Source organism: Vombatus ursinus, unplaced genomic scaffold, assembly GCF_900497805.2.
Source record: "Vombatus ursinus unplaced genomic scaffold, bare-nosed wombat genome assembly UNPS02014784.1, whole genome shotgun sequence".
In the NCBI taxonomy this organism is placed as follows: domain Eukaryota; kingdom Metazoa; phylum Chordata; class Mammalia; order Diprotodontia; family Vombatidae; genus Vombatus; species Vombatus ursinus.
In genome coordinates, this window is record NW_020954562.1 from 30,110,968 (window position 1) to 30,233,402 (window position 122,435).

The 122,435-nt window shown below is 36.9% G+C and overlaps 1 protein-coding gene across 1 annotated transcript; it reads right to left on the minus strand.

Annotated features, from left to right (window-relative positions):
* Positions 1-36,041: 36,041 nt before the first annotated feature.
* ANXA10 (annexin A10) lies at positions 36,042-120,876 on the minus strand. The gene is made up of 12 exons (XM_027867012.1): positions 120,856-120,876; positions 114,195-114,276; positions 102,218-102,312; positions 75,092-75,205; positions 72,136-72,226; positions 70,553-70,632; positions 51,802-51,855; positions 51,590-51,683; positions 48,150-48,245; positions 43,119-43,177; positions 38,060-38,182; positions 36,042-36,110 (listed from the first exon to the last, which is right to left on the minus strand). The coding sequence occupies exons 1-12, from the start codon at positions 120,874-120,876 to the stop codon at positions 36,042-36,044; spliced, it is 978 nt and encodes a 325-aa protein (XP_027722813.1).
* Between the last annotated feature and the right edge of the window lie 1,559 nt (positions 120,877-122,435).

A 122,435-nucleotide genomic window follows, 5' to 3' on the forward strand; every position in this document is an offset into this window, starting at 1 on the left:
TCATCTACCCAGCAAAACTGAGCATAATCCTTCAGGGAAAAAAAATGGTCATTCAGTGAAATAGGGGACTTTCAAGCATTTTTGATGAAAAAACCAGAGCTGAATAGAAAATTTGACTTTCAAATACAAGATTCAATGAAACATGAAGAGATAAACAGGAAAAACAAATCATAAGGGTCTTGTTAAGGTTGAACTGTTTACATTCCTGCATGGAAAGATGATACCTATAACTCATGAGACCTTTGTACTGACAAAGGGAAAAAAATTATATGTATGCATGTATGTATAGATAGATAGATAGATGGGACAGGGTGAGTTGAAGATGAAGGGGTAATGTCTGGAGAATAAAATTAAGGGGTGAGAGAGGATTATACTTGGAGAAGGAGAAAGGGAGAGGTTGAATGGGGTAAATTATCTCACATAAAACAGACAAGAAAAGGATTTTACAGTGGAGGGGAAATGGGGGAAGGTGAGAGGGAATGAGTGAATCTTACTTTCATCGGATTTAGCTTAAGGAGGGAATGATATACACACTCAATTGGGTATGGAAATCTATCTTACCCTACAGGGAAATAGGGGGGAAGGGGATAAGAGAGCAGAGGGACAATACAGGGGAGGACAGATTGGGGGAGGGGGTAATCAGAAGCAAACACTTTTGAGGAGGGACAGAGTCAAAAGAGAGAATAGAATAAATGGGGAGAGGGATTGGATGAAGGAAAATATAGTTAGTTTTTCACAACATGACTACTATGGAAGTATTTTGTATGACTACACATGTGTAACCTGTATTGAATTGCTTTTCTTCTCAATGAGGGTGGGAGGGGAGGGAGGAAGGGAGCATATTTGGAACCCAGAGTTTTAAAAACAAATGTTAAAAATTATTTTCACATGCATCTGGGAAATAAGATATACAGGTAATGGAGTATAGAAATCTATCGTGCCTTACAGGAAAATAGAAGGGGAATAGGATAAGAAAAGGGGGGAGAGGGAGTTAGAAGGGAGGTGGATTAGGGGAAGGGGTATTTAGAATGCACACCATCTTGGGGTGAGGGGAGGGATGAGATGTAGAGAAAATTTGGAACTCAAAATCTTGTGGAAGTGAATGTTGAAAACTAAAAAGAAATTAATTTATAAGCCTTTAAAAATAATAATAAAAAAATGACCTTGGGATTATTACTCTAATTCAATCCACCTCAATTTGGTTTAATTCAATAGGCATCAATTAAGTGTCTATTATGTGTCTAGGCCCTAGGGGATTCAGAGACAGAAACAAATAATCCTACTCTTCAAGAAATTTATAGTCTGCATCTTTCCCATTTAATCAGCCCTTTTGTACTGTAGTGGACCATACTCTGACTAAGGACCCTATCCTTCTCTGAATATTATTTCTTTTATCTTGCCACCTTATAGAGAATAACTTTCCCCAAGCTCACCTTAAATAGAGATGGGGAGTGGCTACCGGGCAGATGGTCACTACAAACACTGCCAGTGGGCATGAATGAGCGATATAGTCAGCATTCTCTGTTAAAAATAAGATTTGTCTTAGGAAACAAGGAACTTCTGGCTAAATAAGTTTGATGAGAAACAAGAACATTTATTAATGTGGGCAAAATCATTACTTTGGGAAGACTTATGAGGTTGCTCTAACATATGCCTTCATGACACTTGGAAGGTCTGAGAAGGGTATGGTGTTTTCTTTATGGGGGAAAAAATCTATCTGAGATATGATGGAATTGTCAGGATTTTTGTGGGAGGTTCATGTCTAAAAGGAAATGTCAGAGTTTGTCTACTTGTTTGATAACACAAAGCACACAAACCCTGGAAAATCAGTTTTGATGAGATTTGTAACTTGGGTTTTACTTACAGGCATAGGGACAGTTGCTTTGATTTGCAAAACCTCCCCACCTCCCAAGCTACCCCCAGGGGAGCTCTCCTGATGAGGCCATATAAAGTAGTCTATTTTTTCCCCCTTTCACTGAAATGATTAAGATAGGAAATTGCTTTCCCAGTGAGAAAACAACAGCTCTCTGTCTCTGTCTCTGTCTCTCTGTCTGTCTGTCTGTCTCTCTCTATCTCTGTCTGTCTGTCTGTCTCTCTCTCTCTATCCACACAAGCACATCCCAGAGGTATTATTCCATTATAGCAATTATCTGGAACAATAACTAGCTGCAGTTAATTAAATTCATCTTCTTTTTATTTCATATTGAATCTTAGCTGTAGGTCAATGGTATCAAGAAACCAAATCATGTCAGGCAACTGATTTGTCTATACAGCCTATAGAGGACACAGACAAGTACCTAGCTTTTTTGGTAGGTTCTTATGTAATGGAATTTTTCTCCTCCTCTTCCTCTGGCTAGTGTATTTTATTCTGATTCACTCTTTGTTACATTCATGAAAGAGGAATAGTGATAATTACTAAAACTCACTGGCAAAATTACCTAAGGAATACTTGGCCCTCAACTTTCAAGGCAACTATTTTCTCCCTAGTTGAGATGGTGTGAAAGAATGTGGCAGAAATAACTTTAAAATAAATACTTTACCAGCAAAAGAAGTGCAGTTGCAAGGACATTTGGAAACAACATATCTGAGAAGAAACAAAGTTAGGGTCAAAGAAGCTGGAGGTGAGAGCTGATAGAAGAACACAGCCCTTCAACTGTATAGAAAATCACACTGTGAAGCCATATGTTTTTATTCCAAAGAAAAATCCAAGATGGAAAAACCATTTGGCTCTGTCATCTGAAGTGTACTCCCTGGGATCTGTAGGGGAAATTCTGAAATATCCCAGTGGGGATTTTCAAAGTAGATCTGGGTCTATGAAGACCATACTTATAAATTTTCTTTCCCATATCCTGGCACCAGATGGTTTATGCATGAAGCAACACATTCACTCAATATTCTTAGTCATGTTAAAAGAAGATAGTTGAAAACAGGAGAAACAAACAGAATATGTTCTTAAAGGGGATTAAGTATGCCACTTGTAATGAAGAAAATTTGAGATTTATAATACATTTTCCCCTCTGTGTGTGTTTTATGCTCTTTCATGTATTAAAAAAAACCACAACCAAAACACCAATAATTTTGGGAAAAAATGGGAAAAAATTTTTTGACTTGACTGAGATCTTTTTGAATTTTGAATTTAGACTATAGCCAGTAAATTACTAAATATGTAGTGATTGCCATGTTGCATTAAAAACAAATAAACAAAAATAAAATCCCAAATCTTTGTTTAGTAGATTGTCATAGTCAAATAATTTATCACTTTGATGTCAGCTTGCCAATAATGAGTCTTACCAACTTTAGTAATCTGTATAGCACTATAATGGCTAGTACCATTTGTCATTGGGAACACAATCAAAGGCTTTCTGGTTTGGGAGAATTTGCCCAAGTTTGTGGTATGAAGTATATAGCCTTTGAGAACCCAGAGTCATCTGGATGCTGCATTGAGGCTAATTGCGAAGCCTTTATTAAGTACATACTATGTGCAAGACATTGTATTAAATGTTGGCACACAGCTAGTAAGTGTTTGAAATGGGATCTGAACACAGATCTTCATGCCTCCAAGTGTGTCACTTTATTTGCTATGCTATTCTTACAGGAATATATTTATACAAAAATTGAAGAAAAAGCAATTTCTGCCCTCAAGTATCTGATACTCTACTGTGACTGGGAGAGAGGCTACACCATACAAATAGGATGAGTATTAAAATAAGAGGTGGTTCAGAACTTTGAAGGAAACTAAAGATTCTAGGAGTTTTTTGGAGGGATTGCATTATAGAAGACAGATAACCTGTGCAAAGATAAAAGAGTGGGAAACGGAATATTGAGTTTGGGCAAAGATTATGAAGATCAGTTTGGGTGGAACATAGAGGATGCAAAGGGAAATAATTGAAATATCCTAGAAAGATAGTCTGGAGTGAGACTAAAATGCCAAGCTGAAGACTTGATATTTTATTCTACTGGCAACAGCGAGACAATGAAGCTTCTTGAGAAAGGAAGTGACATACCCAAGAAGAGGCAATGTGATGAAATGAAAAAAAAATAACACTGGATTTAGGCACAGAGAATCTTAATTTGAATTGCATTCCTGCCATATGTTCTCTGTATGACTTTTGGCGCGTCTCTCTGACCATGTTTAACAAAAGGCTGTCCAGAAAAAAGTATGCACAAAATGCTTCTAAGTTTAATTTGCATGATTAGCAGTTTTTCAATGGCTTTCTTAACTATAGACAATCAATGATATGATAAATCAGGCTCTGATTCATAGCATTTGCCAATTTCTGAGGTGTAAATGCTCACACTGAAAATTTAATAATCAGCTCTCATGAACCAGTTCTTGCTTACTCTGGCATAGGTTTCATTTTTATGATCTTGAAATTGAGGGAGATGTCCTTTAAAGTTCTTTCCAGCTCTAAATTGTAATCCCATTACTTGTAGTTCAGTAGGATGATTCTGGCAATATATGTGAAGAATAGATTAGAAAGGGTAACGACTAGGCAAAGGGACAACCAAAGCCATTATAATGGTGGAGGTGAGAAGAAGACACGAACCAGAGCTGTGAACATGTGAGTGGAGAGAAGAGATGGACATGAGAGTCTCCCATACAATGATCAGCTAATGATTATGTATTGAGAATATATAGTATAATTTGATTTTGGGTGAAAAGGATCAGGATTTAAACCCCAGCTCTGGTGTCCACTAAGTGTATCAATTTGGTCAACTCATTTGACGTTTATCACCCTCAATGTTCCCATCTATGAAATCAGTTTGAGGATAAAATTTACCCTACTTGCTCACTGGTTTGTTGTGGGGAAAATGCTCTGTAGACCTTACTATGTGATGATGCTATGTGATCCTGAGGTCTCCTGACTTTTCTATTAGAAAGGCACATTTTGGGACCTTGTTACAACCTTTACAAAATGCGACAACAAAGCCCTTCTTGGATTGGTAACTTCAAAATGAAAGGTTAAGAGCAAAAATTGCTTCCCAATGCAATGTTCTTCAGAGTGAGGTGTCACACAGAAGAAAGATGGGCCAGGGCATGATATTTGTTCAAAGGACTTAGTTACTGAAGAAACAAACAGGGCTCATTATAAAGAAATGTTATATATAGAATAGATATCTTCTTTGGTAGACATTTTCTTTAAGATTTAAGTAGATTTTAAACATGAAATTGGCTTAAATATCATTACCAAAAGACAAGAGCATAAAGACTTTTGTTGGAAGGCTAGAGAAATGATATTGTTGTTGCTTTAAATTCAACAGACTTTCATTGGGTTATTTTATTTTATTTTATTATGGGCAGCTAGGGAGTGCAGTGGACAGAATCTTGAGTTTGGATTCAGGAAAATCTGAGTTTGAATCCAGTCTTAGACGTTAAGTAGCCATGTCTTCCTGGGCAAATTGATTAATCTTCGTGTCTAAGTTTCCTAGTCTATAATTTGGAGATATAATTGTGCTTACCTCATAGGGTTGTTGTGAGGGTGAATAAATCACTTTTGCAGGTATATATATATATATATATATACACACACACATATATATGTTTTGCAGATATATATATATACATATACACGTATATATGTATATATATATACACACACATGTATGTGTGTGTGTGTGAGAGAGAGAGAGTTATTAGTATTGAGTATTAGTAAGTATATTAGTATTAGTATTCATTGGTATATTAACATATATTAGTATATGAATGTGAATATTAGTATGCATTAGTGATTATAATTAGTATTAGTATACATTGGTAGAATGTAAGTTCCTAGATAGCAGGGCTTTTGCATTTTTGTCTTTCTTTTCCCAGGGCCAAGCACAAAACTTGGCACACAGAGAATAGTAGGTACTTAACAACAACAACAACAAAATGGAAGGTCAGAGGCTGATTATAAGCTCTTACATACCAGGTTGAAAATTTTTATTTTCTCCTAGAGGAAATAGGGAAAAACCAAAGGATTTTTAAGCAAGGAGTGACATGGCCACACCTGTGCCTAACAAAAATGATTTTGCATTATATAATGCAATGAAGTTAGGGAGAGATTGGGAACAGGGAGACCATTTGCTGTTGTAACAGTCCAGGTAAGAGGTAATAAGGGTATGAATGGTAATAAGCCACGTGAATAGAAAGAGAGACTGAAATATAAGATATTAAGGAGGTTAGTTTCAATAAGATTTGGCATTTGACTGAATTTAGGGGGTGAGAGAAAGGGAAGATGCCAAGGATGTCTCAGGGTTTATAAACCTGGGGAACTGAGAGAATGATGGTGTCCTCAATGAAAAGAAAGTTTAGGAGGAAAATTATGAGCTAATTTGGGACACACTGAACTTAATATGCTAAATGGGACAACCAGGTAGAGATTTCCAGGAGCTCAATTTTTGCCTCTTCCAAGAAGTTATTTTGAGACAAAAGGAGTTCATTATAATAAATAAGAGTTTGTTTTCTATCTGTTAAGAAGAACTTAGTTTAAAATTTCCAAGCCCTTTGGAAATATTATAAGGACTGTAAGCTTGCCTTGGTGCTTCTATGGTTTTCATCAAAGAAGTGCCTAAAAGCATAGATTCATAAGTAATACCTAGAAAAATTCTTGTCTTGGGTCATAATAATGGGATCTTTTTCCTTTTTAATCTTAAAGAACAGACTTTTTTTGAGATCAAGTAAACAGCTACTTATGATCAGGGGAGCAAATTCTATTAAATTCTATTCAGATTTCATGCAAGTAGCAAAAGAATACTCCAACCCCAAGAGTGTGGGTCCTGAGGCCCAATTTTTACTGTAGTGGTTTTTCTTCCTTCATTATATTTGGCATTTTAAGTATAAGGATTTGTAACAACTCCTGCCTAAGTCAGTCAGTTTGGAAGATGAGACTTCTATAATACTTGGAAACACAAACATTGCATGGATATAAGAGCTTTGATTTTGTTGCCTTCTTCTGAGTGTGTGTTTTGATCTTCCTTGCCACCATAGTAACTTTCTATAGTCAGAGCTTTTTTCCATTGTTTGCTCATTTCCCTAAGCTATTACTTGACCTTTTGACTCTGTTAAGGTAGGGTTTTGCTTCCAGGGTGGAAGGGGAACTCTCTCAAGCTTCAGGGGTTTTGCGCAGCTGTTTTAAAAGACATTTCTATGGACCTGTAAGTTTTCAGTTCTTCCAAGGTGGTATGGTCTAAGGAGAGGTGTTCACTCCTCTCCTGGCCTGTGCTCAGGTCTGTGGGTAACCACAAGTACTCTTTTCTGTCCTGGAACTGTGAGGATGGTCCCCCCTCCACTGTGGCCACAAGCTTTGCTCTGCTAGTGTTCCTCCTCGTGCTGGGCCTGCCACCCAATGACGTGGTTTGGTATTGCTGGGAACCCTGCAATATCAGTGTACACGGTAAGTCTGCCTGGAAAGAATTCAAGCACTCAAGCCTTCTTTCAGTCAAGGTAGCAAGGTTTATTGTAAGGCCTACAGAACCAGCTAAATTCCCAATGAATCTGTGCCTTGATGGGGGTGAGATTGATACTTATATACAAAAAAAAAAAGACAGTGAGAAGATCTGGATGGCATCAAGGAGTGGTAAATAGCCTGGGTTGGGTAAGTGCAACAGTAAAAGGAATTAAATGGTCTGGGGTGTGTTGGGAGTCGCAGTAAAAGAACTATTAAGTAGTCTGGTGTGGGTCAAGTGAACTGTGAAAGGAGTATTAAGTGGGCTGGGGTGGGCGGAGAGCCACTGTGAAAGGACTGTTGAATATCTAGGTGGGCTGGGCTGGGCCAGAGGCTTCCAGCAAGATGCCAGTGATCTAGGCTTCTGAAATGTGTTGGAAAATTCAGGGACTGGGTTGCCAAAACGTATGGGGAAAATTCAGAGTCCAGGTCCCATCATCTTGTCATTCCCCCTTCAAACAAATGGGACCCAAAATCTTTTGGGATAAGGTACAAAGATCTTGGCTTCTGAAAGTGCTTCTTGCTGCCAAGGGCCATAGAGCTGTTCCTGACTCCCTGGGTCTGGTTCAAGGGGTTAGACTTTGGAACTTGGCCAGGTCCAGTGGGTTAGAGACCTTGGACTCAGTCCAGGGTTGGTTTGTAGCCTGAGCAGTCATCTGGAAGTTGATGGCCTAGAGCCTGGAGGAGACAAATTTGTCAAGGAGTTTAAGTAAACAAGGGCCAAACGGGAATAAAAAGAATATGATCATGAAGGAGAAAAGTATGGGGGCTAGTATAGAAAGGAGCCAAGATCTCCAAGATGATTTTGGGGCATTGAGGTTATTATGGATTTCTTGCATCCAACTGGCCTTTTCCAAATGCTCAGTATGGATCTCTGCCTGCCCAGAATTGTTGATTTACATAGAACAAGAGGTGTTTTCCTACACATACACCCCCACCAGAGGCAAACAGATAGTCTAGAGCTATTCTGTTATGTAAGACCACTCTTGCTAGGGAATCCAAAGATTTCTACATTCCTCAGAGATTATAAACTGTCTTAGAGGAGACGTTAGATCTCCTGGGCAGATATTCCCTTTCTTTCAAGATTTCTCCATGGACATGTAGAACATGGAAAACATATTTTGAGTCAGTAAAAACATTTACTTTTTTATTTTCCCCTAGCTCTAAGGTTCTGGTGAGTGCTATTAATTCTGCCTTCTGGGCAGAAGTCCCGGGGGCAGGGGATTAGTCTCTATAGTTTGGTGGAGGCTGACTATTGCATACCCAGCTCCCCTTATCCCTTGTTCAGTAAAGCTAGACTCATCTGTGTCTCACTCCGCCTCTAGGTTAAGGAGAGGAAAATCTTTAAAATCATATAAACTGGCATAAACTGAGTCCAAAGTCTCCTCACAATCAGAGTATTTGAGTGTGTATTATCTGGGAGGAGGTTGCCGGGTTGAGTGTGTGGTACACCCAGAGAACTAGGTCAGGGGTATCTAAGAGCAAGGCGTGATATTTGATGAGCCTTTAGCTAACCACCCACTGATGGCCTTCTGCTTCCAGGATACTCTGGACTCAGTGGGGATTCAGAACTTCCAGGGGTTGGCCAAGTGTAAGTTTAGAAGCTTCCTCAATTAGAATGACTGTAGCAGCCACTGCCCAGAGTCTTGAAAGTCATCTGGTTAGCCACAGAGTTTAATTGTTTTGAGAAATAGTCATCTGGCAAGAGGTCAGGTCCTAACATCTGGGTTAGAACTCCCAAAGCCTGTCTTCTCCTTTCATCAACTTACAGAGTGAAAGGTTTGTCTATTTTGGATAGAACTGATGCTGGAGTGTTGATCAATTTAGTTTTCAGGGTCTCAAAGGCCTCAGCCTGGTTAAGGCCCCACTCTAGAGGGTCAGGGTCTTCAGTAGAGTAAAGGAGCTTAACAGTTAAACCAAAATTAGGAATCCAGAGTCTACAAAATCCAACCATGCCTAGAAAAGTGTGAGGTTGTTTTTTAGAGGCTGGAACAAGGATAGACTGGATTTCCCTTTTCTACTCTGAAGTTAAGGAGCAAAAGGTGAGTGTTAGTTCATGGACAATCTGATGTGCTATTTGGACTTTGTTCAGAGAGACCTCATAGCCCAAGAAATTAAGAGCTCCTGTGGCAGCAACCAAAGAAGCCTCCCCAGTGGGGCTACAAATGAGAATATCATCCATGTGCTGAAATAAGTTACTATCTCCTAGTTCCAGGTCCCTTAAATCTCTTCCCAATGCCTGACCAAATAAATAGGGCTATCCTGAAAACCTTGGGTCTAGATTTTCCATGTTAGCTGACATGGATTTGATTTCCCAGGGGGTGTCCATTCAAAGGCAAAAATAAATTGTGGGTCTGTATGAAGAGGTATACAGAAAAAGGCATCTTTGAGATCCAGGGTGGAAAACAATTGGGTACTCTCAGGGATCTGAGTGAGTATAGTGTATGGGTTAGTGACTGTGGGGTGTATTGGAATAACTGCTTCATTAACAGCCCTGAGATCTTGAACCATGTAATACTCTCCATTAGGCTTTTCATGGGAAGGATAGGGGTATTGCATGGGGACTGGCAAGGGAGAAAGATTTCATACTTACAAAATTTTTCAATCTGTGGTTGCAGTCCCTCCCATGCCTCAGGCTTAATTGGATATTGGTGACAATTAGGTAATACATTAGGGTCTCAGAGGTGAACCGCGAGGTTAGGGCAGAATGAGTAGCTTACCCAGAAATTCCCTAATCCCAAACAAATGGCTCCACTGTTTCTCACATTTCCAGGTGAACATGAGGAGGTCTGGTAAGCAGAGGCAAAAAGAAAAAAAAAAAAAAAGAAGCAGAGCTTGACTAGAGAAAATTGGCTGCCCAATTTCACCATCAGGTCCCTTCCAAACAAGGGGGCAAGACAAGAGGAGAGGATAAGGAAAGAGTGGTTAAACAACAGATCCCTAAACAGGCAGGGGAGGGGATATATCTCTTGACAACCCTTAAGTTTGGTAGAGTGGGCGGGAAGAGCAGAGTATTGGGTTAAAATAGAGAAAGTTTCTCCCCTATCTATGAGGAAGTGGGAACTCTTACCTTCAATCTTGATCTTTGCCCAGGGCTTGGCCAGAGAGATGGAGAAGGTGGGAACATGGCTGAGTCCCAGGCTTTCCCGTCATTCCAAGTCTTGAGAGGACTGGGGGACAGGGTATTGAGAAGTGGCTCCACCTTTTCTATCTCAGGGACAATCCTTTCTCCAATGTCCCTCTGAGTTAAATCTTGGTCACAGTCCTGCAGGCTTCAGTCCTGGAGGCTTCGGTCCTGGGGGGCTTCCTCTGGGGGTGCAGCACCCTGGATCAGTGGCCCTCCTTATGGCATCAAAAGCTAGTCTTCCCACTGCCCTAGTTGCCAAGAGCATCATTGGGTCTTTTTCTGGCCATAACAGTGGCCAGGAGTTGAGCCTGTTCTCTAGGTTTGTGTTCTTTTTCCTCTGCTGCAGCTAAGTCTGTTGTTAAAGATCCCAAAGACATTTCCTTTAATTGGGCCTGAGGTATTTGGCATCCCATTGTCTATTTCTACAGTATCCTCCAAATATCTGGGGCAGACTGACTAATGGAAGTAGATGCCAAGGATAGCTGTTCCTTCTGTAGAGGCAGGGTCTAAATTGATATACTTCCTGATAGCTTCTACCAGCTGACCCTGAAAAAAGGGCCACTACTCCCTGAGTGATTTTCTTAATTTTTTTTCGTAATTGACTATCTTGTTAAATCCATTTTTTTCAGGCCTTCTAACAGGCAAATCACCCTATCATTTCTCTTTCTCCTATCCTTATTCTTTTGAATCCAACCCGGATCATTAGTGGGAACAGTAGCTGCTCCCAGAGGGTATCTGGTGGGGTTGGAGCTAGCCAAACAGTCCCAAAACTTCTGGGCTTGTTCCCAGATTCTCCTCTTCTCCTCAGTGGTATAACAGGTGGAGAAGAGGATATGGAGGTCTCCCCAGGAAATCTCAAATTGAAGGGAGACATCCCTAAAGCCCTTGGTAAACTTGGTGGGATATTCAGAGTACCAATCCAGTTTCTCTTTAACCTGAGTGAGGTCAGACATTGAGAATGGGAGACGTACCCTAATCATTCCACTGGGCAAGACAGCTACTTTTCTTAGAGGAAAAAGCCCTGAAGGCATAGTGGAGTCAGGGGGTTTGGGAGGAAGGGAGATAGGAGGTCCCTCTCCTTGTGAGGCAGGGGCTAAGGGGTGTGGGCTGTTGGGGTGCTGGATTTGGCTGCAAGGCCAGAGGATCTGGTGGTTAAAGGGAAGGATCCTCATGCCAGGAGCTGTGAGGTTCCTGGTAGGAGTCAGCTGGCACTGGAGCAGGGGGAGGGAGGTCAGGGGCAATAGCAGCAGAAAGGGTCAGAGGAAGAGGGGCAAGAACAGAGGGGTGGGAGCAGCAGGAAGAGACAGTGGAGGGGCAGGAGCAGCAGGAGGGTGTGGGGGAGAAGGGGAAGGGGAACAATGTGGAAAGCAAGAAAGGAGTGCCTAGAGGAGGAGGAAAGGGGAAAGAGGGGCCAGGGGAGGGGAAAAGGGCAGCATAAATGACCTAGGGTTTGAGGCCATGGGAGCCACAAGAAAGGGATCCTCTAAGAGTTTGTTCCCATTCCCCTTTTGACTAGAGAGAATTGACCGCCCAATTTCACCATCAGGTCCCTAGCTATGAGCCTCTTACAATTTTTCTAGAGAGCGGAATCTTGTGAGAGAGCTATGAAAGCCAAGACATATGGTATTTCTGTCCATTTCCCTTCTCAGAGGCAATATAAATCTAGTTTTAAGAGAGTATTGTATTGCAAAGACCCCAAAACATACCATGCTTCTTTATCCTCCAGATGATACTGAGGCCAAGTTGTGTTAAAAAAAGAACACAAAGTGTTTGTTTTTGAGGTCTTGAGAAAAACTGAACTTCTCCCAATTCTTTAAAAGACACCCAGGGGTGAAATTTTGGGAATTAAAAAAGATTGGTCCATTTTTGCCTATAAGCATCAGGAAATCAAAAAGTAACTGCAATTTCCCAATTCCCTAATGTCCTAGAGAATCAAAAGATTTTGGCATATGCTTCCTGAGATGGCATCTCCTATGCAGCAGAAGGTGTTTCTGGGTCCAAGACAGCTTCAAAACCATCTGATCTGAATGAAGCCTGAGAACATCAGGCTCAAAAAGCACCTCCAAACATTCCTAGGTGCTTAGAGAGTGACCCCAACTGCAGACAATAAAGGGATAGAGAGAGGGGAGGCTTACGTAACTTCCAGTCTTGACTGAATAAAGGCTTGAGGGCGTGAAACAGTTCCCTGTAACCAAAATATGGTGTGGTTTGGGGTGTTGGGAACCCTGGAATATCAGGGTACAGGGCAAGTCTGCCTAGAAAAAAATATAGTATGTAGAAGCCTTGTGTTCTTTTCTTAAATGAAAGTTTGAAATTAAATAGAATCAAAATGGCAGCCAATATATCTACAAAAAGCTATGACTATCAATCAATATGAATCAAATAATAGGCTATATTGGGCCAAAATCTACATTCTTTACATTAAGGTCAAAAGAAGATAGTTTTAAATTCATGGTTTGGTGAGTGGTAGATTTCAAATCCATAACTGATGATTTAATTCAATGTGGGGTGATGACAGAAGAAAAGTGAGGAAAATTTCACCCTAATACCTTCCTTTTTCCCCTCCTCCACTATGAAAGCTGTTGATTTAAAATTAGATATTAGATGAGAGGAAGGGAGAGACTAATTAAGGATGACTTTTCAGGTTGCAAGTGTAGAGTGTCTGTTTCAACAAATATCACATTAAATTAAAGTCGAAAGAAACAGCTGCACATAAAGTCCTGTTTAATAATAGTGTCAATTGAAGTATGGAATTGGTTTGTTACTTCCTCTGGGTTTCTGCCTAATATCACTGCCACAGTCCTTGTTGAAACTGAAGAGTGATTGCTATTGCTTATTCTTTTAATTTCCAGGAGGATAAAATGGTTCAAATTTACTCTTGATACTTTGAATTTAAGCAATTGAGTAAAATGCTGGCAGGTGCAGTTGTGCAGTTTGTTGCCAATTGTTGTTTTATTTTTTTTACGGACTTGCTTCAGGAAGTTGATCATATGTATGTTTTCCAGAACTTAAAAAAAGTGTATTCTCTTAGCCTTGTGTGAAGTGAGAACATGGAAAGAAAGTAGAGCCAAATGAAAAAGACATATGATGATAACAAGGATATAAATAATACCTGCATGAAGAGGCAAAGAAACTTCTGTCATTTGTAATGGTTAATGTCAATACCATTCTGTCAAAGTAAAAAGATGCTTTCCTCCTTCTGGGGATAAATAATCAGCTTACTTTTGGGGAAAATAGCCTTTCAAGGGGTTGTTGTTTAGATGTTTTCAAAGTATCTGCTGTGACCAAACAACATATATAGTACATCTCCCCGCCAGTAACTCATCTGTCTCCGTCTTATAGTAAACATTTTATTTGTTATAATTGCTGCCCAGTCTTTTAAAGATGGTACTGTTCTCCTTGCCCACAATCTTTTTACATATGTGTTCCAGTCCATGCTAAACATAGATTTAAAGATGATCTTTCTCAAAATAAAACAACACATTTCATTTTGAAACTTCCCTAGTGGAAATAAATCATTCACTTGAGCACTTACCATCATCAACTAGCCCTTATTACTCTTTACCCCCCAACAATCCATTACAATCACTTTTGAGGTCTCCTTGAACCATGATGACTTTACTCTCCTATTACTTTTCTGTGAATTTATTTTTACAATTATATTTAGGGCCAGACTTAACTGAAATTCATCTTTTCCAAGGAGTCTATCTTTATCAACTCCTTCAAAGTTTAATTACTATCATGCTCCCACAGTACTTTGGGTATATAAGAAACATTTTTAGTTCTTAAATTTGAGAATTTTTTTAATTTCTTCCTGTAACTCATTTAACTTCTCCTTGAAGAATCTGAATGCTAAGTCGTTTGGTGAATATATGTTTAGTACTAATAGTATTTCATTGTTTATGATACCTTTTAGCACAATGTAGCTTGCCTGATTACTTCTTTTAATTAGGTTAATTTTTGCTTTTGCTCAAAAGTTTGAAATCATGCCTTTTTTTTAAACTTCAGCTGAAGCAAAATAGATTCTGTTCAGCTCCTTATTTTAGATGTGTGTGTCTTTCTGTTTCAAGTATGTCTCGACAATAACACATTGTTGGATTCTAGTTTCTAATTCATTCTGCTAAGTTCTCCCATTTTATGGGTGAGTTCATCCCGCTCACATTCATGGCTATCATTACTAACTGTGTATTTCCTTCTAGCATATTCTTTTCTCTTTTTTTCTTCGCCCTGTCTCCTCTTCAAAAGTCTTCTTTGCTTCTGACCACTGCCTCCCTCAAACTATGCTCCATTTTATAACACCTTTCCCCCTTTTTCTTAGCCCTTTTCCTTCTTATATCCTTGCTAGGTAAGATGAATTTTGATGTCCAACTGTGTGTATACATATTATTCCCTGTTTGAATCAGTTCAGATCAGGCTGGGAATCAACTGTTCTCTCCCATTGCCCCCTCCATTGTAAAAACTCTTTCTTGCATGCCTTTTATATGAGATAATTTTCTGTATTCTTCCTCTCCTTTTCCCCTTCTTCCAGTACATCTTCTTTCTCCCCCTTCCATCTTTTTTTTGAGATAATCCCAACATAATAGACTCACACTCATGTACTCTGTCTAAGTAAACTCCTTCTGTCCTAATGATGATAAAGTTTTTAGGAGCTACATGTATCAGCTTCCCATATGAGAACCAAAAACTTTAACAGTTTAACTTTATTAAAACTCTTAAGATTTCTCATTCATGTTTACCTTTTTTGCTTCCTTTGACTCTTATGTTCAAATGTCAATTTTTTTCTTTGCTCTTTTCATAAGGTAAATGGTCAAAGGATGTGAATAGACAGTTTTCAGATGAAGAAATTAAAACTATCTATATAGATATGAAAATTTTTTTTAACTTTTTGTTGTGAATAAGTCTTTCATTATCAGTACAATACAATTTTCATGGGCTTTTCTATTTATATTGTCTCTAGAATATTTTCAATGAATGAGGAGAGTATCCTGTGATTTTTAAATATTTGTTGATATGTCACTCTGTAATTGTTCCTCAGTAACTATAGGTTTCTAAAGGAGAGTGACCATGTTTTCACATATATTGTTTGGTTTTATCCTGGTTGGCATCTAGTCCAGTGTTAGGCCTCCAAAAGCTCCTTAATACATCCTGAAAGAATGAAAAAATGAATATGAAGTATCCCCCTTCAAACTAATAGTAAATATCAAGTAATTTGAAACTTTGGAGACAGTTCTGGCATTCTTCTTTTGGAATCCAGTAATTGGGCCATTTTATTGCCATTATCTACCTTAACTGGTCACTGAGAAATAAGTGACACATTTCTAAACTAGATGCTATTGCTTTTAAGGTAGAGCTAACTTCAACTGAATTTAAACCAGAAAAAAAAGTAGACAAAAGGAAAAAACAGGTTTCTTACCCATGTTATCTGAAACATTTTCCTTATTAGTGAGTGTAATGGTGTAAGTTTCTTTATGAAGGATATAAAGTGCAGGGATAAGTCAATTTTAGTTCAAAAAAGATCTTCCTCATGTTTCCTTTCTTCAAAACCAACCTATATTGACTGAGATCTGAATAAACAAAGTCTAGGGCCTGGGGCTTCCACTGCAGAACAAGAATACTCCTAAGAAAAGATAAACCATTAGGTTATTTTTTTTCTTATTATTTGAGTATTAGGTTTTTGGCAATAACTTCTGGAGTGATTCTTGAACCAGAGACAAGAACAAGCATTCTTAATTTGGGGTCAACAGATTTCAGAGGGTCAATGAACATGGACAGCAAAAATTTTACATCATTATCTTCACTAATCTTTAACTGAAATTTTGCTTTTCTTTTACATATAGGCCACAACCTTTTTTGTGAGGAATCAGGAGACTTCACTAATCTTCCAAAGGGGTCCCAGATATTTTATATATTTGTGTATATATATATGTGTGTGTGTGTGTCTGTGTGTGTGTGTATGTATATATATATGTATGTATGTATGTATGTATGTACATGAACATACACCAATACATAAGATATTTTGTATATATAATATACATACATATTTATGTATATATAGAACCCCTGGACTAGATTGACTTTTATGGAATTTTTTACTTATTTCTGGATATAAAGATGTTTCAGAAATCCTGAGTATTATAATTCTTTTAGGGTTGATGAATTTCAGCAAAGTCAGCTATGTCTTATAGGACAGATACGAGGGCCTGAAGACTTTGACAACACTGACATAGAGGATAAAAATGTGACCTTTGAGTTGAGAGGACATGGATTCCAATCCAATCTTATCCAATAAACATGTATTAAGCACTTATCACATGCCAGGCTTTATGCTGGGGATACAATTAATTAAAAAATAGTCTCTGTCCTCAATGAGCTTACAATTCAAAGGTGAAGACAAGACACACAAATAATCAGGAATATGGGGGAAATAGTGGGGGTGGGAGTTGGGGGAGACACTGGAGCAGGGAGTTGAAATTAGGCAGGGCAGAAGATGCAAAATGGAGTGAGCCAAGAGTCTGCTTTCTGCTCTACAAGGGAAGGCATTTGGAGGAGTTTGGCACTCCACTCTCTAGCCCTCCAAATAGAGGGGAGAGAAGATGATGAAATGGGAGAGAATTCTAGGCATGTGGGCAATTGAATGAAAATGCACAGAGTTGGGAGATGTGTGGGAGATGTGTGAAAAACAATAAGAAAGTCAATGTCACTGGATCACAGAGTATGATAAGAGTAAAGTGCTAGAAGACTGGAAGGGAGGAGGGGAATAGACTATAAAGGTCTTTGACAGTAAAACAGAAGTTATTGTACTTGATCCTGGAAACAATAGGGTATCACTGGAGTTTATTGAATGGGTGGGTGTAGCATGGACTTACATTTTAGGAAGATTAATTTGACAGCCAAATGGAGGATGGAATGGAATAAGGAGAAAATTGAGGCAGGCAGATCAACCAGCAAGCTATTGCAATAGTCTAAGCATGATGTTATAAGAACCTGGAAAAGGATGGTGGTAGTGTCAGAGAGCAAAAGGGAGTCTATACAAGAGATGTTATGGAGGTAGAATCAACCTCTCAACCACTCAAGCCCTGAGAAATGATTGTAATCTACCTTTTCCCCTCCCTTCGCATTGGTAACTGATTAGATGTGGAGGATGGTGGTGAAAACAATCATTTATGAAGCATTTATGTGCCAGGGACTATGCTAAATACTTTGATAATGAGGGGCAGAAAAGAGAGAGAGATGATGATGATGATGAGTCAAGGACTCAAGGAAGAGTCCCAGGTTATGAGCCTGAGTGACTGGAAGGATGGTAGTATCCTCAACAATAATAGAGATATTAGAAAAAGAGGAAGTTTGTGGAGGGCAGGGGGAAGATTAGTTCAGTTTTTGACATGTTGCCAAGGACATATAGACAAGTGCAAAGAATGAGAGGATCCTTACTTGTCTTGAGCTGATATCATGGACAGAATTATGGAGGAAGTGTCACTTGAGATGAATTTTCATGAATTTTAGGATTTTGGTAGATGAAGATTACAGGGAGAAGGCATTATTAGTGGAGGGGGAAAACACAGCATGGTGATTATTTGGGAGATGATGAATTGATAAATAGTCAAGAGATATGAATAAGCAGTTCTCTAGGGAAGAAATCCAAGCTTTCTTTAGTGATATGGAAAATAAGCTCCAAGTCATTAAAAATTAGAGACATATAAAATAAGCAAGTTAAGTTGGTACCTTGGTATTCTATATCCAGGATCGTGTCCATGTCTTCATTTATAAGTATAGCCATTAGAAACTTACTAGTTTTTATAGTGAGTTCATCTCCCAGAAGCAGGAGTCTTAGGGTTTATCAAACACTAGATTACTATAGTCATTGACTACTGGGTCTTCTGGACCTAACCTCTTCCACTGATCCACCACTCTATTTCTTAGCCAGTACTAGTTAGTTTTAATGATTGCTGCTTTATAATACATTTTAAGATCTGTTATGGCTAGGTCACCTTCCCTTGCATTTCTTTTGATTAATTTCCATGATATTCTAGACCTTTTGTTCTTCCAGATGAATTTTGTTATTATTTTTTCTAGCTCTAGAAAATACTTTTTTGGTAATTTGATTGGTATGGCACTGAATAAGTAAATTAATTTAGGTAGAATTGTCATTTTTATTATGTTAGCTCAGCCTACCCATGTGCAACTGATGTTTTTCCAATTATTTAGATCTAACTTTATTTATGTGAAAAGTGTTTTGTAGTTGTGTTCACATAATTACTGGGTTTGTCTTGGCAGGTATTCTCCCAAATATTTTATAATGTCTACAATAACTTCAAATGAAGTTTCTCCTTCTATCTCTTGCTATTGGGCTTTGTAAATAATATATAGAAACACCATTGATTTATATGACTTTATTTTATGTCCTGCAATTTTACCAAAGTTATCTATTATTTCAAGTAGTTTTTTACTTGATTCTCTAAGATTCTCTAAGTATACCATCATATCATCTGCAAAGAGTGATAGCTTTGTTTCTTCTTTTCCTTAATTCTTAATTCCTTTAATTTCTTTTTCTTCTTTTATTGTTAAAGCTAATGTTTCTACTACCATATTTAATAACAGTGGTGATAATGGACACCCTTGTTCCCCCCTCCCCAATCTTATTGGAAATGCTTCTAGCTTATCCTTATTAAATATAATGCTTCCTGACGGTTTTAGGTAGATGCTACTTATCATTTTAAGGAAAACTCCATTTACTCCTATGCTTTCTAGTGTTTTTAATAGGAATGGGTGCTGTATTTTGTCAAAAGCTTTTTCTGCATCTATTTAGATAATCATATGATTTCTGTTAGTTTTGTTGTTGATATGGTCAAATATGCCGACAGTTTTCCAATATTAAATCATCCCTGAGTTCCTGGTATAAATCCTACCTGGTGTATCATTCTCATGATAAGTTGCTGTAATCTTTTTGCTAATATTTTATTTAAGATTTTGGTACCTATATTCATTAGGGAAATTGGTCTATAAATTTCTTTTTCTACTTTGACTCTTCTCAGTTTAGATATCAGTACCATATTTGTATCATAAAAAGAATTTGGTAGGACTACTTATTCACCTATTTCCCCCAAAAGTCTACATAGTATTAGAACTAATTGTTCTTCATATGATTGATAGAATTCACTTGTAAATCCACCTGGCCCTGGAGATTTTTTCCTATGGATATCATTGATGGCTTGTTTAATTTCTTTTTCTGAAATGGGGTTATTTAAATATTTTATTTCCTCTTCTGTTAATCTGGACAATTTATGTTTTTGTAAGTATTCATCCATTTCACTAAGATTGTCAGATTTATTGGCATACAGTGGAGCAAAATATCTCCTAATTATTGTTTTAATTTCCTCTTTATTGGTAGTGAATTCACCCTTTTCATTTTTGATACTGGTAATTTGTTTTTCTTCTTTATTTTTTTAATCTAATTAACCAAAGGCTTCTCTATTTTATTGCATTTTTTCATACAACCAGCTCTTAGTTTTATTTATTAGTTCAATAGTTTTTTTTAATTTTAATTCTATTAATCTCTCCTTTGGTTTTCAGTATTTCTAATTTAGTATTTAATTGGGGTTTTTAGTTTGTTCTTTTTCTAGCTTTTTTTGATTGCATGTCCAATTCATTGATCTCCTCTTTCTCTATTTTGTTCATATAAGCATTTAGAGATATAAGATCCCAAGAACTGCTTTGGCTGCATCCCATAAGTTTTAGTATGTTGTCTCATTAGGGTCATTCTATTGTATGAAGTTATTGATAGTTTCTATGATTTGTTGTTTGATCCATTCATTCTTTAGGATTAGATTATTTAGTTTCCAATTAATTTTTAGTCTATTTTTCCATGACCCTTTATTACATGTAATTTTTTATTGCATTGTGATCTCAAAAAGATGCATTTAATATTTCTGCCTTTCTGCATTGGATTGGGAGGTTTTTATGCCCTAGTACATGGTCAATTTTTATGTAAGTGTCATGTACCATGGAGAGAAAGGTATATTCCTTTTTTATCCCTATTCAATTTTCTCCAGAGGTCTACCATATCTAACTTTTCTAAAATTCTATTCACCTCCTTAACTTTCTTCTTGTTTATTTTGTGGTTAGATTTATCTAGTTCAGAGAGGGTGAGGTTGAAGTCCCCCACTAGTATAGTTTTGCTGTCTATTTCTTCCTGTAACTCCCTGAACTTCTCCTCTAAGAATTTGGGTGCTATGCCACTTGGTGCATATATGTTTAGTAATGATAATACTTCATTGTCTATGGTGCCTTTTAGCAGGATGTAGTTTCCTTCCTTATCTCTTTTACTTAGTTCTGTTTTTGCTTTTGCTTTGAGATCAGGATTGCTACCCCCACTTTTTTTTTCACTTCAGCTGCAGCATAATGTATTCTACTCTAGCCTTTTACCTTTTCTGTGTGTGTATCCCTCTGTTTCAAATAGGTTTCTTGTAAACAACATATTGTAGGATTATGGTTTTTAATCTAGTGTGCTATCTGCTTCTTATTTATGGGAGAGTTCATTCCATTCACATGCACAGTTATGATTACAATCTGTGTCTTTCCATCCTACTTCACTGCACCCCCCCTTATGCTTTTCTTTCTCCTTTCTTTTTTCCCTCCTCACTAGAGTTTTGCTTTTGACCACCACCTCACTCAATCTGACCTCCCTTATATCAGCCCCCTCTCCCTTCTTTCCCCTTTCTCCTCCTACTGCCCATAGGGCAAATTGTATATCATTCCCTCCTTGAGCCAAACCCATTGAGATTAAGGTTCAAACAATGCTCATCTCCCTCCCTTCTTTCCCTCCACTGTTTTTGTGCTTCTTCATGTGATGTGATTTACCCTTTTCTGTCTCCTCCTTTCCTCTTCTTCCATTACAATCCCTTTTCATTACTTGATTAGTTTTTTCTATCATCACACCAAAGTCAACTTATACTCATATCCTCTGTCTATGTATATCCCATCTGAATGTCATAATAAATATATAGTTCTCAAGAATTACAAGTATCATCTTCCCATGTAGGGATGTAAACAGTTTGCTATTATTGAATAACATGTTTTTTTTCTTTTTTTTTCCTGTTTACCTTTTTATGCCTCTCTTGAGTCTTATTTTTGAAGATCAAATTTTCTGTTGAATGCTAGTCTTTTCATCAGGAAAATCAGGAATACCCGTATTTCATTGAATGTCCATCTCTTCCTCTTAAAAATTATGCTCAATTTCATAGGATAGCTCCTTGGTTGTAATCCAAGCTCCTTTGCCTTATGGAATATCATATTCTAAGCCCTCTGATCTTTTAATGTAGAAGCTGCAAAATCCTGCATAATACTGATTGTGGTTCCATGATATTTGAATTGTTTCTTTCTGGCTACTTGCAACATTTTCTCCTTATCCTGATAATTCTGGAATTTAGCTGCAATATTCCTTGGTGTTAGCTCTTTGGCATTCTTTCAGGAGGTGATTGGTGAATTCTTTCAATGACTATTTTACCCTATGGTTCTATGACCTCAGGGCAGTTTTCCTTGACAATTTCTTGAAAGATGCTGTCCAGGCTCTTTTTTTTATCATAGCTTTCACATAAACAAATAATTATTAAATTATCTCTCCTGGATCTATTTTTCAGGTCTGTTGTTTTTCCAATGATTTTGTTTGACTGATTCTTAATATATCATAGAGTCATTAGCTTCCACTTGCCAGGCTTTTTTTTAGTTCCTTTGGATTCCATGCATTGCCATAGCCACAGACTGTGGCTTTTTCTGCATTTTGAGGCTGAGTTAAGACTTTTCCTTCCCTCAATTTGTATAATGCATTGGCTTTGGTCAACCCCTGACTGAAATAGGAAAATATGCACAGTTGGAAAAACGTCTATAGCAATTGAAATAAATGTGATAAAATGCATAGCATTATCATGATAGGGGAAAATAATGACATGCCCTCATCACCTCCATGATATTCAAGTTTTCTGTTTCATTGCAGTGTTGGAAACATTCCCTGAGTGAATCTTGTACAATTCTACCTGTCTTATACTGGATGTCAATCATCAGACCTTCAATGATTGAAGGAAAGATTTCAAGAAGACTCCTATTAGTTCTATGGGAAAATATCAATTTCTGTGGCACCTTGGAATATTCTATGGGCAATGGCCTTTGGCTGCAATCTCCTTGCATTGAATTGCATGTACAAGGCATTCATTCCAAGGAACAGCCTTTTTCAAACAAAATTTGCTTAAATCCATTGAATTCAATGCAGCATTGCCATTAAAGGCAGAAAGAAGCAGAGTTCTTTTGCTCATTTTGTTGGGAAATGGCTGGTCCAAAGCCAAATTAAAGTAGATGAAGAGGCTCTTTTCATATTGTGTGTCTATCAGTGCCTATCTGTAGATATGTCAAAGGTAAGGCAACCTTATTTATGGACAACCTTACCCTGGAAAGAACAGGAATTGCTCAGGCTTTGTTAAGTTTTATTGGATTCCATGTATTGCAGTAGCCACTGAGTGTTATTCTTTCTGCATTTTGAGGCTGAGTTAAGACTTTTCCTTTCCCTAAGTTTGTACAATGCATTGGCTTTGGTAAAACTTTGACTGAAATAGGAAAATATGCACCATTGGAGAAATGTCTATAGCAATTGAAATAAATGTGATAAAATGCAAAGCATTATCTTGATAAGGAAAAATAAAGATATGCCTTCACCACCTCTATGATGTCCAAGATTTTTGTGCTTTTGCATTGTTGGAAACATTTCTTGTGTCAGTCTAACACAATTTGGTAGCCTACCTGTCTTACACTAGATGTCAATGGGCAGACCTTCAGTGTGTCTGTCAGTACCTAACTGTAGATGTCTCAAAGTTAATGCCATTCATTTATGTACAACCATAGTGTAGAAGGAAAAGGAATTACTCAGACTTTGTTCAGTTTCATTGGATTTCATGCATTGTATTAGTAACAGACTGTGGTCCTTTCTGCATTTTGAGGCTGATTTAAGATGCTTCCTTTCCTTTAATTGGTATAGTGTATTGGCTTTGGTCAAGCCTTGACTGAAATAGGAAAATATGCATGGTTGGTGGTCTATAGCAATTAAAATAAATGTGATAAAATGCGGAACATTATCATAATAGTGGAAAATAGACATTCCCTCACCACCTCTATGATGTCTAAGGGTTTTGTGCAGCTGCATTGAAGGAAATATTTCCTGTGTCAATCTTACATAATTTGGTGGCCTACTTCACTTACAAAGGATGTCAATAGACAGAGCAGAGCAGACCTTCAGTTATTAAAGGAAAGCTTTCAAGAAGATGCCTATTAGTTCTATGGGAAGGTATCAATTTCTGTAAGACATTAGAAAATTCTATGGGCAGTGGACTTTGGCTACAATCTCTTTGCTTCAAGTTGAAAAAATAAAGCATTAATTCCAAAGAAGAGCCTAATCCAAACAAAATCTGGATAAAGACATTGAATTCAATGCAGCATTGGCCTTAAAGGCAGAAAGAAACAGAATTCTTTTGCCCCCCTTTTTTTGGTAAATGGCTGGTCCAAAGCCAAACTGATGATGTAGAGCCTCTTTTCATATTGCGAGTCTATCAGTGCTTAATTGTAGATGTCTCAAAGTTAACTCCATTTATTTATGGACAAGCATAGTGTAGAAAGAACAGGAATTGCTCATTGGGTTTCATTGGATTACACACATTGCAGTAACCATAGATGGTGGTTCTTTCTGCATTTTCTGGCTGAGTTAAGACTTTTCCTTTCCCTTAATTTGTACAATGCATTGACTTTGGTCAACCCTTGAATGAAATAGGAAAATATGCACAGTTGGTCTATAGCAATTGAAATTAATGTGATAATATACCAAGCATTATCATAATAGGGGAAAATAAAGACATGCCCTCACCACCTCCATGATGTCCAAGATTTCTCTGACCTTGCATTGAAGGAAACATTTCCTTTTTCCAATTTACATAATTTGGTAGCCTTCCTGTCTTACACTGGGTTTCAATGGGCAGACCTTAAATGATTAAAGGAAAGTTTTTAAGAAACACCTATTAGTGCCATTGGAAGGTATCAATTTCTGTAGCACTTGGGAATATTCTATGGGCAATTGACCTTGACTGCAAGCTCCTTGCTGCAGGTTGCATTAAGAAAGCATTGTTTTCAAAGAATAGCTTATTACAAAAAAAAATCTGGTTAAAACCATTGAATTCAATGTAGTATTCCCATTAAAAGAAGAAAGAATCATAATACTTTTGTCCCTTTTATTGGAAAATGGTTGATATAAAGCAAATTCTGCCAGACTTTGGTCTATTCTTTTGGAAAAGAACTTTTGCTTCAATCCCCTTTCCTTTGGTTTTCATGCAGAAAGCCTTCTTTCCAAGGAAAAACCCATTCCAAGTAGAATCAAGACCAAGTCATTGAATTAAATGGTGTCTTGCCATTGGATTGTCAATATTGTTAATGGTTGGATTTGATCAGGTCTTGAGAGAAAGGGAAAGCCAACTTTGGAGAGGGAAAATGTCTATTGGGACCAGAAGACACAAAATATAATGCAAGAGAAGAGAAAGGAGGAAGATGAAGATGTGTTATGAAAGAGGTCCAATATTTTGATGGAGTTACATTGAAAGAAACTTGCTGTGTGTAAAGCTTCAACAATATTGTACAAGACAGGTCTTCCATGGGAAGTCAATAGGCTGAGATTAAAAGACTAAGGAGAAGATTTCAATAAAAGCCTTATTGTATTTAGTAGAAAGTAACAAATTCTGCTGGACCTTGACCTATTCTATTAGAGAATTCTATGCCATTGCATAGAGAGAAGTAGACGGCCTTTGCATTATTTGTGGGGAAAGTAAAGGTATGAATCCCTATTGATTTTGCTGATGTTCCTCTACTATTTGTGTGGGTCTCTCAATGCTTATCTCTAATAGGCTCAGAGGAAACACTATTCCACTAAGAGGAAACAAAGAGTGGAAAGGATGGGGATTCCTTAGCACTTGCTTAAATTCCCTTGATTCAATGCTTTGCAATATGTAGAGACTGTGTATCTGTCTGCATTTGGTAGTAGACTTAAGGCAGTCCTCATTCCCAAAATCAGAAAAATGGATTGTTTTTTTTTCAAAATTCCTTGGCTTTGGTCAACCCTTGACTGAAATAGGAAAACAAGCATGGTTGGAAAAAAGTCTGTAGAAATTGAAATCAACACCATATAGTGCTCTTTAATATCACAGTGGAGGAAGGTAAAGAGATGCCTTCAGTACATGCACCATGTCCAAGAGTTCTGTGCTGTTGTGTTGAAGGAAACATTCCTGGTGTCAATCTTGGACAATTTGGTAGCCTATGTGTCTTCTACTGAATGTCAATGGGCAGACTTTCAATGATTAAAGGAAAAAAATTCAAGAAGACACCAATTAGTTCTGTGGAAAGGTATCAATTTCGGCAGCATCTTGGAATATTCTATGGGCAATGGACTTTGGCTGCAATCTTCTTGCTTTGGGTTGCATGAAGAAGGCATTCTTTCCAAGGAACAGCTTATTCCCCACCCCCCAAATCTGGTTAAAGCCATTGAATTCAATGCAGCATTGCTATTAAAGGAGAAAGAAGTAGAGTTTTTTTCACTTTTGTTGGGAAATGGCCTGTATTAAGGTAAATTGATGTTGATGAAAAGTCTCTTTTCATGTTGTGTGTCTATCTGTGCCTGTTTGTAGATGTCTGAAAGGTAAGGCCCTTCTTTTATGGACAACCTTAGTCTAGATAGAACAGGAATTGCTCAGGCCTTTTTCGGTTTCATTGGATTCTAGGCATTACTGTAGCCACGGACTGTGGTTCTTTCTCCATTTTGAGGCTAAGACTTTTCCTTTCCCTGCATTTGCAAAAAGCATTGGGTTTGGTCAATCCTTGACTGAAATAGGAAAACATGCAATGTTGGAATAAATCTGTAGGAATTGAAATAAAGTGATATATCACCCAGTAATATCAAAATGGAGGAAAATAAAGTCATGCCCTCAGCACCTGCACTGTGTCCAAGATTGAATGTTGCATAATTTGTTAGCCCATGTGTCTTACACTGGATGTCAAAGGGCAGAATTTCAATGATTAAAGGAAAGATTTCAAGAAGATGCCTATTGGTTCTATGGGAAGTTATCAATTATTGAGCACCTAAGAATAATCTATGGGCAATAGATTTTGGCTGCAAGCTCCTTGCATCTGGTTGCATGAAGAAGGCATTCTTTTCAAAGAACAGCATATTCCAAACACAATTTAGTTAATTCCATTGAATTCAATGCAGCATTGTCATTAAAGCAGAATAAAGCAGATTTTTTTTTTTTTTTTAGCAATTGGGGTTAAGTGACTTGCCCAGGGTCACACAGTAAGTGTTAAGTGTTTGGTCCGAGGTCGGATTTGAACTCAGGTCCTCCTGACTTCAGGGCAGGTACTCTATCCACTGCATCACCTAGCTGCCCCAAACATAATTCTTTTAACCTTTTTGTTGGGAAATGGCTGGTATAAAGCCAAATTGATGTTGATGAAGAGCCTCTTTTCATATTGTGCATCTATCAGTGCTTATTGGTCAATGTCTGAAAGGTAAGGCCATTTATTTATGGCTAGACAGAACAGGAATTGCTTAGGCCTCATTTGGTTTCATTGGATTCCAGGCATTGCCAAAGCCACAGATTATGGTTCTTTCTGTATTTTGAGGCTGAGTTATCACTTTTCCTTTCTCTTCATTTCAAAAATGCATTGGGTTTGGTCAACCACTGACTGAAATAGGAAAACACGCACTGTTAGAAAAAAACTCTGTAGGAATTGAAAGAAACACAATAAAATGCAGATCATTATCATAAAAGGGAAAATAAAGACATTCCTTCACTTCCTCCACAATGTCTCAGATTTCTGTGCTGTTGCATTGAGAGAAACACTGCCAGAGTCAATCTTGCACAATTTGGTAGCCTACATGACTTACACTGGATGTCAACCTTCAATGATTAAAGGAAAGATTTCAAGAAAACACCTATTAGTTAGGTGGGAAGGTATTAATTTCTGCAGCACCTTTGTTCTCTGGGCAATTAACTTGGTCGCAAGCTCTTTGCTTTGGGTTGCATGAAGAAGGCATTGTTTCCAAGAAACAGCTTATTCCAAAAAAATCTGGTTAAAATCATTGAATTCAATGCAGCATTCCCATTAAAGGGAGAAAGAAGGAGAGTTCCTTTGCACCTTTTGTTGGGAAACTGGCTGGTATAAAGTAAAATTGATGTTGATGAAGAGTTGCTTTTCATATTCAGTATCTATCAATACCTATTCGTAGATGTCTCAAAGGTAAGGCCATTCTTTTATGGACAACATTATTTTAGATAGAACAGCAATCACTCAAGCCTTGTTCAGTTTCACTGGATTCAAGGCATTGCTGTAGCTACAGACTGTGGTTCTTTCTCCATTTTGAGGCTGAGTAAGACTTTTCCTTTCCATGCTTTTGCAAAATGCCTTGGCTTTGGTCAACCCTTGACTGAAATGGGAAAACAATCACGTTTGGAAAAAAAGTCTATAGAGATTGAAATAAATGCAATATGGTCCCCAGTAATCTCACAATGGAGGAAGATAAAGACATGCCCTCAAGACCTACACCATGTCCAAGATTTCTGCGCCATTGCTTTGAAGGAAACAATCCCTGTGTCAGTGTTGCACAATTTAGTAGCCTATGTGTCTTACACTGGATGTCAATGGACAGACCTTTAATGATTAAAGGAAAGATGTCAAAAATATGTTTTTTAATGGGAATGTATCATTATCTGCAGCACCTTGGAAGATTCCATGGACAATGGACTTTGGCTGCAATGTCCTTGCCTCAGGTTGCATGAAGAAAGTATTGCTTCACAGGAACAGCTGATTATTTCAAACAAAATCTAGTTAAAGCCATTGAATTTAAAGCTGCATTGCCATTAAAGGGAGAAAGAAGCATAGAAATTTTGCCCCTTTTGGTGGGAAATGGCTGATATAAAGCCATGTTGATGTTGATGAAGTTCCTCTTTTCATATTGTGTGTCTATAAGTGCCTATTTGTAGATCTCTCAAAGGCAAGGCCATTCTTCTATGAACAACCTTAGTATAGAAATACAGGAATTGCTCAGGGTTTGTTTGGTTTGATTGGATTCTATGCATTGCACAAGGCATAGACTATCATTCTTTCTGCATTTTGAGGCTGAGTTAAGACTTCCTTTCCTTCAATTTGCAAAATGAATTGGGTTTTGTCAACCCTTGACTGAAATAATAAAATACACAGGGTTGGCAAAAAGTCTATAAGAATTGAAATATACATGATAAAATGCAGAACCCTATCACAATATAGGGAAAAATAAAGACATACCTTCACCTCCTCCACCATGTCCAAGATTAATGTGTCATCTATTGCAAAAAAACAAAACATTCCCCTTGTCAATGTTGCACAATTTAGTAGCCATTGTGTCTTACACTGGATGTCGATGGACAGACCTTTAATGCTTAAAAGAAAGATTCCAGAAGACATCTTTTAGTTCTATGGGAAGGTTCTAAGGGAAGAAATTCTGCAGCACCTTGCAGTATTCAGTTCCAGTGGACTTTGGCTGCAATGTCCTTGCATTAAGAAGGCATTCTTTCCAAGGAACAGTCTATTCCAAACATAATCTAGTGAAAGTCATTGAATTCAATGTAGTGTTCCCATTAAAGGGAGAAAGAAGAAAAGTTCTTTTGCCCTTTTTGTTGGGAAATGGCTGGTATAAAGCCGTTTTGATGTTGATAAAGTTCCTCTTCTCATACTGTGTGTCTCTAAGTGCCTATTTGTAGAGGTCTCAAAGGTAAGGTCTTTCTTGTTAATCTAGAAATACAGGACTTGCTCAGTCCTTGTTGGTTATGTTGCAGTCCATGCATTGCAGTATCCACAGGCTGTGGTTCTTTTCCATTTTGAGGCTGAGTATGAGTGCATTTGTGAAATGCATTGGCTTTGGTCACCCCTTGTCTGAAATAAGAATGCATGCACTGTTGGAAAAAACTCTATAGGAATTGAAATAAACATGATATAGTGCCCAGTATATTATGATGGGAGAAGATAAAGACATGACCTCAACACTTGAATCATGTCCAAGATTTATGTGATGTTGTGTTGAAGGAAACATTCCCTGTGTCAATCTTGTACAATTTGGTAGCTACATGTCTTACACTGGATGTCAATGGGCAGACTATCAATGATTAAAGGAAACATTTCAAGAAGATGCCTATTAGTTTTATGGGAAGGTATTAATTTCTGCAGCACCTTGGAAGATTCTATGGGCAATGGACTTTGGCTATAATATCCTTGCTTAGGGTTGAATGAATAAGGCATTCATTCCAAGAAACAGCCTATTCCAAACAAAATCTACTTAAAGCCATTGAATTCAAAGATGCTTTGCCATTAAAGAGAGAAAGAAGCAGAGAACTTTTGCCTGTTTTCTTGGCAAATGGCTGGTATAAAGTCATATTGATGTTGATGAAAAGCCTCTTTTCATGTTGTGTGTCAATCAGTGCCTATTTGTAGATGTCTTAAATGTAAGCCCTTTGTCCTATGGACAACCTTTGTCTACAAATACAGGAATTGCTCAGGCCTTGTTCAGATTCATTGGATTCCATGCATTGCAGTAGCCATAGATGGTGGTTCTTTCTCCATTTTGAGACTGAGTAAGAGTTTTCCTTTGCCTGAATTTGCAAAAAGCATTGACTTTGGTCATCCCTTGACTGAAACAGAAAAACATGCATGGTTGGAAAAAACTCTATTGAACTTGAAATAAACTTGATACAGTGCCCAGTAATATCACAACAGAGTAAGATAAAGATATTCCCTCAGCACCTGCATCATGTCCAAGTTTTATGTGACATTGTGCTGAAGGAAACATTCTCTGTGTCAATCTTGCACAATTTGGTAGCCTACATGTCTTAACACTGGATATCAATGAATAGACCTTCAATGATTAAAGGAAAGATTTCAAGAAGATGACTATTAGTTCTATGAGAAGGTATGAACTTTTGTATCACCTTGGAATATTCTGTGGGCAATGGACTTTGGCTGCATTCTCCTTGCATAAAAAAGACATTCTTTCCAAGGAACAGTCTATTCCAAACAATGAAAACCACTGAATTCAATGCAGCATTCCCATTAAAGGGAGAAAGAAGAAGAGTTCTTTTGCCCCTGTTGTTGAGAAATGGCTGGTATGAAGCTATATTGATGTTGATGAAGTTCCTCTTTTCATATTGTATATCTATAAGTGCCTATTTGCAGAGGTCTCAAAGGTAAGGCCATTCTCATTTGGATAACCTTAGTGTAGAAATACAGGAATTGCTCGGGCCTTGCTGGTTACATTGGATTCCATTCATTGCAATAGTCACAGACTGTTGTTCTTTCTGTATTTCGCAGCTCAGTTAAGACTTTTCCTTTTCCTGAATTTGCAAAATGCTTTGCTTTTGGTCAACTCTTGACTGAAATAGGAAAACACTCATGGTTAGCAAAAAGTTTATAGAAATTGAAACAAATGCAATAAAATGCAAAGCATTATCACAGTAGAGGAAAATAAAGACATGACCTCACCACCTCCACTATGTCTGAGATTTCTGTGCCATGCATTGAAAAAACATTCCCTTTGTCAATCTTGCACAGTTTAGTAGCCTATGTGTATTACTCTAGATATCAATTGACAGACTGATAATTATAGGGAAGATTTCAACAAGATGCTTATTATTTCCATGGGAATGTATCAATTTCTGCAGCATCTTGGAATATTCTATGGACAATGGACTTTGGTTGCAATCCTCTTGCTTCAGGTTGCATGAAGAAGGCATGCTTTCCAAGGAACAGCCTATTACAAACAAAATCTATTTAAAGGTATTGAATTAAATGCAGCATTGCCATTATAGGGAGAAAGAAACCAAGTTCTTTTGCTCCTTTTGTTGGGAAATGGCTTGTATAAAGCCATATTGATGTTGATGAAGTACCTCTTTTCATATTATGTTTCTATCAGTGCCTATTTGTAGATTTCTTAAAGGTAAGGCCATTCTCCTGCAGACAACCTTAGTCTAGAAATTGCTCAGGCCTTGTTGGTTACATTGGATTCCATGCATTGCAGTATCCACAGACTGTGGTTCTTTCTGCATTTTGATCCTAAGTTAAGACTGTTCCTTTCCCTGAATTTACAGAATGCATTGGCTTTGATCAACCCTTGACTGAAATAGGAAAACACGCATGGTTTGAAAAAAAAGTCTATAAGAATTGAAATAAACATGATACCTTGTTCAGTGATATTACAATGGATGAAGATCTTTTCCAAGGAACAGCTTATTCTAAACAAAATCTAGTTAAAGCCTTTGAATTCAATGTTGCATTGCCATTAAAAGGAGAATGAAGCAGAGGAGTTTTGCCCCTTTTGTTGGGAAATGACTGGTATAAAGACATATTGATGTTGATGAAGAGCCTCTTTTCAATTTGTGTAGATGTCTTAAAGGTAAAGCCATTTGCATATGGACAATCTCAGTCTAGCAAGAACAGCACTTGCTCAGGCCTTGTTCAATTTCATTGGATTCCATGCATTGCAGTAGCCACAGAGTGTGGTTCTTTTTGCATTTTGATCCTAAGTTAAGACTGTTCCTTTCCCTGAATTTGCAAAATACATTGGCTTTGATCAACCCTTGAGTGAAATAGGAAAACACACATGGTTTGATAAAAAGTCTATAGGAATTGAAATAAATGTAACACCTTGCTCAGTGATATTACAATGGATGAAGATAAAGACATGCCCTCAACACCTGCACCCTGTCCAAGTTTTCTGTGCCATTGTGTTGAAGGAAACATTCCCTGTGTCAATCTTGCATAATTTAGTAGCCTAAGTATTTTCCACTGGATGTCAATAGGCACCCCTTCAATAATTAAAAAAAGGTTTCATAAAGATGTGTATTAGTTCTTTGGGAAGATATCTATTTATTCAGTACCTTGAAATATTCCTTGGGAAAGGGACTTCAGCTGCAATCTCCTTGCTTCAGGTTGCATGAAGAAGAAATTCTTTCCAAGGGACGGCCTATTCCAAACAAAATCTAGTAAAAGCCATTGAATTCAATGCTACATTGCCATTAAAGGGAGAAAGAAGCAGAAGACTTTTGTCCCTTTTGTTGGGATATGGCTGTTATAAAGCCATATTGTTGTTGGGAACATGCCTCTTATCATACTGTGTGTCTATCAGTGCCTATTTGTAGATGTCTCAAAGGTATAACCATTCTTTTATGGATATCCTTATTCTAGAAAGAACAGTAATTGCTCAGGCCTTATTCAGATTCATTGGATTCCATGCATTGCAGTAGCCACAGACTGTGGTTCTTTCTCCATTTTGAGTCTGAATTAAGACTTTTCTTTCCCTGAATTTGCAAAATGCATTTCATTTGGTCAACCCTTGACTGAAATAAGAAAACACACATGGTTGAAAAAAATCTATAGGAAGAGAAATAAACATGATAAATTGCCCTGTAATATCACAATGGAGGAAAATGAAGACATGCCCTCAGCAACTGTAATATGTCCAGGATTTCTGTTCCATTGGGTTGAAGAAAACTTTCCCTGTGTCAATTTTGCACATTTTAGTAGCCTATGTGTCTTACACTGGATGTCAATGGGCGGACCTTGAATGATTAAAGGAAAGATTTCAAGAAGACACCTATTAGTTCTATGAGAAGGTATCAATTTCTACAGTATCTTGGAATATTCTATGGGCAATGGACTTTGGCTGCAACATCCTTGCTTCAGGTTGCATGAAGAAGGCATTCTTTCTAAGTAACAGTATGTTCTAAACAAAATCTATTTAAAGTCATTGAATTCAATGCAGCATTGCCATTAAAGGGAGAAGGAAGTAGAGGACTTTTGTCCCTTTTGTTGGGAAATGACTGGCATAAAGCCATATTGATGTTGATGAAGAGCCTCTTTTCATTTTGTGTATCTCTTCCAAGAAATTTTTTTGGACTCGTGAGTATTTTACATTTTTTTTTTTGAAGTAGAAGGAGTTGTTTTGATGTCACTTTCTTCTGAGTTTGAACTCACGTCTTCTGTAGCTATCAATGTTTTGGTTCTTTCTCTGTTGCTTGCTCTTTTTTTTGTTTTAGTAGCTAATTTCTTGGCTATCAATTTTATGTTAGAGTTAGGCTCTAGTCCTGAGGTATGGAAGATAATGTCTCAAAGTTCAGATTTTTCATGCTGTTATTTTCTGAGTTCTATCTAGGGGACTGATCTCAGGTACTCCTTTATACCCCTGAGCCACAATTAGGGCTCTCAGCAATGTTGCCACCATAAATGCTCTTACTCCCTGTGGTCCCTTCTATGCCTGCAAGCTTCAGCTTACCCTTCTGCCCTAAAACCAAATCAGGGAGTCTGCTTTCTTGCGAGTGCTCACAGAGAGCAGGGCCACTGTTGCCCCTTCTCCCTCCTCCTCACTTATAGCCATAGCTTGGGACCACATTTTGTCAACCCCATGTCCATTGCCCTTGGAGGACCCTGCAATCTTCCCCTGATCATTTGTCTGACCCCCCACACTGTCCATGGGGTAAAAATGCATGAAGTTGAGACTGGTTCCTTACACAGCTATCCCCAGGGCTTATTTGTTGATTCAGTAGTATCTAGAGGAATCTGAACTTTAATCAGGGCAAACAACCACCCAGTAGGTTAGGTCTTTCCTAATATTCTCCCAAGTTATTTTAGGCTGTACAACTGCTTTACAGTAACTTTTAATTATCTCTGTCACTTAAAGTTCATGTTGAGGCATTATTTTAAATTATTGGTGGGGGAATTTGGGAGAGCCAGGTAATTTTCTGCCTTATTCTGCCATCTTCCCAGAATCCTCTGAGGCAGATATATTTTTAAATGCTTTATTAAGCACTGAAGGAAGTGAAGTCAAAAGAAGACAAACAAACAAACTTACAGAATATAAATCTATCAAGTTACAGAATACAGAAATGTAATCTGAAAAAAAATACCTAATTTAGCCTCACAGACTGGCACAATGTCTTGCTTATATCTGCTATCATTTATGCCCATCTTTGCCACATTCTCTGCTATACTTATGCCCTCAAAGTCCAATGCTGCACATATTTTATTCAATTGCTGATTGACCAGACTTCTATCTCCTCATGATATTCAAAACATGACCTTTTCTTTGAGACCTACTATATTTCTGTGAGATTGTTTCCAACTTCGTTTGGTCTACTACTTTGGCTAGCCTCTACCCACTCTGGAGAGTTATAACTCAAGTCCATCTCCTCCTCTTCAATAAAAAAGTAACATCCACATATAATTTCCATCAACTGTGAGAAATGGAGCATCTTAGCAAGCTCAAGGGTCATGTCTAAGGCAATAATGATAAAATTAAAGGAAAAAAATCAAAACAAATGAGAAAAATCTTTATCTTTCATAATATGTCTGTTTTTGTATGTTTTAAATTATATAACAATTTGTAATCTAAATTATTAGACCAGTAATCCTGGCTTTATGGTGTTACTCATTGATGGTATTTATATACTTAATGGTTAATCTGTGACATTTATTTTTTTGTTTGGTCTTGTTTTTGTTCTCTTATGGGAGGCAATGGGGGTTTATGATTCACCCATAGTCACGCAGCCAGTGAGAGTTATGTGTCTGAGGCCAGATTTGAATGCAGGTCCTCCTGACTCCAAGCCTGGTGCTCTATCCACTGAGCCACCTAGCTGCCCCCATCTGTGACATTTAACTGAAATATTTACATGTAAATTGAACTTGTTGATATAGTTATTATAATTCCTTTTAAAATAAACATGATTTATTGGTTGACATTTTTCTATATTATTATATATTGCATTCCATTTCCTTTGAGTTCTTCTAAAACTGAAGTATATCTGTACTAGATTGTACACGCTCATTTGTCATAGGCTCTGAACCCCACTTTGGGATTGCCCTAAACCAGGGGTGGGGAAACCTGCAGCCTCGAGGCCACATGTGGCCCTCTAGGTCCTCAGGTGAAACTCTTTGACTGAATGCAAATTTCACAAGGATTCAGTCAAAGGGCCACAGTTGAGGACCTAGAGAGCCACATGTGGCCTCAAGGGTGCAGGTTCCCCACCCCTGACTTAAACAGACCTTTTATCCTGCCTGGTCATTAATTTGATGTTGATAAAATATGTTTAAATAAATGCATTTAAATCTAATAATTTTTATTATTCTATGATTCATAAATTAGCAAAGTACTGTATTTAGAAAAGACCTCTTTAAAAAAAATAAGCATTTACCTTGACAAATACATATTTTTGGTTCAGTAAGAATGAAAAAGAAAAAAAAAAGAAATAATGTTAATTTAGAGGAGGACTTTGTGATTTTTCCAGCTTCATTTCAGGGATAATCAACAGCCTGCATTTGTGAAGAAATGTCAATATTTGGAGGCCTCTTTAAAGAAGGGGGATATAGTCTCCCAAGTTCATCTTTTTCTTTTAATAGTCTTCAACATCACCAGCACAGATGGCAAGCAAAGCTTTCTTGTAATGTCCTGAAGCAAAATCCTGAAATGCAAAGCATAATGTTTATGGGAGAAAAATGTGGCAATATTCCAAAAAGCATTATTCCTTTATTTTTCAAAGGTAAGGCCAGGAAAGTTTGAAGTATTCTGCAGTTCTCTACAAAAATCTTAAATAATGTAAAGTAGCCACAGTGGAAATTACCATGAAGATAAAGTGAAGTCACAAATGTATTGCTTTTGTAAGAACTTGGATGAAGTGATAAATCTCGAAGTAAATGACAAATTAGAGCACAAAACCATCTTCTCTCCCTCTCCAAGCCCACAGCTCTCTGTGTTACAATGATTGCAATACTTGGGCCAGAAAAGTAGTTCTGAATGCAACTAAAATCCCTCCATTCCCCAATATTGGTTCATAAATACAATTATGAAAATTCCACAGTAAAAAGCTGTTATAAGAATATTCTCTCTCTTGAATGAATGCCGTCACAGCTGACTATTTCTCTAGATGCACAGAATATAGCATGTTAACTGTATGTAAGTATTAAGGCACACTAATAGGTTGCTGGATTACAGTGAGTGACTCAGAACTGGTTTCATTCACCAAGGAAATATTCCAGGATACTTATTTCTTAACAGGAAAGTCAACATAATAACTGATATTCAGTTCAATTTAATAAACATTTATTAAGTGCCTACCAGGCTAATTTCTGGGCTTACCAAGACAAAGTAAAACTGTACTTCAAGAAGTTTGTATTTTAGTGAGGGAGGGAAGAACAACATATATACAGAGAAGTGTGTATGTGTGTGTGTGTACATATGTATGAGTATGTGTATGTGTGTACGTATATATATATATACATACACACATATATACATCATGAATTAATTAATTATAGGAAGTTGGAGGAGGGAATAACAATTGGGGGAATTAACAAAGGCCTTTTATAGATGCTAGCATTTGACCTGAGGCTTGGTACCTAAGCTTGAGGTGAGGAGAGAGAACATTTCAGGTATGGTGGCCACAATGTGTACAAAGACACAGAGATTAGAGAGAGAAGGCCTTGTACTGAGAACATTTAGTAGGCCCATGTAAAAAAAAAAAAAAAGGTACATGTGTGGGTATAGTGTTGTGGGTTTGTTTTTTTTACCAGAAGATAAGATTTTTTTTTTTTTGGTAAGGTAATGGGATTAAGTGACTTGCTAGTCACACAGCTACTAAGTCACACAGCTAGTAAGTGTCAAGTGTCTGAGGCTGGATTTGAACTCAGGTCCTCCTGACTCCAAGACCCGAGCTCTATCTACTGCACCACCTACCTGCACCCAGAAGATAAGATTTTTAAGAAAATATCTAGTTTTACAACAAACCAGACAAGATGGAATATTTTATTTGTAAATACTCAGATTCAAATATAAAACAGTCTAATAATTCAATTGTTTATTAAATGCCCACTGTGTATAGGGTACTGTGCTAGGGTTAAAGATGTGAAAACAAAACAAACAATATTCTCTGTCCTTGGGGAGCTTACAGTCTACTATGGGGAATATACAGTATCTACAAAGATACGTAAATGTAAGATAATTTTGGGAACAAGGGAGTAGCAAAAACTAAATGTCATATCATAGATTGAGAACTGGAAGGACTTTGGACTACAGCTAATCCCATTACTTCTTCTTACAGATGAAAAAAAAATGAGGCCTAAGAAGACTAAGTGACTTGCCTACTTTCAGAGAGGTAGTTAGTTTGGGGCAAAACTGAGATTTGAATTAAGGTCCTGGGATTCTAAATCCATCACTCTTTCTCTGTACCATGCCTCTTCCTCCTCCTTAGGAAAGACTTTAAAGAAAAGGCGGTAACTGAGTTGGGAAATGTGGACAAGTTTTAGGTGGGGAAGATGAGTTCCATTTTGGACATATTCAATTTGAGATATCTTATTAAAACCTATCAGAAATTTGACTAAACCACAAAGTCTAGTAAAAAGCCATGAGACTTACTTTGATATCATGAAACAAAGATTTTCCATATCTTTCTTTGTATCTTTTCTGTATATTCATCAGGTCTATTTCACTTCTAGCAATTAGAATCCTGATAATGGTTTTGTTGTGGAAACCGAATTCCTAAAAGAAAAGAAAGGAGAAAATGAGAAAGCCTAAGGTTCCCCTCCACCACCATGGATTTGACTGAAAAAAAAAAATCTCATGTTAAAATGTGGGCCTTGGAAACCTCCCCTTGTGATGGAAGAGACAGAAGTTTTTGTTTTATTTTTGTTTTGAAAGATAAATAATACTTGAGGAAAGAAAAGAAGCAAAAATAAAGACACTTCAAGAAAGAAGGAGAGAAATGGAGGTAGAGTTGAAGGAAAAGTTTCTTGCAAATTAGCAAATCTTAGTTAACAGGGATTAACAACGAAAGCTCCTAGTTGATTTTGCGAAGACCATTGAAAGAATCTGGTGGGAAGAGATTTTAGTCAAGGCTAACCTTGGTGAAATTAACCTCAAATATCCAGGACAAAAGAGATAGGGTAGTATTGTGGATATCTGAGAGCCGGCCTTGAAGCCAAGAACACAGCTCCCAGGTAGGTTTATATTCCACCTTTCAAATACTATGTGACACCACCACCTTGACCCCTATCCCTCAGTGTTCTAGGCAACACTTAAAAACATTGAGTTGTAGAGAAGATAACAACCTGCATTGATATAGGAGGCTCTTCACCAAAACCCAGCAACAGCCATGAAGTCCCAGCTCCAGTCCCTATCCCTATCCTTATATGGTATAAAAAGGCCAGAATAGCCCAATTCAAACCGGTTTCCGGTTTTTAACATAGAGGGGCAATACTGACATCTTGTGGCCAAAGTGACTAATCTCAATTTGGGGGGAGGGCTGAAAATTCTAATAAAGTTTTTACTAATCAATTGCGCGTCTTTTAGGAAGATGAAGGAAAGCCCATTTTCTAAACTTTTTCATTTAGAGTCCCACATCAGCTGTTGAAATTTACTGGCAGATTTTCTTTAATCCCATGGCAATATGTATTATTTCAAAAATGTTTCTACTTTTCAACTTAGTGCAAGAAGCATTTTTTACTAAGCACCTATTATATGCCAGGCCCTGTGCTAGATGCAGAAGATACTGAGACAAAAATGAAATAAATTAAATAACCCCTGCCTTTAAAGAGCTTTAATTCAGTTGAGTTTAGTTATTCAAGTTAGGCATTTATTCTGTCTTTTATGCCAAAATACCGGTATAAGGCACTTTCCTCATCTGGACTCAACTGAAAACTCATCTTTTCTTTCCTCTCTTTAACTCTACCCTCTTTTCTTCCCTCTCCCTCTCTCTCTTCTGTCTGTTTCTGTTTTTCTCTCTCACTGTTTCCTCTTTATCCTACTCCTCACTCTATCTTTCTTCTCTTTCTGCCTCTCTTTCTTCTCTGTTTCTGCTGGTTTTTCACTTTCTCTATTCTCTCTTTATTCCTTTGGTGTCTCTCTCTGTCTCTCCTTTTCTTCTTTGTCTCTCTCTTTTTCTTTCTCCTTTCTCTTACTCTCACCATCTCTCTTTTCTCTGTTTCTCTAACTTTCTATCTCTCTTTCTCTGTATTCTTTACCTCTCTCATTCTGTCTCTCCATCTCTGTCTTTCTCTGTTTCTCTGTCTGTCTGTCTCTTCTCTCTCATTCTCTGTCCCTCACTTTTTCTATCTCTCTGTGCCTCTCCATCTCTGTCAATGTATTTCTCTCTATTGCTCTCTCTCTTTCATCAGATCTTGAGATTTCAACAGTGTATAGCATTCTCAGGGATGAAAATCCCTGCACCAATGCAGATCAGTGAATTGCTTGTAGCTTATAATGTGGAACTGGGGGGCTAGGTGACTTACTCATAGTCCCACAGCTAATTAGTGTCATAAGTATGACTTGAACCTATGTCTTCCTGACTCCAACGCCAATGCTCCACCCTCTTTCTATATCATTCGGTCTCAGCACACATTCATCCAGATTCACAAGCACTCACATATTTAGAAGCATACACTGCTTCTTAGGGTGGCCCACCATGCAGGACTGCAGCCTATTTAACTACCAAAATAGGCATGGCTGGGATTGGGGAACACCAACAAGTGAAGTTTTCTCCAGCTGCAGTGACTTGTTCTGTGACAAGATCATGAGAATGGTCATAGTATTCCCTACCCAATCATCATTTACTGGGTTCTAAATCCAAAGTAAGTAGATTTTGTCTTGTGAAGGCACTGAGACTTTAGGTTTAAAACTTGGAGACAGAGGGAACAAATACCTACTATTTACTAGGCACTGGGCTGAGTGCTTTACAAATATTATCTCAATTGATCCTTATCACAACCCTGGGAAGTAGATCCTATTATTTTATAGATGAATAAACTGAGGCAGGCAGAGGTTAAATAGCTTGCCCAGGGTCACACAGTTAGCAAGGGTCTGAGGTTGGACTTGAACTCTGGTTTTCCTGACTCCAGGACTAAAACTTTATCCACTGGGCCACTGTCTAGAGGCAGTGTACTATAGGGAAAAGAGCATCAGATTTAGAGTAAGGAGTCTGGTTCAAATCCTGTACTTACAATTATTAGCTGTGTTACCTTGAGTAAGTTCTCTAATAGTAAGTTCTCTCACATTTTAAAATTAAGGGTTGGAATACTTATATTAGCTATGTGCCTGACAGCTCTTGTGGGGAAAGCATATTTTACACATTTAAATCACTTTGTAAACCTTAAGGAACATAATAAATTTGAGTTATTATTATTGTTGTGACTTATCCAAGATCACACAGGTAGTATCTGTCAAAGATAGAATTTGAATTCAGGTCTTTCTGGCCAGCTGTCTACCTACAAGTACCTGTCTAGCTTGGTACATAAAGCACTGGACTTGAAATGAAGAGGATCTAAGTTCAAATAACACCTCAGATACTCATTAGATCTGTGACCCTGTGCAAGTTACTTAAACTCTTTCTGCCTCAGATTCATCATCTATAAAAAAAGAGATAATAATAACACTTACCTCACAGGGCCACTGTGAGGATAAAATGAGATAACATTTCTAAGGTGGTTTGTAGAACTTAAAATGCTATATAAATGTTACTATTATTATTACTGTTTTGAAATGCTGCCTTTAACCCTCATAATTTCAATTATAGCACAAATATGAGCCTATTTCAATTCTTTATTTGGGTGAAGGGAAGCATCTATTCTAGTGGGTGAATAATAATTTTTATGGCCCTTTAAGATTTATAAAATGCTTTTCCTATATCATCATGCTAGCATTTATATAGAACCTCAAGGTTTGCAGAGCACATTATAGATGTTTTTTCATTTTAACCTCATATCAGCTCTGGGAGGGAGGTATTATTCTTCTCCCAGATGAAGAAAGTGAGGTAGACAGAGGTTAAGTGACCTGCCCAAGGTCAAACAGGTAGTAAAGTGCCTAATGCTGGATTTGAATTCAGGTCTTCTTGAGTCCACTATCCACTAAACTACCTTTATCATCAGGTAGAAGTATTATTCTTCCCATTTGACAGATGAGGAGCCTATAGTTCAGCCATGTTAAGCAACTCAATGTTACAGGCAATTTGAATCCTAACTATTGTACTACAATGCATTCTGTAGAAAAATAATGCTCATTGTGTTAGCATTTAAAAAAAATGATTCTCAAGATAGATGGGCATGCTGGAAGTTTTATAACTACTCAGGAAGAGTTGATGGCTTGTGAAAAAAATGACTTCTATTTCATTGTAAGCTTTAATCTTTTGAGAACACTAATAGATTTGCTCTCCATATTTTTCTTGTTCCCTTGACACCTGTACAATAATAGAAAATAGGAAGGCATGCAGCATTTCCGCTTGCATTTAAAAGCTTTGTTGCCATTAAAAGCCTTGTTTCACTGACCAGATGCTGTATAAATCATGGGTAGTATAACCTCCTTTGATTCAATAATGCATTTTGAAGCTTTGCTTTAGAAGACAACCAGCTGGCTGTGTTAGACCTGAGGTCAAAAAGACCTCAAATTCATCCTCACTTATTGTGACCCTGAAAGAGTTGCTTTAACTTTGTTTGCATCAGTTTCTTCATCTGTAAATGTGGATAATAATAGCACCTACTTCCTATGCTTCTTATAAGGATAAAATAATATTTTAAAGCATTCTGTAAACTTTAAACTGCTATATAAATGCTAGCTATTAATTTTATTAAGACAAGATTAAATAGTATGTGGTTTCATAGAAAGGAGAGGGAAACATTTCAGAAATTGGGTAAGCTTCACATTTATCAAGAGAGTTCTTATCATGTCTAATATTTGGTGGACGTACAGAAAGGTATTATTGCTTTGAAGCAAGTGTGTTAGTGAGCACCCAATTGTATTGGCTGTATTGACTGATGGCTGTGAGTTCATTATCAATTTACAATGTGTTACATTCTTTATGGGACAACTAGGTAGTGCAGTAAATAGAGGACTAGGCTGGAAGTCAGGAAGAACTGAGTTCAAATCAGGCCTCAGACATTTATTAGCTGTGTGACCCTGGGTAAGTAACAACTCCTATTTGCCTGTTCTTCATCTGTAAAATGGGGACACACTGGAGAAGGAAATGGCAAACCAACCCAGTATCTTTGCCAAGAAAATCTCACGGACAAGTTGATGGGGTCACATTAAATGAACAACATTCTTTATATCATGCCTTAGGTTAGGTCAATTTACCTTTGATATGAAGGTGAAATCAAGGAGGTAACTGGAGGCCTACCAAACACTGTAGCTGTAGATTAGCTTTAAAACATCTGAGGGCAATACAATCCTCAGAAAATATTACTTCTGCAATCTGATATTGTAAACAGATGTGAACCATGAGAAAGATTTTAATATTAAATTGGGATTTTTTGGGCCAAGAAGTCTTTCAATGATAGGGTGTTATGATCTTTGAAACTGATATGATTCCATAGATGATATAGAACAGGTGAATATAATTTTAATTAATGAAAATTGCTAACTAGTACTTTTGAGATGGTAGCATGGTTCATGTAGAAAACTACTTAAATACATAGAGAATAGTACTTACATGGATCGCACTGTACAACCTATAAGCAAAGTAGGCAGGCTTGTCCTGGACACAGAGAACTATAGGATACAAAAGAGGAAATGCTTTGATATTTGTGAAAGATACTTGTATACATTTTGTTCCACATTTCTGATGAATGGATAATCAATTTATTAATAAAGGCCTGGGATAATTGAACCTGGTTATCATTACAGAGTACTGATGAGTGATATTCTTTGAAAATATATTTATATTACAAATTTTAAGCAAGCCTAGAGAAGTGGTCAAACTAAGACCCATTGAGAACACACACAAGAGTGAGAGTCAGCGCCCCTTGGCAATGTCCTCATTGAGTTTCTCTTCCAAAATTGCACTCAAAGTTACATATTATAGAATGGTTAAAGTTGGAAGGAAATTGAGATTCCTCCCGCATCCCACAGTTCTCTTCTCATCCCTAAAATAACCCTTATTTTAACTCTGAAGACTCTTTCAGCTCTACAAAGACAAGAATTGTGGCAATCAAAATGAAACTGAACAGACACAAGGGGTCACCACTGTCACAGAAATGAACTTAGAAATACACATGGCATTGCTCTTTGTGCATATTGATACTGCTGTCTTGCATTCCAGCCAGTTCTAGGCTTGTCCCACCTCAATCATTCCACCTAGCATAGTAAATAGAAAGTTAGCTGTGGAATCAGGAAGGCTACATTTAAAGGCTACATTTGACATATACTTGTGAGTTATCCTTACCAAATTATTTAAGCTCTTTGTGCCCCAGGCAACTGTCTAAGACTGTGAGTGGCAGAGAGAGTACAAATTCACATTGTTAGTGGGAATTATCTCAACCTGGAGATCCCCAAACCAATAAAATCACAAACCTAGTCCAAAAAAATTATACTTATAGTGGTATATATCTCTATATAGTAGTATATATAGTAGTATAAATATATCTCACAAGTTTTGTGTAAGGCTGAAATGAGATAATATATGTAAAGTACTATGCAAATGTCAGTAATTATTATTCTCAGGATATTTTAACTTTTTGGGCTACTGATGAACCGGCCATTCATGGAATTTCTCTGAGGACCTGGCCTGAACCTAGCGCTAGAAGTCATAGAACCAAAACTGTGTTGGGGTTTGATGGTGTGCTAGCCTAGAACACAAATACAGAAAATGTTTTATTGGATTTATTTTCAGAATACCTGGGGTTGAATACTGGCTCTGCCATGTTAATAGCTAGGTCAGTCATTCAGTTGCCACACATTTATTAAGTACTTACTTTGTGCTAGGCATGGGCTAAACACTAGGGATACAAGGAAAGGCAAAAACAAGACTTGTCCTCAAGCTGCTTACATTATAATGGAGGGAGGGAAAGGGGAAGGGAACAAGAACTCATTAAACAATTGACCAGGTATTGTTTTAAACATTTTGCAAATATTATCTTGTTTGAAACAACATGTAGTGGCAGCTAGGTGGTGCAGTGGAAAGAGCGCTGGCCCTGGAGTCAGGAGGACCTGAGTTCAAATCCGACCTCAGAAACTTGATACTTATTAACTGAGTAACCCTGGGCAAGTCATTGAACTCTGATTGTCTTGCCAAAAAAAAAAAAAAGAAAAAAAGAAAAGAAAAAAAGAAAAACAACAACAACATGTAAATCACTAGGTGTATAAAATATATAGACAGTAAATGGAAGGTAATTTGAAAGGGGCAGGTACTAGGAACTGGGAGAAATAACAAAGGTCTTCTGCAGAAGGAAACATTTGAAATGAGTTTTGAATGAATCCAGGAATTCTAAGAGGGGAAGGTGAGGAGGGATAGCATTCTGCACATGGAGGACAGTCAGTGCACAAACAGAGATGGGAGATGGAGTGTTGTGTAGGAGGAATGGTAAGTAGACCAATGACCTTGAAATTGACCAAAGTCACCAAACCTCTCTTGAGAACTCTGTTTCTTCATTAATAAAATGAGGACCTTGGATCAGATTATCTCTAAATTCTCTTCAGTCTCTAGAGCTCTGATTCTATGAATAGTCACAAACCAGTTATGTAGCAGATAATATGACCTAGATTTCAAGTTATAGGATAAACTACTCATATAGTTAAACCTCTCAGGCTATAGAAAGTACATTAGGCACAATCCAGAGCACTCAAAGTGCCATGTCTTCTTATTGCTATTGAATAATTGAATACTGGGAAAAAGGGAAAAAAAAGTATTGCGTTTCTGTTATTTTTTCCCTGAAGGGTCGGATTCAATAATGCTGTGGGACAATAAACTCTTTCTATTTCATCTTAATTACCTTTTGGACTACAGCTTCAGAGAGTAGGGAGGGCGAGAGAAAATTAAACTCTGTCAGACCAGGGTACATAAGATTAGAACAGTTTCAGTATTCTTTAAGATACACAGGTTTCTGGGTGTTGCATTGTAGTGTGTGTGTGTGTGTGTGTGTGTGTGTGTGTGTGTGTGCATGTACTTGTGCAAGTGTGCTGATGTAGGATGTATGTCACATAACACTTCAAGTATGGTGGCAAAATGAACATTTCCTTTCTCTTTTTTTTCCTCTTATAAGTGAAAATAACTAATTTTTAAGATAATCTGTTCTGATTTTTTTTTCAATGGCTATAGTAATAACTTGTATTTTGATAAAGCTTCTAATTCTTTCTCCTTCCTCACCTGGAAGTTGTGAATTCATTAGAGTGACAGACTTCCAGTGTGACAATTCCCTCCAATAATGCTGATTGTCCATTCATCTATAACTTATAGTTTTAAAGATTTGAATGGTGTTCTGAAAGTATAAGTGACTTGCCTTGGTAATACTACTTGTGTGTGTCAGAGATAAGACTTGAACCCAAGTTTTTCTGAATGCAAGGCTTACCCTCTGTTCATTCTACCACATTGTTTCTCATATGGAGTTTTATGTTTTACAACGTGCTTTTCTCTGGACAACTGTGTAAGGTAGTCATTGAAGGTATGATTATCCTCATTTTAGGATGAAGAAATGAGGCTCAGAGACTTCTTTAAGGTCATATAACTAGTAATTGTTAGAGCTGAGGCTTGAGCTTGGGTCTCTCTTGACACCAAATTTAGTGCTTGCTCTACTCTATCTCATGCTCAGAGGTATGTTGGTAAATATTTAACAACTGTATCTTCAGGAAAAAAAATGGACAATAGGATACACTTTTAAGTTTAATTTGTATTATTAATATTTTTTCTATCATTTTCTTAAGTCTAGACAATCAACAGAAAAGCAATTCAAGCCCCAATTTGTTGTATTTGTCAATTACTGAGATGAAACTGAAAACTTAGCAATCAGCTCTTGGGAGCCATTCCAAGCTGACATCAGCACACTTCTGTGTCATGCTGATTACATGATAATCACAATTTTATCCTCCAGGGACCTTCTTCCATTCTAAAAATCTAGTTGGGCTTCTGTCATCCAAGGGTTCTTTGAAACTGGGTCTAGAAATGTTTTCTTCTCTTCTAAGAAGCATTGTATAGAAGAAAAAGGATTGTACTTGGATTGTGGCCCTGAGTTCTTACTCCATTATCCATGCTATCTATCCAATTCTGTGATGCTGGGCAATGAACTAATGTTTTTAGCTGTAAAATGAGAGGCTTAGGCTCTACTAACTAACCTATGACTATGTCATTCTACAAAGTACATTTCACTAATTATGAATATTTAGTGAATAAATATTGTATATTTATTTGTACATTTTATTGATTCATTCATCAGATCAATATGTATTATATCTTCAATATACCTACTAATTGCATTTTGACAATCTTTCACAGTCATACTTCAAATTATGTGGGTATCTTGACCTTCCCACTGTAAATATGGGGCAATTCCCAAAGTAATACAAAGATGAATTAGGCCATTTTGTATTTTTAAATGCACGGCAGCTTTGCCACTCCCATATCTACTTTATTTTTGATCTATTTGAATGGGGTAGTTATGCTCACTGGGATATGGTAATGAACATTTCTCTTTCTCCAAGCAGGCTTTTTGGCACATGGCTAGGGACTGTTTGATGATTTTTTTCTGTTAGTTCCAGCAGAACTTCCCAGGAGAAAGACAAAGTTTTGAAGAGAGGAGCTGAAAGGAGATCTTAGCTTAGTTGGAGGAGGTCATATTAGAAGCATCTTTCTGCCCTTGAATTAATTAAATGAATATGAAAATAAGCTGAATAGAGTAGTGAGTATAATTACTCATGAGAGAAGTTTTGGTAGTTAATATTCATCCTCATAAAAGATGAACTAAGTGCAATAACTGTTTGAGGTCATGAAAACTAATTTTGTACATCTTTGTTACACAAAGCCACAAAATTTCAGAGTTGACTGAGACCTCAGTAGACATTTACACTAAGCATCAAAAAGCTAGAGCTGGGAGGGATTCCTGAGGTCATCTAATCCAAACACTTCACTTTGCAAATGGAAACTGTGGTCCACAGTGGTGAATAATATATCTAATATCACCCAAGTAGTGATCAGTAGAGCTGGAATTTGAACTCAGTTCCCATGGCTCCAAGTTCAGTTCTCCATGTTCAGTCTTCTCAAACTTGTACATGGATAGGTATCCCCTCTACAATGTCTTGGATGAATAGTCAAATATCTCTGCTTGAAGTCCTCTACCAAAGGGGAACTTCTTGAAGGAGTTTACTCTAATTTGGGACAGCCCTAATTATTAGCAAATTACTGTTTATATAGGGTAGAAAACTGCCTCTCTGTATCTTTCTCTCATTGTTCCAAGTTCTGCCTTCTGAGGGCAGGCAGAAAAAATTAATACTTCTTCCCCATTATAAATATGAAGGTACAAGCATGTGGGTTAAACAAAATGGACAAAAAAACCCTTCCTATTCTGAAAGTCTATGATAATTGCATCTCTTCAAATGGTTAATGTGGTTGTGCTCCTTAAAATCAAGGTTCCTTTAGAAAACCAGATGTATTCCCTTTTATAATATACATGTGCACAATTTATTTTAATCAGAAAAAATTTGTTTCATGGGGTTTTTGAAAGTTCTATCCTATACCTAATGATTTTCCACTTACCTATTGCCACGAGTAACTCCCGAAAGTATCCATCATAGCATTCATTAATGGCATCTACCATGTCTTGTCCAGAAATATTTTGAAATTCCTGAAAAACTTCAAAAAATTTGTATAACTTACATATAACTTTGAAAAGACTAAGCATATCAAAATTAATATTGGTGGAATAAATTTTGGTGATATATATTTTCCCTAAAAGAATTAATTATTCATATTAGTACTACATAATATATTATTAATATATAATATTAATTAAATATTTAAAATATTTAATATTTACACTGATCCATATTCTCATTATGGATGGGTATTCCCTTCATTGTTTTAGATACCAATCCTCTGTGCCCTGTTAACTCTTAGTTGCATTCTCCCATGGATCCTCAACAGTGAATTTATCTTTTGTGCTAGAGACATTGTTCTAGGTATTTTTACTTTTTGTGTGTACCGCCAGAGAAAGTACTGGAGCTGTCCATCTGCTATCCCTCATTCTTGCCACATACTTGCAATTGTGCTACTGTCTATTTGTGCTCACTGCATATACAGCCTTTACTGAAGAACACCACTGGCATTCCCTCCTGAAGCAGCCCTTTTCATTTTTGGACAGCCACAATGATAAGGAAGATGAGTCAACTAATATTCTAAGATTAAGATATTCTAAGATTAAGAATCATATAGCTTCATTCATTTGAGTCAATTTTTTAAAAAAAGATGAGTTTTTGTGTCAGGGAGTCTCTTGGAATCATTAAAAGTACAGTAAAATTTCAAATATAATCCTGTTAGCTAGAAATAGTTAACTAGAAATAGTATTTCTCCTATTTATTTCTGAGTTCGTATCACTATTCATTTGCAGTGCCTTTTGAGACATATGCACTGATATAAAAACTCAGTGTCCTGCCCATCAATCTATATGTCATAGTCTTGACAATAGGTATTTTTCATAATTTGATTTATTCTTGCATTGTTAGATCTGCTGCTTTTCAGTGATTATCATTAACTAATCTCTAATATTCTAGACCTTGATGCTAACAGCGCAACATAATCTATACATGGAAGCACCTCACACACGTACAGAATTCCTTTCCTATTTGGACCTTGTTTGGACATTCTGCTCAAGAATGGAGAATACATATGAAAAGCATGCTGTATGTCTCACTTGGCAATAATAACCAGAGGAATATTGAAAAATAGCCTTTTAAAAAAAAATCTTAGTTTCCCTTAACATATCCATGAGATACATCTTGGGGAAAGCTTACTAAGGTTGTATTTTGCTTTACTGAATCATTTTCTTATTATTAGGAAATATCTAATGTAGCAGGATTCTCTAGTTTCTAGTCAATTGCATGACTATAAAAATATGATTTACTATAGAAAATAATTTGTCAAAATGTGCGTATTTCATATTTTCATCAAGCGTACCCTTAATATATGTATCAATGATTCTGATAAAGGTCTTTTTTAAATGAGAAAGTAGACTTATAGGTATTTATTGATCTTCTGACATTTTGGGATAGTAATATCTTCCATGATTTTCCTCCATTCTTTTGATATCTTCCCCTTCCTGAGATAGTTTGTAAAGTGATTCCTTGGTCCTTTCAATATTGTGTCCCTTTCAACACAAATTTCCTCTGTCTATATTTGGTCTGGTCCATCCAATCTTCTCAATGTCATCCTCTTCAATACCATTTCTATATTTTCATATATCATATGGTAGGGTCGAGTGGCTCACATGTTATAGTCACAATGTGGTAGTTTTGTCATTACTGATTATAAACTAGAAATGTGGACACTTATTCTATTTTCTAATATTCGGCCTATTGTTTTCATCTATGAATATTCTTTTTTATGAATATTCTTAAGACTCATTTCAAGTATTCTGCAGAATTTTCACTTCCCTTGTTTTTTACCATTCTATGAGGCAAAACTTCTAATTTGCCACCTTAATGTTTTGCAAATGTTTTATTTTAAATTGGCACTTCCTTTACCTGATATGCATCTCTATTCAGTGAGGAGATCAAGTGCTTATCATTGAAACAGCTTCTGGGCTCTTTTGACCTAGCTATGATGGTGAGTGCTTTTTACTGGCTAAACTTTTATAGAAAGTGGTGATTATCAAGGTCAATATATTCACCTTTTCCAATTTCACATTTTAAGGACATGGAAAGCTTGTTTGAACATGGACTCTTAAATTTTTCCTTATTGTATACAATATCTCCTTGCTGTTATCCTTTCTTTTAATTCCACACTGGTTTTGGCCTTAACTAGTAAATGACCTAATTGTATATGTATAGTTAATTATATTATGACTTCCAAATCAGTAATCTATCATTTTCTATCTGTCAAGATAGAGTAAATTTCAATTTTGGGGATGACCTTTTTATATTCAGTATAATTAGAACCTTCCAATTCTCTTTGGGAAGATAGTATTCATAATAGAGTGGTGTGGAGGTGATCCTGACTTCTCAAAGACTATGCCTAGGGGAAGGGGTGAAAAACAAAACAAAACTCTGGCATAATCTAACACCTAAGAAGATATTTGGCATGGGCCAGGTGATTGTCTACATGTCTTGTCTCTGAGGACTATCCTAGCTTTGTATAAAATGAGGTTCTTCAACAGAAGGATGACCACCAGGTCATGAAAATTTTGGGACAACAAAATTCATTAAAATCATCCATGAAGCCTTGGGAAATTTCACTCTGTATTGGTAGAGGGAATGTACAGATTGATCAAGCCATAAGTCTTTTAAAATATAAGAATAGAGAATGGACGTGAGATTTCATTGGTATAGTGAACTCTCATATGAGGAAACTCCCTCTACCAATATAGGCCAGCAACTTCTCTGCAAACTGAAGTCTTAGTTGCTCAAAACACTGAGAAGTTAAATGATTTGCCTAGGGTCACACAGTCAGTATGTGTCAGCAGTGAGCCTTGAACACAGATCTCCTGCTTTTAAGGCTACATCTCTATACACTATTCCAAGCTGCCTTTCATTCGAAGTATATCCTTTTTTAAAAAGGCAAGATGAGTCTTTAATGGATTGTTTAAAAATTCCAACCAGAAATAATTAAGCTTTTAAACAAAAAAATTTTTTAGTGCTTTTATCAATCAATCAGTGCAATCTAATCAATAAATATTTATTAAGTGTGTCTACTATGTGTCAGGAACTGTGCTAGGCACTGTATGCATTTCTAGGAGTTGAACTATAGAGTTTAGCTTTAGTTATGTGAAACATTCACTGACATGAAACAACTCCCCTGCTGCAGCAGAAAAAATTAGACTTGCTACACATACTTAAATTACAATGATTTGTTGCCTTAGGGTTAAGTGATGACTATCCTTTCTCTGCTTTCAGTTCATTTTTTTTTCTGTCTTTTCAATTAGCTACTTGTCTTTTATTACACATTTAGATAAGGAGGAAGAAAGAAAAATGATTAATAATTACCCATCCACAATTGCTGATAGCTCTTGTTACAGAGGATCATTTGTAGCATAGTTTTATGCTCTCCTGTCTTTTGTTGACAAGCTTCCCATAGAACCTGGAACATTATGAGACCAGGAAGGGTCATCAGAACAATCCCATACCACAAGGAGAAATATCCCCAAAGAAAAAGCTGGTTTGGAATTTTGGCTTTTTGATTGCTTGACTAGACTTACCATTGCATCCTGGGCTGCCATAGCAGGATTGGTGTAACCTTCCTCTCTAGTTCCCTGCAAAGAGAAACATAATGGTTGTTTCTTTTGTCATTGTTCTAACTATACTTGCCATAAATTAAATGTTTGGAGTAGCTCTCATGAGTATTTATGGGATTTTTGAAATATTAGAACCACTGGTAATTCCCAAGAATACTCCCCCAGGATTATGACAAACTAATGTCTTTAAACCACAGATCTGATCATGTTCCTTACTTGTTCAAGAAGTTTCAGAGGCTCCCTACTGTCTCTATGATAAAATGCCAATTTCTCAGTTTGGCCTTTAAAGACCTTCACAATCTGAGTCAATCTATCTTTCTAAGCTGATTAAATATTGCTGTCTCCTGTATTCTCTATGTTCTAGCCAAACTAGATTTCTGGAAGTTCCCCATAGACAGCAATACATTTCCCACCTTTGCACATTCCATGCCTGGAATCTTCTTATTCCTCATTCCCATCTCTTGGAACTTTTAGGTCATGCTAATGCTCAGCTCAAGTGCCAACTTTCCTGATTTTCCCAGTTGCTAGTGTTCTCCTTTCCATCCCCCTCCAACTATCTATTATTTATTTTGAATATATTTTATGTTGATTTATCTATATTTGTATTATTCCTTTACTTCTGCCTCAGCTTTTTTAAGAGCAGCTACTATTTTGTTTTCATTTTTAGAACCAGAACCTAGCATAGTGTCTGACATATAGATGCTAGAAAAATGCTTCTTGCTGAATTGAATCATCTCTGCTTGTGGAAGTCAAGGGAAAAGAATATGTATATCCAATGCTTTGTGAGTGTCAAATGCTACCAAAAGCTCTATGAGAATGAGGACTGAGAAAAAATCATTGGATTAAATATTAAGAGGTGGTAGTTATAATAAAAGGGTGGATTTTGAGGCCAGAATGAAATGGCTTGACAAGTAAGTGGGTTATGACAAAGTAGAGACAATGAGTTATTTCTGGAATTAAGAATTTAATAGGGAAGAGGCTGGGGTAAGGTAGAGGATAATAGCTTAAGGTACTGGCAGGACCAAGGGGTGGTTTTTCAAGGAAAGAGGGGAGCTGAACATATTTATTGTTATTCATCCTTCCTTCTCAAAGTGAACCAATGATATCATAAGGTTTGAAGTTTTGACTTGCCTGTGAATTGGATTTAAGTGAGGTAGAACCTGCCTAAAGTCATCAGCCTCACTCTCTCCTCCAGAGTCATCATAGTTTAGTGGCAAGACAAAAGTCAAGATGACTGGTGATGGCCTAGGATGCAGTGGGTGACCTTGTCTTTTCTAAATTAAGGTCTTTCCCAGGCCTCAATTTGTCTGAGGCAACACTCATTCAATGACTAAGGGTTAAATAAGAATTGAGGGGGGCAGCTACATGGTGCACTGGATAGAGCTCCAGCTTTGAAGTCAGGAGGACCTGAGTTCAAATCCGGTCTCAGACATATGTACTAGCTGTGTGACCTTGGGCAAGTCACTTAACCCCAATTGCCTATCAAAAGCAAAAATAATTAAGTAAATAAATAAATAAGAATTGAGACAAAAGATGGCCTAATTTACCATCACAAAAATATCAGTCTGAAAATGGAAAACCCTCACAGTTTCTGGCCAGAACATGAAACAATTGCTATTTATACTCATTAAAATTTAAAAAAATGAGCCACAGAGGCTTGGGCTGGGGGCTATTATTGGCTATTCTATAAAAGCCAGAGTGATTTGGGTTTGAAGGCCTAGTCAAGTAGGTCCATTCAAAACACAATGGGCTTTTTAAAAGCCTGTTTTTTTTTTTCTAGAGCTATATTTAAAGAAATACAGGAAAACTGTGCAGGACAAAAAATAAATGATTCCAGCTTTAAAAAAAAAATAATAAAACTAACTAAATAAAAATAAATAATTAATTGAAATTAAAAAAAAAATCTAGCCCCCAAATTCCTATGGACAGAGCACACACTTATAAGGATATGGCACCCCAAGTGGAGAGAGGGACCACAAGTGATGAAGGAAGCAGCAGCAGCAGAAGAAGAAGAAATAGAAGTATTCTCCAACTTTTGCTTGAATTGATAGGTTAGATTCCCAGAGGGCAGCTATAATTACTCTCAGGGTTCTAGAGATAACTCTCAGAGACTGCGCTTCTCCTACTACAGGTCTTGAGTGCCCAATGTAGTAGTCCCCATTTACAGTCATCTAATAGTCTCAAATTTATATGTGCCAGGAAAAGATATAGGAAAGAGAGATTGAGGGTAGAGAGGAGAATGATTGATGGAGAAAGCTCCTTAAGGAGATAGGAGGGGATGGAATCAAGGGCACAAGTAGAGGAATTTATTTTGGCATTTATTATATGTGCAGAGCACTGTGCTAGCCACTAGGAGGGACATAAAACATAGGTAAGAAACAGTACCTGTATCTTAAAGGTTGAAAGTGTGGAAAATGCATTCATATTTTTTTTAACATGTGTTTTTAAAACTTTGGGTTACAAATTTTCTCCCTTCCTCCCTCCCCTCCCACCCGCATTGAAAAGGCAAGCATCTTGGTACAGGTTATAAATGTGTAGTCATGCAAAACACTTCCTTGGTAGTCATGTTGTGAAAAACTAAGTATATTTCCCTTCATCCTCTCCTATCCCCCCATTTATTCTATTCTCTCTTTTGACCCTTTCCCTCCTTAGAAGTGTTTGCTTTTGATTATCCCCTCCCCCAATCTGCCCTCCCCTCTATCAATCCCCTGTTCTCTTGTCCCCTTCTCCCCTTATTTTCCTGTAGGGTAAAATAGATTTCCATACCCCATTGTGTATGTTATTCCCTCCTTAAGCCAAATCCTATGAGAATAAGATCCACTCATTCCCTCTCACCTTCCTCCATCTCCCTTCCACTGTAAAAGCCTTTTCTTGTCTGTTTCATGAGAGATAATTTACCCCATTCTACTTCTCCCTTTCTCCCTCTCCCAGTATAATCCTCTCTCACCCCTTAATTTTATTTTCCAGATATCACCCCTTCATCTTCAACTCACCCTGTGCCCTCTATCTATCTATCTATCTATCTATCTATCTATCTATCTATCTATCTATCTATCTATCTATCTATACATACATATAATTTTTCCTACCCACTACCCTAATACTGACAAAGGACTCACAAGTTACGAATATCATCTTTCCCTGCAGAAATGTAAACAGTTCAACCTTAATAAGTCTCTTATGATTTCTCTTTCCTGTTTACCTCTTCCATGTTTCACTTGAGTCTTGTATTTGAAAGTCAAATTTTATATTCAGCTCTGGTCTTTTCCTCAGGAATGCTTGAAAGCCTCCTATTTCATTGAATGACCATTTTTTGCTCAGAAGGATGATACTCAGTTTGGCTGGGTAGGTGATTCTTGGTTGTAGTCCTATCTCCTCCAGAATATCACACTCCATGTTCTCTGGACCCTTAATGTAGAAACTGCTAAATCTTGTGTTATCCTGATTGTGTTTCCACAATACTTGAATTATTTCTTTCTGGTTGCTTGCAATATTTTCTCTTTGACCTGGGAATTCTGGAATTTGGCTACAATATTCCTAGGAGTTTTCTTTTGGGAATCTCTTTCTAGAGGTGATCAGTGGATTCTTTCGATTTCTATTTTGCCCTCTGGTTCTAAAATATCAGGGCAGTTTTCCTGATAATTTCTTGAAAGATGATGTCTAGATTCTTTTTCTGATCATGGCTTTCAGATAGTCCAATAATTTTTAAGTTCTCTCTCCTGGATCTATTTTCCAGGTCAGTTGTTTTTCCAGTGAGATATTTCACATTTTCTTCTATTTTTTCATTCTTTTGGATTAGTGTTACAGTGACTTGATTTCTCAAATTGTCACTAGCTTCCAATTTCTCCATTCTAATTTTTAAGGAAGTATTTTCTTCAGTAAGCTTTTGGACTTCCTTTTCCATTTGGCCAACTTTGCTTTTTAGGGCATTCTTCTCCTCATTGGCTTTTTGGACCTCATTTGCCATTTGGGTAAGCCTATTTTTTTAAGGTGTTATTTTCTTCAGTATTTTTTTGGGTCTCCTTTAGCATCACTCTCAGTTTTTCCTCTACTACTCTTACTTGCTTCTCAAAATCCTTTTTGAGTTCTTCCATGACCTGGGACCAATTCATATTTTTCTTGGAGTCTTTAGATGTAGGAACTTTGACTTCATAGTCTTCTTCTGGTTGTATGTTTTGATCTTCTTTGTCATCAAAGTAAGATAATATAGTCTGACTCTTTTTGTGCTGCTTGCTCATGATCCTGGCCAATTACTTGAGTTATAAACTTTTTGTTAAGGTAGGGGTCTGTTTCCAGTGTGGAGAATGTACTGTCCCAAGCTTCAGGGGTTTTGTGCAGCTGTTTTCAGAGATACTTCTAGGGACCTGTAAATTTTCAGTTCTTCCAAGGTGGTATGATCAAGGGCAAGGTGTTTACTCCTTTCCTGGCCTGTGCTCTGGTCTACGAGTGACCACAAGCACTCTTTTCTGTCTTGGAACTGTGAGAATTTCCTCTCCACAGCCACTACAAGCTCCACCATGCCAGTGCTCCTCCTTGCCCCAGTACCACCACCCAGAACTGTGACCCAGATCCAAGCACGGGCAAAGCAAGAGAATCCTGCATCAGCAGAAAGATCCTTGCAATCACCTTCTGATCAGCCACTTGAATCCCCCTCAGTCTGTGGGCCAGAAGCTCAGGAGGAGCCACTGCCCCGGGGCCAAACTCAGGGAATGGGGCTGGAACCTCACCATACTTCTCTCTCACCACTGCAGAAACAGACTTTTCCCACTGACCTTCTAAGTTGTCTTTGGCGTTCATGGGTTGAGAAGTCTGGAAACCACTACAACTGCCCGTGATTCAGTCCTCTGAGGCCTGCTCCCAGTTTGCTGTGGCCTGTGCGCCCATGCCGAACTGTGCTCCTCTCCCCTCTTGGTGTGATATACCTTTCTGATCAACCATCCAGGCTGTCTTTGACTGGAAATTTGTTTCACTCTGTCTTTTTCTGGGTTCTGCTGCTTTAGAATTTGTTTAGAGCTATTTTTTATAGGTATTTGGAGGGGTTTGGGGGAGAGCTCAAGCAAGTCACTGCTTTTACTCTACCATCGTGGCTCCCTCTCCATTTATATTTTCACTGGCATACATGAGTCAGGTTTGCTACCTGAGTGAACCAGTCACACTTACTGGGCCTCAGTTTCCTTTTCTGAAAAATGAAAGGGTTGGACTAGATGACCTCAGAGGTCTCTTCTAGATCTATAATCCTATCAATTTAGTGCTTCAGGAAGTTAAGACTCTAAGTTACAGGTAGGTTGTTGATCTGACTCATAGTAAATATATCTTTGGTTAAAGATTTACTTCCCTTCCAAAAACTAAAAAAATTTAAAAAATTAAAAAAACAAAAAACAAAAAATGAAATAATAGCCACAGTACTTACCTCACAGAGTGGATATGAAGATTATGTGCACTTAGTAAGCCTTAAACTGCTAAATAAATGCTATTATCACCCAATAGGATGTTGTCTAATTGGTCTATTGGCTAGATAAAGATGGAGAATGACTTGAATATTTTATTCCTCATCATATTGGTTTGTCAAAGCACTGTTATATATTATATTAAGGTTTACTGGCCCTTTAACAGGGTTCTCTAGGATTCTTTGTAAATGAAACTTATTTTAAGCCAAGTACCAGTCTTTGAAGAGACATGTTTCTCTCTTCTTTTTTTCTTAACATTATACCTATGTAACTGCCAGAACTAATATGGGCATCCTGCAGATCAGTAGAATCCAGAGGCTGACTTATGAGAAAATATTTAATATGAGCTGTGTGTCATTGGACTGGTTCCACAGAAGCAAAGGACAGACTGAATGATCAATGTGGTCAGCCTAAAACAGCAGTAGGTGATGCTTTAATTGATATTAATGTCACAACAATAGTGTGTAGAAGCAGAGAGGTTGGGTCGGGGGCAGGAGAAGCAGAAAAGGGAAACACTGATGAGGTTATGCCCAGGAAAGATCAAACTTCCTACTGGTGATTATTAAAGGGTGATGGAAATAGTTTCCCTAGAGGTATCAGAATAAAGATTGTGAAAGTGTTTTTGCAAAGAAGAGCTGGAAGCTCCAGCTGATGGGGTAGGTGGTCTGTTAGCTCCTTTCTGCCTTCCTTTCCTCTAATAGAATTTTTCATCTTCAATGTGATTTGCACACGTTGGTTAATTAGTCCCTAAATGGCTAATTTTTCATTAGTTGACAGACAATTAATTCTCCTATAGATATGACTTGATTGAAGAAGTAAGGGAGTATTATAAGACTGCTTGCCAGTAGGCGCTCATTTGCCAGAGATGCTAATCTGTGCTGTTGTGCTATACGGGAAGGTCATTGCCTTGTCTCAGAACATTACTCCATGTTATATTTTGAACTGATCTCCTGGTATGTGTAAATGTTTCCATTCCATGAACCCTTTAGGGCTTCAATGGCCCTTGTGATCCATATTTGCACCATAACCAAGGAAAAGAATATGACAGAATTAGCAAGAGATTGAAATGACAAGATCCAGAGAAGAGTCTTCTCTTTGTCCATGCAGGGAAATGATAACAGGCAGGTGTAGGAGGAGAGGGTAAATGACAGTAGTAACAGAATTGATTTGTGAATTGTTAGAGCTGGAAAGGACCTTAGAATATAGTTTCCTCATCTGCAAAATGAGGGGATAATAATAGCATCTACTCCTAGGGTTATTGTAAGTATCAAATGAGATAATAACCATAAAGTGCTTACACAGTGCCTGGCACATAGTAAGTGCTATATAAATGTTAGCTATTATTACAATGATGACAGTGATGATGATGATGAAGACAACCACGATGTGACTACTTTTACTACTACTGCTACTGCTACTACTACTATTACTATTAATATAAAATGCAAGAGGTATGCAGAAGGGAGAAGGAGAGCTCCTAGAACATATACTACAGAGCATTAGATCTAGAAGGTATCTTAGACACAGGATATCAGAGCTGACAGGATCCTTAGAATATAGATTTTAAGAGTCAAGAGGAGACTTTAGAATGCAGAATGTCAGAACTGGGAGAGACCTTAAAACATAGAATGTCAGAGCTGGAAGTAAACTTCAAGTTAAATCTTAAAGACCTATATAAGGAACAAGGAAATAACTGTTGAAAAAACCTGGGAGACAAGTAACTTCTCACTGAAGTTTTCTCATTGAAGAACTAAGCTCAAACCCAACCTCACACTCTTACTAACTGTGCGATCCTGGATTAGTCACTTACATCCCTGTCTACTTAAGTTTCCTCATCTGGAAAATGGGAAAATAATAACACCTAACTCATGGGGTTGTAGGTAGCATAAAATGAAATAACGTTTGTAGAACTCTTTGCAAATCTTTAAGCATTATGTAAATGTTAGTTATTATCATTATTGTTAATAGTAGTGGTAGTGGTAATGGTGGTGGTGGTGGTGGTGGTGGTAGTAGTAGTATTCATTGATTATTGTTAAAGGACAATGCAAATTGTTTCCCTGTATTGGAATGACTGATTAAGGACCCAAAGGGAATGGTTAGATCTCCCAGTCATGGAAGATTTAATTGTTTAAAATCAAAAAACCTCTCTCAAATCAAAGGTGTGGAGTGCTTTATATGATGACTGACTTGGTTAAAGTCTTTCTGTTGCTTAGTTTCACTTAGCTTTAAAAAAAATCATCGCAAGAGAAGACTTGGTGGGAGTGAGGGGAAGTGAAACAATTCACCAATCTGGAATTGACTCATGAGAAAATGAAAGATATCTCTAACATTTTTTAAAAAGGAAAGCAATCCCATTTAGGAGTTCTATAAACATTTGTATGTGTAAACATTTCACTCTACTGAGAAACTCAAGAAAGTGTTGCCATATATGATATATTTGTGAAAGTATAATCTCCATTTGGGAGATTCCTATTCACCATTCATAGTAAAGGAAATATGAAATATTAAGTGAAATATATTCATAAAGTTTTTACTTACTTGGCAATTTTCCTGAAATATTTCTGAAAGGGCCTTTTTTTTTGTCCCCTGGCCATGCAGGCCTAGGCTATGTTCCATGAGACAGGGGAGCCCATGACCAATCAAAAGAAAAGAAAATCTTAACGTAGAGGTACACAACCAGGACATTGAACTAGCAACCCAGAGGAAGATATAAAGGGGCAGAGGTCAATCGTTAAACTGGACTGTCCATATCCATGGATATTCTAGGTTTTGTTTTTAGCATGGGGCCTCACTGGGCCATCAGATGGTACCCCTGAAGACTCTAAACAAGCACACGTAAGTGGAGTCAAAACCAAAAGAGAGGCACAACTCACCCTTGGTAAGCTATGGCATGACTCTTCTTCTTTATATCACAGAATAAAAGTAGATCCCAGAACACCTAAGTGTCCAGTATTGTGCTATTTCCAGGCTAAAATGAATGTCACATTCCCCTGCAGTATAAACTCCAGAGGTATGATGTCTTGGTTACTCTGTTCTTCTTGGAGAAGTTTAGATTAGTACTCTGCACCCTCCTGCCACTCCCTGCCCCTCACCCCAGTGCCATGAACTCAACCCTCACCACTCCAAAATCAGCCCCAAAGGTTCCCTCTCCATTCCTTTTGCAGATGAGATTGATAAGACTTAGAGGGGTTAAGAGTCTCAGCTCATTAGTGTCAGATCATGTAGTTAATATTAAGCACCCACTTAGTTTCTATGTATACATATTGGGCTCTTCTTAAATTTTGACATACAAAAACAATGGAGAGGCAAGCAATAATACAAGGTGACTAATAAAAGAAAATCTCAAACTACACAATGAGAGAAATTTGTATATACCATTACCTCTACCAGAAAAACACTTAGAAGCTCTTCTGCAGCTCACCAGGGGTTTCATTCTTCAGTTCAAGAAATATTAATGTAGCTATCATACATGAGACCACAGAAGGTAAACCTCAGCATGAATAAGAATAGAGAGAAGAGAGCAGATTTTTTCATTCTCCTAAATCCCACCCTATCTACCTCTTATAATGCATATTACCTCAAATGCTGGCTACATATTGAAAAAAAAAAGTCTGAATTTAAAATCTAAAGGACTCTGCCTCACTTCTCACACACAGAACATTAATGAAATTTGATAAATGGTTCACCTGACCATAAATAAATGAGATTCAATTTGGTGGTTAGAAAAGAGCTTAGTTACAAGCTAAGTATAGTAGAGAAAACATTAGGAGATCTGAGCTTGTTCCAGTTCAGCCCACAAACTAGTACAGGGATCATGTCACATTTAGAGTCACATACCCCTCCCAACAGTGGCCCACAGAGTGCATTGTACAAAGTAGTGGATTCAAAAATGTTTGTCAAATGAATGAATCAACCATGGGTAACATGGGCTTTTTGTAATATGTAAGTCAATTCATGTTTTTACATTTTAGGTAGGAATGTTATAAATTCAGATAGTAAATGAAGTAAAACCACTTTCAATGTCCTTTTAATAAAGGGTTTACTACTCTACCTTCACAATGGGGATTCTTATAATGAAGACATAATGATAATAGTTGAAAGTGACAAAAAATAAAGATACAGTGTTCAAACTAGAGGAAAACTTAATGTAGGGAGAAACATTTTATTCTGCAGGATTTCAGACATCAATTAATGGGGAAAAATGACAGGTTTAAGTGGCAGAAGTGTTGATGACATTACTAAGGCATATGCATTAAATATTCTATATAATGTTTTGGGAAATCATTAATTGGTAAAAAAGAAGCACCAATGAAAGTAAGATTGCTTACCCCGACTGAATGTAGGAAAACAGCTCTTGTACTAAGGAAAGACTTGTCAATTGTGAATTGTAATTTTTAAAAAAATCTCTTCTTTTTTCTTCTACTTCTTTGTCTCTCCCTCTTGCTTTCCTTCCTTCCTTCCTTCTATCCCTCCTCTCCTCCTTCTGAGAAAAATGCTATCCACCCAAATATACAGAGATTTAAAAAACAATCAATTGCTGACCTTAAACTTCTGTTCATCCATTAGAGTTGAATTAGTTTTGCAAGGGCAATAAGGAGCCATTTCTATTTGTTCTCATCCAGTTCACTAAATGACTTTCTCTTGTCTTAGGAGAATTTGATTGAATTAAACTGAATCTAAATACAACAAAACTAGAAAAGCAACATAACAATAAAATATGAAAAACAAACCCAAATATGAAAACCTTGTATAGGGAATATTATAGAAATACAAATTTCACTGGAAAATAAATCTAGTGGCTTAATAATAAGTGATCGTAAAGAAATAATTAGAAATTCACATAGGACATATGATTATAGATTTAAGCTGGAAAGGTCTTCAGATCTTGAGTCCATTTCTTTCATTTTATAGATAGTGAAACCGAAGCCTGGGGATTTGACTCAAGGTTATACGTGTAACCAAGCATCAATGGTAGGTTGTGAACCCAGATCTTCTGGCTTTGGAGTGATGGTGGCTTTTTCACTCTGGCACATTTTCTTCTTGCTATGTGGTTTACCAGGGAAAAAGAAGAGATTAGCTGGTGGTCATATAGCAAAAGTGAAGGATAGCCATTAGACAGCCCAAGTACTTCACTGTAATCCCTGGAATATTTAAAGAATGAGAGAAATGCCTCCAACTTTTTGGGCAGAGCCTTTTTGAAACACTTATGAAAAGATATAAGTAAGGATCCCATGGGATGAGGAGGCACTAATGGGCTGTGATTAGAATGGGTGAAGGTAGTACCACATTGATAGGATCCTGGATGCATTGAGGACTGAAGTATATAAAAAGGTGAAACTCAAATTTTAATTTATTTCTTTTGTCCAGGTCCCAGGTACTTTCAGAGTATGTAGTTGGGAGAGATCACATTTAATTTCTCCCATTGCAGACATTTCATAATCTATCAATCAGTGGACATTACATTTAACTGAATGTTGAGGAAATAAAAGATTGTTAAACATGATGATAATGACAATAACGGGCAATTATTTAGCTATTTAGTTTGCAAAACACTGCACATATGTCATAATCGTCTCAACAATCTTGGGAGGTAAGTACCATTGTTATCCCCATTTTACTGATGAGCAAGTTGAAGCAAATGGAGATTAAATGATTTGCTCTGGCTCACACAGTTAATGAGTCTGGATTTGAACTCAAGTCTTCCTGACTCCAGGTCCAGTGCTCAATCCATTGCACCACTTAGGTGTATGGACTTGTAGAGAGGAATAGCAAGTTGTACATAATAGATATGCAGCTTCATATGCAATCATTTTTTAAAATTATACTGTCATGGAATTGCTTATTTTATTCCATAAATTCAAAATAAAATAAATTTTAAAAAATCTACCTTTGTCTTTTAAAAAATTGGTTTTAATATCCTTAATAATTAAGCTTCCTGGATTCAAAACCAGAGGACTGTTTAGAGGATATAGAATGAAGTGTTTCACTAACTTTCCATACAGTTCCAAAAATCATAAGTTTGCCTATAAATAACAAGATCTGATTTAGGAGCATTGCATTAAAATATTGATAGTTAATTTTTTTTCTTTCCGACATCAATGGTGCTTGAAAGATTTCAATCAGCCCAATCACTAGGCCCTCCTCAATCACATGAGGCATTTAATAATTGGTTACCTCAGTGGTATATTTTTAAAGGTTGTTTATCTTTGGTTAACAATTACTTTGCCATAAAAATGAAAGAAAGAATTAAAAGTCGACATTACTTGGAAAGTGTTAGAATAATTAGTTTGCTTGTCCTGTCTAGCAAATATGCTAATTCCCACCTTAATAGTATTCTCCAGAATTTGTGTCAAGTAAAGCATGAAGTTTTTAAGTCACAGCATCCGTAAATCAGAGGGACCTGCACTGAACTATCTGTGAGTGTCCAAATGGGAGTCTCTGCCAAATGAGAAAAATGGAAAATGGAAGGATAACAATCTGCTTTAAGTTTGTAATAGGCTATTCCAAGAGAAATAATTTATTGTTTTATCCCCTTTCCCATTCCAAGTTACTGCTGACTCACTCTTTTCTCAACACATAAATCAGCCTCAATGAGAGTGAAAATAACCCTGTTTGATCTTTCTCTCCTATGCAAAAATACAATTTTTTCACTTAATTTTTTTGAGATATAAAGGAAATTTAGTTGATGCAGGGAGAGAGTAAAAATAGAATTTGAGGTAAAAAATTAAAAATCTTTTCCAGTTGGCCCTAGAAATATTATTTATAACTAAAGGGATTTAATTTTCCACCTTAAAGCCAAGAGAAAATAACATCCAATTAACTGCCCTACGCCCCTCCCCACCACCATTTACACAGAATGGCTGGGAAATATACCACCTCAACACTGAATATTATGCTTAATGGAGTCACCATTTCTGGATTTCTAGTTTTCAAACAATTATCATGCACAAAGGTATTTGTTTAATGAGAAAATTGGTCATTCACAGGGTACATCAGGATTTTGTTATATCTTGGTCATGAATGTATTAATAATAAGATTCTAGAGGAACCTCAGAAGCTATCTATTCAAGTATGCAGGTGACAAAATTGAGTTGAATGACTTGACTGAGATCATACAAGTAGTAATTTTCAGAAGCAGAAATAAACCTTAATTTTCAACCTTCAGGAAAAGTGCTTATTTCACTATACTGTTACTTCAGTGGGGTAGGAGGATGTCATGCCTTTGACCCTTCCACTCACTACTATTCTAACTCTAATATCTTTACCTTTGAATTTCACTCCCAAGTACAATCATCTGACCTTACCGCTTTTTGCCCATGTCTATTCCTACTGAACTTAACTTTTGTTTTTTGTTCTCATCACTTTTGGTCCTGTGACCTTTGCAATTTCCTTTAATCCATTATTCCTATTCTAGCTTCATTTGCCTTCTACTTAGTCCTGTACCTCTCTTCTACTCCTAAGAAAGTAATTTCAACAGTACTTTGGATTCTGCCTTTCAGTCCTGTGCTTTGACCTTCCACTGTTTCTGCCCCAATCTTGTTGAGTAACTCCAGCATCTTTTTTCTCCATTTCTACTCTTGCTCAGCCGAGTGCTGCTAGAAAAAGTCATGAAATCTTTTTGATTGGTGTCTGCTACAAATTTATTTTATTTAAACTCAATTAGGTTTTCACTGTTGCATGGTAATATATTTAATAATCTCTTAATGACACCCTATTGCCTCCTCTAGGGAAGTTATCCTATGCTCATTAAACCTCTCTCTCCATTCCACCTGTAATGCTACCAGTGGATAATCTCACACCCTATTTTCTTAAGAAACTTGAAGATGCCTAACAGCAGGGTTTCATTTAACTCCACCTACATGCTTTGAAGTTTCCTATTCATTCAATCTCTCCTTCACTTTCATTGTAGGGGAAAGGGCAGATATTGCCAAAGGCAAATCCTTCCCCTAAATCTTCTATGCTATTACTTTCTGTTGCCTCTGTGACTTTGCTTAACCAATCCCACTCTCTCCTGAATGTTTAGTCAAATCTAATTCATTGCCTCTTTCTGCTCTGATATCAAACACTTTCAAGTTTCCTCTATCCTGAATCTAAAACAAAAACAAAGAACAAAAACTTCAAGGACCCTCCCTGTAATCTGCTATCTCTGTCAAATTGCTATCTCATCTCTTTCTTTCATTGCCAAATTTTTAGCAGACTGAGTGACTCTTCTTAATCATCCTCTACTACTCTTCAATTTTTTGTAGCCTAATTTGCACCCTATTAGTCCACTGAAGCTGCATTTTCAAATAGTCAGCAAATCACATAGGACTGTAGTGTTTAGAGTTGGATGGAGATTTAAAGATCATCTAATTCAACTCCCCTCTCCCATTTTATAAATAAAGAAACCAAGGCCTATGAGAGTAAAGTGAGTTGCCTAAGGTCACATAGTTAGTAATTTGACTATGACTATAGCCAATATAATTATAAGTGTAACTAATATAGTCATTATTGATATACTAATTAATATAGAAATAACTAGTTACATATTAATTATATCATATATTAGCATTGAGCTATATATAATATGCTAATTATATTATGTAGTCATATGTAATATAATTAGTATATAATATATAGTTATTTGTATGTATGATAAATACATTAGTATATAATGAGTTTATAATATAATTGTAAATCTATAGCAAATAAAAGTGGGGATTAAAGCCCATATTCACTGAAATAAAATCTAGTACCTTTTCCACTTCTCCATATTGACTCTTCTTTTTTTTTTCTCAATGCTAATACTCCTTGTCCTCTCTAGGACATTTGACACTATTGACTACTCTGTTCCTTGATAACCTCTCTTCTCTTGGTTTATATGACAGTACTGTTTCCCAGTTCTCCTTCCACCACAATTATATAGCTTCTACTATGGCTTTTATGGCTGATTCCTCTTCTATCTCTGACTCCCTGTTTGTAAGAGAAAAAAAAAGACTTTCATCCTCTATTTCATAGATTATTATTTTCACAGATTACTTCACAGATATTTCACAGATTAACTTGAGCTTGCTATGGAAGAAGTGAGGAAGTTAGAAAGAAACTATTTAAGGTCGCAAATAGAGATTAGAGTCCTGAATCATCCATTTCCTAGTGTTATGATTCAGAACATAAGTAAACTTTAAAATAATCACATCAGATCAATAGCAAGACTGCAGGTGATCAAAAGAGCAATGCAGAGATTGATCATAATTGCAAGAAGTAAGATGCAACATGTTACCAAAGATAGGTAAGAAATTGGTGGATAAATATGTATAATCCAAGAATCATAGATAGTGTCTACCATTTTACTTCATTTAAAGTATCCTTCCTTTCCTTGACTTGAGCAAGTCACTTAATCTCTCCAGGCCTTGATTTTCTCATCTGTAAAATTATGGGATTGGATCCAATGGCCTCTTAGTTTCCTTACAGCTCTAGGATTATGATTCTACAATCCTATGCTTAGAAAAAGAGGAGGGAGTTGTCCTGATCCATATCTGGCCCACATCTGGACTCAGATGGCTCTGGAGGAGAAAGTGAGGCTGGTACCTTTGCACATCCCTCCCTCACTTAAATCCAATTCGCTTGTATGTCATGGCATCACCTCCCTGATGTCATGGTCCTCTTCAGGAGAACAAAGGACAAACAACAGCAAGCAATGTGGAAATATATTTAATATGATTGTAAGCGTATTACCTATATCAGATTGCTTGCTGCCTTGGGGGGGAGGAGAGAAAAAAAATTTAGATAACTCAAAATCTTATAAAAGTGAATGTTGAAAATTAAAAAACAAAAAAAAATTAAATTTAATTAAAAAAAAAAGAAGAAGAAGAACCAGGAGTTCATTCTGCCTCAATCAGACCATTGTCCAGTAAGTGTTGTGGTCAGATCTGGGCAGCACACTCAGGTAGGACCTTGATAAACTGGTGAAAGTCCAAAAGAAGGCAGCCAGGATTATGAAGGGTGTTGAATTCACGCCATATGAGCAGAAACCAAAGGAACCAGAACAGGGCTGTTTAGCCAAAGAAAAGAAGATTGGAAGGATGAGGAAAGTGATGGCCAAAAAGTTGAATGATTTCCTCCCACTCAACTATTAAGGGAGCAGGACTCCAATCCTGATTCTGAAATCGATGCGCTTCTTGTAGTTTTATTCATGACTTTATCTTTTAATTCTTCTTGTTTATTCAAATATTTGTCAGAAACCTAATAACCATCAAGCAAAAGCAAAAGCAAAAGAAATGGGGGCAGCTAGGTGGTGCAGTGGATAGAGCACTGGCCCTGAAGTCAGGAGGACCTGAGTTCAAATCCATCCTCAGACATATAACACACACTAGCTGTGTGACCCTGGGCAAGTCACTTAACCCCATTGCTTAGCAAAAAACAAAAAAAAAGCAAAAGAAACCTCTTTTCCACCATACTCTGTTTCCTCCACTGAGATACAGATGTCAACATGCTTGCACACGCTCCACATATCTTTCCCCTACCCCCTCACACAGGATGTTTAGACTAGACCCCAAGATTCCCAGTGCCATGTTTAGGGAGTCAGGTTTCCACAAACCTCAAGCCTAGCTAGACAAGGGCTAAGTTGGTCATCTCTACTCAGTCCAAAAGCTGTTTAAATTTAATGGGGCTGCTACTCAGCAAACCTTAGTCATTTCTGATTGAACTCTCCATAGCAGCCCTTCCAAATATCCTTTCTTCTCAAACTCCTAATTCCCCAACATCCTCTCTGCCCACAAATGACCTTTTCTTTCATTTTGTAGAGAAAGTCAAGGTACTCAGGCACCAAGGTATTTTTTAAGTACCTATTATGTGCTAGGAGCTGAAGATATGAAGACAAAAATGAACATTCCCTGACCTCAAGGAGCTTATATTCTATACAAAACTTATAAAAATTAAATACAGGATAATTCTTGAGACAGGATGGAGGTACTGGTAGTTAGGGAGTGGGAGCCAGGAAAGGTGAGACCTGATGCTTTGGTAGGGGATGCCAAGAGGCAGAGGTCAGGAGGAAGAAGTACCTACCTATCTTCTGGGGGTGGGGGAGTAGGAGAGGAGTGGTCGCCTGGGCAGACTCAGAAAGGAACAGAGAGGACAGTTTGGTCAGGATGGAGAATGCAGGGAAGTCATGTATAATATGTTATGTATAATAATGTATATGTAATGTAGAATTATATCAATAACAACACTAATATTATAACAATTAATTATATAATATAATATAGTCATACATGATATAATATATATGTAATGTAATGATTCATTAAATATTAATCAGAATATTAAAAAAAAAAGAAAAGGAGGGACAAGTGAGTAGAAAGAATTAGGGGTAATGGGCAATATGAGTCCTCCCTGGTACTCATGAGATGTTAAAGACAAAAAGGAAGGCCTCTAACACATTGGATGGCATTTCAGTGTAGGATATAAGGGACGATGTGGACAAGAATTTAGAGAGTCAATGTGGTGCAGTACTTTAAGCATTGGACAAGACCATAAATTGTTGAAAATGTGCAAATTTGCATTGGTGGAGGGAGATTCCTCTTTGGGAGTTTATTATACAAATGGATTCATGGGTTCAGTTAAAAAAAATATCTGACAATTACAGCAAAACCTTGACTTAATTTGTGGAATATATTTCTAGTGCAGCCTATTTCCTCTTTCTAATCCCTTCCCTGTTTTAAAGCAATTATTTTTCCTAGCTCACTCCTGCTCCTCCTAATTCTGGCATCTTGGATTATATGTCTCATTTCTTTCTTCTACTTTGTAATGTGATAAAAGGATGGGGTATAGCAGTATGATTTTGATGGGATTATGGGACCCCGACCCCTAAAAGGCCATGTCTCTAGAAACAACCCAATTCCTGAATTTTCCCATACATTCCAGCAGCCCATATCACTGGCCCACCCTACTAGATCACCTCATTAGCCTACTGGATCTTCCTTTCACTGTTGCACCTGGCCGATCCCAGACTACTTACCACTCCTTAATCTCACTTAGATCCTATCACAGTCTCTTTTGTATATAAAGCAACAGTCTCACCTCCATTAAGTTGCAGGTTTTGGCATTACAATAAACTTTGTCACTGGACTGGAAGATGGTGTGAGTGCCTGAATTCATTCCAGGTATATGTCACCCTGTACCCTGACATTTCAGGGTTCCAAGCAATCCCAAACTGAGTCAACTTGATTATTAAAAGCCCAATTAGAAGTGTGAAACTGCCTCAATATCTAGAGTTAGAAGACAGAAAAGAGACCAACAAGAAGTGACCTTCAGATAAAGTCTTTTGTGCTATTTTTGTTGATATGATGGAAAGATGGGCACTAGATGATAGTTAAATTAGGTAGATTTACAATTCATCGAATCACTGGACCCAATGTGTAATTAATAATTCAATGTCAGCTTCCAGGAAGGTGATGAGTTCTAAATTCACCTAGCCGAACTAATGTCAAGCCTATATCTTTCCACCTTGTCCGCAAAACTAGCATGAAACATTTGATGAGATACTTTTCTGAAAGCTGTCTATAAAGCCCCCAGTAACAGTGTCTATGGCATACCCTTGATTTAATAGTTTAATAACATTGCTTAAAAAAAAAAAAGGAAGGAAAGAAAAGAAAGAAGTAAATAAGAAAAAAGAAAGGCTTCTATTCTAGAATACCATTGGGGACTTAGAGGGAGGAAGTAAAAGTGTGATGATTTTTTTTATATGTCAAAAGTAATGATTCTATGCAAAAATGTAAAAATTTTAAAGCAACTATAATAATAATTGCTAGCATTTATTTAGTACTTCAAGGTTTGTAAAGCATTTTACAAACATTGTGTCATTTTAACCTTGCAATAAATGAGGAAGCTGAGGCACACAGAGCTAAGGAATTTGCCAAGATTATACAGTTACTAAGTGTCCCAGCCCAGATTTAAATTCAGGTCTTCCTGCCATGCCTAGAACTCTATCCATTGTACCACCCACAAACTATAGTTTGTATCAATGTTTAATTTAGAATTTCCAATAAAACTATTAATTTTAAAAATTCTTCACAATTGAAAATAAGAATTGTACAGAGCACTAATTTCAAATCTTTTAATCCTTTTGGGAAATTATTTTACTCTCTATACTAAACAATTCCTCTAAATGTGATTAAGTATTGAATAGTAGGTTAGAAACCAGTGCTTCTGAGTTTAACTGTGAACATGCTTTGACCTGTACTCATGCTTCTGAACAGTGTGCTTCATGTTTGAGTTTGAAAATATAGTACCTGGTCCAGATTCATAAGTGTGTCTCTGAAGTGTCCAGAAGTCTCTGAGTAAATGTCTTGCTGAAGGTCACTATTGTATTCTGGGGAAGAAAAAACCTGTGTTAAAAGGAATGATTTATTATAGGCCTAAACATGTGATGCTCTTGGAATCCTCTAGTGATAATTCTGTAGAAGCAGTAGCTTCAAAGCTCAGGAAAATACATCCTGGCAGTTGACATTTATGTCTTTTAATACCTTCTCCTCAGAAGTCATCATTAACGATCACAGCAAAAAAACAACCAGTTGGCCTTTCCTGCTAACTCATAAGCCTTTCACAAGCACTGATAAACACCACTGGCAGCTATTTTGTAATGGCTTATTTCAAACTTAAAAGGATCTCAGATTTTTTGAGATATAAGGAAACAGAGAAGCCATTGCCTCCCAGATGACTTCCTGCAAATACTTGGAATGCTTAGTATTGTTTTAAATTTTGTAAGTGATGGTGCCTCCTAGAAACTTCATTGGGAAAATTCTATATACATCCATATATGTATATAAATACATAACATAAACACAATAATATAATAATACAAATGTAAATATATATGTGTGTATACATATATGTGTGTACATGTATGTATATGCACATGTGTATACACATACACACATAATGACTATCTAGCCATTGTCCCTTGAATGTCTCTTGACATTCAATTTCAGATCAAGGATGATAGAGCAGTTTCCATGGCATTCAAGCTTATTAGAAAGAAAAATAATTCACATTTCTATTTGAAAATTTGCAGAAAATCTGATTTTTGGGTGAATTGGGGTGACATATAGATTATTACTGTATAAATAAAGTAGAATGATGACTTGAGGCAATTGTGCAGATACTTATTAAAGATATCAAAAGGAAAAGTATTTCATTGATGTAAATTATTTTACCGGTTGTCTATCACTGTAGAATTCACCAGGTAAATTGCTAAATTTCCCTCTATTTTGTCTATGCAGAAACCATCTCTTTTCCCTTTGGGTAGCATGTGAACACATGCTGATGAGATCATGGAATTATAGATTTAAAATAGAAGGGATCTTAGATGTTATCCAGACTATATCTCTACTTTGAAAATGACTAAAATGAGACCTAAAAGGTAAAGTGACTTGCTCATTGCCACCAGTAGTAAGTAGCAGAATTAGAATTCAAACTCAGGTTAATTATTTCCAAATCCACTGCCTCCCAAGAATAAAGTGCCTCAGGATATCAGAAACTGATAAGTTTTCTGACTTGGGAAGAATTTGCCTATTAGGCACTGCTATTCCCAGAGAATTTTTTATTTAACCTACTTCTCCATGGAACCAAGTCAGGTTTGTGTCATCACCATACATTGGTGAAATGCCACTTTCAAAGATATTTAAAGGAGCAGCATATTTCCATGAACACTTCATATACTTAGCACATAGTAGGTACTTAATACTTGTTAACAAGACTTAAATTAGAGTTTCTATTTGCTTTATTTGCAGCAAAGTCTGACATGTACATGTAATTATACACACACATATTTTTACATATATATGTATGTGTATATATATTATCTAAACATTACGCAAATAGTATGCTTCTTTCATCTGGAAAATTTCTCCATTTGTTCTTGATGCTAATATATCAATGAGGCAATTCTCTTCTGTGTCTGCTCCCTAGAAGGAAAAACAAAACAAAACAGAGAGAGACATATACTGTGGATTAATAGTTCAGAAGGTATTTAAATAAGGAGATTTTATATAGAATTGAATGACAAATATTTATCACTCCAGCAAAGATTACAAGGATTCTTCTTGACTGATGCTGGAAGAGGCCCGCTGAGATCACTGAGACACTAAGACTATAGGACATTTGCAGTATGGAAATAAAGGTATATCAATACTAGTAGCTGAATAAATTCAATTTATAGGAGTAGAATTCTGGGAACCAACTCCTAGAGAGAGACTAAAAAGCTTGTGACCCAGTGTCTGGTGACCTCCGAGATTATGTGTATTTCTCTGGCCATGTGTAGTTTCAATTCAATTTAGTTCAATTCTACAAGCATTTATTCAGTTCTGCCAACTGTCATGTGAAAGTCACTGTACTGAGTATTCAAAGCAAAAATAAATAAATAAATAGATAAATAAATCCTATAAAAATGGAATCAAAAATAAGATAAAAAATTTAGAATTGGAAGGGACTTAGAGGTCATTAGGGTCCAAATTCTTTATATTATGGGTGAGGAACTGACTCCCAGAGAGTTTAGGTAGCTTGCCTACTCCATGTCACTCAGCTAGTAAGTGTCTCAGGCAGGATTCAAACTCATCAACACTTTATCACTACAGCTGTCTTTCTCAATAAGTTTACATCCTATTCTGACTTCGATAGAGCCCAGATCATTTTATCTATGATTCAATGATTAGCATGAGAAGTCAGAAAATATATTGTTGCCCCCTTACATGAACCTATCACAATGATGAGGATGGGATCTAGATCCCCAAAATGAAAAACCCTGAACTTTCCCACGTGGTCAAATCTCTGGCGTTTGCCTGAGGCTATAATCCCATCAACTGGCATTTTGTTATTGCCTACACTCCAACAGTCCAATTCTCTATTACCCTTAACCTAGTCTTGCTCTCCATTGTCTTACCTCCCTACGGCCCCAGGCCACTTCCTACCCTTAATCCTAGCTAGGCTCCATTCTCCCTTGGCCTAGTTGTCCATGTCCCGGAGTTCTATTACCTCATAGACTACTTGGCTACTCCTAGATCCCTCCCATAGTCTTTCTATATATAAGGTCCATCTTCTCTCAGTTAAGATGCTTAGATTCTTACAATCTAGCCAATAGCTCACTAATGTTCAGACTCCTTAAGAATCTGCCCAATATGACAGATGTTCTAATAAACCTGGAAAAAGGCTTGGGTCGAATTCTTTCGGGCAGGACTCAGGTGTCATGATTTTGGGATTCCAGGACCCCTAACCTCTAGACTGCATCATTTCCATCTTTGAAATAGAAATTTCCGTGCATGAACTCCTTTTTTTTTAAAAAAATTAATCAGAACTATAAGGTGGGGAGGGGACTGGATGTCAAAAAATCAGTCCTAGCCATACTTTGTCCTACTTCATTGTGATCAATTTATGATAGTAATGGTAATGATAATGATAATAATATCAATTATGTAGTATTTTAAATTTTTCAAATTTGAAGGTTTCTCCCCAATAAAATGAATAGTTTCCTTTTGTTGTACTTACTGTATATGAATGGCTCTGTAGTAGCCCTGCCTTAGGTTTAGGAGTTTTTGATAGTATTTTGTAAGTGTGACTATGGGAGGATCTAAGGTCCTATTGTTGTGGGAAATTCCTTCCTTTCATGCAGATCGTTAAAAAAAATAAGCCCCAGGGAGTCATCTGAGGCTTTCTGCCCAGGGCCACAATTAGTAATAGAATGAGAAATAGAGATTTAAACCTAGAGCTTCTTATCTAGCAATCTAACCACCACTCATTGACTTTCTATTTTGTTTAACTTTTGAGTTTTTAAAGAAAATATCTAGTCATACTTTCTGTTCCTTGGAATCCATTCCTCAGAATCATAATCCATTAAATTGTGAGCTCCTTGAGGGCAGGGATTTTTTTTTTGCCTCTTTTATTTTTTAAATCCCCAGAGATATGTGCCATTGACTGGCACATATGGATATTTAATAAATGTTTATTGATTGATTGTAATGGTGATCAATAAAAAATTATGATTGTAAATCAATGGTAAGATTTGAATTCACTGATTAAGCTTTGATTCCGTATGTATTTTATAGGTCTTAGCCAAATCCCTAAGGTGGACATGTATTTTAATAAAATTGACATGTATTTTAATAAAACATAAAGTAGTTCCAAATGTAGAAAAGATTTTAATGATGTTTATTCTGGCCCTAAATGACAACTACCAACTGGTCTTGCCCCAGATACCCTCTGTTCATAGACTGCGATAATCTCCTCTGCCAACTAATTTTGGAAAGATTTCAGAAGTCTTACTGGAGTTTGAGTATAGGCTTTAAAAGTAAGAAGGAATACACAATCCCCAAGCAACAGCAACAACAAAAAAACATAAACAGAATCTATAATTATTTCATTTTTAAGAAACGACTTTCTTGTAAGGAAAAAAAACCCTCAATTGTTCAAAATGGAAATTCAGATACATGGGAAAGCATATTATTTCATAAAGGAGAAACTTAAGGTCTTATCAAAATAAATAGAAAACATGGCATAAACATTTCATTTCTGATACTGTTTTCTATTTGTACTTGATGTGCTAAAATGATTACCAACTTTTTAAAGAGCAGAATATTACTTCTGCCCTCCTTAATATGACAACATATATAAATCACATCGCACAATGTATTTCTCACTTCTCATTACGGTTCATTTAGAAATGGACTTTACAACAATCGAGAATCCTGTTAAATGTCAGAGAGCAAGAAAAATGCTTGTGATTACAGGCAAACAGTATCTGAGGGTAGTTCCCAGGGTCTGGGGGATTGGAGAAGTACCTTCATTGCATGCCAGAGCTCATGAGCATCATAAGATGGTGGTGGATACATCAGACCAACCATAACATCCTTAAAATGCCCTGAAAGATTCTCCTTTAAGTCTGCAATCAAATCCTGCAAAGGAAAACAAATCAGTAAATTCATATGCTATCCACATTATGGCATATCTACATCAGAGGCATCATGGTTTGAGGGGTCCAAAAAACATAGATTCAAGTACTGTCTCTGACACCATGTAACTCTAGGTATTTAATTATATATTAATTTATATAACTAATCTCTCAGAGAATCAAGCAACTAAGACTGTAAATTGCAGAAAAATTGCTGATAAACATTGATTAAGCGTGGATCTTAGGTTCATTGGCACATAGATTTAGAGCTAGAAGGGGCTTGAGATATCAATTAGCCTAACTGAGGAAATTGAGGCCCAAAGAAGTTAAAGTGACTTATATGTCCAACATAGGATTTAAAATAAGTCTTCTGTCTCTAAATACAAAGTCTTTCTACTATAGCATGATCCTTCTGTATTAAACCAAAAATTTGTGACCTTATTTCTACCTGTACAAATCATGGAATGGTGGAGAATACATATTACAGCCTGAAATAGTACCTCATCTCCAATCCTTCCCCAAGGCAGGTACTTTCCTGTTGAAAAACATGAGTGATTTGGGAACAAACTAATTAGTGGATCTTGTTAGACTGAAAACTTCAAGATTCCTGGATGGCTGAATTTTACCCCATTTCCCCATGAAAAAAATATCTTACCATATGTAGCAATATAACAACAACAACAACAACAATAATAATAAAACAGGATACCTTTATATAAATATATAAAAATATATTTATATTTATTTTATTATTTTATATATAAATATTCATATAAAATACATATTTATTTTTATATAAAATATGTACAATTTTATATAAAATACATAAAATATATAGAATAAACATTTATTTTATTATTTATATATAAATATAATATATTTATAAATAATAAAACATTGTACCTTCCTCTATCCAACCCGGTCAAATATACAACTGCCTTTGTCTCATTGTAAATATGAATAACAATTAAAAACTAAGTACACTTTAGCTGGGCTATGTTTATCCAGTATCCTTGATTGCTTGGTGGGGGCTTTAGAAAACATTATTCTTCAACAAAAATAATTTTTTCCATTGTGGTAATAATAGCCCTTAGAAAGAAGGAACTGATTCCTCTATTGCCCAAATGCTTATGTTATCTTTTGTGACTGTTTAAAAAAAAATCTTTTAGGCATTTCTGAAAATCATTGCTCATTATGATTGTAATGCATAAAAGAGCATTGAAAGTGAAGATAACTATTTTTTTCTAAAGCCAAACATGCTGGGTTTTCTTTGTTAAAACATAAGATTTTTTTTAAAAAAACCAATGTTTGCTAAATTACAAAAGTACAAAAATTGATAAGAAAGGGCATTTCATTCTCAATCTTTTAAGTTATATTAACAACAGAAATATATGTATATATTACATATAACATATATAATATAGATACATACATATAATCTTTTTGCAGCATATTTAGCTTTTATTAAGACTACTAGAAAGGTTTATAAATCAATTTCACATGGTTCAAAGACTATACAAAATGTGTAGATAATATTCTATCACTCCTTAATATATCCAACATATTAGTTCAAATTTGTCCTGATCATGTATATTAAGATATCTCAGTTACACAGAAAGGCATAAAGGTTTTAAGAAAGAAGAAAAAAAAATCATAAGTTGAATTCTCAAAGTCATATATGTGCTTTTATGTTTCATTTTAAGCAAAAAGCCATTTATCTGTTAGCTGAGCACTGTAGATATGAGGACCATATGGCTTACATTTTCCTGAACAATTGCTACTTCAAGATTTTCATCCTGTTGTCCCTATAAACCATCAAAATGTCTTTAGAATTTCATTATGTCAGCAACTAGAGATTGAAAGAATCAAGACAACAAACATTACAGTAAAACATCCATAACTCACAAAACATTAAAAAGATGGAGAAATAGGGGCTGAAGAAGTGTTGAAGTTACTGGCAAAAATTAAGAACTCTACACTTTTAAATCTTTGTGGTAGGGGCTATGTTTCATTTTTTTTCTTTGTTTCTCTAGTGAATAGCAGAGAACCTTGAATAATATTAAGCATAACAGCAGTTCTCAATAAGTGCTTCTTGAGTAAATGAAAGAATCAATGGAAGATCAAAAAAAAGTTATGCTTTCTGCCTAGTTCTGTTGGGCCAGAAATAATAAGATGAATTTAAAAGAGATGAAAAAAATCTTACCCTTACATTAAGGGGGTGGGGGCTGGGAGGTGGGAGAACCAATCAACTTCACCAATTTAGGATTGAAGAGGTGTGACTAGATGACAGTTTTTCTGAAGAAAATATTTGAAGATTTCAGTGGGCTAGAATCTGTATGTAAGTCAAAAGTGACAGCCAAGAAAGTGAATGCAAACTTAACCTACATTAAGAGAGGCATTGTGGGCAGGAGTAGGGAGGTGATAGCCATCTGTAGTCTGTCAGTCCCCACATCTACAGCATTGTGTTCAGTTCTGGGCATCACATTTTAGGAAGCTCATTGATATACTAGAGAAAATAAAGAAGAGTCCAAATATGATAGTGAAAGTCCTGTAAATCTTGCCAAATGAAGATCAATTAAAGTTAAGAGAGGTTATATGACACATAGAAGACTTGGGAATGGGGAGGTATAATGAAAAGTTGTAGAAAAGAATGAAATAAGGGAAAGAAAACCCAACTTCCTCACAATTAATACTCCTCTAAAGAGAAAAGCTCTTCTTAGTGAAGTTGTTGATTCCTCCTCACAGTATCTTAGGGCAAAAACTGGAATTTTGCTTGTCTGACATATTTCCAAGAGGATTTTTGTTCTGGTTTGGTTTGTATTCAATGGCATTTTGAGATCCTTCTCCATTATGAGATACTGTGATTACAATTTCAGAAAAGAACATGAGCTGAATGTATGACAAAAAAATGAATCCCTTATGGAGAAAGTGGGGTTTTAGCTGGTCCCTGGAGGAGGGTATGATTTGCACAATCAGAGAGTGTAGATGGTGAGGGCATTCCATACGGTAGGGATCAGCAGGACCAAATATGAAGGAAAGCATCTTTGTAGAGACAATAAGGTGACCACTCTTGATAGACAGGAGATCTTGTGTGGGAAAGGATTAGGACACAAGTTGGAGAAGTAGAGAATGAGAGCAGTTTGTAGAGTGTTTTGAATGCCAGACTGAGGAGCATAGATAATATCTTGTCGATATTGAGGAGGTCAGAAGAGATAGCACCATGAGAGTTATATGCATTGATGTTATAGTTGAAGTTATGAACATCTATAACCACTCTAAGAAGAGCAGAAAAACAGAAGAGAAGGCCCAAGTGGAGACAGGATAAGAAAACAGTGAAGGAAGGATAAAAGAAGCAGAGGCAGTCAGGTGGCATAGTGGATAGAGCAATGGACCCAGAATCAGGATGATCTGAATTCAAATTTAACCTTAGATACTTACTAGCTGTGTGACCCTGGGCAAGTCTCAGGGTTAGGGTTACCTTTTACCAATGCACCTGTGCATGTGATGAGGATGGGAGCTAAATCCCATAAAGGAAAAACCCGGGACTTTCCCACCTGGCCAAATCTCTGGTGTTTGCCTGAGGCTATAATCCCATCAACTGGCCTTTCTTTTAAGACAGTGATAAGCAAATAAGTTTGAGAACCTCTGATGTAGTGAAAGAGTTCTTGGGGTAATAGTAACAGCATCTACTTCTCAGGATTGTTGTTGTGAGGGTCAAAAGAAATAACAAATACAAAGTACTTTGCAAACCTTAAAGTATTAACATATAGCCACCTGTATTTCTGTACTTCTGAATACCAACAGTCCTCTAGACTAATATTTTTCTAATCATAAAAAGGGTTCCTTGTAAACCAGCTTTACTAATCTTTCCAGTTTATTCCTTTAATCCAATCCAATAAACATTTATTAAGTGCCTACTATGTGACAGGCACTGTGCTAAGCTCTGGGAATACAATTAATAAAAAGAAAGACAATCCCTGTCCTCAAAGAGCTTATAATATATTGAGGGATACAACATACAGAAGGAGATAGGATTGGGACTCTAGATGGTGTCTTCTGTGGTGGGCATCTTGTTCCATGTGGAGCTGAAACTAGGCAGAGAAACAGATGCAAAGTGGAATGAACTGCAAGTCTAGTCTCTGTATAAAGACACTGGGAGGAATTTGGAACTCAGCCATCCAGCCTTTCAAACAGAGCAGAGGTTGAGGGAGATGGTGCCAATCAAGACTTGATTCAAAGCTTCCCCTGGAAGATCTTTTTGGGCAGAGAATTTACATCTTCCCTTGTCTCCCATTTCTTTCCCTTCCCACAGTCAACTCACTATACGTAACAGATGCATAATAAATGTTTCTACATTAAATTGAACAGAATGTAAATACCTTTTCTCTTCTGATCAATTCCTAATGGATCTCTTACTTATTTCTTAATCTCCATTTACAAAGAAACACTTAAAACAAGTTACACCTGAGTTCCCATGGCAGTAATTTCTGGCTTTGACCACAGAAGGTGCTAAATGACCAGCTCTGGGTCATGGGGAGCACTGGGACAAGGCAAGTGAGCAGGTAAATCAGAATATTTACTAATAATCACTTAGTAACCGGTAGACTTCTAACATTTTTTTTTTTAATCTGGATTCTTAAGGTAGCTATTTTTTTCCTTACAGAATTCTTTATAATACATTTATGGAAACAGTTTATAAAAAGTGGTTTCCTCACTTTAGGGAGAAACAATTTTATTAGAGAAGAAATGGAATATAAAGGAAAGATGATAAACTTTTAGTCAGGAAACATGGGTTCAAATCCCACCACTGACACTTGCTAACTAGATACAACCTCTCTTAGTCTCTGCTTATCTGTAAAATGGATGTAACAACTTGTTCTACCTTCTTCGCAGGGTGACTGTGAAGACAGGGGATAGGGAATGGCTTTGTGATTTCATTAATATAAGGAATTTCCAGGTGAGGAAATTCCTTCTCACAATGTTGGTAGGCATCTTTTCTTCAATTTATAGTCTTATAGAGTTGCCTAGAACACTGACAGGTTAAGGTAAGTTTCCGAAGTTGCAAAGTCATTGTGTGTCAGAGGTGGGACCTAGGTCTTTCTCTTCTGAGGTCAACTCTATCCACTCCAATGCTTCTCAAAATGTGGTCTGGAGATCTCTGGGGTCCCTGAGACCCTTTCAGGAGTATATGATGTTGAGACTATTTTTATACTAATGCTAAGACATTTTGAATTTTAATACAATAAATATCTATAGCTATAACCCACATAAGCAAAAAACTCTTGAGTCCTCAATAATTTTTAAGAGTATAAGGGGGTCCTGAGACCAAAAAGTTTAAGAACTGCTGTAATATACCATGCTGCCTTTATTTCTTGTGAAGTATATCACTATGAAAAACCTTATGGTACAACAGAAATATGAATTATTGCTATTATTCTTAGGTTTTTCTGAAGTGTGAAGGAACCATCTCTATCAGCTGATCATTTTACCTTTGATCTCATAATATATTTGGTATCTTTGATCATGCTACTAACATTTGTCTTTTGGATGAGACCTGTGAATTTTATTGGTCTAGTCAGTCAACAAACATTTATTAAACCTCTACTATTTACTAGGTACAGTGTTAATTGCTAAGACTATAAAGAAAGGCAAAAAATAATTTAAAGTAATCTAATCTAATAGGCAAACAACTATGCACAAGTAAGGCATATACAAGATAAAAACAAAATAATCAACAGAAGGAAGGGTCTAAAATTAAGTGGGATTGGGCAAGGCTTCCCATAGGAGGTAGGATTTTAGTTGGGATTTGAAAGCCGTCAAAGAAGCTAGGAGGTAGAGATAAGAGAACTCATGCTAAGAAAACTCCCTTTACCAATTCAGATCAGTCCATGTTCTCCAAGTTTTAGAGAGCTGCTTAGAACATTGAGAGATCCAGTGATTTGCCCAAGGTCATACAGCCACTATATGTCAGAGGAGGGGTTTGAACCTAGGTCTTCTTGATTCCAAGACTGACTGTTTACCATGCCATAATGCCTCTCTTCCTATTAACATAGGTAGCACTTAATTACAAGTCATGTTTTATGAAACAAATTAAATTTTGTTCACAAAATGGCTCTCAGGGAAGCTCTATCTTAAGTATAACTTGTATACAAATAAATAAATACAGAGGATACGTAAGGAAATATGAAGTAACAACCAGGGAGATTAAGAAAAGTTTCATATAAGGGATGTTACCTGAACTATACTTGGAAGAAAATCAGAGATTCTATAATTTTGAAGCAAGGTAGGAAGGTTATTTCAGATGCCAATGAGAAATTTGCCAGGGCAGATAGTTGGATTAGGTTATGTAACTTCTTTTAGGGGCTCAGGTTCCAGGCACAGGATGCTGGGGTTGAGTTGTAGGGAAGAATGTTGAATTGGGTATAGTAGCTGTGTTGGAGATAAATCCCCTTTTAGGGGGGGAGGAAGGGAGAGGAAGGAAGTGACCCATTTTCTCATCCCTCCACTCCTTTAAGGGTTAATCACACAATCTTTGGGTCTAAGTACTCACTTTGGAGACCACTGTATTAGAGGACCCACATCTCTCCTACAATCTCCCAAATCCTTCAGAACTTTTTCTAAGACAGGAAGTAATTCACATCTCCTAGTCTTATTCAATAACATCAGGGATGCTCCCTAACCGAGGCATAGGGCAGGCTTTGTCCCAGGAGAACCATTTGAGTTATTTCTAAAGATTTGCTTACTGGTACTTGACTGGATCCTATTTCCACTCTCTGCCTATTCTTTACTGACCACATTTTGTCTCAGAATGCTTTCTTGCTTGTCTTGGGACTCTGGACCTAAACTTGTCTATTTTCTCCAATTTGGTCTATTGACCTTGATTTTGACCTTAGCTTTGCCTTTAAAATTCACAGTAAATTTAACTCATATAAGCTAGCATATCTCCCTGGCCATGATTCCTACCTTTCATGCTACTCTAGTCATTCTCTCTGATAGCATGGTCCAGCTCTCTGTCCTGACCTCTCATAGTCCCAGAATCAGCCCTTACTCAGGGCTGAAAGTTTAGTAGCTCACATGGTGTGCTTCAGAAGTAGCTCCTTAAGTACAATTCGTATTATGAGCTTGATTGTGAATTAGGGAAAGTTTCATTTCTAAGAGAGATAGTAGCAAATGGAGATAAACTTATAAAGTCATCAACAGCTCAGTTTCAATAAAAGCCTGATTCCCTGAAGAAAAAAAATAATTGAAGATATCCACAGGATACTGCATATAATTAACATGGTAGATAGAATAGCAACAGGAAGAAAGCCTTAGAAATTTTGTAAAAAAAGGAATTTTATGGTCAAGAAACAATTAGTAATGTTCACTGAATGCACATTAGCTACTTCTGACAACCACTAAATCACAAATAGAAAAGAAATTAATTCATTAAGACATTTCACCTGACACCATGCCAGGGGGAAAAAGGATTAATAGTTGGAATGATGACTAATTAAAAATTACCCCCTGCTTTCTGAAACAGGATTAATGGAGAGAAGTATTGAGAAACAAGAAACTAAATTGTCATTATTAATTGTATTTTTTTCCTAATTGTATCATGATATAATTGAAAGAGGGCATTTTAGACTTCATGTATATCTACCAACTTACTAGGAATTTACTTGAGTCCTTCTTTTTCTCAGAATCTTTATTTTTTTCTTCCTACTACCATATCCAATTTGATATTCCTACAAAAGCCAGGCTAAGCATGTTTCTGAGTTAAAATTTATTTTAATTTTCTTTTATATTTATACTACTACATTGTACTTTGCCCAGTGCAGGATTAAAGGTTTTATATGGTAGCCTTAAGTATTGACTAATAATAAGAATCACAAAAGATTTCACCTCATAATCTATATACATTATTCTGTTCTGGGATTTGATTAAGCTGTCGGAGGTGCTGGTCTTTTTGATCCTTAAATAAATCTGAAATGAAATACCGCTATAATTTGGAGTTGTTCCTGAAACAGTTAACAAATAAGCTATATGTGTTATAAATTAAAAGTGGATTGATGCCAGTGCCTTAGAGTTGCTGTAATTTGTGTTGCAATGATTTTAGAATGACTGTGTATATGGGGAGGCTTACAGCAACCAAGGACTATCTTATGGAAGTCCATATTTTCTTTCACCTGGTCCTTGTGTTTTTCTTTCCACTAACATTACATCTTTTCTGATTGTGAGGATGGGTTAATTTGCAAAATCTGGACAAGAGCATGCCATATACATTCACTCTCAAGCTGTCCTGATAAGCGATTTAATTTTTTTCTCCATCTTGGGACTTCAGTATTGCCTGTACTAAAGTAGATTTTTTTTTTTTTTGCATACTGATTACTTTGATATCAGTTGACTTGCTTCTTGGTGTTTCTAAGCTAATGTTTATTCAGTTTTTAAACCAACAAAATAGGCGACCCAATGCTCTAAACAGAATCTTGATGTTCACCTGCATGATTGATGCTGAGCACTGAATTTTTGCCACATTAAGGTAACTCACCACTACTGTTTCACCTAAGAAGCTTGAGGTATTTGGTGAACTTAGGAGGTTATTAAAATACACTTTTTTTTACTAGTACTATAAATCACTTATTAGCCATGTGATCTTGGGCAAGTCACTTAATCTCTGTCTGCCTCAGTTTCCCCAAGTATAAAATGGGGATAATAATAGCACCTACCTCACAGGGTTGCTGAGTGGATCAAATGAGATAAAGTGCTTAGCATGGTACCTGGCACATAGTAGGTGATTAGTAATTGTTTATTCCATTTTCCCTAGTTTTGGAATTTTGCTTATTGATTTTGTTTTCTTTTTACCTTATTGGTTAAGTAGTTCATTAAAAATCCATCCCCTTCTCCTACTCTCCAAATTATTTTGTTTCCTAGCTTTTTTTTCTGCACACTTTCTTAAAAAGGATTTATTTATCTTGTTATCTTCATTAATTCTTTTCCAATCCTGTCTCTTCTTTTCAGAAATTTTATTCTTTAATTTTTATTCTTTCATTCATGGTATGTATGCTTATTTATTCTTTCTTTATTTTCATGGTAGTCTTCATAGAATACAAACTTTCAAAATACCATGTTTGAGTTCCCTCTTTTAACCAAATTGTATTGTTATTGCCTACCCCTCTCATCTAAAAGTCCTCTACCTTTTGTGCATAATTCCTATTTTTCTTTTGAGAGGTATTGTGACTTGGATAAAATGGCTAGTCTTCCTCTTGTTGGTTATATTAGCCAGAAGTAATCATTGTTTGTTATTTTTTATTTGAATGGAACCAATAGGTTGGAGACATTATTACTCACAGTGTAGAATATAACATCTCAGATTACAGGTTTATGGAGTTTGTAATGAAATCCTGAAAAAGAGCATGCCTAGTGACCAAATTAGATTTACCATTTATAATGGTCTCAGACAATATCGGAGAAACAGTATGGAAAGAGTGAAAAGAGCCTTGGCCTTGGAGCCAGGAAGATCAGGGTTTAAATCTCACTATGGTTGCTGGCTATATGACTGTTGGTATTTGATATATTCCTAATAACCCAGACAATTCTATGAGAATGAATAAGTGGATGAATAAAGCATTTATTAAGCACTTAGTATGTGCAAAACACTGTGCTGAAGGCTAGACGTTCAAATAAGGACTAAAACAAAAACACTTCCTGCCTACAAAGAGCTAATGAGGAAGATTGGTTATAAATTATATAAGCAAAATCTAGGTCTGATGTGAGGGGAAAACATTCTAACAGTTACAGCTGTCTAATAGTATGATGGGATGCTTCAAGAGTTGGGGTTCCCCTTCCTTGAAAATCTTCAACCAAAAAATGGATGGCCATTTGTTAGAGAGTGTACCATATTTTTTAATTTTTGTTTTTGTTTTTTTTTTTTGGTTGTTGTTCAACTATGGGTTGGACTAGATGGTCTCTTTCTGTTTAAACTTAGAGATTCTATGATTCTGAATATTTGTTCTATTAGGAGAAAGATTGTTTTGAAGAGACTATGAGATTCACAAGCCAGCAGAATAAAGCCCAGGAGCTATTAAAGCAATTTGCATCACTTGACTTCAGGTAATCTTGATTAACTTCTGCCAGAAGATAATGAAATCTAGGAGTTAAATCATTTCCAAAAGGCTTCACATGAGAAGATTCCTCAGTATATTGCGGTATTTACTATCAGTCTCATAAATAACCATGAATTCAAGTACAAGGCCATGGAAATTGACTATGGTTCTGATTTATTAATAATTGATGAAGATATCTTCCACAACATATCTTTATTTCAGAAGGGGACACAAAGAAGGCAATTTTCTTACCACATTTTTGAATATGCACATAAAATTTTGTTTATAATAGGAATTCATAGGTTTCATATAAAATCCTTTTTTATTCTTTAAAAATTTTTTTTTAAATTTTTTTGGTGAAGTCACTTGCCCAGGGTCACACAGCTAGTGAGTATCATGCATCTGAGGCTGGATTTGAACTCAGGTCCTCCTGACTCTAGGGCCTGTGCTCTCCCCACTGCACCATCTAGCTGTCCCTCTTTTTTATTCTTTGTATATTGAATTTTTGTTGAGAGTTATTCAGTTTATAAAATAAAAGAATATTAAAAAATTATATCTGCACCTGAACCTTTGGCAATTTTTTTTGAGAGTGCAAAGGATTATTTTTTTTAAAAAACTTATTCTAAATGTAACCATAAACAAAGCAGACTGAAAATACACAGAATAAAACAAAATCTTGCAATAAACTTCATTATTAATTATTCTAAAATGACATGCAAAGTAATATTAACAAATTTGTTCTATTTATTTCCATCCCCCCCTTTTTTGTTTCTGGATAATTTTCTTTTGTTGTTAGGATTATATTGTTTACATAGTTGTAATCTATATATTGTTCTGATTATTTGACATCATTTCATGTCTTCCTAAATTTCTTCACATTCTTCCTATTTCTTTTTTTTATTGATTTAAAAAGACATATTTATTTATTTTTGGTTTTCAACATTAACCTTCATAAGATTTTGAGTTTCAAATTGTCTCCTCATCTTTCCTCTCTCCAACCCCAAGATGTTGTGCTATTTGATATAGGCTCTACATATGCATTCATATTGAAGCTATTTTGACATTGGTCATGTTGGAAAGAAGAAATAAAACCAATGGGAGAAATCATGAGAATGAAGAAATAAATGAGAGAGAGAGAGAATAATATGCTTTGATCTTTATTCAGACTCCATAGTTCTTTTTCTGGATGTGGACAGCATTTTCTATCATGAGTCCATTGGAGTTGTCTTGGATCTTTGCATTGCTAAGAAGAGATGAGTCTATCAAAGTTAGTCATCATACATTGTGGTTGTTACTACGTACAATGTTCTCTGGGTTCTGTGCACTTCACTCTGTATCAGTTCATATAAGTCTTTCCAGGTTTTTCTGATGTATGCCTGCTTATCATTTCTTATAGTGCAATAGTAGTCTATTATATTTATATACCACAACCTGTTCAGCCATTCCTCAACAGATGGGCATCCCCTCAATTTCCAATTTTTGACTACCACAAAAAGAGCTGCTATAAATGGTTTTGTACATGTGTGTCCTTGTCCCATTTGTATGATCTCTTTGGGATACAGACCTAGAAGTGTTATTGCTGGGTCAAAGGGTATGCAGTATTATAGCCCTTTGGATATGGTTCCAAATTGTTCTCCAGAATGGTGAGGTCAGTTCACAACTCCACCAATGATGCATTCGTGTTCCAATTTTCCCACATCTTCTCCAGCACTTATCATTTTCCTCTTTTGTCATGTTAGCTAATCTGATAGGTGTGTCGTGGTACCTGAGTTGTTTTGATTTGTGTTTCTCTAATGACTAGTGCTTTAGAGCAAATTTTCATATGACTATAGATAATTTTAATTTCTTCCTCTGAAAATTTCCTGTTCATATCCTTTGACCATTTATCAGTTGGAGAATGGCTTCTATTCTTATAAATTTGACTAATTTCTCTATATTTGATAAAGAGGCCTTTATCAGAGACACTGGCTGTAAAAATTCTTTCCCAGTTTTCTGCTTCCCTCCTAATCTTGGTTGCATTGGCTTTATTTGTGCAAAAAGTTTTCAATTTAATGTAATCAAAATTATACATTTGCATCTCATAATGTTCTCTATCTTTTGTTTGGTCATAAATTCTTCAATTCTCCATAAATCTGACAGGTAAACTATTCCTTGTTCTCCCAGTTTGCTTATGGTATCAGCCTTTATATCTAAATCATGTACCCATTTTGACTTTATCTCACTACACAGTGTAAGATGTTAGTCTACGCCTAGTTTCTGCCATACTATTTTCCAGTTTCTCCAGCAATTTTTGTCAAATCCCAGAAGCTGGAGTGTTTGGGTTTATCAAACAGTAGATTACTGTAGTTATTGATTACTGTGTCTTGTGGATCAAACTTATTCTGCTGATCTACCACTCTATTTCTTAGCCAACACCAAGTAGTTTTGATGATTGCTGCTTTATAATACAATTTAAGAATTGGTATGGCTAGGTCATCTTCCCTAGCATTTCTTTTCATTAGTTTCCCTTGATATTCTGGACCTTTCATTCTTCCAGATGAATTTTGTTATTATTTTTCTAGAGATATGAAATAATTTTTGGTTGTTTGGTATGGCACTGATTAAGTAAATTAATTTAGGTAGAATTGTTATTTTTATTATATTAGCTTGGCCTACATAAGAGCAACTGATGTTTTTCCAATTATTTAGATCTAACTTTATTTGTGTGAAAAGTATTTTGTAAATATGAACATATAATTCTTGGGTTTGTTTTGGCAGGTAGACTTCCAAATATTTTATAATGTCTACAGTAACTTTAAATTGGATTTCTCTCTCTATCTCTTGCTGTAGGGTTTTGTTAGTAATATATAGAAATGCTGATGATTTATGTAGGTTTTTTTTAAATCTTGCAACTTTGCTGAAGTTGTTTATTACTTCAAGTAGTTTTTGATTTGATTCTCTAGGATTCTCTAAGTATATCATCATATCATCTGCAAAGAGTGATAGTTTTGTTTCTTCTTTGCCTATTTTAATTACTTCAATTTCTTTTTCTTCTCTTATTGCTAACTAACATTTCTAGTACCATATTGAATAACAGTGGTGATAATGGAAATCCTTATTTCATCCTTGATATTGTTGGAAATGCTTCTAGCTTGTCCCCATTATATATAATGCTTGCTGATGGTTTTAGGTAGATACTACTTATAATTTTAAGGAAGACTCCATTTATTCCTATGCTCTCTAGTGTTTTTAATAGGAATGGGTGTTGTATTTTGTCAAAAGTTTTTTATGCATCTATTGAGATAATCATATGGCTTCTGTAAGTTTTGTTGTTGATATGGTCAATTATTCTCATGATAAGTTGCTATAATCTTTTTGCTAGTATTTTAGTTAAAAATTTTACATCTATATTCATTAGGGAAATTGGTCTATAACTTTCTTTTTCTGTTTTGACTCTTCCCAGTTTAGATATTAGTACCATATTTGTATCATAAAAAGAATTTGGTAGTTTTCCTTCTTTGCTTATTTTCCCAAATAGTCTATATAGTATTGGAATTAATTGTTCTTTAAATGTTTGATAGAATTCATGTGTAAATCAATCTGGCCTTGGAGATTTTTTCCTTGGGAGTTCACTGATGAATTGTTTAATTTCTTTTTCTGATATGGGATTATTTAAGTATTTTACTTCCTCTTCTGTTAATCTGGTTAAATTATATTTTTGCAAATATTCATACATTTCACTAAGATTGTCAAATTTATTGGCATACAATTGGGCAAAAATGTTTCCTAATTATTGTTTTAATTTCCTCTTCATTGATGGCAAATTCATCTTTTTCATTTTTGATACTGGTAATTTGGTTTTCTTCTTTCTTTTTAATCAAATTAATGAAAGATTTATCTATTTTATTGTTTTTTCATAAAACCAACTCTTAGTTTTATTTATTTAATAGTTTTCTTAATTTCAATTTTATTAATCTCCCATTTGGTTTTCAGTATTTCTAATTTGGTATTTAATTGGGGATTTTTCATTTCTTCTTTTTCTAGTTTTTTTAGTTGCATGCCCAATTCATTGATCTCCTCTTTCTCTATTTTATTCATATAAGCATTTGGAGATATAAAACTTCCCGTAAGAACTGCTTTTGCTGCATCCCATAAGTTTTGGTATGTTGTCTCATTATTGTCATTTTCTTAAATGAAGTTATTGATTGTTTCTATGATTTTTTGTTTGACCAATTTATTCTTTAGGATTAGATTATTTAGTTTCCAATTCATTTTTAGTCTATCTTTCCATGGCCATTTATTACATATAATTTTTATTGCATCATGATCTGAAAAGATTGCATTTAATATTTCTGTCTTTCTGCATTGGATTGTGAAGTTTTTATGCCCTAGTACATGGTCAGTTTTTGTGTAGGTGCCATGTACTGCTGAGAAAAAAATATTCCTCTTTATCCCCATTCAATTTTCTCCAGAGGTCTACCATATCTAACTTTTCTAAAATTCTATTCACCTTAACTTCTTTCTTGTTTCTTTTGTGGTTAGATTTATCTTGTTCTGAGAGGGTGAGGTTTAGATTCCCCCATTAGCATAGTTTTGATGTGTATTTCTTCCTGTAACTCCATGAACTTCTCTAAGACTTTGGATGCTATACTACTTGGTGCATATATGTCTAGTAATAATGTTACTTCATTGTGTATGGTACCTTTTAGCAAGATGTTGTAACCTTCCTTATCTCTTTTAATTAGATGTATTTTTGCTTTTGTTTTGTCTGAGATCAGGATTGCTACCCCTGCTTTTTTTACTTTAGCTGAGGCATGATATATTCTAATCCAGCCTTTTACTTTTACCCTGTGTGTAGCCCTCTGTTTCAAATGTGTTTCTTGTTCAACAACATATTGTAGGATTATGGTTTTCAACCCATTCTGCTATTCACTTCTCTTTTATGGGAGAGTTCATCCCATTCACTTTCATGCTTATGATTACTATCTGTGTCTTTCTCTCCATCCTATTCCCCCAACCTGTTTATGCTTTTCTTTCTCTTTTCTCCCTTTCTCTCGTCACTAGAATTTTGCATTTAACCACTGCCTGCCTCAATCTGCCCTCTCTTCTATCACCCTCCTCTCTTTTCTTTCTCTTTTCTCTTACTAGTTCTTTCCTCCCTTCTATCCCTTCCTCCCTTTTCTTTCCCATTTCCTCTCCAACTACCTATAGGGCAAGTTAGATTTCTATACCTAACTGATTATGTTATTCCCTCCTTGAGCCAAACCTGATAAAAGTAAAGTTCAAACAATGCTCATCTCCATCCCTTCTTGCCCTCTACTGTAATATGTCTTTTTGCCTCTTCATGTGATGTAATTTATCCTTTTTTGCCTCCCCTTTTCCTCTTCTCCCATTACAATCCATTTTCACCACTTAATTAGGTTTTTTTAATCATCACATCAAAGTCAATTTAAACATACCCATCCCCTCTGTTTATCTATATCTCTTCTAAATGTCTTAATAAAGACACAGTTCTCAAGAGTTATAAGTATCATCTTCCCATGTAGGGATGTAAACAGCTTCCCCTTATTGAGTAGTATTTTTTTTTTCCTTTCCTTTTTATGTCTCTCTTGAGTCTTGTATTTGCAGGTCAAATTTTCCATTGAGCTCTGGTATTTTCATTAGGAAAGTCTGGAAGTGTCTTATTTCATTGAATGTTTATCTTCTCCCCTGAAAGATTATGCTCAATTTCACTGGGTAGTTGATCCTTGATTTTAATCCAAGCTGTTTTGCCTTACAGAATATCATATTCCAAGCCATCTGATCTTTTAATGTACAAGTTGCAAGGTGCTGCGTAATTCTGACTGGTTCCATGATATTTGAATTGTTTCTTTCTGGCTGCTTGCAGTATTTTCTCCTTGACCTGATAATTCTGGAATTTGACTACAATATTCCTTGGCATTTTCAACTTGGGATCTCTTTCAGGAGGTGATTGGTATATTCTTTCTATGGCTATTTTATCCTCTGGTTCTAGGACCTCAGAGCAGTTTTCCTTGACAATTTCTTGACAGATGCTGTCCAGGCTCTTTTTTTGATCATGGCTTTCAGGTAGACCAATAATTCTTGGATTATCTCTTCTATATCTATTTTCCAGGTCAGTTGTTTTTCTGATAAGATATCTTACACTTCTGGTTTTTTTTAAAATTTCATTTGACTGATTCTTTATGTCTCATAGAGTCATTGGCTTCCACTTGCCCAATTCTAATTTTTAATGAATTGTTTTCTTCATTCCAACCGACTCCTCCTGCTGACCTTCTAAGTTGTCCCTGGAGTCTATGGGCTGAGGCATCTGGAACCACCACTGCTGCAAGTGATTCAGTCCCTTGAGGCCTGCTCAGGGATCACTGGGCCTGGGGCTGGGCTCATGTGGCTTGCACTAGACTATACTCCTTTTTCAGCCCAGTGTAACAGAAGCTTCCTCTCAACCTTCCAAGTTGTCTTGGGCCGGAAATCTGCCTTACTCTGTCTCTTTGTTGGTTCTGCCACTCTAGAATTTGTTCAGAGTCACTTTTTAAAGGTATTTGAAGGGGTTTGAGGGAAAGCTCAGGTGAATTCCCGCTTTTACTCCTCCATCTCAGCTCTGCTCCTCCTTCTTATTTCTTTTGATGCAATATTTGATCAAACTCTTATACTCTAATTTGCTACTGTCAATGCTACTGTCAATATTTGTACATAGAAAGGTTGTCTTCCCTCTTTTAATCATATCCTTAGGGCATCGTCGTGGCAGTGGGTTCAAAAATTATTAAAAAAAATTGTAGCTGTTATTATATACTACCATAGGATCATAGGATCAAACCTGTAGAGCTGTAAGGGATCTTTCAGGATATTTGGTTCAACCTCTTCATTTTACAGATGAGGAAACTAAGGCAGAGAGAGTTTTAGTGACTTGCCAGGGTTATACAGCTAATGATTAAATATCTGAGGTGGAATTAAAGCACAGGTCTTATTGACTCCAAGTCTAGCACTACACCTACTACTCCATACTGCATATTGCTTTCCAAAAAGACTGCTGCCAATCATTACATCTCCAACAGTATAAGTGGGCCTGTTTCTCCAGGCCCCACCAACAATGATTTTTTTTCCATTTCAGGCTATTTTCAATTCAATAGGCATGAGGTGGTCTATAATAGTTTTAATTACATTTCTTTGACCATTAGAAAATTTGGGACAATTTGTCAATGATTTTTTGTTTGTTTTTCTTTTTAGAATTGCCTATTCATGTTCTCTAGTACTTACCTCTTGATGGTAGTTTGATCTTACCCTTAAAAAATTGAGGTAATTACAAGTAGATTTTTGGATATCAGATTTTTATCAAAACTTTTCTTCTCAATCTATTTCTTTCCTTTCCTTTTTGGATACACTGCCCTTTTTTTCTTTGGCAAAACTATTTTTCTATAAATGAATCACTCTACTTTGTCTCCTATAATTTCATTGATTTGTCACAAGGTGTTCTTTAGTGGAATGTAAGCTCCTTGAGAGCAGAGATTGTTTGTCTTTTTGTTTTTGTATCCTCAGTACCTAGCATAGACACTAGTTCATAGTAGGTGCTTAGCATATATTAACTGTATTGAATAATTTTCACAGTTGATATTGATGAATTGCATGTTGCAAATATACAGAACAACTCTTTCATGGAGAAGCTTGAATGTTTAAAATTACTCTGCTCATTTTTTAGCATGAAAATTAGTCTTTTAGTTCAATGCTGGACCATGATGGATACCTGCCACTGAAGTCACTGACCCAATGTAATGCAAACTCTAAAATTCAAATCAGCCTGTATAGCATTGGTATGTCAATTAACTGTGAAGTAATCTCTATCAGAATGACTCAACAGTAACAGAATCATTAGAAGCAGATCTTCTTGAGGTGGCTGCCATTTTATTTTGGCTATACCACCTGAAAATTTTCCAAGATTGCAAGTAAAATCAACCATTCTTTACTGTGCATTGCAACTTCTGATGTTATTTTATTTATATGTAACAAATATTTGCACATATGTATTTATTAACTTTCTATATATTCTCTCTCTCTCTCTCTCTCTCTATACATTTATATATGCATGTGTATGTGTGTATATACCCCCCCACACACATACATACTTGTCTCTTCCACTAGAATATGGGCTCCTTTTGAGTGGAAATTATTCTCTTCTTTGTACTTGTATTCCTAGAGTAAGCTCAATGTCTGGCATATAATAGATGCTTAATAAATACTTGGAGATTGAGCAATTGTTATTTATTTTCAGTGGTATATCATGGAAAGTGACTTAGCGAAGTATTCCTCCAGACTCCTTTTCTTGAATAAAAAAAATGTTCATTAGGGGGGAAAAGGTGTGGTGTATGTCAGGGAGTCCTATGGTATAACATTAATGTTTTTATTTAGTTCAGTTCTTGCTAATGATATGTTACTATTGAATTGCCTTTGTTGTGTATAATGATCACTTCTTCTTCTCTTTTTTAATGTGAGAGGCAATCGGGGTTAAGTGACTTGCCCAGGATCACACAATAAGTATCAAGTGTCTGAGGCCAGATTTGAACTCAGGTCCTCCTGACTCCAGGGCTGGTGCTCTATCGACTGTGCCATCTAGCTGCCCTGATAACGATCACTTCTAAGATGGAGAATTTATCCAGAAATTTTGAAGCAGTCAAAGGACTATCAAATTAAAACCTGCATGTCCCTAGGCTTTTTGCAGATACATGATAGATGTCAGTTCCTTGGGGTAGGAGGTGCCATTTTTAACCTTTATATCACCAATACTTTGCATCTATTTGGTTCTGGGCATTTAAATATTTGCTAAATGAATGAAAGAGTCTAAGCACCTAAGGACCACTACTACAGATAGATTTGGTGATGGGCCATGAATAATGATGAAAATACTTGATTTATTTTCCATGGACCAATGGTAATTTGTATTTATTAGCAATATGTTAAAGTGAACAATTCAGAGCAAAAGGTAAGATAAATTCCTTCTATTTCTATAAGAAGACATAGTATTATCTTTAATAAATATAGAACTATTCAAAGTAGATTATCATCTACATCTAAAGTTGAGGGGGCTATTATTTTTACAAATGTAGGATTTAAAATATTATGGGAGGTTTATTTTCACAATTTAATCAATTGCGTACTCCACAGAGATTTTACATGTAATGTGAAGTTCATATTAATATAAATATCTTTATTTCTTTAAACATGGATTGTCCATCTTTGAAAAAACAAGATAATGAGTTGGGAAAAAGTTTGTTTTAAGAGGAAAACAACTTTTAAGGCTATTACCCTTTGTTAAATAGGATGTATTTCAACACTTTAAAAAAGGTTGTCTGTAGTTTTTGTAAAGGAATGTGCTTCTGGATTAAAAAGAATTTTAAATGGTTAAGCTCCCAAATAAGTCCCAGTAAACTGTCTTTACCTGCTATGGTGTTTAAAGTAGATATTACACTAATAATATTTAAGTTATACCTAATCATCATTTATGACATTGCTTCTATGGGAAAGCCTGAGAGCTTTAAAAATAATTACCAATTTCCCAAAATCAGTCCAGTCTGTTTTCCTCCTGTTCAATTTGGGGCCCAATTCAATGTTTCCAATATATAAGAACTGATATACCAAATTAATGGTTACACATGCAAATACATATTGTAATCTGGACAGAAGACATTCTTCATTATTTGGTTTGTCTTGTGGGAATGGCTAAACCAAAATTCTTAGATTATTACAGATTTCCTTAGAAGTCTCTTTCACAACTTGATGAAATGAACACAATGCCATCCACAAACAGGAACACTTGGCAGACCTCACCTCTAAATGCCTTAAAGATGGGGTTAAGAATTTGCAGTGTTTTTAACCACTCTGAATTTTTCCATGAAATACAGATAAAATTCTCCTGTCTATTTCTGCAGGGGTCCTTCACAGTTCAGGTATGTTCATATGACAGATTGTCTTTATTACATTCAGTCAATGGGTCCAAAAACATTAAATACCTACTTATATTGAATGAAGACAAAGGAGAGTCCCTTCTTTGAAGAGTAATAATAATGGGAGAACAATAACTAGCATTTCTATAGCATTTTGCAAAACAAATATTTTCTCATTTTACCTTCAAAATTCTAGGGAAGGGTAGATATGATGATTACCTTCATTTTACAGATGAGGAAACTGAATCAAAGAGAGGCTAAATAACTTGCCCAAAGTCATAGCTAGTAATTTTGAGGCTAGAATTAAGAGTTTTTGACTCTAGGTACAACACTATCCACTTCACCACCTAGCTGCCTTTACATAGAGTAATATTGAGAGGGAACATGGAAAAGTAAATACAGAGCCTTGACATCAGGAAGAATTGAGTTTAAGTCCTGTCTCTGACATATATCTCCCTTGTGACCCTGTTCAAATTACTTAACATTTCAGTTGTTGTTGTTTAATTGTGTGACTCTTTGTATCTCTGTGGACCATAGCACACCAATACTGTCTATGTGGTTTTCTTGGCAAAGATACTAGAAGGGTTTGCCATTTCCTTCTCCAGTGGATTAAGGCAAACAGAGGTTAAGTGATTTGGCCAGAGTCACACAACTAGTAAGTATCTGAGGCCAGATTTGAACTCAGGCCTTCCTGACTCCAGGCCCAGTGGTCTGTCCACTGAGTCACCTAGTTGCTAACATTTCAGTATTCTAGGCAACTCTCCAAGACCATAAATTGCAGAGAAGCTGGCAACCTGCATTAGTAAAGGGAGTTTACTTACTCAGGAGTTTGCTATAAAAATAAAACTATAGGTTCAGTCTCTATCCCTTATCTCAAAATAAATATTCATTCCTGGACATTATGCCAGTGACATATCCCAGAATTTTAGATAAGAAAATAGTTTGCTATGTTGGTGAAACTTGAATTCTTCTTAGCAAAATGCTATCTGATTGAGATGAGTGTCATGTATTAACAAATGCCAGAGACATCTTGATGTTATGTTGATTTCACCATAAAATCAATAGTGTTGTACTTACATTAGGTGGAAGATCCAGAGTGATTTCATAATTATGAGGTCAGAACATGTCAATCATAAGAGCTCCAAAATGCTTTGTGGTTTATTTTTCACTTCTTTACCACTCACTCACTCCTTTCTATCCCTGAAACCTGGAATAACCCCCATACTGCTTTATAAGGTTACCTTATTCCCCAAAACTCATTGTTGCTTTTTGAGTCTTCATCTTGTTTCACCTTTCTAAAACATCTGAGATGGTTGATTACTTAGTCCATCTTAACCTTGGAAAAGAGGCCCAAGATGAATAGAGAGATTTGGCAGAGATGGTTGGAACCATGGAAATGAATGTAAATTGCCAAGAGGATAAGTACATAAAGAAAAGAGAAATAAGTTATGGATGTGGTTAGGAAAAGGACAAAGCATTAAAGAAAAAGCAGTTAGAAAGAGGTTGAATACCCTTAAATTCTATCAGTCTCAGATTCTGGCCAATTTCTAAAATGAACAATTTAGCTGCACATGTTTACATTCCCATTTAAGTTAAAACAAAGATCTCTTAGTACTCTTTGCAAACCTTATCTACAATTCAAATTGCATGAGTTCTCCTAGATTACCTGGCATCCATCACTCAGTTTTGAGAATCCTTCCCTTGCTAATAGACTATTTTGCTACACATGCATTTAGACATTCTAATTTCTAATTACAAGGTCCCTTTTTTCAGCCCTTACCTCCCTGATCACTTTGAAGCATTTGACAGTGTTGACCAACCCATTCTAACTCAGTTATTGAATTAATCTTCCTAAAGAGCAGATCTGACCATGTCACTCCACCCTATTTAATAAATTCTAGTATTTCCCTATTAACTCCAGGATCAAATAGAAAATCTTCTGTTTGGTTTTGAAAACCCTTTTTAACCTGGGCTCTCTGACCTTTCCAGATCTTACTTTTCCCACTCCCCCAACATGCTCTGTATCTGACTATGGGTGTTTTCACTGGCTATCCTCCATGCCTGGAATTTCCTTCATCCTCATTTCCTAGCTTCCCTAGCTTCTTTCTTTGGCTTCTTGTTAATATCCTGCCTTCTCCAAGAAACCTTTGCAGATCCTTTTCAATGTTAGTGCCTTACCTCTATTGATTATCTCCAATTTATCCTGTATATATCTTATTTGTCTGTAGTCATTTTCATGTGTCCCCCATTAGACTGTGGACTCCTTGAGAGTAGAGACTGTCTTTTGCCTTTTTTTGTATTCCTAACTGTTATCACAGTGTCTTGCACGTAGTAGTTATTTAATAAATTCTTGTTGACTTGACAAGGAATTGTAATAATAGTTACAGTAATAATGATAATGATGATAATAATATCATTTAACATAGCACTTTAAGGACTGCAAAGCACTGTACATGTTTCAGGTCCTTTTGACTTGACAAGTTTCTATTCTGAATTATTAATTACAAGATAGGTTATTTGGTGAGACATATTTTGAACATTCAATGTGATTACTTTAAAATGTTATTGATAATATATCTTGAGCAATTTTGAAGCTGAAGATGAAAGACTCTACTTCTTAATGGTTTTTAATAATACTATTAGATAAGGAGAAAACCAGGAAGGAATTTACTCTGGCTGAGAATGAGGTAAAGATGGTAGAGGGGGAGAGACAGCATTGGAACAAAAAATCACTTTTTCTCAACTTGGTGGTTATTACTGCTGTTCTATACCTGCCCTCAATCTCTACAAATGTACATTTCTAGGGCAATATATTTAAACTTAAATACTAAAACTTAAATATACAACAAGAAAAGAAAAAACATAAACTTAAATATTAAAACTTAAGTACAAAATGAGAAAAGAAAAAAAAAGCATTGCCATGTGCACAGCAGAATATGAGAGGATTCAAAATATATAGCAATAAATTTCCATTTCAAGAAAATCTATTTAATGAATAGTATTCATTTTGTTCAGAACTGTCCATCTCTTCTTTGCTTTCTTGTAAGTTTTTTTTATTTTCTGCTGCGTACTTTTTTACTTTGTTCTTTTTTTCCCACCTTCTTCTCCACCTCCATACACATACACACACATGCATACACACACATATATATACATACATATATACACATGGTCCCATACATATAAAAACATGCATGTGCACACATGCATATTTACACACATATACATATATGCACATACATACACTTAGATATCATAATCATACTCATATATAGACATATACATTAATATGCATCTATGTAAGACCATCCTATAATTATTTATTCTCTGCTTCTCTGAGGGTGAATAATCTCTTCCTTTGTAAGTCCAAGTCTTTCCATAATTTTCTAAATCCACCAAATTGTCATTTCCTACACCACAGCAATATTTCAATCTTATATTGTCTAGTTATTTTAAATAGTCTAAAACAATATTGATTAATATGGCTGACATATAGTGTAGTTTCCTTATTTTTCTCTTATGATTAAATCTATTTTAGCTTAAACTTTGTCTAAGATCATGATTACTATCCCTGCATTTTTCCTTAATAAGTTTTACTCTTGATCTTTATTTTATTTTTGTGTGTATCTCCTCTACTTAACTTCTACCCACTACCATGTCTTCCAATTGTGAGAGTCAGGTAAGGGACATATTTCCATAGGGAAGGAGAATAATGCAGAGATTTAAAGAACAGTTCCAGGAAGTAGTATGCTGTAGGTGGGCGAGGGCTTAACCCATAAGAAGTAAGTTGATGGCTCTAAAAAGACTTCAAATTCAAGATAAGGGTCTAGCCAGCTCAGACCAATTAGGGTTAACCTGAGGACGCCTGAAAAATGTTAGTGCACCTGCTTAATGAACTTCATTACTATTATCTGACACACCCCGCATAAAATTAGAGCCTCATTAATGAGTCATGGGATGTACAACCAAGGGAGGGGGAACATACTTGAGCATATCAAGGGGAAACATGTAAGGAGGAGTGTAACCCAGGAAGGGATGGACCAATCTGGGCCTGGGAGGTTTCTGAGCTGAATTTGAATGTATAAAAGCATGCTTGCCCTTGCACTCAGGGCCCATCCCTCCCTAAGAGGGGTGGAGCCCGGTTCTGGCCAGAAACATCTAATCCTCTGGACTTTCTCTGTAATAAACTTTCTTGATACTAAATTTTAGGTGTCAAGCATATTTCTAACACTATTACTTAACCTATTCTCCACTCCAAGAATCCCTCCCTTATCTTTCCATTTCAGTTAATCTAAATACCCTTCTATTACCCCCCCATTCCCTCACTCTCCTCTCTAAAACTCCCTCCCTTATCCTCTCCTCCCTTCCTATCCCTTTAGCTTTTTATTTCTTTCTGAATTTAGAAGACTTTTATACATACATACATACACACATATGTATATATGTATACATACACACATATACACACATATATATGTATGTATATGTATTATTCCCTCTTAAACCCACTCCTGATAAAAGTAGGGTTCCAGAACTAACAGTTCTCCTCCCCCATCTACTTCCTCTGTGTCAGTGCTTTCTCTAAATCATATCATACTGAGGTCTATCCCAATCTTGCTTACAAACTACCCAATTACTTATAACAATCTTAGACGTACATTTTACATTTCCTCGTATAAAAGAGTCTGTCCTCATTGAGTTCCTTGTAATTAGTCTTTGAGAAGTACATTTTATTTCTCTTCTATCTTATATGTCAAATCTTCTATTAAGCTCAGATTTTTTTAAAGAAATTCATTAAATGTCCATTTTTTTTTCATTCAGGATCATGATTAATTTTGCTAGGCATGATATTTTTAGCCACAATCCCAGTTCTTTTGTGGTGTTCCAAGATCTGCAGTGTTTTGGTGTCACCACTGCTAGAATTGTGGCATCACAATATTTAAATTTTTTTCTTGTTGTTTGTAATATTTTATATTGTCAAGATTTTTTTTTTGATTGTAGCTTTCAGATAGTCCAATTATTCTCATGTTTACTCTTCTTGATCTGTTCCAGATTAGTTGTTTCTCTTATGAGATGTTTCACATTCTCTTCTATTTTTTCATTATATTTTATTTTATTATTTCTTGGTTTCATAACTTCACTGGCTTCCTTTTGCTCAATTCAATTTTTTTTTGCTTTTTTTGGAGGGAGGAGGGGTCAGGCAATCAGGGTTAAGTGACTTGCTGAGGGTCACACAGCTAGTAAGTGTCAATTGTCTGAGGTCATATTTGAAATCAGGTCCTCCTGACTCCAAGGCCAGAGCTCTATCCATTGTGCCACCTAGCTGCCCCTAAATTCTAATTTTTAAGGAGTCATTTTCTTCCTTAAGATTCTGGATCCCCTTTTTTAATTGGTTGATTTTCTTTTCTTAATCTTTTTGTTTTTCTTGGATTGTTCTTATTTTTAAAAGATTTTTCCTCAATCACTCTCATTTGATTTTTAAAGTCTTTTTTAAAGTTCTTCTATTTTTGGGTAAGTGCCCATTTGATGTACTCTTTGGGGTAGGAGAGGCTTTTTTTTTTTTTTTTTTGCTTCAGTATCCTTCTCTGAAGACTAACCCCAGTCTTCTCCATTCCCATTGTAACTTTCTATAGTTGGATTATTTCTCCTTTGCCTGCACATTTTTTTTATTTGTAGCAGCTTATTTTTTGTAATTATCTCTAGTCCTGGGGTTTGGGGGATGGTGCCTCTGGCCTCAGTTCCTCCTTCAGTTCTCTCCTCAATCTGGAACCAAAACCAAGAACTCCACCCTCATGTAAGTGCCCACAGCCAGGTGTCACTGCCGCACTACTTCTGCAGTCACCAGGAATGGACTTGTTCCTTCTCACCCACGGCCATGTCTCAGCCCCACAGATGAGCCTGGCCAGCAGAAGTTCCCTCAATCTTTCCTGGCTCAGGCCCCTGACTCCCCATGCAAAAAAGTTAAGGAGGTAAAAGTTCCTGTGACTAGGGCTGAGGCCACCTACTAATCTAGCTAGTCTCAGGGATACTGCTTTCTGTTTCAGCAGAACTAGCCTGGAAGTATTTACTCTTCACAGGGACCAAACATCCATCCTGGGATTTTTCTTTTCTTTTTTAAAAAATTAATTAATTTTTTTAGTTTTCAAAGTTTACTTCCATAAGATTTTGAATTCCACATTTTCTCCTCCTCCCTCCCCTCCCCCATTCCAATACTGCTTGCAATCTGATATAGGCTCTACATATATATTGATACTAAATATATTTTCACATTAGTCATGTTGTTAAGAAGAATTCATATGATATAATATAAAAATAAAAGAGTTAAAAGAAGAATTAAAACCAAGAAAGGAGGAAAAAAAGGGTGCTGGGATTTTTCTTTGGATCTTCTCCTGGTTATCCCGGGAGGACCACTATTCTGCCCCAACTCTTTGTTTATTTTTGCCACTCTATGTTCACCCTGAGGAATTACTTTATCTTGTTTGTGGGGAAAATCTGGAGAGCTTGGGATTTTCTGACTTACTCCACCATCTTCCCAGAATCCTCTATAGTGCAATATTTTTAATATAATTGCACCAACTTGAAATATATAGCTGTCAAAATGAAATGAATGTTTCTAGGAGAAAACATTCCTCATAACCTAGAACAGGTTAGTTAGTGTATGTAGTTAGTACTTAACAAAGGCTTGTTAACTTGAATTGTATTGTTGAGAGTACTGAGGAAACTTCTGTGATGGTGGAGAAACTGAAAGTGTTTTCCCCCCAATAATGAACAGCTCATGTTCCTTGTAATTAAGTAAAGAGGTTTTCACTGTGACTAATTTCAGATAGGTACTGGCTGACTAACATTTCAGGGATCATTAGCATTCATGTGATGGGAAAAACTCTTTTGTTATCCTCATTTGTGTACTGTAGAAATCTGGCTGGGTTAGAGAAAGCAAATCATGATAAATTGATAGGCTTGGTAACCGGAGAACTGAAAGGACAAAGATAGAGTTTGTACCTTGCCATACATGCTCTGATATGCCTCTGCAATCATAATCCTTTGTGCATTACAGCGCTGAGTCAAAATATCAATCAACATGTCTTTGTTGCAGTCTAAAAAAGAGGCAAAACAATATTCCAAGTTTAACACTACCATTAATCTATATGAATATAGAACCTTGATGATATTTTGTAAAACCTAACACTTTGAAGAAATTAATCCTCATATTTCCTTTAAAGAAGAGGAAAAATATTAATTAGATCCTGAATTTACAAGGAGATATTGAAGGAGTTCAGTAAAATAATTTAATTTAATTTAATTTAATTTAAAATCATTTAAAATAAGATATTCAAGTATTTTTGCTATTGCTTGGATCTTTCCCTTAAAAAAGGATAGATGAGCAATTGCTTATATGCCTATGTGTTTCCTTAGGTCAGTTGTGAGCAAAATTGTACAGTAGGTGGTATGTGCCCAGTAATCCCAAACGATCTTTTTTTGTGACATTTTTTTCTACTTCTCTGGCTATTTTGGAATCCAGTGCCCCTCAAATTTGCTCCCACTCTATAGACACATGCTATTAAAATCAGGCTCAGAAAAGAATTTCATATTTATCTTTAAGCATTCATTTTAATAACAATTTTTATATTTGGAGAATAGCAAGTAATTGCTTTTTGTTAAAGTCATTTTGATCTACAAGTAGATGAAGCAAGCATTTTTTAGGGAGTTATGAGTGAAGAAGTTGGTTTCTCTAGTACTTGTAGGTAGCTGCTCACTCTGAGTAGTAAGCTCTGACCTTTAGGGCCACTTAGAACAACTATAAGCCTTTTCCAGTATGAAGATCTTCAAATATTTGAAGAGAGGCATTTTGTCTCCAGCTAAATCCTCTCTTTTGTAGAGTAAAGTACCCATTTGCTTCAAATGATCATCATGTGGCTTCCATTCCAGTTATCCCCCTCTCTACTTCCATTTTCATTCCTGTCATAACCTCAGAGAGTCATTCCTCCATTTTAGATTATCACAAGGTCTCACTCAGGTAGGAGTGGTTATGATGGGTATGGGATCTGGACCCCCTTCCCCCTTGAACTTTCCCAAGAATTTTAGGAATCCAGCCCCTGAATTCAGATCCCAGGCATTCCCCTGAGGCATCAGGCTCATCCCAGTATAATTCTTTCAACTGTCCTTTCATTGTGGCCCTGGACCCAGCCCAACCCTCATTGTCTGTACCTGGCACACTGGCTCACCGCAGGCACCAACCCCACTGCAGTATGGGCAGCATTTCCTCCTCTGACCTCTCCTCCACCTCCAGTGCAAGCTGATCTTTTCCCTTGGCTGCATTGCAGTTGAATCCAGTTCAGCCCTCACTCCCCAGCCCCTGTCTCACAAGAAGTGGGACTTCCTATCTCTCTTCCACCACACCTTCTGGGCTTTTTCCTCTAAAAGAAGTAGCTACCTAGCCCAGTGGGACAATTAGAGTGCATGTCCTATTTTCCATTTCAGACCTTACTCAGGTTACAGAGGAACTGGGTTGATACTCTGAAGATCCCACTAAGTTTACTGAGGGCTTTAGGGATGTGTCTCTTCAATTTGAGCTTTCTTAGGGAGACTTGTATATCTTCTCCACCTGTTGAGAAGAGAATCTGGGAACAGGCCCAGAAGTTTGGCTAGTTCTGACCCCATGAAATATCTCTGGGAAACAGCTTCTGTTCTCACTAATGTTGGGATTATCAGAAGAGTGAAGAGAGGGGAGAGAGAGACCATATGGTGATTTGCCTGTTAGAAGGCTTAAGAACAGGATTTTAGAAACAAAATTTCAAAAAATTAGGGAGATTACTCAGGAGAAAGGGAAAACCCTGCCTTTTTCCAGGACCAGCTGGTAGAAGGTATTAAAAAGTACACTAATTTAGATCCTGACTATAGATATATAGAAGAGGTGGCAATCGTTGATATGTATTTCATTAATCTGTTTGCCCCAGCAGGAATTCAGAGATTGGCAATGGGACCTCAAACACTTCAGGCCCAATTATTGGAGACAGCCTTTGGAGTCTTTAACAACAGAGACATCACAAGGAGGGCCACTGGTACAAGGAGTGGCCCTCCAAGGTGCCCCCTCCCAAGAGGAACCCCGCCCAGGACCAAAGCCTCCGGGACCACACCTAAGATGTGACCAGGAGGGACTTAGGAGGAAGGATAGTCCCCAAGGTTGAAAAAGTGGTGAAGCCACCACCCAGTACCCTGTCCTCCAGTCTTCTGAAGACTCAGAATGACAGGAAAGCCTGGGGCTTGCCATTGCTTCCACTTCCTCCATCTTTCACTAAGCCCTAGACAAAAATTGAGGTTGAAGGTGAGGTTACCTGCTTTATCATTGATACCAACTACTCTGGCCCTACTCTCCCCTCATGGTTATGGGCATTGAAGGGAAAATTAAGGGATGTCTCCAGACATACCTCCTCCCCTGCTATTTGAGGATCTACTGTTTGAACACTTCTTCCTTATCTTTTCCTCTTACCCTGCCCCCTTGTTGGTTAGGCACCTAATGGTGAAATTAAGGAATCAATTTTCTTTAGTTAAGCCTCCTATCTCCCCTTTCCCTCTGTTCTCCAGACCTCCCCATGTTCCCTCAGAAATGTGGGAGACAGTTGAGCCAATTGTTTGGGATGAGGGAATTCCTGGGTGAGCTACTCATGCTGATGAGGTCTAGAGGTTTAGAGGTGCTGGGACTCCAAAATATCAAAAGCAAAGGTCCTGCCTGAAAGAATTTGACCCAAGCCTTCCCTCAGCCAGAGACAAGGTTTATTAAACATCTGCCATATTGGCCAGACTCTTAAGGAATTTGAACACTTATGAGCTGTTGGCTAGGTTCTTAAGGGATCTGAGACAAGATGGACATAATATACAGAAATTCTGTGGGAGGGATCTAGGAATGGCCAAGCAGTCTGTGGGAACTGTGAGGTAATAGAACCCTGGGAACCAGGACTAAGTGGCCAAGGGAGAATGGAGCCTAGATAGGATTAAGGGTGGGAAGTGGCCATAGGGAGGTAAGACCTGGAGGGATAGGAACAGAGAATTGGGAAATGGGGTGTAGGAAAGGTAAGTTGATGGGATTATACCTTCAGAGGCTTCCTTGATCAAGTAAGAGAATTCAAGGACAGTCCAAGGGCTCTCTAGGGCTCATAGACAAATGGGACCCAAATTCTTTTTGGGGTAAGGGACAAAGATCTTTGCTTGGGCCCATCAATGCCACACCAGCCATTCTTTGCCTCCAAGAACCTAATGTGTTCCCCCAATATCGCCAATATCCAATTAAGCCTGAGGTCTGGAAGGGACTGCAACTATTGATTGAAAAATTCCTGAAGTATAAAATCCTTGTCCCTTGCCAGTCCCCATGTAACATCCCTATCCTTCCTGTAAAAAAGGCCTAATGGAGAACACTGAATAGTTCAGTCTCAGGGCTGTTAATGAAGCTGTTATTCCCATCACCCATAGTCCTTAACCCATATATTATACTCACTCAGATCCCTAGGGGTACCCAATGGTTTCCCACCCTGGATCTCAAAGATGCCTTTTTCTGTACACGTCTTCACACAGACTCACAATTTATTTTTGCCTTTGAATGGAGACCCCCTGAGAAATCAAATCCATGTCAGCTAACATGGAAAGTCTTGCCCCAAGGTTTTTGGGATAGCCCCCATTTATTTGTTCAGGCATTGGGAAGAGGTTTAAGGGATGTTATTCTCATTTATAACCCCACCTGGGAGGCTTCTTTGGCTTCTTGGCTGCTGCCACAGGAGCTCTTAATTTCTTGGGCATTCAAGGCTATAGGGTCTCTTTGAAGAAAGTCCAAATAGCATGTCGAACTGTAAAGTATCTGGGCCATGAACTAACACTCATATCTTGCTCCTTAACCTCAGAGAGGAATTGGCAATCCTGTCAATACCTGTTCCAGGTACTAAAAAACAACTTCACACTTTTCTAGGTATGGTTGGATTTTGTAGACTCTGGATCTCTAATTTTGATCTTATTGCTAAGCCCCTTTATGCCTCTACTCAAGGCCCTGACTCACTCTCTCTAGAGAGGGGCCCCAATGAGGCTAAAGCTTTTGAGACTCTGAAAACTAAATTGATCACAACTCCAGCATTAGCTCTACCCAATCTAGAAAAACCTTTCGCTCTTTATGTTGATGAAAAGAGAGGACAGGCTTTGGGAGTCCTAACCTAGTCCTTAGGACCTGACCCCCTCCCCCAGGCCTGTTGCTTATTTCTTAAAACAATTAGACTCTGTGTCTGCTGGAGGGCCTTCATGCCTCTATGCAGTGGCTGTAACAGCCATTCTAATTGAGGCAGCCTCTAAACTTATACTTGGCCAATTCCCCACAAGTTCAGAATATCCTAGAAACAAAGGGCCATCAGTGGCTGGCTAGCAGCAGGCTCATCAAATATCAAGGCTTGCTCTTAGATACCTCTAACCTAATTCTTTGGGTGTGCCACACACTCAACCAGGCAACCCACCTCCCAGACAGTGCCCACTCCAATGCTGTGGCTCCTGATTGTGAGGAGACCTTGGACTGTGCTTATGCCAGCTGATCTGATCTAAAAGATTCTCCTCTCCCTAACCCCAAAGCAGTGTGGTACACAGATGTGTCAAGCTTTATTGAATAAAGGGTTAGAGCTGGGTATGCAGTCGTCAGTCTCCACCATACTATAGAGGCCAAACCCCTGCCTGGGACCTCTGCCCAGAAGGTAGAATTAATAGCACTCACCCCAGAGCCCTAGAGCTAGTGGAAAATAAAAGTTTTTTTCTTTTTTACTGACTTAAAATACGCTTTTCATGTTCTACACGTCCATGGAGCAATTTGGAAAGAAAGAGAATATCTGACAGCAAAACACTCCCCTATCAAACATGCTCAGGAAATTTCACATCTCCTCCAAGCTGTTCAAAAGCTGTCCAAGATAGCTGTTATTTTTTGCAAAGGCCACCAGAAAGGGGAAATGGATCAGGCTGTGGGAAATCACCTGGTAGACATTGCAGCAAAGAATATTGCCCTCCAGTTAACTATACTTATTTCTTTACTCCTACAGCTCCCTGATCCTTTCACATTTTCTGACAGCCCTCAGAGTAGGGCCTTACTAAAGAAAGAGGATACTCTCTCTCCCCTTCTTGGTGGTTTCAGATACTCTCAGGTCAACTTCTTATCCTAAAGAAAAGCCAATGGAAGCCTCTTTTTGGTTTACACCAGACCACACACTTGGAATATAATGCCCTCCAGTCTCTGATAAAGCCTATTTTTACTGGCAGTAAGCTAGGAGAAACCATCTGACAAATCTGTTGGGCTTGCCCAACTTGTGCCCAGGTGAATACTGAAGGGGCAGTCAAACCTCCACCTCTTTTAAAACCTGTTCAGAGGAGGGGTACCTACCCAGGTAAAGACTGGTAGATACACTTCACACATATATGCCCCTGTCCAGGGGTTTCAAATTGCTTTTGTTTTTTTGTTGACATCTTTATTAACTTGGTAGAAGCTTCTCCTTGCAGAACTGAAAAGGCTCAGGAGGTACCAAAGTTCCTATTAAAGGAAACTGTACCATGTTTTGGCTTGCCTAACTCTTTACAGAGTGACAATGGCCCAGATTTTTTTTCATAGATCCAGGCTGTGGCAAAGAGCCTTAAAATCACCTACCACCTCCACTCAGCCTGGAATCCAAAGTCTTTTTGGTAAAGTAGAGAAAATGAATCATACCCTTAAGGGAGTCCTTACTAAACTGTGCATAGAAACATGAGAAGATTGGATTAAGAATATCTCAGTTGGGCTGCTCAGAGTCCATATCACACCTCAGAAAAATATCAAGCTTAGCCCCTTTGAACTCCTGTATGGGAGGCCCTTCCTAACTTCTGACCAGAACAGCATTTGATCACCCAATTTGCAACTCAGTTAGGAGCAGTCAGGAATGCCCTAACAGAATATGCCAATAAACATCTTCCAGAACCTCTTGGCAGTGAAAAGGAGTGTCTTGCTCCAGTACAACCTGGAGGTTGGGTCTATTTAAAGTCATGGAAAACCCAAAAGGGAGAACAATTAGAAGTCAAATGGAAGGACCTTTCCAAGTCATACTCACTACTCCAATGGCAGTAAAACTCAAGGGCCTCACCAGCTGGACTCATACTTCTAGGATTAAACTAGTATATCTTCTTGCCTCCCCCTTTCCCAATGAGATTCTGTAATATACCTGTGAGCCCTTGGAGGACCTCAAGCTACTCTTTAGAAAGTCCCCAGCCCCTTCCAGCAGACAGGTGGATAAAAAAGAGGTGAAATTATACTTGCCTTTTCCTTTTATGTTTTGGCCTTGCCTTAGCCATCTTTAATTCACCCCTTTTCTCTCTCTTGAAATCGTTTCCCTCTGAGCTGACAATGATAATGCTAATCCTTTTCCTCCTCCCTGATACCTCAATCACCCTTGGCCTCAGCAAGTGGGAAGGTAATTAACTCACTAGTTAAACTGGGAAACTCCTTAGGCAGGGTGGGGTTGGGGAGAAGTCCAAGACTGTTGGGTCTGCCACTCACACCCACAGGGCAACTTTCAGCCCCCCTCCCTAACATGACTTCCTCAGAGATTTTTTGCCTGCCCCCCTTACGCTGGTCAATCCTCTATGGGCTACTCTCTCCATCTCAACACCTTGCTTCTCCACAGGAGAATATTCCTTGATTTGGGAGACAAGCCCCATGGCCACTGGACGAGTTAATACCTCTGTTTAGGGAGGTCTTGTAAAGGTTTCTGTTAGTCTTTTGACCTGTACTACTGTACAGATACAACTAATGATAAGTGTCTCCAGAACTTTATATCAGCCAGCTGTACCAATTGTACTAAGGAAGCACTTCCCACTTGCACTTATGACTGCATCCCCTACTTTCCTAGTAGGCTCTCTCTTTTTAACTTTAATTCTAAGTTAATTCATAATGCCACATCTCCTTCTAGTTACAACACTCTTATTGATCACTTAAAGACACCCCTCTTGCCTGGGAGTTTAATGTGCAACCATTCTGATCCTTGAAGCATCCACACTCAGAGCCTCTTATGAACTAGTTCCACCTGTACCCCCAAAGGCTATGCTTTCCTTTGTGGGATCAGTGAGCCAAATGACAAAAATTCTGGGGAAGAGGTGAAACAGAATGCATGGCAAGACCCCAGAACTACTGTCCTGACACCTAACGCTTAACACCTTATAAGGACTTTGGGGTATACACTCTTGGATTTTAGCACCCCCTTTCCCATTTTCAATGTCACACACCCCAGGACCTCTCCCTTGAAAAGGGCAAAGCATGGATTCTGGGGAAATGTCCTCTGGTTCCTCAAAAAGGAAGTGGAGTATCTCTTGCCTTTGTATGGTCACCTACAACATGAACTCATTTTCTCTAACCTTAAAGACACCATTCACCAGCTGGCAAAGTCTCCAGGAAATTCAGAAATCTTTGGATTCCCTAGAAACAAAGTCTTAGATAACAGAATAGCCATAAACTACCTGCTTGTCTCTGGGGGCAGAGGGTATGTGCTCTAGCAAACACTTCTTGTTGTATGTACATCAACAACTCTGGGTAGGTAGAGATTCACACTGAATGTATTTTGGAAAAGGCTAGTTAGATGCAAGAAATCAGTAATAACCTCATGCCCCAAAATCATTTTCTTTGTGGAAATCCTGGCTCTTTTTTCTACTAGCTCACATCCTTATTCCCCTTCTGAGTATATTCCTTTCATGCCTATTTGGTCCTTGTTTGCTTAACCTCCTTGCCAGGTTTATCTCCTTCAGGTTCTGAGCCTTCAACTTCCAGATGACTGCTCAGGCTTCAACTATGTCCAAAGTTTCTAGCCCAGTGGACATGACATCATCCAGACTCCAAAGTCTGACACCTTGAATGGAACCTAGCAAGGTAGGGACAGCCCTTGCCAACAGGAAGCAGTTTCAGAAGCTGAGACCTTAACCCCTCATTTGTTTGAGGGGAGAATGATGGCGTATGGGATCTGGATACTCCCCTAACCTTGCCAAGAATTTCAAGAATCCAGCCCCTGAACCCAGATCCTTGGTGTTTGCCTGAGGCATTGGGCTCATCCCAGTATAATCCTTTCAACTGTGCTTTCATTGTGGCTCCCCCTTCCCCCCCCATCCAGCCCAACCCTCCATTCTCTGTTACCTCCAGACTACACCACTAAACTTGCTACTTTGGCTGTAAGGCTTGAGTAGTTGAATTCTTTTGAGGCAGACTCATGCCCTGTACCCTTGCATTTGGGGTTCCCAGAAGCTCCAGCACAACAGTTAGGATCACCTTTAAGTCAACAGATATTTCTAGCTAACTAATGTCTTATTTCCCTCTCCCCCACCCTGTTTTCCTTTTCATCTGAGAACAATTTAGTTGTATTACTTGCTGCCCTGTGAAGAATAAATGATCAAGACCAATCTTCTAATATTTTTAATCAATATTTTGAATCTTGCCTCTGGACCTAGAGCCTCTCTAGAGACTCCACATCTTTTTAAAATGTGGAAGCCACCAAACTGTCAGAGAGACCTTCCAGAAGACCAATATTTCCTAGAAGCTTGCACATATCAATAATATTTACTAGTCTCATGTATCTTTCATTTCTCTATAGGATAGTGACAGATAATCATGTAGGCTGTATGGTTTCAGAGGTATCTCAAGGTTAGTCAACTGGGAAATCTAGTGTAAAGACTTTTATCTAATAAGAAGAGCTTAGGGTGGAATTTACATTTCCAACAGAGGTTGAGTTTATATGGCAAAAGTATGCTGATTAAACTGCCATTTTAATCTGTCTAGATATGCTTCAAATCAGATGTTTTCATAGGGACTAGTTTAGGTAAATCTTTGAAAATAATTAGGTTTTTAAATATATACAGTATTTTAAGCTCATCTCTGGCCATAATTCATTCATTTATTTATTTAATATTAGGAAGCTGCTGTAGGGCATGGTGGAAAGTATACTTGGATATGATGTCAAAGCCAGGAGTCAGGTCCCAGCTCTGTCAGCCTGTATTAGCCAGTGAAAAGTGGTTCTAATGATCCTGGAAAGACATGTATAAACTGATGCAAGGTGAACTAAGCTGAACCGGGAGAACATTTTATACAATAATGAGACCATTATAAAGGAAAACTGCTTTGAAAGACCAAAGAACTCTGATGGCAAAGGCCATCCATGATTTTAAAGGACCAATTATATAACATGTTACCTATTTCCTGACAGAGAGGGGATAAACTCATAATGATGGGGTTGGGATCTGGGCCCCAGAAAGGAAAAACCTCGAACTTTCCCACATGGTCAAATCTCTGATGCTATAATCTCTTCAATTGGCCTTTCACTGTGGCTACACCCAACCTCCCCTCCATAGTCTTGCCTCCCTATGGCCCCAGGCCACTTCCCACCCTTGGTAATTCTATTACCTCATGAACTAGGTCACTTCTAGATCTCTCCCACAATCTTTCTGTATATTAGGTCCATCTTGTCTCCATTAACAGGCTCTGATTCTTAGAATCCATAGATGCTCAGATTCTTTAAGAGTCTAGCTAATATGGCGAATCTTCAATAAACCTTGTTTTTGGTGGCAAGAAGGCTTGGGTTGAATTCTTTCAGGCAGGGACTCAGGTGTCGTGATTTTGGGATTCCAGGACCCCTAACCTCTAGACCACATCAATGGCATAGAATGATATGTACTTGTTTGGAAGTGGCCATTGTGGGGGGACTTGTTTTACTTAACTATTCATATCTGATACAAGAGTTTTATTTTTCTTTCTTTGAGTTTGGAGGGAAGAAATTGGGAAGAGGTAGTAGGGTTAGCATAATAAACAAAAAAAAACCAAAAAGAAAGTTACAAAAACAGAGTATTGAAGCATTTAAGAATGCATAGATAACAAATAGAATGAAGGTCAGTAGGAAACACATATATGGTCCTATTCCTATTCTGCTTTGTATATATAAAAACCCATTTGGTATGAAAGTTCAGAATTTTAAAAAAAGGGGGGGATAACAGCTACTAATTGGCTTGTTTTTATATGCTTATTTTTGTTGAATGCAAATGTACTCTACTAGCAAATACTCAATTTCAACTCCGCCCCCATCCAGGTTTGTCATTCATTTACTCCTTTAGGTTCATCTCATTGTCACTATTCAAACTGAAGCAATTATCAGAAGATTAAAGACAGAAGCATTTTTGTGACCTCTGACTCTCAAAAATTCAAGGAGAAGCAAATGAGGATTGCTCAAAAAGAATCCATATTCTGACCCCTAACCTCAATATCAGGTGGATTGGAAAGTGGTAAAGTGGGAAAAAATGCTTCATTGAAAAAAAAATAGATGTTTCTGGTGTATAGCCTGAAACTACTGCATTCTGGGGTGGGGGTGGGGGTGGGGGGTGGGTGGGAGTCAATCTGTAGCTTTTTGTCATTTTGTCTTTATAATTTATTTTTTTTAGGCAATTGGGCTTAAGTGATTTGCCCAAGGTCACACAGCTAGTAAGTGTCAAGTGTTTGGTCTGAGGCTGAATTTGAACTCAGGTCCTCCTGACTTCAGGGCTGGTGCTCTATCCACTGCACCACCTAGCTGCCCCTATAATTTTTCTAATGATTGATATTTTGAAAAACACAAGAGCTTTGCACATTTCTAAGATAGTTTTTTAGAAGGCACAATTAAAGCCATCTTTGTTTCACTTAAGATAGAGACAGCAAAAATTGACTTCTTCCTAAGGCCCACTTTTTCTTTAAAGAGATGGAGCTTGCTTTCCTGGGAAAACTTTTATACGTTTTTAAACAAATATTTCTTTTAAAGTTATTAATTAACACAGTTTTACCAAGAGACCTCATAAAAAAACAAACAAACCAGATGCATTTAAAGGAGCACATAGGTGTGTACTTTATTTAAAATTTATTTCAGTATTTTGAAGACATTTAATTTTTTAAAAAATTCCTTTTGCATGATCTTCTTTAATCACCTATTTTACAGAGACAGTATTGTGCATTGGATAGAGAAATGGCTGGAGGATTTGTGTTAAGGTACCAACTCTGACACATACTGGCTGTATGACTCTTAGCAAGTGATTTCAGGGGACCATGACCTTGAATAGGAAGAAAAATATGTCTTTATTTCCACTGACTTTAACTGAAATTTAGCATTTCCTTCAATTATTTAAAAACTTTTTTTTCTGAGAAGGGTCCATAAATTTACCAGACTTCCAAAGGTGTCTAAGACATTAAAAAGGTTAAGAATCGCTGCCTACCAATAGAGGGTGTTGACCTGCTCTGGTAGAGGAAGTTTTCTCATCTTAGAATTCCTTATACCATGAAATCACAGATCTAGTACTTATCCCAATACTACCTTTTCAAACTCTGAACCAGATTAGTGTACAGGAAAGATTACTGGATCTAAAATCTGAGGATCTAGGTTTGAATACTACACTGATTATCTTAGACAAACCTCTCTGGGTCTCAGTTTCTTTATCTGGAGTATATGGTCTTTAGTTGTTGTTCAGCTGTATCTGACCCCATTTGGGATTTTCTTGGCAAAGATACTGGAGTGGTTTGCCTTTTCTTTCTCAAGCCCATTTTACAGATGAGGAAACTGAGACAAACAGCATTAAGTAACTTGCCCAAGGTTGTACAGCTAGGAAATATCTGAGGCCAGATTTGAACTCAGAAAGATGAGTCTTCCTGACTGCAGACCCTGCATTGTACCATTTAACTGACAACATGATCTTTAAAAAACTTTCAAAACTTGATCATCCTGTGGACACTACATTCTTCTCTGTTGCCTATATCCTTGTTTTTTCTCCTCACTCAATTTTGATCTCTCTTTTTATGTCTTTATTTAATTTCTTCTCCCCATATCTTTCCTGACCCACTCTCTCTAGTCTTTTTTGCAAGTACACCATTTCACCTTTAAAGACACTTAAATTAAAAAGAAATAGCATTGAAATAAAAAGACAAAAGTCAATATATGAAGCTTACCAAATCCTTGAAGGACTCCTCCTATCATTTGAGCATCCATGACAGGATTGAAATTTGGAGCTGGAAAGATGGTTCCCTGTACCTGGTTGGAAGGGAAACCATAGAACTTATCATTATTGTCATCAAGGTTGTCTTCTAAATAACTTAGTGAGACAAAGTTTAAGACGACCCCAAATGACAGCATTTTCTATGTGCATTGACAACTGCAAAGTGAATACATTTGACTACATCAGAGATTCCCAAACTTATTTGGCCTACTGCCCCCTTTAAAAAAAAATTACTCAGCACCCCCTGGAAATCTACTTTCTTTAACACTTTAACATTTTTTAATATTTGAGTCATTTCAAAAAATAATTTTTAAAAAAATGATGCTTCTTAAATTTAATACTTTATTGTAAATTTGTGGTTTTTTTCCTGTATTGAAATTTTGATGACACAATATTGCATCATGTAACTATATAGTATCATATTGTAAACAAGTCATTACATGCATATATTCCTGCCAATGCATGCTGGACTTTCTGACAACACACTTGCCTGCTAACACTCACTTGTTAAGACCTGTGCATGGATTTTTGTGTTTAATTAGAAAATAATGTAATCACTGTGACTTTAACTCTGTTATACAGCAGGTGAAACACATATGAATGGTTTTTCAAAATTTTCTTCTTTTCTTATGCTTCCACCACCTCCTTATTTTTATTCAATGTCTCCCCAATAGTGCCAGAGATTACTACTGCCCCCCTGGATCTTTCCAGCATCTCCTAGGGGTGGTATCAACTACTTTGGAAACCTATGAACTAGATTGTGAAAGTATGGTTACATGATCTCCCTTTCATGTTTGGATCCGGTTACTAATCTTGTTGCCTTTGCATAAAAGACAAAGACACCTTCCAGATTCCAATATCCTGAGATCTACTATCTAATTAAAACACCTACTCTATGATACATGTCACTTTGCACCATCATAACTAATATTAGAAAAAGTATGAGAAGTCCTGGATTTAAACCAGTTGTTGTTTTCATTTTTTTCATCAGAAGAACTTTGATAACCTGAAAATGGACTTGTCTATAGAACCAGTTGGGCATTTTATATGAATAAGAAGTAGAACTTCCTTCAAAACAATTGCATGCTGCTAAAATCATTTAGGAAAGTTGAGATTGCTTAAGTGGATTATGGGGGTCTATGCATGGCAGTTTATAGGAATGGATAATAGGAGCCTCTAGCTAAAGTGACATGACAACTCTGCCACTTTAAAGAAAGAAAAACAGAAACATTTAGGCAGAAGACATGTTCAGGTGAAGCTCACCAGTGACAGAAGAATACCAAGACCTTATCATTTTTTTTTAATGACATTTTAGGCTAACAAAATGATGAACTATTTGAAAAAGGCATTTGGTTGACATGGTCCATTATTTCAGAAAGATGGTGAAAAATTAAATGTTTAATGATTGATCAATCTGTCAATAACAATTTATTAAGCACCCATTCAGTTACCAGGTACTGGTTATGCAAAGACAAAAATTCAGTAGCTCTTGCTCTCAGAAGCTGATGTTCTATTAGGAGGCAAAGGCTACATTAATACAAATATTTACAATTTTTATAATATGAATACAAGGTTAAAAATATTTTGGGGGAAAGGTACTAAAAACTAGAGACATTGAAAGAGGCTTCATATGTAAGGTGGTGCTTGAGTAGAATTTTGAGGGAAACAAGGAAGTTCAAGAGAATGAGGTCAGTTGGGAGTGAATTCCAGTTCAAAGTGGAGGAGATGGTGTGTGTGTGTGTGTGTGTGTGTGTGTGTGTGTGTGTGTGTGTGTGTAAAAACTGGCCTTGTTTGGCTGCATTGTAGCATGGGAGAAGGGGAGAAATGATAAGGTTGAAAAGGGAGGTTAGGGACAGACTTTGAAGGGCTTTAAAATCTAAACAGAGGAGCTTATATTTAATCCTGATGACAATAATGATGGAGTTGGGATCTGAACCCCAGAAAGAAAAAACCCTGAACTTTCCCACATGGTCAAATCTCTGGCATTCACTTTAGGTTATAATCCCATCAACTGGCCTTTCATTGTGGCTACACCCAATCTCCCAATTCTCTGTTACCCTTAAGGTAGCCTAGCTCTCCATTGTCTTACCTCCCTTTGGCCCTTGGTCATTTCCCACCCTTAATCCTAGCTGGGCTCCATTCTCCCTTTGCCAGTGGTCCAGGTCCTAGGAGTTCTGTTCACCCTAGCTTATTGGCCACTCCCATTAATATCTTCCTTAGACCCCTCCTCCAGTCACCCCAAAGTACTTGCCTGTTCCTAGATCCCTCCCACAGTCTTTCTGTATATAAGGTCCATCTTGTCTCCATTAAGGTTCTTAGATTCTTAAAAATCTAGCCACTGCTTAGATTCTTATAATCTAGCCACTGCTCAGATTTTTACAATCTAGCCAATAGCTCACTAATGTTCAGACTTCTTAAGAGTCTGCCCAATATGATGGATATTCTAATAAACCTTGTCTTTGAAGGTTTGAAAGAAGGCTTGGGTTGAATTCTTTTGGGTAGGACCCATTTGTGATTTTGGGGTTCCAGTACCCCTAAATCCCTAAACCTCAACAATAGGAAGCTATTGGAGTTTCCTGAGGAGGGTGGTGACATGACCAGACTTGTACTTAAGGAAAATAATCACTTTGGTAGCTAGGTAGAGAATGGCCTAGAGTAGGGAAAGACTTGAGGCAAAGAAACCAATTAGGAAGCTATGGCAATCATCCTAGTGAAGATAAGGGCTTGAAACAGGGCAGTGACTACATAAGCAGAGATAGGGGATCAGGTATGAGAAAAATTGTAGTGACAGTATTTGGGAACTGGATGGACATGTCATGTAAGGGAGATAGAACAGTGAAGAATGATGACACCCAGGTTTGGAATCTGGGTGACTAGAAAGGTAGTACTACCCTTGACCAAAACAGGAAGGTTTAGAAGAGGGCAGGCTTTATTTTATTTTTTATCTTGGGTGGGGCATAAAATGAGTTCAGCTTTGAACTGAGGAAATTCAGAGGTTTTCTAGTTCAATCCCCTCTTTTACAGAAGAGGAAACTGGAAGCTTGAGTGGAAAAGTGTCTAGGGTCACAAAGGTATCAAATGGGAGAACAAAGATTTGGGTCCCAATTTTATGGCTTAAAATTCAGTACATTTTTTCCCATACCTCATTGCTTTCTTTATATGTCTGCCTACAGGAAATTTAAGCCCATGCACAATATGTAATGTTGATATTACCAGTGTTCTCCTAAGAAGAAAGTCAGTAAGTTATTTAACAAGCATTTAATAGGTGCTTATTATGTTCTGGGTAATGCAGTAAGTAATGGGAATACAAAGAAATGCAAAAACACAGTCCCTGCTCCAGGAGCTTATACTTATCTTTTCCACATTGTGACTTTTGCCATTGTACTTGCATAAGATATTTAATCGGATTTTTTGGGGGGGAATTTTGCAAAACCTGCAGATGACACATGAAGGCCAACAGGTGACTAAGAAAAGGTTTAGAAACTCAGAAATGTATAAAATATAGGTATACTACTGCAAAATACCAACATATTTTATCTTTTAATACCATGAATATACACAATTTCTTTTCTCTGGTACAAAGGGAGGACTAAAATATTTTACTTAAATTTTCCAGATGGGGGCCACCATGCTGTGTTCCCCCAGGGTGTAGAAAGGATAACTGTATTCTAAAAGGTGTTGCTGAATGATATCTTGGTGACTTGAATGAGTCAATCCAGTCTTGACATTCGGGAGTGATTCAAGTATGATTCTACTATTTCCATACCATGCCATCTACACTCCAGCCCTTTTTCCTAGATTCCTCATCCTCATCTCACTAGATCTTCCCACTAGGCACTGGAAGCTAGGTTTTAATAGATTTTATCTGTCCTGGAACCAGGGATCCAAGTGCTTTCCTTACCATTTCCACAAAATGCCACCATACAAATATCCTGCCCATTCCCCTTTCTAGGTCCCCTTTTATGTTGTGTTCCCCTGTTAGAATATAAGCTCCTTGGGGTCTGTGGTTGTCTTGCTTAAATGTATTTGTATCCTTAGCACTTAACATGAGGTCCAGTATATCATAAGATTTAATAAGTTATTTGTCATTTATTCATAAAAATCATTAGAACTTATCCTGGGGGTTTAGGGTCAGGTGTTATTTTTCTGCATCTGAAGGTGATACTGTTCCTTGATAGGGAACATTTCATAGGATTATTCAATTATAGATGTTGAGCTAGAATGGATCTTAAAAGTCATTTAGTCTAACTCTCTCATTTAACAGATAAGGCAACTGGGCCACCAAGAGGTTAAGTCAGTTGTTCATGGTAATGCAGCAAATACTTATTAGGTGAGATTTCCTAGGTCTCCGGACCCCAAATTCAGTGCCATATATTCTCTGCCAAGCTGCACCATATTGAGACCATCCTGCAAATATGTCCTTTTCAGGTCTCCAAGGATTCTTATAGATCTTAACTGTGCTTGGCATTTTTGCAAATGGTCAATTTGACATAGTCAAACAAGGTGGAAGGTAGCAGCAGTTTGGCGAATTCGGGCTACATTACCCATCAATTTAGATAATTTTGGATTTTAAAAGTGATCTGAAAGTTTCTTTAAATTTGAGAATGATGCTGGAGATGAGGGAGGAGAAAAAGAGAAAGTGTGAGAAAAGATTTACCAAAAATTATATTTGATCTGGAATGAACTTGAGAAATTATCTAATAAACTCTAAGTCAGAAGATGCACCTTTGCTACTTGTAAGTTGTTCATTAATTTCCTTTTTTTTTTGTAAAATGAGAGGACTGGATTAGATGATATTGAAAGGGTCATTCTATTCCTAACTCCTCTGATTTTATGAATGAAAATTCACAAATTCCTTATTTTCTAAATGAAGAGGGAGGGATTTTAGTGGATTTATGTTTGATAGCAGAGCTAGAAGGGAATTCTATGTCTTCTGACTAACAATCTTTCCTGTTGTATAACACTGCTTTCTTTCTAGTCCTTTGACCAGTATGAGATGACTGGGTTTTCACTCAGGGTGCTAAAATTTAGCAAGGCATACTTCCTTCCTGGTATGTCTCTGGTCCACAATTCCCACTCTTTGTGATCTGCTATCCATATGCCATAGTCCTTTGTATCTGCAACTTGTTGGTCCTCATTTCCTTGTATGTGACTACAAGTGGCTACTAAAGACAACTGAGGAACAATAAAGGTGAAGTGTGTGTGTGGGGCGGGGGAAGAGGGAAGGAGAGAGAGAGAGAGGTGGAATTCAGAGGTTTTCCCTAGGTGAGCTCTTTGACTGCTCTACTCTGTTCCCAGCCCTTGAAACTTCTCTATCATTAAAAAAAGATCTTTTTCCAATTTCTCCTTGCCCTTGGTAAAGGAAGACCCCGGTACCCAAAAAGGGGGACTTTAAATGCAGAAGAGTCCTATAACAAATTACAAAGTGTTTCTCATTGTCTGAGGAAAAAAACTTGCGGGGGAGAGAAGATCCTGCAAGGGAACAGAGGGAGAGCTACTGAGAGAAGAGTGAAAAAAGGGTGAGATAACATAGTTTCTAGAGGCTTTGGGGCAGGCAAGGATAAGGGAGAAGACATGTGTAGACACAATAAGCCAAGATATCTTGTTTAGAAAGTCTCAAGGAAGGTCTTGAGTCTGCATCTATTGCTCAAGTTTACCTTTAAGCTGTTTGGTTTCTGGCAGCTACAAGCATCTCCGGATTTGGCTAGAGTTCAGTCACAATGGATTACTGGTATATCAAGCAGTTTGGGGCTTCAGAAGCCTTTCTGAAAGGCTAGTTGTCCCGCAACTCTGACATAATTCTATAATGACTATAGAGCCCATGTTCACATCTTAGATGCTAGAATTCTAATTATGAGTCTGCTTCTATTTGAAACTCTTGCCAGGACTATAATTTTTTTTGTTGTTATTGTTGGCCAGTATATGAAGTCACAACAGTATGGTCTGCATATTGTCATATAGTTAACAGGTTGATTTTTACATGGTTAAAATGTTCTGTATGTGGTAATAAGAGCTACAAATGAAATACGGATGAATATGTCCCATAAAGTCAGAAACATGACAATAGCCATAACAATCAAAATACCCACCATAGAGAGACTAGAACTTGGGATCTTTCATCTTAATCAGATAAGAATGAAGTTCAGGGAAAGGCAGTGTGGGATAGTAGAGTGAGAACAATATTCTCAAAGTAAAGAGAAGTTAGTTTGAATCCCATCTCTGATACTATTTTTGCAACAAGTCATTTAATTTCCCTGTGCCTCAGTGTCTTAGTTTATTAGCAAATTAGAGAATTAGTAAATTGAGATATTTTAATATTTCTACTGCTTCATAAGATGATTAAGATACAAACATATATGTGTATGTATGCATATATATACATATGTAATATGGAAATTTACAAATCTATATGTAAATATATATGTGCATATATAAACATATATAATCAATTGGTTTCACTTTTCTTCTTTTACAGTGCTTCTCGATAACAATGCATTTCTTCTAATTTTCTCATTAATTACACTAATATTTTGAAAGCATTTCCATTAAAAAAAAACCTGAGTAGGATAAAGTGAAATGTCATGAAATATTAATAGTGATTGCTGATGCTTTACATAGCACTTTGCACAAAACATATGGTCATTAGCTTGTATGATTCCTCAAAAAAAATTCTTGTCAAATAGATAGTATAGCTATGATCCCAATTTTACAAGTGGGGAAGTGGAGACTCATGACCTGCCCAAAGTCACATACATAGTTAGTTAAGAGGTAGGGCTGTGATATAAATGCAGGTTTCTTACTTCTAAATCTATTGCCCTTTCTATTACATGAGACCTGCCTCTTAAAAAGCAAGGGAATTCACTTTCCTTCTTAAGTTAGTATCAAGTGAGTCAGTCAGGAATGTCTTCCTGAATAACGTGGCATTTGAACTGAGCCTTAGAAGATGGATTGAATTTAAATTAATAGAAAGGGATGAGGGCATTTGCAATGGTGGGCAGGGGGGAAATAATTTAGGATTACGGAACTGTGCAACCCAAAGTGTGGAGGTGGAGAAGTAAGGGGCATGTATGGGGAAGCAAAGAAGGGGAATGATCAACAGCTTAATTTATTGGGGGCACAAATCATGTATATGGCATAGGCTATAAATCTTGAAAGGAGAGATGGTGTCAAATTGTGGTGTCTTGAGTCGGCCCCAGATTTATATATTATTTTTCTGGTGACTTTTGAGTTCAGTAGGTTATCAGAAAATAACCCTGAAAGTTTCTTGGGTTCATTACTACTTTTTTGTTCTATTATCACTCCATGAGTTTCTGATGAATCCTCAAATTTACTGTCTTATCACATTAAATGAGGCTTCACCAGATAAAAGATTGAACTAGGCTTTTATTTAATTTATATTTCATAAATTTTAGCTATTATCCAGAGAAAATTGATGTTTACAAGAAGTCAAATAGGTCTCTTAGAAGTAGATAGAAGAGCACTTTCTGCCTCAGATAATAATAGCATGCATTTAAATGCTTTTAGATTTAGAAAGCAATCTTCACACATCCCATTTGATCATAATAAAAACTCTATACTGCTGTTACATATATTATTGTCCCAATTGAACAGATAAGGAACCTGAGGGTCAGAGAGGATGTTACTTGCCCATAGTCACACTAATAGCAAGTGTGCAGTGGTAAGACTCAGACTCATGTTTTTCCTTGCTTCAAATTCCACAATCTTTTCTTTACCACATAGCAGGCTCAAGGTCTCACCTCTGTCATCCTGGGATCTGATTGGTGATCATTCACCTTATCTTGCCCACTTGTAAACCTACCATTCTACTCCCTGGACATCTCCAGTCTGTACCATAGTGCAAATATGCTTTGTTCCCTATTACCCTTCATTTCTAAATCTAGCTCTGAGAACAATAATCTAATAAAATCATCATTTCTGAAAAGGACATATCAATCATTTTAGCATGTATCTCCAATCACCATTTACTCTGACTTCCCTGTCCACAACCCTGCTGTATGTGCTGTCTTCTATTAGAATGTAAATTACTTGAGGACGGGGACTAGCTGGCCAAATTTTATCCCCAATGCTTAGTACCATGGCTGGCATGTAGTAAGTTGTTTCATAAATATGTTTTCTTTCTTTCATTACTTTCTTTCTTTCTTTCTTTCTTTCTTTCTTTCTTTCTTTCTTTCTT

What these genes read in the sequence shown, in the direction of transcription:
- ANXA10 (XM_027867012.1), bottom strand. Translation starts at nt 120,876, where the DNA reads ATGTTTTGTGCAAAGTGCTAT. An exon ending in GGAGTTACTCGTGGCAATAG is followed by an intron (nt 43,178 to 48,149) that starts GTAAGTGGAAAA and finishes TGTATCCTATAG; the next exon opens with TTCTCTGTGTCCAGGACAAG. An exon ending in GGTTGTACAGTGCGATCCAT is followed by an intron (nt 38,183 to 43,118) that starts GTAAGTACTATT and finishes CTTTTCTTTTAG; the next exon opens with GAATTCGGTTTCCACAACAA.